General features: G+C 35.9%; 7 protein-coding genes across 14 annotated transcripts in view; 2 read left to right on the top strand and 5 right to left on the bottom strand.

Annotated features, from left to right (window-relative positions):
* Nucleotides 1–24,031: 24,031 nt before the first annotated feature.
* Nucleotides 24,032–25,722, bottom strand: LOC149905498 (uncharacterized). The gene has a single exon (XM_090106532.1). It carries the CDS (start codon nt 25,271–25,273, stop codon nt 24,452–24,454), a length of 822 nt encoding a protein of 273 aa, XP_089962658.1. The 5' UTR covers nt 25,274–25,722; the 3' UTR covers nt 24,032–24,451.
* Nucleotides 25,723–27,017: 1,295 nt separating this feature from the next.
* On the bottom strand, nt 27,018–33,499 carry LOC149905497 (transmembrane protein 138). Its single transcript, XM_090106327.1, has 4 exons — nt 33,158–33,499; nt 32,256–32,328; nt 30,756–30,927; nt 27,018–28,345 (listed from the first exon to the last, which is right to left on the bottom strand). The coding sequence occupies exons 1-4, from the start codon at nt 33,283–33,285 to the stop codon at nt 28,242–28,244; spliced, it is 477 nt and encodes a 158-aa protein (XP_089962453.1). The 5' UTR covers nt 33,286–33,499; the 3' UTR covers nt 27,018–28,241.
* A 497-nt stretch (nt 33,500–33,996) lies between these two features.
* Nucleotides 33,997–59,948, top strand: Atac3 (Ada2a-containing complex component 3). 4 transcript variants are annotated; one of them, XM_090106675.1, is made up of 10 exons: nt 33,997–34,134; nt 34,496–34,573; nt 35,383–35,738; nt 51,539–51,720; nt 52,540–52,596; nt 52,675–52,748; nt 54,052–54,199; nt 54,878–55,035; nt 56,965–57,102; nt 58,212–59,948. In XM_090106675.1, the coding sequence occupies exons 2-10, from the start codon at nt 34,514–34,516 to the stop codon at nt 58,410–58,412; spliced, it is 1,374 nt and encodes a 457-aa protein (XP_089962801.1). In that variant the 5' UTR covers nt 33,997–34,134; nt 34,496–34,513; the 3' UTR covers nt 58,413–59,948. The 4 variants fall into 4 exon arrangements, with proteins under 4 accessions (XP_089962801.1, XP_089962802.1, XP_089962803.1 ...); XM_090106676.1 differs by having other exon boundaries at nt 34,003–34,134; nt 34,499–34,573; XM_090106677.1 differs by lacking the exon at nt 33,997–34,134 and adding an exon at nt 34,258–34,407 and having other exon boundaries at nt 34,499–34,573.
* A 238-nt stretch (nt 59,949–60,186) lies between these two features.
* LOC149905495 (uncharacterized) lies at nt 60,187–63,499 on the bottom strand. 2 transcript variants are annotated; one of them, XM_090106680.1, is made up of 6 exons: nt 63,118–63,499; nt 62,662–62,809; nt 62,183–62,394; nt 61,572–61,830; nt 61,087–61,268; nt 60,187–61,026 (listed from the first exon to the last, which is right to left on the bottom strand). In XM_090106680.1, exons 1-5 carry the CDS (start codon nt 63,380–63,382, stop codon nt 61,106–61,108), a joined length of 1,047 nt encoding a protein of 348 aa, XP_089962806.1. In that variant the 5' UTR covers nt 63,383–63,499; the 3' UTR covers nt 60,187–61,026; nt 61,087–61,105. The 2 variants fall into 2 exon arrangements, with proteins under 2 accessions (XP_089962806.1, XP_089962805.1); XM_090106679.1 differs by having other exon boundaries at nt 60,188–61,268.
* A 5,573-nt stretch (nt 63,500–69,072) lies between these two features.
* LOC149905494 (uncharacterized) lies at nt 69,073–71,323 on the top strand. 2 transcript variants are annotated; one of them, XM_090106688.1, is made up of 5 exons: nt 69,073–69,491; nt 69,697–69,873; nt 69,985–70,303; nt 70,489–70,750; nt 70,951–71,323. In XM_090106688.1, exons 1-5 carry the CDS (start codon nt 69,384–69,386, stop codon nt 71,213–71,215), a joined length of 1,131 nt encoding a protein of 376 aa, XP_089962814.1. In that variant the 5' UTR covers nt 69,073–69,383; the 3' UTR covers nt 71,216–71,323. The 2 variants fall into 2 exon arrangements, with proteins under 2 accessions (XP_089962814.1, XP_089962815.1); XM_090106689.1 differs by having other exon boundaries at nt 69,371–69,491; nt 69,707–69,873.
* Nucleotides 71,324–74,268: 2,945 nt separating this feature from the next.
* On the bottom strand, nt 74,269–112,307 carry Ltn1 (E3 ubiquitin-protein ligase listerin). Its single transcript, XM_090106114.1, has 26 exons — nt 112,102–112,307; nt 111,447–111,647; nt 110,994–111,125; nt 110,100–110,234; nt 101,947–102,059; nt 101,452–101,634; nt 100,669–100,834; nt 100,054–100,120; nt 99,653–99,770; nt 98,670–99,489; nt 98,339–98,522; nt 97,828–98,015; nt 96,838–97,025; nt 96,000–96,456; nt 95,070–95,426; nt 94,088–94,284; nt 93,487–93,667; nt 92,740–92,926; nt 92,115–92,354; nt 91,726–91,864; nt 91,243–91,350; nt 90,275–90,408; nt 88,188–88,405; nt 87,679–87,864; nt 87,013–87,180; nt 74,269–74,814 (listed from the first exon to the last, which is right to left on the bottom strand). The coding sequence occupies exons 1-26, from the start codon at nt 112,147–112,149 to the stop codon at nt 74,755–74,757; spliced, it is 5,175 nt and encodes a 1,724-aa protein (XP_089962240.1). The 5' UTR covers nt 112,150–112,307; the 3' UTR covers nt 74,269–74,754.
* Nucleotides 112,308–118,003: 5,696 nt separating this feature from the next.
* The window catches only part of zfh1 (Zn finger homeodomain 1), an 11,104-nt gene continuing 3,528 nt past the window's right edge, over nt 118,004–125,579 (bottom strand). For 2 of the 3 annotated variants that reach the window (XM_090106177.1, XM_090106176.1), the window contains exons 2-4: nt 121,118–121,305; nt 118,778–120,809; nt 118,004–118,559 (exon numbers count right to left, since the gene is read on the bottom strand). In XM_090106177.1, coding sequence (XP_089962303.1) covers nt 118,366–118,559; nt 118,778–120,809; nt 121,118–121,305 — 2,414 coding nt within the window. In that variant the 3' untranslated portion in view covers nt 118,004–118,365. The remainder of the gene's footprint in view (nt 118,560–118,777; nt 120,810–121,117; nt 121,306–125,579) is intronic. The other variant, XM_090106175.1, reaches the window with a different exon arrangement.

The following is a 125,579-nucleotide window of genomic DNA, read 5'->3' as shown; positions in this document are numbered from 1 at the left end:
TCCCATAGCAATGAATAAGAGCGGTGAGAGCAGTAAGCAGCAAAAATGATTGCAATATAAATGAATTCCCGCCTAAATCCCTCGTGCCACACTATAAATCCTAGAACAAAGTAGATTTAACGTGAGTTTGCAGGAAACACAGAGTTACCGTGATATAAGACTTTCAGCTACACTTATAAAGGCTTAAGACTAGTTTTAAATTTTAAAGTAGTCTGCAGTTATGTATTATTAAGTTATAAAGTACTGAAGTAAAAATTAAAATAAGAGCGTGTGTGCCGAGCACACGTGTCAGAAGTGAAACTTGTGTGGCAAGATTCAAAGATACCCAAATAGTCGTCTTACTCATGATGTGACAGTATTGCCATTACACGACCTGAAAAATTTTACTCTTTAGTTTTAATTTTAATTTTACGCGCCTAAAGAAGTTTCTCTTCAAAAATTGAAATATTAATATTTGCAAGATAAAATATAAATCAAAGTTACATCAATAAATCAAGTTACAATATGAATATTTTATCGATATCTGCGACACCAACCCTAAAGTTTTTCCTTTAGAAGGGTTTTTCATTTTCCTGTGTTGGAAATTTGTCTCTAAAAATGTGAAAGTGAGTAAAATATAATAAAATTCCCCATGTTTTACAGATATCTTGAATTGAAGTGAATTTTATGCTAATACAACTGATATTTAAATTACATTTATGCATGCACGGATTCATATTTCATGCATCCAATTGGATTTTATAATTAAGTATTGTACGTAAATAAAGCATGCTTATTTAAAAAAAGGTTAAACTTTATTCAGCTCGCTAAACAAAACAAAACAAAGATATAACTAAGCTCTACAGATATATTTCCAACGATTAAGCTAACTGGTAACGAGCGAGGTCCATCTAGGTATGAATGAGTGATTTTATGTAAGTTGGATATGAATAACAAAGAAATACATTCAGTCCTCTGAATAAAACATATCGAAGCAATCGATGAGCCAACAATGGCCGAGATAATATCAGAAAAGTTTCCAGTATGTTTCCTGCGACAAGCGCTTTGCTTCTAATACTTCGAAATAAACTGAGAAATTCTCTTATTAGAAAATATCTTTGAAACTTTACCATTGTTGGTACCATTTGGACTAAACGTATTTGTTACAAAATCCGGAGAAATAACAATATTTCTAACGAAACTTATGATAGAGATAAAGTTACAAATTTAGTGAACTGGATGATTTTCAATCTACTGATTTCTTGAATGGCTTATTTACAAAGGTATGAAGAAAGTTAAACGAGATCGGATCCGGTCCCTATTTAAATTCCGTTGAGTTGATAATAATTGTATGCTTAGAATTTGCTGTCTCGATAATCCTTAAGTATAGAATTTTAAATATCTTTATAGGCTTTACTTTAAGCTGAGAATGCTATAATAAATTCAAAAACAGCTTCAAACCTACGGCTATACTTGCGTCTATTTCAAATGAATGCACTAGATTAATAAGCGAGTAATAAGTTTATTTCTCAAAAGATTTTATCTATCACAAATTTTGCCAATAAATATTGAATTTACACACTCTACATTTAATGAAGCAGTTCATGCAAATTCCGGTTGAATAACATTCCTCAATTATCTATTTCTGTTCATCTATATATTCATGCAGATAGCAGTGGCTCATCTGGTGGAGGGAAGAGGTTCATAGTGTGTGAGTTAAAAGGAATAATGCCTGAAGCTCAAACTGAAAAGGGAAATAAATGCTGTTGTTCTACTTAGCTTACGAAGCTGCAGCGGGCTTGCCAGTTTTAGTCATGAAACTTTGCTAAAATTTAAGAATAAAATATGTTGTTGATCTCAATCCAGCCGCAAAAAGAAACAGGTAATAAACAAAATTGTGCCTTCAATACACTTTAAGCTTACAAATAATAAAAACCTTCACAAAAGCTATAATTGAACTTGATTATTCGAAGCCACACAGGATTTCAATCCAATCAATGTTTGATTCGACTTTAAATACAAATTACTTCCTATCTATATTCAAATTCGTGATCAAACAGAATTTTTCGTCCTTGGGCCTACGAGAGGGAGGGGGAGGGGGGGCACGTCGCAATTTATTGTATCAGCCTTTCAGCGGCGATGTGATTCATGTCTTACCGTCTGCTATTGTGCCACGCTTCAGTTCCGCGCTTATTGCTTATTGTTATTGCTTTTTCGATACTTCAAAGCAATCTTTCCTACCTGTATTGTGTGTTTAGCATAATGCCAAGTGACACAAAAGAAAAAAAGGAAAAACTCCAAGTTAAATTGCAAAAATACACGTGAATTCTGATTTATGAATCATTCAACAGTTGGGAAGATGTTTGTCGAAAAAACCGCGGCTCAGACGTTGTTTAACATTCTTAAATAGATTATACATGCAATCAACTTCTTCTATGTATTTCCATTGTTTGCGTCTTCAATATTTACGTGAATCTTAATATTTTAAAGAATTTTGACCTCTGTTATAGGTACCTACTGTTGGTTATACTCTCGCAAGTAGCATACTTCTTGGAGTTTGGAACGTCAAATAAACTGAATTAATTTTTCACAAATGAAAACAGAAAACCGACAAAAAAGAGTGAATATCGTATCCTAAGTAAACATGTGACAAAATTAATCGAATTATAATAAAATAAAGTTACGAAAAAGTCACATTAAAAGCTCTTCAATCTTTCGAGTTTCTAGATAATTGCTCTAGTTTGATTCTGCGAAGACGGGACATTACTCAGACGCTTGTGTAAGAGTCGACCGCATTTCTTATTAAATCGAATAAATATTAAATGCTATGGATTCCCTTGAATGGAATGTATGTATAATGAAATCAATATCATGCCATTTCTACACAGCAATGCATGATGAGATAAAATGAAATTAAAAATTAAAGGTTTGCATAAATAATAGTGAACGTGAATGTAGTAATCTGTTTTATCATTATAGTAGTAGTTCTTTTAAAGGCACTGCATTCATGCGAAACTATAAGAACATGTTATCAATACTTTCCTGTTATCTCTTCGTAGTAAAATATAAATAATAGGTTTTAATGCCTGAAATGAAAATATCAAACTGAACAATGATGCTCTCATATCCAGAGATAGATGGGGTGAAGTTTCCCCTTGGACTCTATATTAAGTGTTAGTAAATCGTTTTAAGTGTCTAAACTTTAAAAACTTGTAAAAAAGTATGACACAAATTCGATCACTGAGGTGGGATCGTGACCTAGTTGACACAAATCTTGTAAAGATCTACAATTTTATCCTATTTTCGTATACTGTATTACTACTAGCGCTTCGAAAGACGGATCAAGCTACGTAATTAGCCTGGCCAGCCGCCTGAACAAAGAAAGTATCTTATTTATCAGCATACCTCGTGCTGGAGCCGCAAACAGCTCCTGTAATGATGTTTGCATTGTCTGTATCGCAGCTCGGCGTGTTTGCTCGACTCTTGCCAAAATGCATTTCACTTTACGTACAATAACACGAATTTTTACTGCATTGCAGAGACTTTCTCATAAATAACCACGGCGTCTTTGTTGTGGTGGTCGAGCTGGCTGCAGCTGAGTGGAAAAGAACGTTAAGAAAAGTTAATAAAAAGGATATGGATTGATTTCAAATATATGTTACTCTCAAAGACTAAAATCAACCAACGTACAAATCGACCTTTATGTGTTGTGGCAATTGAAAATTTCATGAGGCGTACTGAACAATAATTGGTGTACCATGATACGACGGACAGGAATTTATTATGTGAACCAATTTTACAAAACACATCTTTTAAAATAGTAATAAGAAGAATAGGTATATTCATGGTATATAATGAAATAAAAATAATATGTTTTTATAGCTATCAAATACATTTAATTGAAACAAAATATATTAAGTTAATTGAGCTGATTACCTTCTGCCCTGGTTGCCTGGAAGAGATCACTTCTAAGTGATAAGGCCGCCAAATACACTAAACTGCTCCTTGCTTTTATTTTTGTGTGTTCTAGTATGTAAGTCTGTTTAGTTGTATTAAAGAGTAAATAAATAAATAAATAAATAAGTTAAGCACTGTAGTTCTGAGTAATGTATTGTATTTTCTAACCATTTAAACAAGTTACCAATCTAAACAATGCGTCGGGTGAAAATACGAAATAATGCATAGAGAATAAACTAGATGCAAATGTGTGGTTGTGGTCACAATAATGATATAAACAAAGAACACGGAAGCGGCCGCGCATTAATTCGCGACGCGCGATGGAGCCCCAGCCACCACAAATAACAGTTTTGTTGTTTATTTTAAATGCACTTTCAAATATATTCTGAGATAAAATGTTATGTTTATATAGAAGAGTGCGTTTTGTATGGTAGAGCCGATGTAAAATATTGTAGAGGAAGTCATTCATGTGCTTCAATTATTATTATTTAGGATTCGTTAAGTTATTTGAATTTATTTTAAATTAATCAATTTTTATATAAGTTTAATAAGATGTTTACAATAATACAATTCTTATTAAATGCACCATTAAAAAATGGTTGATCGTCATAAAGTTTAAAATATCTTTAAAGGATAGATTAGGTACTATCAAGAAGCTTATGTCTAATACACTGGAGATTTCAGTATGAACATTAACTTGTAACAAGAAAATATGACCTTGAATGACGCCTGTTTGTTTTTTTATCCCTTTAACACCTAACTTGCCAAGTTAGGTGTGAAAGGGATAAAAACACACCTAACTTGCCAAATTAGGTGTGAAAGCGATAAAAAAACACGTCACGTGGTCATACGTCATGCTACGTTCCATCAGAATGTTGGCATAATACACTCATATATTCCTTAAAGGGGTATTGAATATTTGCATTCTCATTCGTTTCTTCGATCGAATCGATTTTAATTTAAAACAAGTAAGACATATGTATATTCTTATTTCATGCAATTTTTATTTATTAAATCTCTAAGAAGTTTACACATTCCCTAGCCAAACAAGAGGTGGTTTTAGTTACATGATCGGTAAATTTATCAAACGAGTTTCTTCGCAAGTCGCAACACATTAGGTGTGTAATGTTAAAACAAAGTACAACATAATATTATTAACTATGATACGACATATTTTCTCGCCACTAATACTTTCTCAAAAAAGATTACATTATCCTAAGAATAAACCAGAAACGCGTAATCCATTTCTTTTATCACAAATTCAATAAAGACAACATGTACGTACTACACAGTACACACGTAAAGGAATACAAGCTCAAAGCGAATCCCTGCGGCATTAAACTCGAGTATTTTATTACACAAATTACTTTTACAAAAAACGAGCAAGTTTTTATTACAAATGCCGTTTAAATAAGATCCCCCATAATCGCATTTCTTGTGCTTTTGAACGCGAGGCGACGGACCGACAGACCGCTTTCATTAATACCTCCGCTCATTACTACGGGATTCGGGAATGTCCTTAGTTTGTTCGCACACGGTCCACTGCAAGCAACATTAAGTAACGCAAAGAAATAATATTGTTATTTAAACATAATTGTGCAGGCATGATTAAACCGATTTAAGTGTACTACAACAGTGATAGAATATACTTACCTCTATTATATGCTTCAATTGGATTTATCTCGAATGAGGATTTGAGGTATTCATTTTTTCCAATTTAAATTCTGTCACTGTTAATTCAATTTTCTTCAAAATTCACTCAATGTGGTGACTGGTGTAGTGTTTAAACTAACCTTTCTTAGCAACAGTGCGTCAATGGCTCGTGTGTGAAGGGACTGAAGCTCACAACTCAGTGAATATTTCAACATTATTTTATATGCAACGCGAATTTCTGATTCCCTTTGCTGTCTTTCTCGAAGCTGTATTTCATAATCAGCTTTTGCGTCTGCATGACTTGCCGTTCTGACCCCTGCGTGACGTCACTGATAGATTACGTGGCTGCTTTATTGTTATGGAAATATACAATGATATATTATGTAACGTGAAAAATACAATATAGAATTGTTGTTAGAATGATTTTTCTTGGTAGAGACACTCTAGATCTTGTCGGATATTGTCATCATATTTGTAAGATCGAGTTCTTTATCAATTTCTACAATTTCACAAATATAAATCTACCTTTTAAACTATAGATCGCAATGACTTCAATGATAATTATTTCTCTACATTAAAATATAACTGCTATTTTACATTGTGTAATATTTTTTATTTTCATTACATTATTTTATCTATATCCACTGGCCTTAAAAATTCAACAAAACAAATGCGTGAACATTGAAATTGAAACTGAAACTAATTTATCGTGACGCCGACGCGTTCTTTCGCAATTTTCCTTATAAAATAATTTAGTCGAAGCAACAAAACGCCGAGCTCCGAGCGCGTGGGAAAATGTCATTTCATTTTGTTAGACTCACCTCCGACTGCCCGCTGCGGACTAGCATAAGCCTATGATACACCGCGCGGTTTCTTTGCTGTTCATAATGTTACAAATTGATATTATGTACAAGCTGAAAATACATATTATAAGCTTACCAAATATTTCTACTTCATTTGAATATACTTTTATAAGATAACAAATAATCTTTGGTAGAAGTGAAGAGTGAAATTTTTGTATCTGTTTTACAAAAAAGAAACTACACATGCACATGGGCTCTACTTTTAATCAAATTTGATATCTCATCTTACTTTAAGGTTGCAACGTTTAATGTAATAAGTTAAATAATTAATGATGAATTCATTTTATTAATGAATTCGATATCAAGTGCACCGACCAGACTTGAATGATAATTTATAACTAAAAAAGCGTTCAAACATCTCCGTGTGTAGACAACCTTATTTAAATCCAAACGAATTATTAAAACATTCCTCTGCCTCCCTCGCAGATAACTAAATTTCCTTTCGTAATCGAGTAAAAGATTGCAATCGGCCTGTTTAATAAACGTCAGCGAAAAAAATTAATAGTCTCAAGGGCGGTACTCTAGCAGTCATTACAGAGTACGCACAGCGCGGGGGGTGAGGTAAGGTGGCTCGAGGGGGCGGGGGAAGGGGAGCTCGTCAATCACAGCGGACGACTACAGGATAATGTGCATTGTACATACGAAGAATCTTCAATTGATGAGTCAGCTTAATCGGTGGCCAGTTGAAATCCTTGAGATGGAAATAATGATTATTAATGAAAACTGTCTGCTTTAGATTCGTTTCCGAGTAAGACGTTTTGTCTAGGTAATTAGCACGAGTATGACCTATTTTTTCCAGTCTATAGGAAGGGGTGGAATAGACTTTTATATCAAACTATAAGTCGGAATATTTTTTTTCTGTTCATTCAAACAATTTGTATTCAGTAATCTATTTTTCAATCAATTTTAATTTTTAAATGTGTAAACTTATCATATTATCGCATTATTTGTTATCACCGCATATAACAAAATATATCGCATGATTTCAAAGTGCACTAACCTATGTATATTATAATCAATGTGTTATGTGAGATTGTATCCTATTAGCAATTCGTATGCTTCGCAGAAGGCCTAAGTCGCTGCAGTGACCTTAATTGGCTGATGATGATGGATTATACTACAACTGGTTGCGCCCAGTTTCACTGGCATGCTCATTTGTATCATATTTATTTTTTAAGATAGATTAAAAATTACTATCACTATTGATATTCTATTCTGATACTATCTTTCAACGTAAATTCCGTAGTCGATGTTTGCTATACGGCATACGCATACGCATGTAAAGTTTTATTTTTTTATTTTATATCGTTATAATATTACATAATATATGAATAGATAAATATATGAATACAATATTCGTATATCATTGGATAGTTAAACAATTCGCTCTAGTCTCTGTTGTATATTTGCTATAAACCGTCTCTCAGAAAACAATTAAAGGTGATACAGAGCGTATAACCGTGAGATAATACGGTGTGATATTGTGGCGGGATTGTATGTCGATAATCCCGGGACATTCCCCGCAGTGCCTGCATTTCTGCGACGGAAAAAATATCAAGAATTAAATATTATTTATCAAAATATCAAGTTTAAACTGACTAAACTATAATAAATAATGGATATAAAATGTATATTTGCTGGTATTTACAAGTGATTCGTTTTCCAAATGTAGCAGAAATTTAAGCAAAATGACACAAGGAATACTGTTAAGTGAAGTATTTTAGAAATTTCATACTAATGCTCCTATTACTTTGCCCTTAAGACCTCTTTACTTAGTTTTTCCCTCATTATATGTACAACTGCTCGCCCTTATGCCGGTACCAACCAGGTTCACTGCGAGAGAATATAAATATTTTTCCAATGAACGCGAAGGTCAAGCCCATTGCTCGCGCGGTGGGCACGGAGCTCACACGTACACCCGCGTAAGTAGCAATGTATTAAACGCCCTAGTTTTTTTTCGGGCCACTGCATTGCGGTGTTAATCATGAGAATACGCTCTCAATGCGATCATTTGTTTCGCCTTTTTTACAGTAACGGTAAGGTTATAAGCGCAGTGTATGAACGAGAAGATTTTGTACAGGGTACAGAGAAAAATATTTCACATACTAGGCTTTATGAATTTTCTGACTGTCACAATTTTAATATCAACGTAGCAATTACCAGCCTTAGCAGACGCCGAGGCCATCAGCATATCGTAGCACAATATTAATCCGTAGCAGAGCGTAGCACTTCGTAGCACTACTACTTAGTAGCACGTGGTAGCCAGGCGTTGTATCTTCAATTGAAATTGATATTTTGCGTCTGAAGTCAGATTTACTTTAGTCGAATTATTACACGAAATCCTTAAAGTAACAAGAATTAATATCGAAAACGCCGAAAATTCATTATAAACAGGCCATACAATTGTACGACACGCTGTTCATTATTTAATGCTGCATGCAGATTTTTATTTATCACCACAATAAAATAAACGTGCGAGCACTTTACAAACAGCGATAAATGTAATTTGAAACAAAGGCTCGTCCCCACTCTCGCCTAATTTATGTCCCTCGGTGCCTCCCGCCACATTAACGAGAATGCGTGCTGCTGAGCTGAGCGAAGGCGTGCTGTTGAGCGTGTCAACAGACACGCTCAACAGCACGCCTATTGTGTAATAATACTCATACACCTTTATAACATACTTGGTAATATAATAAGACATCCAAGGACACTTCGCACAGCGCCATCTAGTTGCTACCTAAGTAAAGCTATAAGTACAGTAAACACAATTTTATAAAAATCTTAATTAACATACATATCGACGCTTAAACTCTGAAAATAATTTATATTATTCAACTAACTTTAAAAAAAATCATATTTTAACAGATTTAATAGAAGAGTATAATACAATACTTACGGGCTTTGGTGATACTTGTACAATGTACATACCTTAAATATTGGAAAAGTCATTTACAAAGGAATTATTTTAGGAACCTACCTCAAATAGTCTATAACAAAAGGTTTAAGAGCTTCTTTAGTAATCCAACTCTGCTTTTCAGACACGCAAAAAGATTCGCCATATCAAAGGATAAACTATTTTCTGCAATAAGTGGGAACAGTCGCGGGAAAAATGTATTTTATGGAGCACACGATTGTTTTAAGAGTGCTTTTTCATGTTTCACTTTATGACCATTTGAAGGAAGGATGAAGTAGTGTTATAAAATAGTTTTATGAGGAAAGTGCGTCAAGTGTTTCAGATGTGCCATTGTTTGGGCAACTTGCAAACAATTTTCAGGTTTAATGTTTAAATTATAAAATTATGTTATATTGCTTTGGGCTACAAAGTACCACCATACACTTTTATCTATAAAATAGGGGACTTATATGTTATAGTCTTTGGTTACAAACGTGTACCTATATTTGGGAAAACAGAAAAATCTGTGAAAAGAAGAGCAATTTGGACAGATTAAGATCTAACCTAGGCATAAGTGGTTACATGTATGCGTTTTCTATGTACTCATAGTTTGTATTTTTTCACAATAATAAAATATTGTAATTAAATCAACTTAACTTTAGTTAAGGGTTAGGTAGGTATGTAACGACACATTTCTATCACTACATTTATAATATTCACTTTAAAATTTATAACAAAATTCATATTTCTGGCGCACGTTGTGCGAAAGATTTTAATACATTTACAAATTAACGATTAACCATAACTCATGAGTAAATTAATAATAATAGCAACCTTACTCGCATAATAAAACCAATAACAATTTGAACCTTACTCGCATTATAAAACCAATAACAATTTGAACCTTACTCGCATTATAAAACCAATAACAATTTGAACCTTACTCGCATTATAAAACCAATAACAATTTGAACCTTACTCGCATTATAAAACCAATAACAATTTGAACCTTACTCGCATTATAAAACCAATAACAATTTGAACCTTACTCGCATAATAAAACCAATAACAATTTGAACCTTACTCGCATTATAAAACCAATAACAATTTGAACCTTACTCGCATTATAAAACCAATAACAATTTGAACCTTACTCGCATTATAAAACCAATAACAATTTGAACCTTACTCGCATAATAAAACCAATAACAATTTGAACCTTACTCGCATTATAAAACCAATAACAATTTGAACCTTACTCGCATTATAAAACCAATAACAATTTGAACCTTACTCGCATTATAAAACCAATAACAATTTGAACCTTACTCGCATTATAAAACCAATAACAATTTGAACCTTACTCGCATTATAAAACCAATAACAATTTGAACCTTACTCGCATTATAAAACCAATAACAATTTGATTAACATTCGCGTTAAAATTTCATCTGAGCGTTGAACTTGATAGGTGCGCCATTTTGGAATTTAATTCCAATGGTTATGGCCGTTATAATATTATCTCCACACGTTGGCTTTTAGCCGACTGGATCTAGGTAATTAAAGTTCTTATTGTTCTCTGAATTAGAACCACTCTGCTTAATGAATATTGTGGCTAATTATCTCGAATTCTGTGGAACTATGTAACTATGTAGTTGGCTAAAGCAAAGTAAGGGTAATTAAATATTCTTTTGTTGTTTTGGACCATATACCTTGGCTACGTGATATAATAAATATGCATATTGTAAGCAATCTTACGTAAATTATGGTTTTTATGAGATAAAGGATCAGAATCATGATAGTGAAGGTCGTGGGTATTCATTGAATATTATGTTCTCTACAACTCTAGGAACTCTAGGAAATAATGTAAATGGTTCAAAGCAAAGAAAAAACAATATTTTTTATTTGCCGGAAGTATTTATGTCAATCGTATTAAAAAGTGTTGTCGAATTTGCGAATGACCTGAAAACATGACCTGCCTACATAACACAGATAACACCTCAAACACAAACTGGCTATTCACAAATCCCATCAAACGAAGTATTGAAAATTACGGAAAACGTGCAAAAGATTCACAGAACCATTGACGTGAACGATGTGCGATTTATCATAATCTGTCAAAACTTCGACTGGTACAGATTTATACAAGCAATAACGAGCCGAATGCGAAAAACCTCACACATTCGTCCAAGCTCGCAAATTGGAGGCCGTTTGTAACTGAGATTGTACCGCGAATTCCATGCACCTTCCTAATTTACTTTATACGCTTGTGATTTTAATTAAATTGCGATATTAACGCTCCTATTGATCCCCGCTGCATGTTTCCAATTGAATTTGTTCATTAATTTCTGATTGGATTAACGTTTGTTGAGTAATTTAATATTTTAATGGCGGTCGTAATTTGAATAGATATTCATTTTATCGATATTGAGAGTGTGTTCGAAATTACTGTTTGAATGATGTGGCAGTTATTGACGGGGCTTATGGTTATATTAACACATCAACCTTATTATTAAACTACATCTTAATATCTTAATCTTAATCTTAATCTTAATACTATTATAAAGGCGAAAGTTTGTAAGGATGTATGGATGTATGGATGTATGGATGTATGGATGTATGGATGTTTATTACTCTTTCACGTAAAAACTACTGAACCGATTACAATGAAATTTAGCACACATATAGAGGGTAACTTGGATTAACACATAGGACAGGTTTTATCCCGGAAATCACACGGGAACGGGAACTATGCGGGTTTTCCTTTGAAAATGCGGGCGAAGCCGCGGGCGGAAATCTAGTAATATTATACAATATATTTTATTGTATTCCTATTAACGAAGTGACGCAACATCATTTTAACGCATATAGGCATATTATGTTTCTCAGACATAAAACACGATTAACCAAGTGATTTCATACAGTAATTTGCTTTAGGTATTAAACTTCGTTTGTTTACGGAATTACAGGGTATCGAATATTATATGGATATTGGATATGTTGTTGGATATATTGAGTTACTACGTAGTACATAGTAACTCAATTTTCGTCTAACGAAACTGTTTTGCAGTTTCAAACACAATCGCAGTTTTAATACTTCGATACAAAACCGATAACACTTTATGTTAAGGAAGTTCTAAACGAAATTCCTCTCTACAGAATTCAAAAGGTCTTTTGATAAATATGAAATTATAATTGTAAAGCAATTTCAAACATTTCGCTTGCGAACGATGTGGGTTGGAATCCCGTGTTTCTCTTACCTTGTTAAATGAAGAAATACTAATTGCAGTTATAACTATAAGATGCAAACAGACTTAATATTTAAATATTTTTTATTCTGTTATTTAAGCAATATAAGTTAAACAATAGCTGTAGCTTTAATTATCATCGTAAACTGTTCATCTACAACAAATATGTGTGCAAATGTATAAATGATTCCGCGTTAATTACTAGTCAGTTTATGTACGGAATTAACAGTTATAACGATGTTATATAAAGGGATACTTGTTTATTATTCTGAACATATAAATATTATTGAAGTGTCTATTGTTAAAATGAGAACTGTTTATTAAATGTATATGAAAGCATTTTACTATACGTTACATAAAACAATAGAACAGTATTTAAAATCTGTCTGGTGATAATTTGCTTTTTGCTTGGTTGTATACGAATGAAATGCTTTGCACATCTTTTTTAACTTGGTGCTAGTTTAAAAAGTTACTATCACTCTATATAAAAAGTACGAGCTACAGAAAATATTCTGTTCTTAAACGTGAGATAACCAAGCGATGCGATTCTGACCCAATTCGGAACCATCGACGCCCACTATCAATGAACATAATGAGATATATAAGGGCTCTTGAGCACGTTTTGGAAAAATTCCATAAATATATTGGCGGCTTATAATTAGACCACGACAGTCTTGCGAGCCGCGGGTTGGGGCTCGAGGACGCTAAGCCCCTTAAGAAGCGACCCTTAAAAACCAATAAAGCCCTAATTAAATCTTCTATAATGATATACAAGAGTACAATGGTTCGTATCTTGTTTATTATTTCGTGATATTTTTACATTAAAAAGATGACTCCAGAAGAATGTCACAATATCTAAAATAGCTAACCGCATGTTGACTCTCTTTTATGTAACATGACTAAAAATCAATAGAATACGTATGACTTACTTCACTTCATGCCAATTTAACATACGCTATAGAATTCGTCGTAAATTTCTCTACAATTGAAATACAACACGCTCTACAATTGCCAAATTTTCACAATGTCATGTCACATCTCTACATATTCTTAAGAACGAACGCAATAAACTGAGCCGGCTTGTTCTCGCGGAATTCTCATAAGCAAATATCAGCCTTCGAAACCTCCGCCTAACGAATCTGAGCACGCGAATTATAACTCTATTGTAAAGCGATAAAGACGTTAATTGTGTAGCGCAGCCTCCCCGATTGTACTTAAAGCGATCTCATCTGGTGTCACGGAATCAAGCTACTCGTGAATATGATTTCAGTTATAAGTTAAGCAGCTAAAGCATTTTATTTGTTACAGTCGAATTGTCTCTTTGGAATATTTATATTTTGTTCAACTATAGCAGGCTTACTTTTTGGTGGCTAGAATGTAATAGAATTAATTCACAGAAGTACCTAATAGGCCTATATATATATACCTAAATATATTTTTTACCTTTCTATAAAATAACTATAATACCTCCTCTGACCTAGACCTAATTTTTTTAATCGATTTATTTCAAAAACTATTCATTGGTTAGTTACTATCATAGATAGTAAAAAAAGAAGAAAAAAAGTAGACATTTTGTATGTTAGTGAACTTAGCAGACCATTTTTAGCAGATCAAAAAAAAATGCGAGTTCTTATCGCGTGCAGTTGAGTTCTACAGTTCCTGATACTTTTTAGAAATAGTTCTGGCGTTTTTACCTTAACAAACGACATTTGAAAAAACCCGACCTGGACCCGGCTTGACGTGATGCTAAGACGTAATGCTACGACGTGATGCTACGACGTGATGCTACGACGTGATGCTACGGCGTGATGCTACGCTGTGATGCTACGGCGTGATGCTACGGCGTAATGCTACGGCATGTGTTACGGCGTGATGCTACGGCGTGATGCTACGGTGTGATGCTACGGTGTGATGCTACGGCATGATGCTACGGCATGATGCTACGGCGTGATGCTACGGCATGATGCTACGGCATGATGCTACGGCGTGATGCTACGGCGCGATGCTACGGCATGATGCTACGGCATGATGCTACGGCGTGATGCTACGGCATGATGCTACGGCATGATACTACGGCGTGATGCTACGGCGTGATGAAATATGACATAAATAAATTTTCTAGTGTTTCGTTTTACGCGAGTATTTCTAAAAAGTATCAGGAACTGTAGAACTCAACTGCACGCGATAAGAACTCACATTTTTTTTTGATCTGCTAAAAATGATCTGCTACGGGAAGTTGGCAGATTATTTTTTCAAATGTCGTTTTTTAAGGTAAAAACGCCAGAACTATTTCTAAAAAGTAGCAGGAACTGTAGAACTCAACTGCACGCGATAAGAACTCACATTTTTTTTTTTGATCTGCTAAAAATGATCTGCTAAGTTCACTAACATACATTTTGTCCACAATTCTGCTAAACTATAGCCTACTTATTCAATACCTTTTTTACTCCAAACAGTTTTCAGTATTACCATAAAACCTTTACCTAAATGAATATAATAATGAACTAGAAGGCATAGACTAGCACAACGAGCTTATGAGCGCTAAATCTATGGTCGTCGCCTGCCAATATGCGAACATCCGCATTGCGTAACCATGTGATTCGCAAGTCATGTGCTGCGTGATTGCATTGCCTTATTCTTGGGATTATTAATGAATTATACTGGTAATAGGAGTTATGTATTCGTATTGAATTGATCTACGTAGAGATTTGGAACTCATATGCTCGCATATAAGTTGTACCGGTTATTCAATATTGGCTTATCTATAATAATTTTTGAAGCAGGCTTATAGTGGTCGACAGATTAATAGCAAAAGGTATGTAGACTACAAGGAATAGTTATCAATATACCTAACACCGCTTGAACTCTTGAGAAAATAAATTGTAAATGCGAATATCTTTATTTTAAAATCGTAAGTATCAATATCTTAAGCTATGGAAAAAGAGGATAATACCTTTATATATTAAAACTTAAAAGGATATAAAAACTAGTTTCAGTTACAAGGTTAGTGAGATTAGGCCCTGAGTATTGTCTTGAATACAAATGTAAAGAGGTAGAATAAAAGCATTACCTTTATTGTGAACTAAGCAGTTTCAATAATAATATTTTAGTCCTTTATACACGTTTAATATTATATTATAAGAATTAGTTCGTTCTTTTTAAGATTTACTAGTATATTAAAGAGAAAACGACAAAATAATTGCAATCATTAAATTTAATTTGTAAACAATGTAGTTATTTGATTTAAAGAACTTCATAGGTTATCACAACTTATAGGATTTATGTGTAACAATAGTTTACTTTTAAAAGCAATCCCGAAAATGTAATAAGAAACACAATAGATATTGTGTTGATCCGAGCGATGTAACCGCAGAGAGTATCTGGTTTCGCTAGACATGGCTTGTTCAAAGAGTTTCAATTGTTAATTTTCGGCTCCATTTTAAATTTCTCATTCCATTCTCTGTAGTTAAATTACATGAGAAGAAATAAAAATTAATGAACAAAACTGACTGCCTCGTTAGTACAGTGGTTATTATGTTTCGTAGCGTTAGGATGGGAATTCAAAACGCATGTAGTTAAAAAGAATATTAGGAATATTACAAGAATGTTTGTACAAGAAATAGTTCCAATTTATACGTATTATAATAATTATTATGAGAATGGGTATCTTATTTCGAAAATTGACTACCAAGTATAACGCAATTAGGTAAACGAAATGATTTCACAAACTGTAGGTACCTACTTCTGCTTAGTTTATGTACCTACTGAAACTAATCCATCATTGAAGCTGAACATTGGTCCAGAAATATTCGAAACCAAATCGAGGCGCGGCCAGTAAATCCAACGATACATCATGTTTACGAGACACGCATAAAACAGAATGCGAATCAAGCATTAACCATTAATGGATGACGCTCACTTTATGGCTCACTAGTTTTACAAGCCATTTTTATCGTTCACACAGTACGAGGGTTTTGTTTAACAACCTTATAATAAAGTATCATTAGTATCAATGTTGGTTAAGGAAGAATTGGTAACGTAATAAACATGTAATGAAAGTTAATTTCTGTTTTCCATGTGGTTAATAGGCCGATCAATATGATTAAATTGGAATTACAGTTATCAGTCTTCTTTGATCGATGATTTAAAGGCAAACTGGCAATCTGCGTTTACGTGTCAACATTAATAAACATAATATTATGAAACATTGCTGTTAATTTTCTAGTCACACGAGCATCAAGAGATCTTAATTGTTAGAATTAGTATTCCATTAGGTATCAGTAATTAAGTTGTGAGGTTAGAGCTGGTCGGGATTGAGGAGTTAAATTGAGAGGCTCCAAAGTTTTAATGCGCAGAAAGAACTCTTTGATTGCTTTTAGCTGTCGATTCTGGGAAGCATCTGTGGTTACTAGTTACTAGCTATTGTTTTATACCTATCTGTAGTTTATGTTCTATAGATTGGTTTCTAATAATAAACATTCTTAGGTGCTCCTTGGGTGTCTATAAGAAATGTCTATGAAATGTGTATTGAATTAGGAAAGATTATAAATAGATGTTGGGTATAAATTGTTACAAATGAAAATAACATTTTCCATCAAGATGCTTTCAATCTTTTGAAGATACTTTCGATATTTTGACTATAATACTACCTACTATTACAATATTTCCAATTTCCATAGACAACATTATATTAAAAGACAAAATTAGTTTAGGTAATTCAATTAAACAATAAACATAACAAACAATAAATATATTTTATTCATATAATATGAATGAAAGATTACCTAAGCGTGTCCAAATTATTAATTAACGAATTAATTTGAGCGCGTGTACTAATTATTAGGTATTATTGTACATTTTGTTGGCGCGGAATATTGAATATAGCAAGATTGCATTTTGTTACGAAATATCGCTTAATTAAATGCGGGCTATGAACTTTATAAAGCTTCTGCTATAGCTACAAGGTACTGATATTAAAACTCTGTTTCTTAATTTAGTTTATTTTGTTTACAGCTGTGCTAATCACAGTTTTTCTGAGAAATGAAGCTTAATATAAAAGATGATGAAATTAAAAAACCCTGTCTGATTATTAAATAATTGAAAATTACGACACGGCAATGCCTTCTTAAATACAATAGATATATGTACTACGATTATATTATATGTTACCTATACGTATGTTGCAAACAGATTTTACAAACAGATTCGAGCACGGATAACCAACAGACTGAACTGAACGGAGAACTATGCAAGTTGTATGAACAACTCTGATATAAGCTCTATGTTATTCCTATAAATGCTAGTGCTTATTGTTGCTTTCCACAAAGCGCCGGGTCAAGCGGTAGCGATCGTTTTGCTTTAACATGGAAATACATATAAATAACAATGGAGAAACATTTTATGTTAAATTTGTTAAGTGCTTACTAACATTCATAAATACCGCATTTGCTCCTGAATATTGAACAATTCATTTAATATTATACCATTTGCTGACGAATAGAACGTAAAACTGAAATTTTTATCACTTCAAAACTCTTTGAACACCAAATTGATTAGCTTAAAGAGCTCAATAAGAATGAGGTCAAAACGAAATCTATAATTAAAGAAGATCTGTGGCCTGATTCGCGGCAAACATTAAAGGGGTCGGACTCAAACCGCTCGTATTTCTTAAATACACTTTGGTATACGAATTTGTGAAAGTGTTAATCCTACAGAGCTTAGTAGTTTATCCCTTTCGAAGCAATCTTTCTTTATTTATGTATTAAATGGACTTAAAAAGCGGTTGAATATAGTAAGATTATCGATATACCTAACAGCTGATGTAACGTGGTGTGTGTGTGTGTTTTTTTTTTTTTTCACTCAATGAATTTATATGCAGGTTCATAATAGGGAAAAAATAATAAAAACATGAATTTCCAACACTCACAAGTCACAGCGGACCATAACCACAAACAACAAACAAAAACGAAATAGTGACAGCAAATGGGCTCGCATTATTCACGCCGGTTTGTGAGCAAAAGGTAAAAGGTTTCGTTCGTACACAAAGAAAATTACAAACAGTAAGTAATCGAAATACAAAGGCTGATAGAAAAGCGAAATGCCGATAGCAGATATTCTATGAATATCGATGTCCCACCGCGACCCGAAACTTTTTGATTGTATTATAAAAACCCATTTGGAACCCTTCACTGCGACAGGCCCGATTAAACTTTTACATACCGATTCAATTTCATCTCGCCGAGATTCATTAAGTTCCCGGCACTTTGACCCTCGTCGTTAATCATATTCCACTTTTTCACAGCCCTAGTAGAGCCCGGCTTTTTGGAGTGAAAACTTTAGACGTGTTGAGCGATATTTCGTGATAATAATATGATCCACGTCATACTGTATAAGAATAGCAGGAAAAAGTAAAAAACGAAAATGTTAAATGAACATTCAAAATTGTTAAAAATATCTACATCAATGCATGCCGTAGTTTCCCTCGCGCGTGCATGACCCAATTTACATCGAAAACTTCCATTTAAAAACACAAATTAGATTACTGGGTCATTAAAATCCGTAATAAGGCCTTTTCGATACTTGAAAAGAGCACTTTCAGTGTTGATACACCAACATTTAATTATTGAATATCGCTCAAGCAATATTCCTATTCGTCGCCCTTGTCAAGTTCAGTTTAACTTGTCATAACTTGTACAAAGTGGTGTTAGTTAAAGCAAGTTGCAGGCAACTTTAGCCTAACTAGGTACTAAGCTGGTCCTTGCGTACACTGCCGCAATGTTATCACGATTACAGCTGCGACCTCCGCTTTACGACTTTGTGAGGAACACGTTCAAACAATCTTAATATCTTCATTGAGCATATGTCTGGAATGTTACTTTTGATTTACCAGATGGTAATTTAACTTGGTTGGTTATGGTTATGTTCAGTTTATTGTATTCCCGATTGATATTTTAATATGGTGGCTCTAGAAAATAGAGCTTTAGCAAAGCACAGAATAATAATCTTACTTACTTGCCCTTGCTCTACTTAAAAGTATGTACCATAAACTTATTCACCATTTTGTATGTTATTAATTAATTTAAATAGTAAATATGTACTAAAAAAAGATAAATAGTACCAGCTATGTAACTAGTACTGAGCTACAAAAATTTAAAAAAATAAACTACAAATTACTGCTGTATAAACCGAATAAACTACAGCTACGAAAAATGAAACGTTTATTAAAAATCTCCCATGAACCAGCCACAAATAGGTTTAAAGTTCATCGATCCCACGATCAATTTTGCTCATCCAACCAAATGTATCGTGAAATTGCAATCAATATCCGATGCGAATCAAATATCGTGACAGGGCGGAGCGCTGACCTGTAACAAATGCAGCTCTGCCCCGATGGTCCCCGTTTCTCTTTTATTTCACGTGTTAGAAATATTAAAATAACATTATATCACTGGATCTGGGTTAACTTCACCCCGTATCGGCGTAATCTGCGCGTTAATCTTAGAAGAAATAGCTACACGTCGTAATTTAATCGAATCGAAGATTATAGAACATTTATTAGAAGCTAGAATTATTTTTAATGTACAAATAATATGTAATAAAAAACTATTTCTCAATTCCAATAAACACATTCCAATAAACTAAAGTGTATTGATAAATCCAATAAAAATCTGTGAGAGGAAAGTTCTCTATAAAGGTGGTAAATATTATGAAATACGAGATGTTAGCGCAAGCTTAGTTTCAAAGTACAAACACACTTTAGCCTCACAGAATCGATAATCCCGAATGCTGTTAAATAAATGGAGCGAACTCCATTGCCAGGTTTATTGCTACAAAAATTTGTAAACGGGTCAAAACTGCGTAGCAGGTAGTGAACAATCGAAGAAGCTTGGGTCCGCGCCAGCGGCCGTGACACCCCACGAATTAGGGGTAAGACTACACGTATATAGGTCAGGACGTATCAAGCCGTGGTGAGCGACTTCATAAGCGAGCTCTTTGCAGCTTTGCCCCCTTGTAACAACCTACATATACTTCCGGTCAAATGAACAGGGGCTTAAGGAAAAGAACCTTTATTAGAGCGCCCAAAAAAGGAAACAAATTTGATGATTTTTTTTTCAGATACTAGTAACTGTGATCCGGTATTTAAACGTTATAACCAAATACGGTTAGAAATAGATCCATCTGGTCCGGGATCCATCGCCCATTTTTGCAAGTGATTACTATCAAGCTAATTTTTCGTGAGTAGCTTTATTTTGATGAGATGCCCAATAATTTCATGTACGAAACTCTCGATTGTGGTAGCTAACAGAGGAAACAAGGATAAAATATTTTGATTTGATGGTTCTCAAATATTAATTACTAACTGAATGTTTTTTTTGTTCAATCTCAAGATAATTATCTAAATTATTCGAAAAAACATTTGTCCTACAAAATCTATGTTTTGATCAAAGACTCCCCCTTTCTAATGTGTATCGATAGCGAGGTCATCATAAATGATTACTAACCAGCTGATTTTTTTATTTTCACTTATTTAATACTTATATATGTAATTCAACAGACATATTGTCCTACAAATTGCGTAATAAAAATTTGAGAACCGTCAAATCAAAAATTTTTATCCTTGTTACCTCTGCAAGCTACCACAATCGAGAGTTTCGTACATGAAATTATTGGGCATCTCATCAAAATAAAGCTACTCACGAAAAATTAGCTTGATAGTAATCACTTGCAAAAATGGGCGATGGATCCCGGACTAATCCTGCGGCAAAATAATAGCGCTGCATTCAGAAAATTGACGTTAAATTGTGGTTTAACTACGGCATTTTAACGCATTTCGAGCACGGAATAGGAAAACTGATACCATTTTTTTACCTTTTTGTTATACACTTATCTGCATAGATGCAAATTTATGGTAGTGCAGTTTTTAGGCTCAATTTCTTCCATATAATTATGTAATATCGATTAAAATATTAATTAATTATCATTTCAAATATTATTAAAACTGTTTATTAAAAAAATCATATTATTATATAACTTGTGTGTCGACAGGCAGACTGCAGCACAAATAAATTAAACATGGATGGAATAATTGAATAAATTCCCAGCAAGGCGTACTTAGCTACGTTTCAAAAATTAAAAGTTTCTTAATAAGCAAGTTACACACGCCCTTCGAAACTTTCCGTACGAAAGGTAACACGTTAAAGTTAATAAGAGTGGGTTCGTGATGAAAACGAATTAGGCGCTTTCTCGACTACTTTGACGTTTATTTACGTTACGACGTTACGAGGTGACGCTACTAGTCCGGGATACATCGCCCATTTTTGCAAGTGATTACTATCAAGCTAATTTTTCGTGAGTAGCTTTATTTTGATGAGATGCCCAATAATTTCATGAACGAAACTCTCGATTGTGGTAGCTTACAGAGGTAACAAGGATAAAATTTTTTGATTTGACGGTTCTCAAATATTTATTACGCAATTTGTAGGACAATATGTCTGTTGAATTATATAAGTATTAAATAAGTGAAAATAAAAAAATCAGCTGGTTACTAATCATTTATGATGACTTCGTTATCGATACACATTGGAAAGGGGGACTCTTTGATCAAACCATAGATTTTGTAGGACAAATATTTTTTCGAATAATTTAGATAATTATCTTGAGATTGAACAAAAAAAAACATTCAGTTAGTAATTAATATTTGAGAACCATCAAATCAAAATATTTTATCCTTGTTTCCTCTGGTAGCTACCACAATCGAGAGTTTCATACATGAAATTATTGGGCATCTCATCAAAATAAAGCTACTCACGAAAAATTAGCTTGATAGTAATCACTTGCAAAAATGGGCGATGTATCCCGGACTATACGGCATTTTCCTCAATTATTACGTTATGTAATATTGACCTAAAGCCTACATACATACTCATTCGTTAATGGATGGAGCATGTATTGTATCGAGCACTTTTTATTATGAATTCTTTTATCAATTTTGTACAGCGTAAATATAAAATTGGACTCACAAGCTGGAGAGCTTTCATAGCATAGAGGTGTTCTAGCGAAATGTTTTTTTTTTACAATAAAAAGAGACAAATTTAAGGTCCAATAAAATTGTAAGCCCAACTCATAGTAGACATATCTATTATATTCTATATTCCTAGCTTTTAATAAATCCATAGTTTATTTAATTGTATATAACAAGGTATTAATTTAAATTTATATCCACGAGTTATTGATAAACATTTCCCACGTCCCTATCATTACTTAATCCCTTTCCTATCACCTACAAGCAACACAAGCACACAAACCGAAGAATCAGTAGCCCATTATTGTCCATAAAAGTGTCATGTAAAATATTCAGCACAAACGAGCGTAAAACTCCGACCCTTTCCGAACCCTTGGACGTGAAACGGCCACAATAGCGGTGGCCTTGGAGACGCTTCCCTATCGATTGGGTGCGTCCTGCGTAGAATATACTACCTACGTTAAGAAATCGTCACGTAGCGGCGAACGAATATTTTTATATAGATAGGTTAGGTTGAGCTAATGCAAAAATAAAATAGCAGTTAGTTATTCGCATTTCTGTTACTTATTATGTGACAATAAGACAGTAACATTTAAAATAAATACTATTTCTAAGACAGTCCCTTGCTTGGACGTACAAAATACAAATGCACTGTTCAGAACTCCGATTGTGACTAGGTTGTATAGATTAGTAAATAGTATCTTAATAGGTCAGCAGTAGTAGGTACCTACTATTCACATTTTCACACACGTGAATAACACATAAAAATATGATTTACAATTATTTTGAAAGTATAAGCGTCGCGTCTTTCCAAACTATAGGTACAAGGCCAGTACGCAACGGTGTGAAACTAATCACGTATAGTTTGGAAATATCTTTTTTACAAAGTTCTTCCAATCTATACAACAGCAGTACGCAAATACTCGCATATGCTTTGTAGTGAAGTAAGTAAGAATAGCGTCCCAAAATATACAGCGCCAGTACGCATGCGGACTAATCGTGTATGTTTCGGAGTAAGCGCGGCGTCTTTCCATTGCTCGCGTTTATATTATTGTATTGCTGTTTTGAAATCTATTATTAAAATGCATGTGTATTGTATATTATGTAATGTTGCGTACTGATCGTATATTTTTTGTATCGAGGATGCTTGTTTCTTCGTTCCCGACTATACTACACGACTTACAATTGACAATAGTGCTAAAATGTAAAGTCCAGAAGAGGACGGTTGCGAGGCGACGGAGACCCGCTTCGCGGGGCTCCTATATTTGTGTAGTTAAAAAAACACGAACCTAACCTAACCCATAGGTAACCCTTATATCTGTTACCTATTTATTTTTCTAAGGTTACCTAATGATATTTTTATTCCATATTTTACTGAATCAATCAAGAAGAATAAAAGTAGATAGATAATAAAAGCCCATTTATTTTCTACAAACAAGTTACAATCATTTAAGACTATTTTTATATCTACGTTATAGTTACACTTAGTTGATCAATTTACATTAAAAGGAAGTTGGTTGTAGTACATATTTGTTTGTTAGTTAACAGTATTTTAGCTTTATTAAATTTTTACTTTATTTTAAGTTTATGAATTATCATTTATTTTCTTATTTCATTAAATGTTTTTTTTTAGGATTGTCTGTAGCAACCCCGTATTGGGTAAAGGCCTCCCCCAAAAAAAAAATTCTCAAAAGAGATTGCGTTATGATAGCTGTTGTGTGTATTCATTTGGAGGGTTGTGGTCATTATCTTCCACGGTGACCAGCCGGGTTGGAAGATGTTCTTGGTATCTGGTTCTTGTTGTGCTGTGATCTATGTTGGAGGAGGGGCTTAGTTGTTATATGTTCTTGTTATTTACGTTCTGAGTGTTATTTGTTTTAACTGTATTTGTATTTACTAAAAAGTTTAACATGCCGGGTTTTATCACTCCTTCTGATATGCTATTTGATCTTTTGGCCGTCGATTTGAGCTGTTGTTGTTTATTCTTTTTATTGGCTTGAGTAGTTTTCTCAATTTTTGGGATTGTGCTATTTTCAGGTGATAAAGAAAGTTTTCTTTTGTGCATGCTTTCGGTAATAATTAATTTGTCGTATTTGATTGTAGCTGTGTTACCCTTTTCTTTCTCTATTTTCAATTGTTCTTTTAATCCTTTTCTCTTTTCTAGTATATATTTCGGATAGTCCGCTTGAACGTAGTAGGGAGTATCTTTTAACATCAGTTTTTTCTTAAGAATTTTTATTTTTATTCCTAAAGTAGAAAAAGTAATTACTATTGGGCGTGGTCTGTCGCCTTTCTTTCCTACTCTCCTCGCTTCTTGAATATCAAAATAATTTAGTTTTATAGAGAAGAACTGATCTATCCACTTGATAATGTTCTTTTCCAGGCTTTCGTACGAGTTTTCTGTTTCCCCAATACCGAAAAAAATTAAATTTCTCTGTCTTGATTGTTTTTCTAAGAAATAGATTCTTTTTTCCTGATTTTCCACGACCTCTTTAAGTTTATTATGCTTTTCTTCCCAAAGACAAAATTTTTCTTCTAACATAGTATTAATATTCTGTGTAACTTGTTCGGTAATATTTTTTCCACTTTCCTGGATAATAATTTTCTGGTTATCCAATTCCTTTTGTATAAATTTAAGTGCATTTAAAACCTCTTCCATGTTGATAAAATAAAAATACGTATACGTATCGATTGCAAACAGATAAGTTCCTCAGCTTCTTTCTACTAGATGGCGCTGTGTGTCGCTAGGATATTGAATCATAGATACGAATCACAATAAATGTTAAAACTTTAAGGTTATGTTGATATATTTTACTCTTATATGTAATTGATCTTCGTTTAAATTATTTAGAATCACTTCCGTGCACAATAAAACGGCATTCGGTTTTAGTTCAAACCATTAAGATTGTTGAATAAGTCCACAAAAACAGTAACACTAATGGTAGGTCTTCGCTATTTTATTTTACAGTGAAATGTATTTTTCCGTGTCCATTTCTTTAAGTCTTCAATATATCACAGTAGTCACTCAATAAATTCACAAACACTATCGGTTATTTACCATACCTAATACTCTGTTTTAGTATATTTAAATTAGTTTTTAGGCAGAGATAATGTTTACGACGGCACAGTAGCACCCTCACTCAGATAGATATAGCTGTACAAGTATTTGATTGCCTATATATATTTATTATTTCGCTCACGCGTAAGTTTTGTAGTAGGTAGGTATATTTAGTTATATTTTGCGTACTGGTCGTGTATAGTTTGGAACGAAGAAGCAAGCAACCGCGTTACAAATTATACACGATCAGTACGCAAAATTCGTGTATATATTGTAATAACAAACTTAAAAACAGCATTACAAAGTATACACGAGCAGTTTCCTATGGTTGCGTTCTGGCTATGTATAGTTTGGAAATACCTACGCATAAGCGTCGAAATAACATCGTGACATCATAAAAAATAACTTCAGGCGATATCGCAAAGAACGCAACTTTCCGAGAAATTTGCAGCAATATACAGAGTTCAGAAGCGAGTTGCAATCATTATGAGAGCAACAACTTCATAATTATTTCTGGACTAGCTGCAGACGCGCTTATAAAAGTTGAGCACTCGCCGGCGGCGGCGCGGCGTGATGTAACTAGTTTTGAAACGCTGCTTTAATAACTTACAATATGCAATTAAAATACGGTTCGGATACGATCAAAGCGTCTCTCGAGAGTTCGAGAACAATTTTGTTTTGTAACATATTGGAATGCCTCGTTTAGTGTCAAGTTATTTGAAATTTATGGCTTCAGTAGGTAAATCCCTAAATTAAAATCTATTTCATGCTCTAGGTATTTTGTGCTGCAACATAACCGAGTATACTAAATTCGTTATGGCATACAATAAAATTTTGTCTACACATAGGTACTTATCATGCAGACTGCAGAGCTTGCAAAATTTTAGGTAAATTTAAAGCACATTCAAAAGATAAAGTTTGTGGTAGAGAAACTTTAATCTCTTCTCTTATATATATAAAATTCTCGTGTCACAATGTTAGTCTGCATACTCCTCCGAAACGGGTGGACCGATTCTCATGAAATTTTCTGTGCATATCGGGTAAGTCTGAGAATCGGCCAACATCTATTTTTCATATGTACCACGGGCGAAGCCGGGGCGGACCGCTAGTAATTGTATAAAATTTAGAACATGCAAATTTTTGCTTCTCGACGTATTATTCATAGGAAATTAATACTTATATAATTTTGGGATCGATTTAAGTTCATAAGATAATAGTCTTTCAACATTACGCTACTTTTCTACATATCTGAGCAATAATTAGTTTGTCCATTGCTTTTCACTTTCATAACCAGTTCAAATAGGAATTAAAATAATAAAACAAAAAATAAACAAATAAAACACCATTTGCATTGATTTATTTATTGAATACAGATAATACAATAACTATTACAACTACACAGGTCACAGATCGACACAGAAACGCAGTTGAGATCCAAATTATCCTTATAAAAACTTACCCTATGACTAGTTATGTTCAGAAATACTGAAATCTACAAAATAGTAGTATAAATAGGTATACTGTAGCTCAGCTACGATCGGCTAGGTCTTCTGGACTTAGCCGAAGTATCGCCACGTAAATATAAATAGGAAATTTTTCAACGATCGAGATCGAGATCAATGTATAGACGGAGCCGGGGCTCCTCAAGAAATATTTTTTGACAAGAAATTACAAAATACTGCGATATTATCCTAACATTAACATTACATCTATCCGCTACTTGTGCAAGCCTAATCCGGTTTAACAGTCTTCACGTCATTCTTACGATTCTCGTTGGTTTTGGCGTCATTCGAGGCGAGCAGTTACGGCCATATCATAACGCCCACGGTTCTGGTAACAAAATTAAAATGGCGGGTTTTTCTTTATTTTTACATACTTTTTTTTCGCACCGATATTTAAAATTGGTTCCTTTCCCGTGGGTCTTTGTTATCGCTAAATATCCTTATAAAATAAATACTGAAATGCTGTCAACTGACAAAGACAAAACATAATATGTGCAAGAAATTAGTGTCGTGCAGAAACTTAAGTGAACTTAAATATGAAAGTAATTCTTTAAGCTATTGAGAGGTGAAAATAGGCTCGTAAAAGCTTAGCATACGCTTAAATAGAAAATACTCTTGTCCTGAGTAGGGTTGCCATTGAAAAAACGCCAATTTACTTACTTAACATTTTTTATCTTATTGGAATGTATAAAACCTCTCGAGACGCACGTTTAAACGAAAATATTATAATTATTCATATTATTTAAAAAATAACTTCCTTTTCTTAAAAATATGGCAAATCTCTGCGCTACAGGAATGTCGAAACTGCACAAGTTGTGCATAAAATATTTTTCACCACCTCTCCTTTTATTAGAATCCACTCGTTTTAATTAATTAGTCCGCATAGAAGCAGCACCGAAATACAACTAATCCGCATAGCTTAAAGCTCCATTCACAAATTCGCCGAACGTTAAACGAAAACAAAGAATTGGCAGCACAAGCGCTCATGTCGCAGAAACTCATCGGGTGGCAACCCTATCGTTGACAGCTAGCAAGCGAGTCGCGAGTGAAGTTGTCGCGGGTGTGATCTAATGCGCGATGTTCTGGTTGATCCAGTCGATGTCCTCGTAGAAGCGCGGGTCCGACACCAGCAGGGACGCGCGCTTGTAGAAGAAGTAGTAGCCGGGGGCCACTGGAATTAGCGAAAGTGTACAATTATTCACACGAAAGGGGGTTCACTGTCACTATAAAATAAATACATATATCAATATAAAATTTATTTATTTTTATACTTTTAATTAACTATGTAGACACAATAATGCCTTTGATTATTTTATACAATTTTTTTTTTAATATATACTGAAGATAGGAGGTAGAGGACCTAGAGGGCTATCCGAATCACCCCAATGTATGTTATGCGATTTTTCGTATTTTCGGAGTTTTTTTTTTTAATTTTCACCTCCGCGAGTACGATGAGATTTTATTTACGGTAACGTGACTTATAACGGTAGATACTTGACTCTTTGTGTGCTAAGCTGAATAATAGGCCATTTCAGTATGGTAACATTCAATATTTATTTAGCCTCTGGCTCCAGACACAGTATTAAACTAGTTCGGGAGCCGAAGGATCCATTACTTTGACCTGTGTAATTATGTCAATAAAGATTTTTATTATTTTATTTATTTATTTAATATCGTTAGATCTTTGAATGGAATAAAAAAAATCCAATGCCAAGAAAGACAAAATTACCCAGTTCACAACTTCAAGGGCCCGTAAAAAAAATAAAATCACATAAAAAAGATTTCCGTTTGGCTTTTAAAAACTTGCTCTATCTATCAGGTAGCTACCCTGAAAATTTCATTTTATTATTCAAAAGGCTTCAATCGAAAAAATTAAATCTAAATGTGGTAAGTGCAAAATTTTACTTTACATGATGATTAATTTAAACAAAGTAAAACCAATTATAGATTGTCTAATCTAAAAATGAACGCCCCTCCACTAAACTTAATTGTTTCAATGTGTGAGGACAAATAATTATTGAACCACTTTATATGTGTGCGCGCGTCAATTCTACTGCAAACTTTGACACTCGCGCACTGATTTGTCAACTAATCGGGCGATCAGTTCAGGTGCCTAGCATTGTATGGCGGGGAGAGCGCGCTATGTACGGAATGACACGTCCGTTCTGTCGTGCATCGCGTCATTTATGCACTAGTTGGCCAACTGGTCCTGTCGTTCGGGCATGGACGGGACTGGAGGACTGAACGACCAATGAGGCAGACCAATTTGTGTGTATTGCGTCTATACACGTACTTTGAATGTGAGCGTAAACACAGTGGAGGGGCGTTCATTTTTAGATTAGACAATCTATACAAGGTGTTAAATAACAAGAAATATTTAAAATGGCCCCCTGTTGCCTAATGCAAGTGCGACATCACCGGAAAAAGTTATTTTTTTAAACGTCTGAATGCCTTCTATTATTAATGGTTTCTTCTGCTACTCTCAATTTCCGGGTTAATTCGTCCAAATTGCGGCATTATCTCTTACAATGTGCTTAAATTGATGTCTGAACTTTAATGGCGGACGGCAGTATTTTAATGTTTTATTTTTTGATATCTCAATAATCTTAATTCTGTAAATAAAACAAAGCAGGTATTTTTTATTCAATTTACATTTGTTTCCCCTAAAAACTCTTAATTCATCCACCGATTTATTGATATAGTCGTAATGTCTATTGCAAGCATTGCAAGACGAATATTTACATCTTCCATAAAAACAATTAAAACTGTGTCTATGGAGCGGCAACGTCACGTCAGCCGGTTGACATTTGTGCGTCGTGTGGAGCGGCAACGTCTCATCAGCCGCTCGATATGCGGTGGTCGTGCGGCGCGGCAACGTCGCGTTAGCGTCTCGTCCAGGTGGTCGTCCTGCGGCGCGACAATGCCACATCACCCTTCGCCCATGTAATTGTCGTGCGGCGCGGCACCGTCGCATCAGCGTCTCGTCCATGTAGTTGTGCGGCGCGACAACGTCGCAACACCCTCTCGCCCATGCGACTATCGAGCGGTGTGGCAACGTCACCTCAGCCTCTCACCCATGCTGTGCCCATGCGATTACAGCACGAGCGACCCCACTACTCGACCGACTATAAAGATGCTACCTCGTTGAAAGAAACTAACACCCAGTTTCTGCCGCAGCTTCTTTGACCAATTTTCATGAAACAAGAAAACTCTCCACCAATTCAACACCTTTTGATCAAAAATTATGCATGCATGCACGCACGCTCACACACCTTATATTCCAATTAACAAGATTTGAATTCAATAATATTTACAATATTATTAAATTGTGTATGAAGAAGGAAATCAGATGAGAAACTGTAATATTATTCCAAAAAAACAATAATTGAACGCAGTTCATTCATCAACAAACACCAATTACGCTATGTTTCCAAAGCTGAATTATGATTAAACATACAATTTTAACTGTGATCAATGTTTTTAACATCCACGGAAAACAGGCCTAACTTCAATTCAGCTTCTACCAGCAATAATATTTATTTTTATTTATTAAAAAAATACAAAATACAAATGCTACTCACTGCAGCGCTGCAATGTGAACAGCACCATCACGAGCGGCTTAGAGATGGACTCGGACTCCTCCCACTTCTCGATGATCCATGCTGACTGCAGCGCTATGGAGACCAGGAAGTATGCGAGCGTCACCGCGCCGGCCACGCGGAACTTGCGAATCAGCACTTCGATTAGACCAGCCTGCAATTGGAGAATAAGATTTGTATGTATTACCTGTGGCTTTGATATCATTTGAATTGCCAATACACACGAAAACAAACAAAAATATAAAAAGATGTCATAATCAACTAGCATATTATTAAGCCATTAAAAATCTATATTCTCAATTAAATGGTGCTGTTTAATTAATTTTCTCAATTATATCCTGAATGTTCAATCAGTAAATGAACATTTCATAAACAACAAGGTAAATAATGAAAATCCCCTTGCCTAGACAAATCATTAAAATTTGCATGCATTATGAGTCACAAGGTACCATATTGATATTTCAATTCATATAGTTTTCATTCAAATACAAATACCTTGTAGTTCCATAACTACCAACTATACAATATGCCATATCAAGCATATAATATTCATAGCAGATTGTATTGAGTTCCTTCCTAATATCTTTTCATACATCTAATAGGCCATCTACATGTCTGCCGAACAACATGACAAACAACGAACACATAGGGACGGCGCTATATAGAGAAGCGAGAAGGAAATAAGTACATTTCTTTTCTTTGTATATTCCCTATGTGTTCGCTGTTTGTCACGTTCGGCAGACGTGTGGATGGCCTATAAAGTCTAAACATTCAAACTGTCACAATTAATATTAATTATATAGGAGTGTAGAGACAAATTCACAATCTATTTCATGTGTATAGAATACACAAAGAAGCAACATTTTAATAAAATGTTAGAGTGAACCTGCCCTGGCTACACGTCCTGACCATGGGTGTAATGCTGTTCTTTACGAATAAAGCTTAACAATTTTTTTGTTTGAATAAATAACTTAATGTTATTATTAACTATGGGTCCAAATGCAAAACTTAGATAGCCCATTTATCGAGGAAGACAATATTGGGTTGAGAGTTGAGTTGGTCAAGTGGCCGGCCCGGATTGGTGTGAAAGGGTTTGAGTCCTGTCTCATGATCAATTTTTTACTATTCTCTATAAATTTATAAGAAAATCGTATATCATCACTAGGAGAGATGTGATGCAGGTAAAACCGCAGTGCACAGCTAGTACTAAAAACATTATACTGAAGAGGAAGCCACTTTCTTTTAAACTATGTACTGAAGTATACTTTATGTACAGACTTTTTTCTCCCTTTCCCTCCATATTAGGAATGCTTTTAATGTTAATACACCATAGTTACATTCATAACTATTTGATACAATCATTGAAATTTCAATCAATACAAAATGGTGCCTCACAAATATCTTAGTAATTAGATTAATTAATTGAACTATATAGTTATGGACAGCTAACCTATTTATAATTGCAATGAAATGGGTACTTACTTGAAATAAATATGTTGAGAAGAAAGAGATGAGTATGGATGTTATAGCCAACACGAGACAAAGGTCCTGAAAGCTACAAATAATTTATTAATACAATTTGTTTCCAGTATTAAATTAATAACATTTTAGAGCATAATCCGTCCAATGAGTTACATTAAAAGGGGTTTCTTTAGAGAACTGCCGCACGTATTATAGGTTTTTTGTGGGTGGGGGATGGGGGGGAGGAGGGGGGGACCCTCCCACCAAAAGGGGAAAGTTAGGAAACCAATAGTTTTGGAGAAAAATCAATTTTCCTATTCTAACCTCAAAATGTATGGAATTGGTGTAACAAAAATTTTACGGTACATAAATAAAATACAAACAAGTTGTGAAAACCTACGTAGTTTTTTTTATTTGAGTGGGAATCGCCCTAAAGTCGCTTCTGGCACTCGCCGGCCGCTGCCGCGGCACGCTCGCTTCGCTCGCTCGGCTCGTGCGGCAGTTCAAGAGTAAACCTAACACGCTCGTCGCTTCGCTCCTCGCTACCTATTTGGATATTAAAAATAAAAGTTTAATAGTTTTTTAACCTACCTACGTAGATTTTTTTTTGTTTGAGTAGGAATCGCCCTAAAATCGCTTTTGGCACTCGCCGGCCGCAGCGTAAAGTCACAGTACAGTGAAATGGAACGTCTTAGTCCGCTTTTTTGCACAACAAACGGATAAATGCACTTTTTTCGCACAAAAAATTATTAACTTTAAAAATTAATAACTAAAAAACTACAAGTTTCCTAACGATAATATTTTGGAATTACAATCTTACATTACCTAGCTAACTAAAAATATAAATATTTCCAACAAATTCGTGCGGCAGTTAACTAAAGCCAACCCCATTAAAATTTTAAAGAATATTGTAAAATACTTACAAGAACAAAAGAAGCAATCCCCCTCGGCTCTTCGGGAACAGACTCCAACAGTTGAATAATAAATCGCAACACATAAATAGCATTTGAAACACAAGACACGTTGAATATCTCGGCACTGATACTTTCATTTTCACGCGTTTGCTGAAAACGTGTTTTATAGACGAAGTTTTCCTTATTTTAATTAAATTTATTTAAAAACAAAAATCTCGCAAAACAGTTTTGTTTCAAATGTGACAGTGACGTTTCAAGTACCAAGTATGAAGTATCGTCAGAAATCAATACCATGTATTATTAATTCGCTGTGTGGCTGTAATCAATACAAAACACCGTAGATTACAGAGAAGCCTTGATGCCCTTGGCCCTTGGCCTTCGTGGAATATTTCTTGAAATTATTTATAAAGTCTTTATAAAGTCCATAATGGCCTTTAAAGACGAAGGGTGCAATTTTGTAAATTGTATGTTTATTTTTCTGTATATATATCGAATCAAGATTCTTTAATCTTTTCAATTAAATAATTTTGCCATACTTTAGGAACAAAAGAATTGTATATATTAAGTATAAACGAAGTTACATTATTATTACTCACGTAATAAGTTAATATAAAATATTATATAAAGAAAATAATTTATATGCGTGTAAAAGGAAAGTAAAGGGAAAGTAGCTTTAATTTATGATTAAAAATGAATAAAATACAAATATATGTTTTCATTGAACCCATTTAACTGTAAATAAAATAATTTTCACACTTCCCTGTTCTGAAAAGCAAAACAGCATAAAATTTAATGAAAATTAATGTTTAACTTATTCTAAAAAATGACGTTTATTTTCGCGGCATAATGTTGAAGTCGATACTCGATAAACGACCTATCACTAAAATGTATAAAATATGTTGACATTTTCCTCTGGTGTGTAATATCATTTTAATACAAAGCTATAATGTGTTTATAAGCTCGGAATATTTTTGTAATTATTAAAAGTAAGTTTAATGCTCGCATCATTAAAAAAGAAAACCATTTCTTACTAAATAAAATAACTTCCGTCGACATTACGACAGGAAAAGGAAGTATCTCATATTGAAAGTGCTTGGCGCTCGCTCTGATTTATCCATATCCTGTTTTAAGTATGAAATAGAAAAGCAAGATATTTTTATTATTTCGTACAAAATGTTTATTCTACAGAAAGGGCAAATTATGATTAGAACAATATTGTCTAAATACTTCACGGTGACAATGGATATAACATGATTGGGGTTATAAATATAATTTGTATTTAGTTTTTGTTTACACGATTTTAAAACTTGGAATTTTAATGAAGTTTAATTCAATAATTAATTTCAGAAGAAGTGAAAGGTCAAGATGACCTCAGAGTTTTGTGCGGACGATGTTTTGGTTCAATTAACATCACCACCAGTTTTTGTAAGTACTTACATTTTATTTTATTTTTCAATATATTCTTGTGGGTAGGTTAGCAAGTCCTTATTAATGTTTTATAGCACATGCAATTATCTGGTATAAAGGCTGCTACATACTAGTAGATTTTATTTTAAACATTAAGAAGATACAGTTGGATAGCCTTCAATTAATACAATATATTGTATAGAATCTATAGTAACAGATTTTTATCTTTTACATCTCAATGTCTTTTACTCATTTTGTTAATGTGTTTTAAAATTGTGTTTAAAATATTTTATTCAATGGTTGTCATTTATTTACAATCAAAACTGGATGTTATATTAAGCCTTGCTGTTATGGACATAATATCTATGTAATTACTTCTATTATGTAGGTACTTGAATAAGAACATGTAAAACTACATTAATTATGAAAATAAGATTTTAATTTAATGTTTCTAGCGCTGGACAATGGACATGTTATATAGGTACCATATTTGTGCCACATAACATCAACGCTATGCAACATGAGCTAACAAAATTGTTATCGTATTTGACTTATAATGTATTTAATACACTTTAGTCAATCAAAATCATGGATAGCAATCATATTGTTGTTGCATATAAATGTTTTTATTAACTGATAGTTACATGTGACATATAGATTACCGTCTAAGAGAAATTGAACAAACTTTAATTCAATTTCACAGTATACATATTATACAATATACAATTACTTAACCAATGCAAACTATTTCTATTTTTATGAAAACAACATATTTATTTTATGTTTTTTAGCAGCATAAAATCCAAAATATCAAATTACAATTTCAGTCGGAAGCAACATGCAGCACAAGTGCAACACCAACAACAATAAGGGTACAGACTTCTTCAGTAGCGGTGGAGCTTGGTCGGAGGCTGTTACTGGCCGCTCGAGCTGGCGACACCGCTGAAGTACTAGAATTGATGGCTAAGGGCGCTCCCTTCACAACCGACTGGCTTGGCACCTCGCCTTTACACTTGGCTGCCGCTAACAAACATGTGGAAACTTGTGCAGTGTTATTACGTGCTGGTGTGAGTAGGGACGCTCGAACTAAAGTGGAAAGGACCCCATTGCACATGGCCGCTCATGCTGGCAATGCATCGGTGATCACTCTGCTGATTAATCATGGAGCTAGTATTGATTGCCGGTGAGTGTTGTTTTGTTATAGATATTTAAAGTTTAAATTGAAAATATCTTAGAAAATATTAAAATATAACTTTATACATTTTATTTGTATTCCGTGTGTATTCCTATGTATAAAATGTATGTACAAGATAGTTAATTCTGCTCGTCAATTCAAATAATAATTTGACAAATAAAAAAAAATCAAATAATCACATTTCATCAAATAATAATTTTAATATTTTATTAAGAAATTATTTCAGTAATACCATGTCTGGTTCACTACATACAAAAGACGATTAATGCCATCCGTCTACCAATAGATGCCGCTAAGTGTATCATTTTAACCAGCAAGAAACAAAATTAGATTTAATTGCAATTTCATTGCTTTTTATAATTTTTTACATACTTTTGTAAATGGAACCTACCTATTTAATTTAATTTTCACTCGATTTTAACTAATTTTACAGAAAAGTTTATATTCAAAACAACGCCATCTCATGAAACTACTATAAACAAGTTATTCTCCTCCGATTTGGCGATGCTAAACGAATACTAGATGGCACTAAGACGTTTTTACGTTACTTTTCACGTTTTTAACACAGACTAATAATAATATCACAGACCACAGACTAATAATAATATATTATGTACTACGTTTTTAATACATAACCTCATTGCCTTTGCAGTACCATGGCAGTACCTATAAAAAATATTGTAAATGGGTTAAAGCCGTTATTAATTATTACTAACCGCGTTCCTGTAGCGGCTTATATTAGGTAGGTACCTAGTGTATTGATCGTTTTCATACGAAAAATGAATTGTCGGAAAACTTGCGAGATTGTGTGAATATTTGATTGCAAGATCTCATTACAAAATAATATACATAATACAACCTATACTTAAACCGTAGTAAGTATATTATTTCTAGTCACATTTAATTATAAGTATATAAATTATAAATAAATATTAAAGGACAATATTACACAAATCGACCTAGTCCCAGAGTAATCTCAATTAAGGCTTATGTTGTGGGTACTTGACGATGATAAATATAATTTAATATTTTATAAAAAATAATCAAGTTCATCACACAAATATTTGCCCTGACCGGGGATCGAACCCGGGACCGTCAGCTCAGTAGGCAGTTACTTTACCTCTGCGCCAACCGCGTCGTTAAGAATATCAAGAAATCATCATAATGATAATAAATCGAAACTAAAGTTAAATACCTACCTAACTACGTCATCTTGTTTTATTTTCTAAATAATCCTATCAGATTACCTTTATATGAAGTATGAACCAAAAAATTTTGAGATTTAAACCGTAGAAAAGGTTTTGAATGATGCTTTGCGTTTTTTTTCTTTATGCGCCTAAAATTAAATATTTCGACATCGATTCCCATAAGAATGAAGTATTTTCCCGTTATAAAAAGTACTTTATGCGCCTAAAATTAAATATTTCGACATCGATTCCCATAAGAATGAAGTATTTTCCCGTTATAAAAAGTAGCCTATGTTCATCAGGTAGGTATAATTTTTGCTTCGAATGGTGAAATAATTTTTCAAATCAATCCAGTAGTTTCGGATCCTATCCAATACAAACAAACAAACAATCAAATCATTTCTGTTTTATAGATAAATACGAAAGTTACTCCGTCATAGTAGGACAAAATAGAAAATAGTGGGACCACAAGAAAATAGGTATTCCCGCACGCGTCTGAACCGATTTTGACGGAAATTTCGATATACATACTAGAGATGTAACGGAGCTTCGATTCCGGTTCCGTTAAGTCGGAACTTCCGATTATTATTACACTTTCGGTTCCGACTTCGGTTCCGATACTTTTGTATCGGATGTTAATCGGAGGTCGAACGAAACAAAGCGGGCGGCGCGCGACGGCCTGTACCGAACAGGTTCATACATGTCGCGCGGGGAATCCCCCGACCCCCACTACGTGCACTCTATAATCAATTATTTTTTCACTTGTTAGTTGTTACAAAGCATCAAAGCTTTTGTTCATAAAGTACAATACATTACTTTTGGAGTCCATTTTGATTTAATTTGCTTTAGCTATTGTTCATTTATTGTAATGTCACCAAATGTAACACGCTACTTTGGGTTTTAATTTTAATTAAACTTTAAATTCATTAATTTTATCTTTTGTTCATTTGGAATTATGCCAATTTTTTTCACAGTTGTTTTTTATTTTATAATAAAAAATAAAAATGAAAAGAATTGACTATAAATCATGTTTTATTTGTCTTTAAACAAACTGACCCTGCCTCCGATTTCGATTCCGATTTCGATTCCGATTCCGATAAACCAAATTTGAAAACTCCGATTCCGATTTCGGTTCCGATAAAACTACCTCCGTTACATCCCTGATACATACACGGTACATACCTACGTTGAAAAAGGACATCTCAATTTTGTTGCATAAATAGGATTCAAGGTGTAGGAACAGGGATTGAATAAGGCACACGGTTGAAGCCGTAGAATGAAAGTTGGTAATTTATAAGATTAATTTATTGTAAAATAAACTAACTACCTACTTCATTTTACTTAAACATATTCTATTTATCATTCATTGACTTATCATAAACTTTTGAGTCTAGTTAGGTACTAGTACCTATTATGTGAAAATTTTGAAAAAAATGTTTTCTTCAGGAAATTATTAGCATTAATTACCTTGTCTTGTCATTAATTTATTTACCTACTTGGTAATAATCGGTCGAACACTTGTTTAAAGTTTATTTTCCTTGTCTTTTCCAGGTAATCTAAATTATTTAATTTTTGCAGTAGGTAATAAATTCATTTCGGCTTGAACAGACAAGGCCATTAGGTGAAGCGAGATTGCCAAATATGGGTGATCTGTAGATTGCCGTCCTGCTGTCGAGCGTTCGCGGTACGGACGCCGCGCTGTTGCCGCACTGTGCATTTTGTATGAAAACAAACGACCGGCCGTGCGCCGTACGACAAACGCACAGCTTCGGCACTGTAGCGACTAGCGGTCCGATACGAAACGCATAAATTGAAAGAGCCATAAGTGTTGGAACAACATTCCACCACCATTTAACCAGTTTGACAAATATTATAATAATTTTCGTTTCCAATACCGGAGACATATTTTAAAATCCTGTTCTAACCCTGCATTTGTATCGAATTACAGTTTACACATAAACTTTAATTAAATATTTATTTTATTTACTGGTTATAATATAACATAACATTATATAGACCGTTATTTTCTGCCTATTTATCATTATAATTATAAACATTGTAAGTATATGTTAACGGAAATGTATGTAATCCGTCATTGTATAAAATTCCCAGGAAATGTATGTAATTCCTAAAATCGCATGGAAATGTGTGAAATAAATTATTTTATAGTACACATTTCCTAGGAAATCCATACATTACCTAACTAACAGTCGGAAATGTAAAACATCTAAGATATTGGAAGGTACGCGGGACGAGGGGTATGTATGTCGCAATCGGATTGTATAATCCGCCGAATTATAAACGGCCGGCATTTTGTAATATGCCGAAAATTCGTAATCAGAAATTTTTGGTTTGGATAAGGGGGTGGGTTAGGTTAGGTTCGTGTTTTTTAGAACTATACAGAAATAGGAGCCCCACGAAGTGGGGCTCCGTCGGCTCGCGACCGTCTTTTTGTAGAATGTTTGAAAAAGACGAATTTCGGCATATTACAAAATGCCGGCCGTTTGTAATACGGCGGATTATACAATCCAACTGCGACATGTACACGGGGACGGCAGGACGAGGGGACTGATGTCACAAATCTGCGTTACGGCGGGGGCACACGATGCGTTGCGGCGGCGGTCCGGCGCCGGAGCGGTGTCGCTGCGTCGTCTTTACATAGAAATATCTGTGGCATGTCACACGATGCGCTCCGGCGCCGCACCGGACTTGCAACCACCAAGACGAGGCGGGGAGGGGTGAATGCGGTGCGACGTCGGAGCGGCACCGCTCAGTTGTTTTGCGTCACAAGGAAGGACACGCTGTGCAACGCTGCTACGACGCCGCTGCGACAGAACAACGTTACGGCGCCGCACCACTCGTGTGCCCACTGACACGGTGAAATCTTTGCGGTGCGGCGCCGCAACGCATCGTGTGCCCCCGCTCTTACTCAAATTTAGGTATTTAACGTCGCAACGTGGTTCGCGGGACATCACGCTCACGTAAACATAGCGCAATCCATTTTATAGACCATCTTCATACTTGATATTTTTTTTTATATTTTTATTGAAATTGATTCCAGAAGATTACTGGGAACTTTAAAAATTCATTTTGTTACTTTTATTAGTAGGTACGATCCTTATGTGTATTTTAGTGAATTCAACCAACTTAAAAAAGTGTGACTATTTTACAACAATTTGAATATGAATTGTATTATTGTATATTGTATACATATTATTCATATATCGAAGCTTTTTAAGAAAATATGTATCTATAAAATACTTTAAGAATTATTATCATACATAATATTATGTTACCGGCAATATATTAAACCCGGCATTGTATTTGTATGCAATTCTTAGTAAATGTATGTTATTCTGAGAAACAGTCGGAATGCAATAAATTAAATTCGTCACATTACCTATATCTTTAAATCTGAACTTTTCCTAATTAGCAAACACATTTGCAAATGTGGGTGGTTTTTGGGGTAGCTATTAACCAATATGAGGTCAAAACTAAAATCCAACATGGCGCCGACGAAAATTTGAAATCTTTTCGTCATGGGTGTCATTTTCAAGGAGTTGGAGTAGCTATTAATCAATATGAGGTCAAATTTAAAATCCAAAATGGCGCCGACGAAAATTTGACATCATTTCGTCATGGGTGTCATTTTCATGGTAATTGGGGTATCTATTAAGTATTAACCAATATGAGGTCAAAACTAAAATCCAAGATGGCGCCGACGAAAATTTTACATCTTTTCGACACGGGTGTCATTTTCATGGTTTTTGGGGTAGCTATTAACCAATATGAGGTCAAAACTAAAATCCAAGATGGCGCGGACGAAAATTTTACATATTTTCGTCATGGGTGTCATTTTCATGGTTTTTAGGGTAGCTATTAACGAATATGAGGTCAAAACTAAAATCCAAGATGGCGCCGACGAAAAATTTGACATATTTTCGTCATGGGTGTCATTTTCATGGTTTTTGGGGTAGCTATTAACAAATATGAGGTCAAAACTATAATCCAAGATGGCGCTGACGAAAATTTGACTTTTTTTCGTGATGGGTGTCATTTTCAAAGTTTTTGGGGTAGCTATTAACGAATATGAGGTCAAAACTGAAATCCAAGATGGCGCTGACGAAAATTGTACATCTTTTCGTCATGGGTGTCATTTTCACGGTTATTAGGGTATCTATTAACCAATATGAGGTCAAAACTAAAATCTAAGATGACGCCGACGAAAATTTTACATCTTTTCGTCATGGGTGTCATTTTCATGGTAATTGGGGTATCTATTAACCAATATGAGGTCAAAACTAAAATCCAAGATGGCGCCGACGAAAATTTTACATCTTTTCGACATGGGTGTCATTTTCATGGTAATTGGGGTATCTATTAACCAATATGAGGTCAAAACTAAAATCCAAGATGGCGCCGACGAAAATTTTACATCTTTTCGACACGGGTGTCATTTTCATGGTTTTTAGGGTAGCTATTAACGAATATGAGGTCAAAACTAAAATCCAAGATGGCGCCGACGAAAAATTTGACATATTTTCGTCATGGGTGTCATTTTCATGGTTTTTGGGGTAGCTATTAACAAATATGAGGTCAAAACTATAATCCAAGATGGCGCTGACGAAAATTTGACTTTTTTTCGTGATGGGTGTCATTTTCATGGTTTTTGGGGTAGCTATTAACCAATGTGAGGTCAAAACTAAAATCCAAGATGGCGCCGACGAAAATTAAAAGATGTAACTTTTAGACACGGGTGTCATTTTCATGGTTTTTGGGATAGCTATGTAGGTATTATCAAATCCCCAATGTAACCGTCGATAAATAGGTATATTTTTCTTACTCCTTTAAAGTAAACTTAAATTAAATAACAAAAACGTAAACAACTACAGTTTTGTAGAAAGACTTAAAAAAACAATTTTAAAGAACATTGAAATGCATATTTAGAATTTAGAAATGTAATATAAAACGCAAGTCTGTGGCAATCATCATCTGTGTTTATATTCTGACAGATATTATTAACTTTAAATATATTCGCTAAACTATATTTAAAATATAGTTTATCTAAAACATTTAAACGAAGAGAATAAAATAAAAAAGAACGTGTGTGCCGAAAAAAGTGGCAGGAGTGAATTTTCTTTGGCGAGATTCATAGATACCAAAATCGCCGCCTTGCTCCATAACGCGACAGTATTACCATGACGCGATCTTGAAATTCGATGACCATCTTGGATTTTAGATTTGGCCTCATATTCGTTAATAGCTACCCCAAAAACCATGAAAATGACACCCATCACGAAAAAAGTCTAATTTTCGTCAGCGCCATCTTGGATTATAGTTTTGACCTTATATTCGTTAATAGCTTCTCCAAAAACCATGAAAATATGACACCCATGATGAAAAGATGTCAAACTTTTCGTCGGTGCCTTCTTGGATTTTAGTTTTGACCTCAAACGGGTTAATAGCTACCCCAAAAACCATGAAAATGACACCCATAACGAAAAGATATACAATTTTTTCAGTTTTGACCTCATATTGGTTAATAGCTAGTAGCTACCCCAAAAACCATGAAAATGACACCCATGACGAAAAGATGTAAAAGTTTTGTCGGCGCCATCTTGGATTATAGTTTTGACCTCATATTGGTTAATAGCTTCTCCAAAAACCATGAAAATATGACACCCATGATGAAAAGATGTCAAACTTTTCGTCGGTGCCTTCTTGGATTTTAGTTTTGACCTCAAACGGGTTAATAGCTACCCCAAAAACCATGAAAATGACACCCATAACGAAAAGATATACAATTTTTTCAGTTTTGACCTCATATTGGTTAATAGCTAGTAGCTACCCCAAAAACCATGAAAATGACACCCATGACGAAAAGATGTAAAAGTTTTGTCGGCGCCATCTTGGATTATAGTTTTGACCTCATATTGGTTAATAGCTACCCCAAAAACCATGAAAATGACAGCCATAACGAAAAGATGTAAAATTTTCGTCGGCGCCATAATGGATTTTTGTTTTGACCTCACATTGGTTAATACCTACCCCAAAAACCATGAAAATGACACCCATGACGAAAAGATGTAAAAGTTTCGTCGGCGCCGTCTTGGATTATAATTTTGACCTCACATTGGTTAATACCTACCCCAAAAACCATGAAAATGACACCCATCACGAAAAAAAGTCAAATTTTCGTCGGCGCCGTCTTGGATTATAATTTGGACCTCATATTCGTTAATAGCTACCCCAAAAACCATGAAAATGACGCCCATCACGAAAAAAAGTCAAATTTTCGTCAGCGCCATCTTGGATTATAGTTTTGACCTCATATTTGTTAATAGCTACCCCAAAAACCATGAAAATGACACCCATGACGAAAATATGTCAAATTTTTCGTCGGCGCCATCTTGGATTTTAGTTTTGACCTCATATTCGTTAATAGCTACCCCAAAAACCATGAAAATGACACCCATGACGAAAATATGTAAAAGTTTTCGTCGGCGCCATCTTGGATTTTAGTTTTGACCTCATGTTGGTTAATAGCTACCCCAAAAACCATGAAAATGACACCCATGACGAAAAGATGTACAATTTTCGTCGGCGCCATCTTGGATTTTAGTTTTGACCTCATATTGGTTAATAGCTACCCCAAAAACCATTAAAATGAAACCCATGACGAAAAGATGTACAATTTTCGTCAGCGCCATCTTGGATTTCAGTTTTGACCTCATATTCGTTAATAGCTACCCCAAAAACTTTGAAAATGACACCCATCACGAAAAAAAGTCAAATTTTCGTCGACGCCATCTTGAATTGTTTCACCCCACCAATCTATTCAACAACCCATAAAAAAGAGCATCTCAGGCAAGGTCATTTTTAAAACATAATTTTAAATTACAAATAATTGGAATATGAAACATAAACAGTTTACTCTTATAAAGTATCAAATATTTCAAATCGCGAAAACGACAGTGCACGCACAGTAATCTTTTTCTAATTCGTTTTATTTTTGGGACGAGGAGCGATACACCCGTCCTTCCAAGATCGCTTCTGAGCGCGGTCTGACGACCCGCGAGAGCAAAATGTATGAAGAAATCGACAAGTATTTTTAAATTAGCTAATAATTGAAATAAAATTTTGATTTAGATACAAAAAAATTATCAGAATCTATAAAGGACTATATGTATATCCCTCAATAATTTATAGGTAAGAAGATAGATTAGGCTTTTAATTTTCTTAAAATTGTACCGTTTTAGACCCCATTTTTTTGCATTTTATGCGATCATTGTGCTGGGAAAATCGTATTTCAGCGACAATTTTGTATGACGTCGTACAATTTTTATAAGATGATCGTAGATCTGAATATATTATCTTTAAATTAAGATATTACTTTGTTCTCACGTGTAATTGCTTTGAGTTAAAATGGTACCGTAAAATAGCGTTTTTTGGTAAAAATCGGTAATAGCACCCTTAAATAAATGAAAATTTGATTTGATTGAATATAAGTTGATTTAAGAAATGTTAATTAGTAAGATAATATGAACATATTATTATTATTTTACGGTAAGACTGTTACCCGATTGTCTCAATAAGTGCTATAATAAAAAAAAATAACGTGTTTTATTACAGAAATCATTTACTTTATTTACATTTCCTAATACGATATTGGAATTATATATAATTCCAAGGAAGATTATACATTTACTAGGATATGTATGCATTAAATAGTTTATTAAACAATATTTTATACATTTCCTAAGTGGCATCGGCATTGTACACATTTCCTATTAGTTTGAGACCCATTCGTTAAAAAGTCTTCAAATAACGTTTGTTTTATTATCTCGAAACTGCAATTAATAAAAAATGAAAATAATTTTTTTTAATAATTAATAAAAAATATCCTGTCCAGGATTTTTCCAGTCAAACCATTTTTAATAAGGTCAGGTGGGGTAAGTGAAACTCAGGGGGAACTGAAACGCTCATTCATAACTATAAAACTAATAAGTGTATCGATACTTCGCTCTTAGTCGGTAAAACAGAATGGCGATGTGGTTTTATTGATAAAACATAGATGTCGCTATCATCATTTTCTACACCAATACACAAAAAAGAATTTTTTCAACTGTCAGTTGTCAAAACACGAGTTGGAGGAGTGATGTTTTCGGTTTTCGTAAAAGTTTTAAAAGAAGTGTTTTAAATGTACCTAATGGTAAGTACTGAGTAAAAAGTATGTACTTTCGAGTCCAATGATTATATTTCGATAAATCCTACGGATAATTGAGTTTTGGCTTTGGTAAAAACTAAACCTAAAAAAGTGTCAAGTGGGGTAAGTGAAACCTAATACACGGGGAAAGAGAAACGTATGTTTCACTTCCCCCGTATCAGAAATCACAAACATTTTTACGTGATTAAAAATGTTGGTGATCATAAATTTACTGTTTGTGTCTAAATGATATTTTTATTTGTTATTAATTGCTTTTATTGCTTAATAACGTAAACCTTAAAATTGGCTTGCATTTTAGTATAAAATTGGGTAACAAATTTGGTGATCATTTAATATTTTTGAAAATTTTTTTTTCTTACTTTGGTGATCAGTTAAAATTTTGCCTTTTTGATAAATTTTGATAGATCAAAAATAGGAAGGTATTTTTTGGCAAATTGTAAAAATTACGCTTATCAATCGGAGATCGGTTTTATTGTACTCACATTATATTATCTTTTTTCAGGTTACTAAAAGATGCCTCGAAATTATATACGTAAAACGAACAAAGCTGCCTACTCTACAGAGCAACTTCAAGAGGCATTTTAACTTCTATGTGTAAAACATGCAACAACTGAATTATTTCATAGCTTTATTAATGTGCCTGTAAGCAAACTTTTAAGTCAGTAAAGAAATTTATTTTTATTTTGTTTTTCATTTCACTACCTATAATTTCTGTTTTAAATTTTATACAAATGTTTGAGACATCTGACCATGGTAACTATGTTTCACTTACCCCAAAATACCTTTTTTGTTTTCTTTTCTAAAACTAAGCCTTATATTGATTGTAGAATATAGACATTAGAGAAACAAACTCTGAATTGTTGCCTTAGTCAGGTAATCGTTGCATAAATACAACATTTAACTATATTTCTGACGTTTGTTTCACTTACCCCTTTCCAGGGGCAAGTGAAACAAAACCATAGTCTGAAGATATTGATTGTTTTCTCGCTTATGGTAAGACTAAAGAGCTGTTTGTCATAACTCCATGAATCATTGGCTAAAGGAGAGTACTGTGCAAGAAATGCTACTGCATCAGATGCCGTTACGTTAAAATACAAGTAAAGTATGTTTCACTTCCCCCACTTGACCTTACACTTAATTTATTATAAAATTGGTCTCATTCTATTATTACGCCGTTGCACTTCGACTTATATTCGGATCTTAGACCACTATTAGGATTTGTATACAATTCCTTGATTTCATACATTTCCGGTAACATATACATAATTTAATTTTATTTATTTACATTAAGTATATACATAATTACATACTGATATTATATCTACCTATACATATATATATATGTATACCTATCATGTTTTAACTGATGAATTTATTTATTAGTATTTATCATATTAATAGAAATATATCTTTCACATAATATACTCATGTTAAATTATCATTATATACAATTCTAGACTGAAACTCCAATAGTCACTTGGGGTCACTGAAAATCAGTGGTGGTGAGGTATTAATCACCTTGCCATCATATACTGAGTTGGCTCCATTTGTCAGGTCACTCACTGCCACATTACAGTTCTTAGGAATAAGATTATTTTTATTTAATTATTTTTCTTTTTATTTCTTTTTGTTTTTCCTTCGTTTATAAATGTATCTCGTGTTGTGATCTTGACAATAAATGTGTTTTATTTATTTATTTATTTAATGTCCCTTACTGCATGCTTTTCATGCAGTTGTCCGCACCATATGTATTGTGGTCTTTGTCCATACACACTTTCTCCAAAGCCCTGCTTTGGTCTTGTTTGATGTATAAGCTCCTGTATATTAGTAAAAGTTAATCAAATATTTAATTCTTATTTCTTGAAATTTGGTATAGTATTCTTTGTGTGATACAAATCAAAACCAACAGTCAGGTTAGGTAGACTACAATTTACAAAACTGGCAGGGTTGCCATGCAATGGTTGGTGGTTAATGAAACACTTGACTCGACTGTAAGCTTGTATTGAACTGCTTAAACTGTAGAACAACAGGACTATATATTCTAGACGCACACATACAATAGATTACACACTACACTGTAAACTGTAGAATTAATATTAAAGACATAGTTCACTATATATTTTGTAGTCTTTGATTATTTATACAACAGACTAGAAATAAATACTATGTATGCGATTATACCTATTCTAGCCATCCATTTTAGTGTTCCTTAAAATTAAGTACATCTTAGTCAAAGGACAACTTATTGTGTGTTTGCCCGTAATGCACTCATAATAATTTTAAGTTGAATGTTTGTCATTCTTTATGTACCAAACACAGTCACGGCCACGGCGCTCATTCCATTTTACTGGTATTAAAACAGATGAAATCCTTCATGATCCCATATCCTTCTTAGTAGCAAATGTAGAAATCCCTTTCTTGTGTCTACAATGTTTTTGTGGAGAATCGTATTAACATTTGGGATGGATTAATTCTTCTCCTCTCCTGAACAAATTTGTTATTGCGAACGTAAGCAATAAGTCTGTAATAAAACAATCTTATATTGGGTTACAAATCCATAAACCAATCATTAAAAATCATGTTTGTAAAAATTTATGTTCAGAGAAAATATCAGTTTACCATATAAAGCTTATTTTCTGCCGTTTTTCTGCCTGTAGATTCTACATAAAACAAACAAAGCTTCTCGTTTTGGTTTTGACAGAATCTCGTAAATAAACTGAACTAAATACCAGTCATAATAATGTAGGTACTCTGTGAGTCAGCTTTGTCTATATAATTAAAAATCCGAGTAGGTACAAAATATTATGTTGACAGTTGACAGTTGACACTTGACGCCAAAGACTTGAAAATAAAAGGTACGTGTACATATATTTACATTAGTGCCATCTAGTGGCTCTGGAAGGAATAGAACATCAAGTCAGTGTTTAACGTGCCATCTAGTGTGTTAAAAGCAAAAGACTAAGAGATATAATCGAACATGTAGTACGTTATTTCCCCACGGGCGCTTTAATTGCGTAAATTCATAGTGCAACTTTTTTTGTATGGAGTGCACCGTCTGTTGTATACGTAGTATATTATTATTAGTCTGTGGTAATACATACTTACTATAAATTAGTATGATCAACAAAATTTGTATTAAAATTAAAATATAATAGGAATAGTGAATTGAAACAATATACTACCCGTTCGCTTCGAGTTGTCGATGACCGTTACAAAATGATGTCACAGGCTCATCGACTGGTACCGTTGACAAAAAAATAATAACACTCCGAAAAATAAAATAACAAAAACAGTTTGTATAATTACTTACTTCAGCGATTTCCTCGCTAATAGCAGTAAAAAAATATACCTATAAAACTTAACAATAATAAACTTAACAAAACGATCAAATAACATAACCAAAAACAACGGGAGCGATATTACTATATTAGTGACGAACGGGCGCACGTGATTGCGTTACTGACGGTACTAGCAGGGTCTGTCTAGGAGTGCGGTGCGGTGAAGCGGGAAGGGTGGGAGCGGCCAACTCGAAGCGAACGGGTAGTACATAATATTTTCATTAACAGTGTATATTATGTTTTACATCATGATGTCTAGTTGTAGAGAATAAATTGGGTACTTTGGTTTTGTGCGATATCTCAGTGCATCTGTACTGGTATCTGCTGCCATTAGATCACGCCATGAATCTGATGGCTGGAGATACAATATTATATAGACTAGATACCTATAATACTGAATACAGCATAAATAATATTTAACGACCAGCGATAAAAACAAAGTTGTGAATGGGCCTTTATCTCATTGTTATGAGGTTGATTTTAGTTTGTGTATATTGATCATCTCACTTTGGCTGTTAAAATCCATTTCTATCCATTGAGATACTATTACTACGTATGAAGAAGACACCGCTTAAATCACATAGGTTCCGCTCAACAGAGGTCAACCGGCCACACTGCACTTAGTCGCTTTAGCACGAAATTAGATTAGTTTGTTTTAAAGCAAAAAACCATGAAACTCATCAAATATGCCCTTGAGTGTGTTACGATATTGCACTTATAATTCAAGTAATGCGGCAAAGTGCAAAGAAATAACTTTTCATCGGTAATTACTTAACTAGATAATCATTTTTAAACTTTGTTCGAGAAAAATTTTTGGCGGGCGCTATTTTGCGTCATTTGTTATAGACTAAAAATTTTATAAATGGTATTGGGTATGAACTCTAATAGACTGGGGTAGAAGCCTTTAAAAATAATGAAAAGATAAAAAAAATCGCAGTCGGATAAAACCCATTAGAAAAGGAGGGGAATATGATGAAAATAAAAGGAAAAATAAATTACGGTCAATCCGAGTTCGGGAAGTGGGAGGGGGGAGCTTTTAAGAGAAAAAAATGGTTTCTCTCGATTTCCGACAAAACAACAAGTCCTACAGAAAAAAGTTCAATTTCAAAGTTGTAGGTAATTAAAAGTTCTACAACTTTTGTATTCACAATTTTTTCACATAACCTCAAAATTCAAAAAACCAAGTTATTGGTCTTTTATTTTTATCTACTTCAAAATTTATTGTTTTTCTACGAAATTTGGTGGAAACTTACTTTATTATGTCCCAAATACACTGTAATTTATTTGATTGAAAATATTTATTTTTTCGCCTTATTTTGAATTAATACCAAAAAAACAACCTAATTTTCAATCGAAAAGTCACCCGTCAAAATATCAGCTTTTTTCAAAAACTGGGGGTGCCTTTTATTCATTGAAATCTCTACTTTCATATGGTGTAAAAAAAAACAAACACCACTATAGTAAATGTTCTCAGGAAATGCATACAAACAGTGTGATAATGAGCTTTTACTAAATCAGGCACACTTCTCGAACTCTATATCTTCTCTTGTATCGGCTTTTCGGTAATATTTCAAAAGAAAAATAATTATCTGTTCTAAGTTTAATATTTTACAGCATATTCAAAAGCAAAATGATGTCGATAAAAACATTTCAGGTAGTTCGAGAAGTGTGCCTGATTTAGTAAAAGCTAATTTTCAGACTGTTTGTATGCATTTCCTGAGAACATTTACTATGGTGGTGTTTATTTTTTTTACACCATATGAAAGTAGAGATTTCAATGAATAAAAGGCACCCCAAGTTTTTGAAAAAAAACTGATATTTTGACGGGTGACTTTTCGATTGAAAATTAGGTTGTTTTTTTGGTATTAATTCAAAATAAGGCGAAAAAATAAATATTTTCAATCAAATAAATTACAGTGTATTTGGGACATAATAAAGTAAGTTTTCACCAAATTTCGTAGAAAAACAATAAATTTTGAAGTAGATAAAAATAAAAAACCAAAAACTTGGTTTTTTGAATTTTTCACCTAAATTTTGAGGTTATGTGAAAAAATTGTTAATACAAAAGTTGTAGATCCTTTTATTACCTCCAACTTTGCCATTGAACTTTTTTCCGTAGGACTTGTAGTTTTGTCGGCAATAGAGAGAGACCACTTTTTTCCACTCGCTCTTTTTTTCTCGAGATAAACGTTTGGTTTTGTCACGATAAAAGTGGTTTATCGCAGATAAAACCAAAACTAAAAATAATTACACAAAATGCTCTGACAAATATCTTGCAAATGTTTTAATATAATTGTTAATGAAAAAAAAATCATAATAAGTATTACCATGTCAAGTAGAAAACGTAAAAGTGTGAAAATTAGAGCTAACTTGGTGATTTTTTTTTATCGAGTCAATTTTAATATTTTATGTTTTTGATTGAACAGAATCGTTGAACATATCATCTAGTTTGATATATATTTTATCTTTTTAGATTTGGTCTTGAATATTACACGTATCATCTAATAGAAGATTGGTAATTTTGCTTTATACGCACCCTTAATCTATGACTCACTAGCCGCCCCGCGCCGCGGCCGCCGCGCTTGTAGTACAGATTTGTTCGTGGTGTCTTCTCTATATGTAGTAATAATAGCTCAATGTTTCTATCATTATTTTTTGAGAAAGAACCTTAAGTTGACGCTTATAAGCTTACTAGCAATGCCCTGCGGTTTCACCCGCATAGATGATATCGTTACAGTGAAAAGTCTACTATAGGTCGGACTATAGGTTTAATTTTTAAACACATGAAAATCACCTTTACCCCGGTCCGCACTACGGCCTTTTTTTTTGTTTTAGTGGGGAAATCTTTCATAGATACCCACGGCCTCCGGGGGAGGGGCCGTGGGTTATGTCGGATTCCTACCGACCAAAACGCTCTAAAGAAATTCGATCAATGCATTGAAACAGATGTACAATGCATCTGCCCCTACGGACACGGGACACGGGACTTCACTTCACTTATTGATCAAAGTTTGTGTATGATTTGTTACGGTGTAGTGACATGCTGCAAATGACGCCGCTGCACTGGGCGGCAGCGCGCGGGCACCTCGCGGCCGCGCGCGAGCTGCTGCGGGCGGGCGCCGACCCGAGCGCGCGCTGCAAGTTCCGCAAGACGCCGCGCGACCTCGCCGCGCGCAACCGGCACGCGGACGTCGTGCGCCTGCTCGACCGACACAAGGGTGAGTTCCACCCACCCCCCACCCAGCGCACACAACCGACCTTTTGTGAACGACCAATATGTCACAAATCAATCGATCGAATCGAAACCGAGATCACAGAATACTTAATAGTAGCTAACGCTACAAAACGAACACCGCCTCCCGCCAAATGTAAACACTTACGCAAAAAATACTTACACTAAAAAAGATCACTTACGTCACCCCGCACGATCACGAGTAATATGACTACCGCAAGGATGAAACGCAGCGAATATTACACTTGACAAAAATAATTTTTACAAAAGCAAATAATTTATGAAATGTACTAACTAAGAAGATGTGTGATGTGAATAATGTGTTAGTAATATGGGTATCTAAACCTAATGTTTGAAACCTAGTTTCTAAATATGTACTGTACCGCGTGCAAAACTCGCGAGTCGCGGACGTGTTTTGTTTTTGTTTGAATTGAATGTACCTACTTATTCGTTAAAAATTTGGCGCAGGGCAATGAATATTTTGATCGACTAATGGGTCACACGCAAGTCACAAATGTGCCAACCCTAAAGCGTCAACACACACATTTGCACTCTATACAAAATATGTCTCATGCTAGTGTGCTGTGTGACTGTCAAAATGATAATTTTATATGGAGTGTCCGGGTTGTGCCGAGATAACAAAACTGAAAATGTTAAAACAAATACGATTACTTTTTTCGAGCAATTCGATTAATCGATTTTTTTCTAGTCTTTAAAAATTTAGGCTAGTAAAATTTCATTTACCCTACATGGGTATATACATCACAATACATCCATAAATATGTATATTGTCACTTACTTTCAGAACAGACATCTGAAGAACCGGTTAAGGAGCAGCAAAATGAATTCGCCGTATTACAAAGTAATTTCGTTTAATTATAAGTATTTTATACATTTAAATCTGTGATAATTTTAATGAATGAGATGGTCTTATTTTTAGAAATTGCTGAAACGAAAACAACACCAAAAAAACAGCAACAGGAAAAAATGATAGAAGTAGAAATCAAGCCTGAGGTGAGAATATTTTTTATATGAATCTAAAATTTATGTGATTTAAATAATGGGCCCAAAATACATCTGTGGAACACCAAGGTGTATTATTGACCTAGATAATTTTTGATGATGCTTCAGACTTTAAAAATTTATCAAATACTTTACATCTGTGGAACACCAAGGTGTATTATTGACCTAGATAATTTTTGATGATGCTTCAGACTTTAAAAATTTATCAAATACTTTCCTAAATAACTAACGGTATTGCATATTATACAGACGAAAATTTTCACATTACACATGACCAAGTTTTGTATATGTCACTCAGTCAGAAGCTTTAGTTAAATTGACACGAGAAAGTGTTGTAGAGTTTAATATAATTTGGAAAATCCAAAAGTGCACGCCTCATAATTTTTTTTTAATAATAATTATTTATTAATTATTATTTTTGTTTATTTAATAACAATTAAACCACATCGAATCAGACCCTGAAAAATGAAAGGGTTCTATTCCTGAGCATACTCAAGCGTAAGAGAAAAAAAAAGACTCGATTAGTAAAGTATTTCGGTCGCTATCGTGTTAACAAGAAAAAGGATCCGCACATACAGACACACGGACGTCCAAGACAGAACTTTTTTAAACTGTTTTTTAACTAGTTTAAACAACAAAAATGACATCAAAAATATCATGAATGTTAAAAATAGTGTTTTTTCTTAATATGTGTGTGTATGTATTATCTTACAAGTGCAATGTATGATACATAAAGACATTTTAAGTTTGAAAAATCAGATGTTTTGCGCGAAGCGACAGTAGTACCCACCTCAACGCTTCGCTTATGAGGCGTGCAATAATATACTCATGTGTAAAATCAATATTGTTACAATATTTAGGGTTTTCACGTGTTTATCTTTCTATTGCAGAAAGTTTGAGGTTTTTACATTTAGAAATTATTTAGAAATATTATAAACATATTCCTAATTTGAAATATTGCCAAAAAATTAACAAGCTTCACAAAAAAATCACAGTTTTGTATCTTATGAAATAAAAACGAGCGATATCGTTCAGTCACTGAAAATTTCATGAGATTTGCTCCAGCCGTTTCGGAGGAGTACGGTAACTAACATACGAGAATTTAGTATAATTATGTTTATATCATTTAAACAATTTATTTATTCATCAGCATCACGGTGTGGTTACAAGATTTGGAAGGTTAAAAATCTGTAGTACGATAGTAATATATAGAGATAACAAATCATATTTCTTTCTAATACTAATAAAAATATGGATGAAAATGTGATTTAAATTAAATAATAATGAATTGCAGCCGCCCCAACAAGCAAGACAAAGCAGTGAAACAGAAGCGAGTGACGCAGCACAACTACTAAAGCGGCACGGCATCACCTTACTGCCGGCCGACCCGGGCGGGACTGTGCTCACTGCGCTGCAGAGCGGACGGACTGTTGTGCTCTCTGGTGAGATGCTTTTAGCTGCGAAATGTACTATTGAGATGTTATTAGCTGGGAAATTAACTATTGAGATGTTATTAGCTGGGAAATTAACTATTGAGATGTTATTAGCTGGGAAATTAACTATTGAGATGTTATTAGCTGGGAAATTAACTATTGAGATGTTATTAGCTGGGAAATTAACTATTGAGATGTTATTAGCTGGGAAATTAACTATTGAGATGTTATTAGCTGGGAAATTAACTATTGAGATGTTATTAGCTGGGAAATTAACTATAGAGATGTTATTAGCTGGGAAATTAACTATTGAGATGTTATTAGCTGGGAAATTAACTATTGAGATGTTATTAGCTGGGAAATTAACTATGGAGATGTTATTAGCTGGGAAATTAACTATTGAGATGTTGTTAGCTGGGAGATTAACTATAGAGATGTTATTAGCTGGGAAATTAACTATTGAGATGTTATTAGCTGGGAAATTAACTATTGAGATGTTATTAGCTGGGAAATTAACTATTGAGATGTTATTAGCTGGGAAATTAACTATTGAGATGTTATTAGCTGGGAAATTAACTATTTTAATCGAATGTTCTATTAGAAAGTTCTAAACGCGATTTAGTCGTTACTAAATCGCGTTTAAAATCCGTTAAAAATCTTTAATTCCTAAATTTACTTGTCCTCCAGACGCAGGCAAGCTAATGCTAAAGGAGAGCACTACTTCCCCCTCCCCCTCCCCCTCCCCCCGTCCCCGCGCTCCCCCCCCACCGCCACGCACACTCAAGGTGCTAACACTCAACAATAAGGTGCTAGCTGTTAACGACAGAAACCCGCAGCAATATCAGGTATTTGTTTGTTTACTAGCTTTACATGTTTATTGCATAATGCGAAACATTACAATGGCCGTACACGGACTGCTCGAGCAGTTAACGGCTGTACGACGTACACGGACTGCTCGAGCAGTTAACGGCTGTACGACGTACACGGACTGCTCGAGCAGTTAACGGCTGTACGACGTACACGGACTGCTCGAGCAGTTAACGGCTGTACGACGTACACGGACTGCTCGAGCAGTTAACGGTGTATGACGTACACGGACTGCTCGAGCAGTTAACGGCTGTACGACGTACACGGACTGCTCGAGCAGTTAACGGCTGTACGACGTACACGGACTGCTCGAGCAGTTAACGGTGTATGACGTACACGGACTGCTCGAGCAGTTAACGGTGTATGACGTACACGGACTGCTCGAGCAGTTAACGGCTGTACGACGTACACGGACTGCTCGAACAGTTAACGGCTGTACGACGTACACGGACTGCTCGAGCAGTTAACGGTGTATGACGTACACGGACTGCTCGAGCAGTTAACGGTGTATGACGTATACGGACTGCTCGAGCAGTTAACGGCTGTACGACGTACACGGACTGCTCGAGCAGTTAACGGCTGTACGACGTACACGGACTGCTCGAGCAGTTAACGGCTGTACGACGTACACGGACTGCTCGAGCAGTTAACGGCTGTACGACGTACACGGACTGCTCGAGCAGTTAACGGTGTATGACGTACACGGACTGCTCGAGCAGTTAACGGCTGTACGACGTACACGGACTGCTCGAGCAGTTAACGGCTGTACGACGTACACGGACTGCTCGAGCAGTTAACGGTGTATGACGTACACGGACTGCTCGAGCAGTTAACGGCTGTACGACGTACACGGACTGCTCGAGCAGTTAACGGCTGTACGACGTACACGGACTGCTCGAGCAGTTAACGGCTGTACGACGTACACGGACTGCTCGAGCAGTTAACGGCTGTACGACGTACACGGACTGCTCGAGCAGTTAACGGCTGTACGACGTACACGGACTGCTCGAGCAGTTAACGGTGTATGACGTACACGGACTGCTCGAGCAGTTAACGGCTGTACGACGTACACGGACTGCTCGAGCAGTTAACGGCTGTACGACGTACACGGACTGCTCGAGCGGTCGGTGTCGCTACAAACCGCGCAGTTGACGGCTTGAAGCGGTTTCGACTGCTCGAGCAGTCCGCGTAAGACAGTGAATGAATGTCCATAGTTGACCGCGCGGTCGCGGCTTCAAGCCGTCGGTCTCGACTGCTTGAAGCAGTCCGTGTACGGCCGCCCGTAGAGAGTGCTCTGCGATCGAAAAATTTGTTGTGTCGTGGTTTTTCAACTATTTAATGTAACTTAATACCGTGACTGGTAATTTATTTATTTAATCAACACTAATTTTCGGTTGAAACCCGGTGTTTAGCTTGATAGCTCGGTAAAACTTAATTAATTTAATCGCATTATTTTTTTAGTAAATGGCTATATTTAAATTTTATCATATGTTTATATTAATACTAACATTGCGCCTGTGGCTTCGCCTGCTTAGTCAAAGATAAACCCGCATAGTCGCGTTTCCATAGGTCATGTCCTCTCTCAAATCTCAAGCTAAGTATCTCTGTACCAATTTTTATCCAAATCGGTCCAGTGTTTAAGGCACGAAGAGGAGACAGGACACATTTACTTTTGCATTAATAATATTAATTTGGATTATTTATCTTAATATATATATAAATCTTGTGTCACAATGTTTGTCCTCAATGGACTCCTAAACCACTTAACCGATTATAATAAAATTCGCACACCATGTGCAGTTCGATCCAACTTGAGAGATAGGATAGTTTAAACATGTAGGTACCACGGGCGAAGCCGGAACGGACCGCTAGTATTACTTTATGCTAGTATTAAATTGTTATTGCAGCAGGTAAAACTAGTCCAGCTGAGCGACAGCAAGGTGCCCACGAAGTTAGTGACGGGAAAGAAACCGGTCAAGATTGTGTTGAATAAAGAGCACTTTCAGAAGCTCGTCACTGTGTCCAAGCCGAGCAATGGAGCTGCGGTAACATAATATAATCGTATAGGAGCTAGCAACGTTGACAAGAAAGACTTTTAGTATTGTAGTTGGTTCTTTGATATACTGTTTCTCTTCCTATTTCGGTTAGTCCGGGCTATCTGGCTGGTCGCAGTGTGTTGACGACGAAAGAAGAAGACAATAAATTTGCGCGTATTAATTTATTAATCAAAATTACAGAGTGCGTTTAGACAATTAATTTTAGCGAGGGAGTGTCCTGCTCAGCGGTTGCGTGGCGAGTTGAAGTAGTAGAGGACAGTGGGGTCAATCCGCGGCCAATCGCACGGCGCCGCGACGTGACGCCGCGATGACGCAGTAGCAACGCTCCGTTCCGCACGATTTTGTTGCGGCAACACAGTGGTTGCGTTTATTAATGCGCATCTTATCTGCACAGGAAAATTAAATTAAATTAAATTCACTTATTTCGATGACATTTTAATTATTTTGAAATAAAAAATTGCGTATGGCACCTATTTAACAACGAAAGAAACGTCTTGCAATTAAAAATTTATGACTGACTAGATTTCCGCCCGCGGCTTCGCCCGCGTTTGCAAAGGAAAACCCGCATAGTTCCCGTTCCCGTGGGATTTTCGGGATAAAAACTATCCTATGTGTTAATCCAAGTTACCCTCTATATGTGTGCTAAATTTCATTGTAATCGGTTCAGTAGTTTTTACGTGAAAGAGTAACAAACATCCATACATCCTTACAAACTTTCGCCTTTATAATATATATTAGATATAAGATATTAGATGGATCTATCTAAAGGCAAAAATTTAAAAATTACGCGTTAATAAATGACTTTAAAGTTAAGTACTTATATTTTCCTGTGCGCACTAATAAACGCAACCACTGCGGCCAGCCAAACAACCCGGACTCTAACCGAAATAGCAAGGGAAACAGTATATCAAAAACCCAACTATACTAAAATAACTTTTTTTAAAACGTTACTAGCTCCCGTACCATAAGACGATATTAAATCTGAGATTTTTTACTAGAGGTACATAATGAGGTATTAAATGGACCAACTTCAATTAAACTACACAATACAACGATTTCTTGAGTTTTTTATTTTTTATTAATTATCTAATTTGCAGGCCAGTACGAGTCTCCCGAAGGTAACAGTGAAAACGGAACACACGGAGGCAGTGGAGAGAGAGACAGAGACAGACGCACCGGCGGCGGGCGCGAGTGAGCGAGACGGGTGTATGTCGTGTGTTCAGCTGCGGAGCGAGCTGCGAGCTGCACGGGCACAGCTCGCCGTGCTACGGGAACAACTGGACAGAGTTAGTCGGTAGAGACGGGATATATCGTGTATAGTGTGGTGCATTAGGGGAATTACAATTATCTAAATATATCTATAAAATTATACTGATAAAAATAATGTTTTCTGATTAGAATATACTACGATTAGAAGCTATAATTTCATACAACTCAAAAATGCATATTGTATTTGTCTGTAATTGGATCTACATCTTGCTATGCATGCTAATTATGTCACATTGTCAAAATATATTATAAATATAAGATGTACATCTGTTGGCAAATCAAATAAATAAATCTATACTAATATTATAAAGCTGAAGAATTAGTCTGTTTGAACGCGCTAATCTAGAACTACTGGTCCGATTTGGAAAAATTATTTCGGCGTTAGATAGCCCATTCATCGAGGAAGGCTATAGGCTCTATATCATCACGCTAAGACCAACGGGAGCGGAGCCACGCGGGTGAAACCGCGGAGCGCAGCTAGTTGTGAATACCATTTCAGAACATCGTTTTATTGGGAGTATCGTGAAGGTATCGCATGAAAATGAAAAGGTTTTGATAACAATAGCATTCATATTTGTTTAATCAGTCACTATAGTTACATCGTAATATAACATTATTGCATATTTTATCCCGTAATCCGGAATTACCCTAATGCACCATCTAAAATAAACAGTCAAATGTAGATAATATACCGTTAAATTAGGGTGATAGACAAAAAAAAAATATATGAGAGAGATGTAAATAAAAAGTATAGTGTGTGTTCAAGCTGTTTTAAACGCACACTCTGGTTTTAGGGTTCCTCAAGGAAAAAACGGAACTCTTATAAGATCACATGGTTGTCGGTCTGTCTGTCTAAACCATTTTTATCATGAACGCGTTGAGGTTTCAAGCTGTAAACGGTTTTCTATGAAACCCTCGGTGCACGAGTCCGACTCGCGCTTAGACGGTTTTATTTTATTTATATCTTCAAATATTTGGTATTTATTTCACGAAGTAAAAACTTCAATAGCCACAGTGACGTCACTCCGCCGAGGAAATAGCGCATATGCTGACATTTTTCATCGTAAAATATTGTAAAAAAACAAAACGGAAGAACTTTATATAGCTAATTTTATTAAGTCTGGTCACACGCTCGTGTACCTATGTAAATAAAGTTATATATAACTAAGTTTATAATAATTAATAGTTTGTTATAGTAATAATATCATTAAGATGTAAATAAATATTAAGTTAGGTGCTCTGTGATTTAACAACGAATAGTTGCTCTTGTTGGATATTTTATACTTTTATATTACTAATAGGTATCTATCCGCAGCTTAGCTCGTGTGTTTCAATTTAACATCGCTATGTAACTAATTTTCTTCAACGATTTAACTCCTTTAGGGTTTATTTAAAAAAAAGTTACCCATTATTTAATTTGGTTCCTTAAAATTTCATAACAAAAGCTAGCTAGCAAATTAACGAAACAAATACGTGAAAAATAGATTTATGTGAGTGCGAATAACATTTACAAATATTTAAGACCAATTTTTTTATAACAAAGTTATAAAAAAATTGGTTCTGTCAGCCAATATTATCAACGTAAATAAAAGGAAGTTATAAATAATGATTGGGAAATCAGCTCAATAGTTAATCAACCTTATAAAATAAGTACAAAGTCTATTTTTTTCATAGAACAGAAAAATATGATATTTTCTTCTAACAATTACTGTTACGATTGTATAATTTGAGTTTTTAATATTTCGTGTGTAAAACAAAACGATTACCATTGTTGTTTAAGTGTGAAGTTGTTATAAATAAAACTATTTTTCCAAATTATCTTTTATTTATTTCGTATTTACATATTTCTTACAATACTTTATACAAAAAAAAATCAACTCATACTGCGTATTACACTATGTCTATTGTCTATAATCAAAACAATTAAAAATAAACTGTTTTATACTTGTACAGAACAATACACTATTCTGAGACGATTCAATGTGTATTTATGTAAAGGGATGTGTAATATATGCATTTAAATTTATATCATACAATATTCATGTATATCAAAATATCATTTGATAGGATTTATCCCTGTCCCAATATTGTATATTCAAGTAATTATTGTACTTCACTTTAAATAATTGTTTTAAAAACGATTGATATTTTGTATTGCTTATTGTTTATTAAAATAAAACTACCCATTCTCTACACTTAAAACACTTTTATTATTATTTATTTAAAGTCATTTGCACTTTACAAGTCACAATTCATTCATACTATTTAATTGTTAACCAGATGCAATGTGTTGGTGAGTCCTGTTGCAGTCTAGTCCTGTTAGCGTATTATCTCATATATTTCACCAGACTATTCTGCCAGGCATATACATGATTAATGAGTATGTCTTAGGGCGGCCGTACACGGACCGCTTCAAGCAGTTGAGACCGACGGCTTGAAGCGGCGACCGCGCGGTGAACCGCCCTTATGTTGTTGGAGAAATAGTTTTGCAGGTAGGTCCTTAGCAGGTAAGTTCCATCTACCATTGACAGGTTACTCTCATTAACAGGTAAGTCCTGTTAGCTGGCTGCTTATATTAGCAGCTAAGTCCCACAAACACCAAAGTCCCACTGTCAGCCAAGTCCCAAGTCCCAGTCCCACTGTCAGCCAAGTCCCAAGTCCCAGTCCCACTGTCAGCCAAGTCCCAAGTCCCAGTCCCACTATGAGCCAAGTCCCAGCCCCACTAGTGCTGCTGCCTGGCCTGGAGCACGTCGCGGAACTGCGCGAGGATGGCGTTCTCCCGCTTGGAGCGCTCCTCCTTGCTGAAGGCAGCGAGCGCTCGCTTCTCGTCGGCCGAGTAGATCTGGTTCTCCTTGCGTATGCGCACAGCTTCCATGCGACGGTGTCTGCAATACAGTTATTTTTATATTTAACAGATCAATTGAGTAAAGTTTGGCTATACAGGAAACTGCAAAAATTTAAGCAAAAAAAAAATTGGTTGCCTGTAAAGTCGGTATACGGGCGAAAGTTTTACGTGACAACGACTTTTTATGTCTGTCTCTCTCGCTCTTAGGCGGGCTAACCATGCCCGCGTGCCTCTCACTCGCTCTCATTGTGAGTGCATAACGTGAGCGGAGCTTCTTGAAGTGTCACCCGGCAAACCAATTTAAAAGACGTTGTCACGTCAATAATACATAAACAAAACCCACCTGCTTCCACTCATGACATATCCGACAGACTCATAGGACGCGATCTCGTCCGAGGTGAGTCCAATCTCTCCCCTCCGTGGGATCCTCTTGCCCTCCGCGACGTAGGCCGCCATCGCAGCCCCCTCGCCCGGCAGCAGAGCCCTACCGAAGTCCTTGTGCCCGAGAGCGGGACCCACTCGAGGGGCTGGGCCTATTACTTCATCGGCTAATTCCTCTGTCTTACTTTTGCACGGCTTGGCCACTTCTATCTCGTGTTCTTCTGCAATTTAGGTGTTATATAATTATTTTCTTGTTTGATTTTACGAGTATTATATATTTAGAAATTAAAAGACTTTACAGATATTAAACGCAATTAATTAATTATACTGATAACCCAATGTTTCACACACTTTACAGTAAGCATGGTCAGCAGGGGATGACTTTCTAGCTATTCTCTTGAATAAATTGCATTAAAATCTTTAAAAAGTCTAAAGTAGTTAATTGTTGTAAAATAAATTGTATTATGTGTACATTCTTAAGAATGTTTGTTATAATTAAATTCTGAATTCTGATTAAATGATGACCAATATTTTTTTATGATTTTTTCAGATATCAATAAACTGTACACTCACTTCCTTTTTCCACCCACACCTCCTCGCTGCTGCTGCTGGAATCATCGCTCGAACTTTTTGACTTTTTCTTGGCTTTCTTGCGAGCTTTCTTTATCTTTTTCAGTTTTTTCTTTAATTTTTTCAACTTCTCTTTTGTGCCTGCTTTTGATTTTTTGCTCTTTTTCTTATCTTTGCCCTTTTCTGATGTATTTGATTCTAACTCTTCTTCAGAACTGTATAAATAATTGTATTGTAATAATTTGCTTTAGAAATATGTTAAATTAAACAAATAAGCAAATTAATTATGTATAATAATATAAGCTAATTTTTAGTTTTAAAATATGTATAAGACTGCCATTAATTTACTTATTAAAAACATATTATTTGCTTGCTTAACCAAAATAGTTTCTAGTGAAAAATATATATTTAGGTAGATTTTATGTGTAGGTATAGTTAAATTTTAGTAAAATATTTTAAAAAAAAGCAGCTCATATCCTTACTCTGGTCTCAATGGTGACTTGCCCCAAACTGAAGAAACACCAATTTCACCAATTCTCTCCCGTTGTTCTCGGCGAGCATCTAGAAACTCTTCCTCTTGTGGCTTATAGCGCCCTCTTGGGGCTGAACTTGTGCTGCCACTGCCAAGGCCTTCAATATTTATAAATAGGTGAATATTTTAGCTATATTACAGTCTACATTAACAACAGAAAATATATATGGAAACTATTGTGTTTGAAACATTAATAATAATTATGTTATGTATGAAGTAGGTATACTTTATTTAATAAAATTCTAGAATAAAAGCTATGTAATAATATCCTTAAAATTTAATTTAGTTTGCTACTGTTTATAATACTATTAAGTCACAAAAACTGTTGTTAATATTTGTACAATGTGTTAATAAATGATTGATAGTTAAATAGTTGTTTTATTTCATAACGTATGACATATCTTACCACCACCAAGTCCCCCGCCATTAAATTGTCGAAAAGAACTCCGTCCTCTGTCCCCGCCTCTCTCTGAGCGCTCTCTGCTGCGGCTTCGGTCGCGATTCCTTTTCTCTTCCTTGTGGCGGCTCCTATCTGTATATCTGTCCCTGCTACTGGCACGATGCCTTTCTGTGCTACGATCTCTCTTCTCTCTTTCACGACTTCTATGTCGATCCCGACTACGACTACGACTTCTATCTTTACTTCGATATCGATTACGATCTCCACCCATTTAGAAGATAAGATGAATAATGTTTTAAAAAATTATTTATAAAATTATCTTTTTTTTGGATCATTTGTATCACAACTTTATGTTTACAAATTACAACATTTTTGACATTTGTCAGCTTGACAGTTGACACCATTTACATACAAAACGTGCGCATGACGCATTTAACTTTTGACATTTCTGACCACAGAGCTTCGACTCGAAGGTGCACAGATAAAGAAAAAATAAATCTCTGATTTTAGTGTCCCAAAAAAGTAGTGATATACTGAAGCTGGGAGGTAGAGGACCTTAGAGTATATATGCTATCTATAGAGTGCGAACAACCAAGTGGGAACAGTAGGCACAGGTGGTAACAACTCGACGTTCCCGCCGCGAGCGCTCGTAGTCGTGGTTGAATGCTGTCGAAGTGCGTTGCTCTGGAATTTTTAAAGTTAAACTTTTATTACATCGTCTCAAACTTTTTGGTCTGTGTAGCGCATGTCGCGTGTATCGCGGCTGCCGAGTAGGTATACCTACTCGGCAGCCGACCGTCACGCGACATGCGCTACACAAAGCAGTGTTCGGAACCGTTCGAACAGTTTCACTTTTACCGTGGTTTCATAAAACCACACAACATTTTTTTCTTATTTACGAATAAACATGGTAAAATGTGCAGTTTTATCTTGCAAAAGCGATGCTAGAAAATACACAATATTGAAATCCAGTATCACATTTCATCAATAAGTCGATTGTAATACTTATTTTTATGAAAATAAATCTAGCATCGCGGGGGTGAAGGTGAGGTGGGAGGCGGACACGCGCAGGCTCGCTCGCGCGCCTCACTGCCACCACGTGATCGTAGTAATGTGACCTGACCGCTGTACTCCTTACTGTACTCGATATAAAGTTTACTAGAAGAACTATATTTTAACAAATTATTTATTTAACTTTAAAATTAAAACTCTTTTAAAAATGTATTATAAATTAATTTGTGGTGTGTTTTGTATGATACACTTTCTAATATTATGAATGCGAATGTATTACTTATAGTGTAAATGTAAAAGTATGTAATGTTACGATATATTTTCTGAACCGCTAATTTGATTTTGAAGATAATAGAATGGATAAAATTAAATAAAACATTATTAATATTATTCATTATTTTATCATTTTAAATTATTAATTATTTCTTATTTTTATATAACATTTTTATAACATTATTATTATTGTTTGATTTATTATTAAACAAATAGCACTAAACCCGATCTTTTATTTTATTAACTTTATTATTTATAAAGTACTCACGTTTCTCTGATATTCTAATTAAACATATTTTTTTAAATTAGTTATAATTAATACAAGAAATATTCAAATGGAATAAACAAACTTTATTCAGTTCGTAAACAAATTTAAAATTACATATTTATACTTTATTCATATATTTTTCCCCTTAATAACTTATTGAACGTAAAATTTACTTATGATACATATTTATTAACATAACTTATCGATATCGATCAACACCTCGGAGCAATTAACAAGCCTGGAGCAGTAACAATTAATTGAACGTTTCTTATATAGTGGCTCTCTTTTATTCAATACCCTAATTAATGCGATAGAAAGAGACAACACACTGTTTTCTGCTTGGCATTCAAATCCACATGTAGCCACTTTTTGTTCTAAAAAGGTAGTGCTTACCTTTACTTTATCGAATACTAAAATATCGATAAATAAAAAAATTAAGTTATAAAATTGCTTGAAGATAATTTAAGATTCGTTTAAATTTGAATTATGGATAGGTAATTCCAAATTTTAAGATTCGTTTAATTTGGAATTATTCATTTACGATGCGTATTGACTGCCTTGCATTGTATGGTAGTGGTATTTATAAAAAAATATGATTAGGTATTTCGGTTTAGGTTGTTTTTATGGTTTCGTAAAAAGGTACGTATTTTTTCCTGTTTTCATAGATTCATTCATAGAATTATACGGAACCCTTCGTGCGCGAATCTGACTTCTACCTGGTTGATCTTTTAACAAATCAATAGTCGTATCCTACCAATATTATAAAAGCAAAAATATATAAGAATGGACATATTTTGATACTCTTTCACGTAAAAACTACTGAATGAGTTTTTATGGAACTTTACAATTATATAGTTTAAACATCAGAATAACATATAGGCTACGATTTACCGCAGGAAAATAACTCATTCCCACAGGAAAAAATTGGTACAAGTTTAAAATAAATTGCTTCAAATAAAACAAATAAACATTTATTTTTTGCCAACCTTTTAATTTCGTTACTTAATTAACAAATTACAATATTTATTATTTAAAATAGATGCCACCTTAAACTTGTGGCACAGCATCTCTGCAAAGCACTTTACTTTTCTTCCAGTCTGATTCGAAATGATTTGAACAAGGCCGAGAATGTTTTGAAGGCTTCCAATTTTTCCTGTGCTATAGCTTTAACCCAAACATCTTTTAATTGTTCTCAAGCCAGAAACCTGCAAATAACAATAAAATCCATACTTAAATACCTTTTTTTTCTCCTAACCTAAAGCAGTCATTATCAATAAAGTACTTCATTCCTACTCAAGTATCGATAATTGCACAACACTATGGAAGTTATATTTTGCATTTTTTCTAAAAACTAAGCTTATTATGATTTCATTTCAATGATTACGGTTAGATAAAACATAGATGATTAAGAAAATAAGGTAAATTAACTTATTTATAATACAATTAACAAAAAAATTGATCAAAACACTAACCTGTGAAATGACAAATTTCTATCTTCGTTCGATTTCACATTACTACGGCTTTTACAGCCGTAAGCAACACAAGCCATGTTATCTTTAGTCAATTGTCTTTTCATAAAATAACAAATTAAACTAAAACACTCGTTTTTCACTTCAAAAAAAATAATTAACCCTTATTAAAACGCTGGGAGCTATACTTCCCACGTCTCAGATTGAAGTAAATCGTGTTTTATTTTTATATGCTTAAACCTAATGCAGTGTAATATTTATCTACGCAATCTTAACATTTTAGAGAACTTTTTTTCATGGAAACACTTTTCAGAGACTTATTACATGTCATGGTAAACACACGTCAAAGTTAGGTGACGTGATTTTGCAGCCGAAAACGACCGTTATTTTTTAGTTTTTGGTGTAGTGCTCAAAAAAAATTAGATAAGTAGATTTGAGTTCTAGCTATGTAAACTAGACTATATTACGGTTGCGTGAAACGTAAAAATATGCCCAGAATCTTTTGTATATACCTTGGTAGAGTCGATTGAAATTAAGTCTTTAAGTGGGAAGATATCATCCCAGTGTTCGTCACTGCACACGACATTCGGAAATTCTATATATAAAATCTGTGTGTCTAAAAAATCTTTTTTAGTTGGTATAAGCAACTTATTTATTGTTATTCGTTATTTCCTGATCAGATAATTAGAAATCTTAACTCAATACATTAGTATTTATAGTACGACATAAAAGAGATGAAATTAATTATTTTGGAACTAATTCGTTTTTCATTACCTGGCAACCCTGAATTGGCAATGTAGCTGTCAAGTTGAATAAAAATTTGTTGTTTTTTTCGTGAAGTGGAGAATTATTGAGATAAAATTGTTATTTAGAACAAGAAATTTAAATAAAAAAGGAGACATCGTGAAAAAGGTTAAACGTAGCGGTGTCCGTGATGTGGTGTATAAAGTTTTTATTCGGTGTTTGTCCGAATTTCAAGCTGGAAATTTATTGACTGATTTGGAAAACGTTTACAAACGTACAGCAGAATATACCGGTGAGATTCCATTTATTTTTGCTCAGTACTACGTAAAATAGAATATTCCATTAGTGACGAGTGTTTAATGTATGTATGTATGGCGATTATTACGTTTTCGCAATTTAATTTGAGGTTATTTGTATGTAAACAAAAACTAGTTTTTTATAGTGCGACCAGCACAATTTGAGTCAAGCAGTTATATCCAATCCAACCAGCCTCAAATAAAGTACCTAGTTTAGATTTTACTACATAGTATAGTGATAACTGTTTTCATACAGCTATCTATCTATTAATCAATCAAACCATAAGAAAAATAATCATATTTACTGTATCATATTTACAGATACTGAAGATGCCCCGTACCCTCTTGCCAGTACTTCGAAACAGAGTGATGATCAGTCCTTTGAAGGAGTAGAATATTTAGATTTTGATGAATTACTTATATTAATGTACAAAATTTATCTACAAAAAAAATAAAAATATGTGGTTTTCAAATCGCCTTGTTTTTTCCTACCCGACGGACCCAGAAAGAGGGTAATGTGTTTGAGCTGCATGTATGCTTGTTTGTTTGTATGTTTGATTCTATGTGCGCCTCTGCAGTCTAAGCACTTGACCGATTTTTATAAAATAACTAATTCCAAATACATTTAAGTAAAATTTGACCTAGGTAGGTCAATTAAAATACTAATGTATTTTTGTCTTAAATTTACACTATTGCTACAATGAAACAATTATAACGGTTTAAATCGCGGTATTTATTTTAGATTATATATATAGATTTTTGGATTTTTATTCTATAGTATCAAGATCGCTTGCGTCGCAGTATCAGTGTTGCTATATGAGCGACGGTGGCGCCCTCATTTATTTTCATCTCTTTTGTGTCGCACTGTACCTATTGTTTTTATTTTGTTTTAGAAAAATGCCATTTTTATGTTGAAGTCATTCATTTTTCAATTTCCGAATTCTTCCCTCAGTAAAAGAAACTTGCATTGATGAGTACTTTCACCTCCTTTATTAAAAAACTTGATCTTTATAATTTTTTACGATAACATTAAATTCACAAGTGGAGTCAGGGCAACTAACTAGTGTTTTAAAATATTGATGTCTGGAGAGGACACTGGGAGCTATAGTTCCCACCTTTCCAAACTTTTTACAACAGAGAACAGATGACGGGATATATACTTCCCACCGAAAAAAGGATACTTCCCCCCCACTAACCCCTTTTTTGTGTGTATTTTTTAAATCTACGACCCAAAATTACCCAGGAACGTATATTACTTTTTTGTTAGCTCCTCCACAGGCTCGCGTTTGAATAAGGGTTAAAATAACCAAGCGATGATCACCAGACTGGTGATCAAAACAAATTGAAATGGCTACATGTCATTTCAAACTGTCGAACTGACATTTATCTGTCCTCTTTTTTCGCATGATATTTTGCCATAAGCTAAAAAGGCCAAACTAGTGCGTTATTGTTCAATTAATTGTTACTTCTCCAGGCTAGTTAATTGCTCCGAGTTCAACACGCAATTGATACCTACCCATCCCTATTTGTCACACACACATCTGTGTATATAGTATCTATAGCTCATCAGTCATCTGCCTACGATGCAGCGCACTATGCACAGGCACTATGCAATTTGTGCAATACACGCGCTCTATACTATTGTAATATATACTCTAAGGGAGATACAGTGTATATATCATATGAGGAAATCTATTTTGCTATTTTTTATAAGAATACTAAGAAAATTCGTATTATAATTTATAATAATTCAGGTTTATAATCAGTTTATTATATTTTACTCTGTGGTCACTGGTCAATTCATTATTTCTGTCAACCGTAGACAGTTCTCTGTCTACGCTGTCAACTGTCAGCATCCATGTGAATGCTGTGTGAAATAAAATATTAAATAAGTATTTGTGAACAATAATTTGTGAATTTGTGAATGTCGAATGACGGAAAAGCACATGCTGTGGCACATCACAGTGCAAAGAGAATACAATTTGCACAGTGGCACATTGGCAAAGTTGTGGTAACGCAGCACTACTGTACCATTCCTAAAATAAAATTGAATTGAATTGAAAAAGTTTAAATTTGAAAACAAACAGAAACAGGGAAGCTGGAAAGCGTATCTTTGCATTTTATAAGCTTAAGGAATCAAATAATTCACAGTTTAAAGTAAACACATATTACGAATGAATTGTATTGAATCCAATTGTAGACATAATAAAAATGGATTTGTCCATATTTAATAATATTGAAATCTCAGATCCCACAAGCAAGGATCAGATTTCAATACTTTTGGAAGACTTACGAACAGAAGAGGAAGATTTTATTGAGGTATGGAATGACACTAGACTACTAATTACTTATTTATTTGATTTTTATATATAGTAATGATAATGAAATTGTTATCTTATTAAAAGACAAAAAGGTTATATTGTTTCTTTTTTACCTTTTTGTCTTATAATAAGATAACAATTTCATTATCATTACTAATATTATAAAAAAACGAAACTGTTAGTTAAATTAAAAGACAATGTAGAAACTTGTAGATAAACTAGACTCCATGATTATAACGTGGGAGCAGCCATGGTATCAGAAAACTGGATGGTTAACAAGAAGGCTAAAACAATCAAGTGATGATGAGAAATTTTGTGAAGATAAAATGAGTAAAGCTGAGTGTGATCGAATACACAAAAATTGGAAAAAGTTTGTAAAGGTAATAACAAAACTTTCAATGAAATTTAAATATATTTAGTAGTGTAGTAGGAGTAGTTAAATTAACCTAATTAGGTAGTTGAGTTTTGTTTTTTGCATCTTTTTTTTTCAGCACTTCAACCTGCCAAATAAACCAATGTGTCTTGCAAGATGGCGCAATAAAGATAGAAACAAAAGAGGACAGGAAGAGAAAGTAAGGCGTTTTGTCATTTCATTCTTAGCACAAAAACTTGAAAGAAATCTCTATCAGGTCTTCCACTACTTTGTGGCAAAATATGCTAGTCCCAACAGAGGCAAATATACTGAGCTTGAATTAAAAATCATTAAAATGTGTATGTATCATTTTCCAAAAAATGGCATTCAATATGCCTCCCGAATACTTTGTAGAGAACCTAGAGGTATATATAAAAGGCTAGCCCAAGACTGTGAAGGTAAAATAAATGCTCATTTAATAGTTTAATTTATTTTTTATTAGTTTACTTTAGAATCATTATATTATTGTAGTCATCACAAATAACAGTTTAATAATATATTGTAGAAAGAATATTGTACATACATATATTTAAACTTTTTGATGCAATCATATTATGATTATGATTCTTGTGCCTTTTTTCAGAGCATTTATTGCACAGAAACAAAGAGAAATGGTCTTTGCCATTGGCAACAAAATTTTTGAAACACCTTATGGATTACTCTGGTTATTCACTGGAAGAGTTAAAATATAAAAGATTTGATACATCAATTTGGAAGAAGCTTGAAATAGACATGGACAAGTATTATCTGACTTTACAAAAATTTTGGTACTACTACCTGCATGTACAACTGTTTGTTAAACGAGATGTAAAGATAAGAAAGCTGAGGAAGAAGATACTACTATTGTAAGTTAGAGAAGAGGTTCTATAAAAGTAGCTTGTGTTTTGTTACGGGCCTTTTTATTCCAAATTTCATCTAAATTGGTGGTGCATGCTTTTGTTTGCCTGATGCAAAACAGTAATCATTGAAAAAAAAAATTAATTAGTTTACATATTTTATCTATCAAAGGTCAAATAGCTCAATATTATTTTTATTATATTTTTAGGTTGAGGAAATATCCATATCAAGTTTGGACAGACATTCGATGGAAAGAAATACAGAAACATTTCCCTGATGGAATGACAAATAACTTTTTATATGATACTACAACTAGGGCCATTAGCAAATATGAAAATTATTTAACAAGCCCCATTGAAAATATTATAGAATATGGCCTAGTGAGGATAAAGCAAGATAGTAACAAGAGATTGAAGACTCTAATTTTAAACAGTGAAGGCATGTTAGAAGTCATTAATTATAAAAAAAAGTAATAACAATTTTACTTCTCAAAATGAGAATTAACTTGGTGCTGTTTGCCTATAAATTGATTTGTAATAATTTTTATTGAATAAAAAAGCTTTTGGCTGCAACTTTTTAAACTTGTAGTTTGCCTTAACATGCCTAAATTTTTCCCATAAAATCATTTTGTCTGAATTCAAACTGCATATTATAATTTTATATTACTCGTTCGGGCGTTCATGAACAATATCATCATAATTAATCATTTTTATTGAAAATAATCTTATATATAAAAATAAATCGCAAAATGTGTTGGTAAGCGCATAACTCGAGAACGGCTGAACCGATTTCGATAATTCTTTTTATTATATTCCTTGAAGTACGAGGATGGTTCTTATGTAGAGAAAACGTAAATATTACGTACCACGGGCGAAGCCGGGGCGGACCGCTAGTATTCATATATTTTTCTTTCATGATTTCAAAATATCTCCATACCAAATTTCATGCAAATTGGTTCAGTAGTTTAGGCGTGATTGAGTAACAGACAGACAGACAGAGTTACTTTGGCATTTATAATATTAGTATGGATAAAATCTATGCGACTATTAAAATATTATTTTAACTACATATCAGAAAAAGATTCAAATAGGTACATGCTTGAGATTTAGGCTGGATTGCACCAAGTTAAGGCCGCTGCATACGTGACGGGAAAATACCTCGGACGGGACGTGAGCGGGACGGGCACGTGATTGCCTCGTTCACAACGGGAACGTGGTGCAAACGCATACGCACCGTGACGTGATTCGGATCTAACGTGCTAGTGTTGTGAACAACGAAAGATGGATTTATAATAGTTTAATTTATAATATAAGTATGTATATATAAGATTATTTATAATATTTAAATTTATAATAGCTGTTATAATTTTGTAATGGTTTTTGTAATTATTTATTGTAATTTACAATATATTTGCATGCTCAATTACGAGCCAGAATGTTTAAGAGTCTATGTAATATGTACCTGCCTAACATCTTTGTAATCTACATTCTGCAAATAAAATTATTTTGGCATTTTAAACATAAAATACGTAATTCAGAACACGATGAAGTGTCACAGGAATCATCATAGGTGAAAAGGACTATAGTTAGGAATACCACAATATATTCATTAAAATAACACTAACCGTTTTCACTGAATGATAATTCCACAGCAACTTTACGCCATAAATAATTTTTATATTTTGTGTCTAAATATTGTGGGTTCGCTAAATTATACAAAGCTGGATATGAGCGTACACATTCGATCAGTTTTTCATCATCCATTTTCGATAGGAGTTGGAAGGCGTCACTATTATCTCTCCGGCACGAACGGAGCGACTCTATATTACTTGCTCTGTGGGAGCGACTGTGCATACGTAGCGAAATCACGGGCGGGACGGGGCACGCACGGGGCGGGACGGGACGGGGACGTGCTAAACATCGTCGGTGACGATATTTTTCCCGTCCACGTTCCCGGCCCGTCGATGTTCCCGTGACATATACGTGTTTGGATACATTTTGTATGCAACGATGTTTCCAAAACTTCCCGTCACGTCCCGTCCGGAAAAAATCCCGTCACGTATGCAGCGGCCTTTACTTAGCAACAATAATAAATCTTTAATAAATAAACATGTTAAGTAGAAAAACGGTTAAGTTACGATGATAACACCATGTTACATCAACAATAAGAAGAAACACATTAGACTTTTCATTGATAAGTAAATTCTATGCTAAAAAAATATGCTGGTGCAACCCATTTCGCTATCTCTGTAAAAATTACCGTTACTGTTTGACAATTGACATAAGTCATAAACCTTATCTATAATAGATAACAAAGTCTCAAGTCAAATGACATCTCATTTGTATTTGACAAGTTTTTGACAGTTATTTAACGTTAACAATAGCTATAGCCAAATGACCAAAAGTGTTAATAATTGTAAAAATTGCATGAAGAGCTTTACTAGTAAATCTACAGAGGATAATATTTATTCTTACATGCGCCAAAGAGAATATAAACTTTAAAAAAATAGTACTTTAATTTATCCAAGTTCCAAACTTCTAGTGTTGTACAGGGAAGCAAGTTGTTTAATACATAATTATTTAAACGATAACTGTATCCAAAACAAAATTGGGGCAAATTTAAGAGAAAAAATTCAAGATTTGGAGTTTTCCTGGTTAGGGTGTCAGAAAACACACAATATGTGTTTAAAAAAAATGTTTTTAACATATATTGTTAGGCTTCATGTCCATAACTGGAGCAATATTATAAATAAAATTTTAAAGGGAGCTATATAGAGGAGATATATGTGCAAAAAATGGCAGGAATCCATAAAATTGCTTTAATGAAATAAAAAACAAATAAATTAAGAAAAAGAGCATTAAATAAATAAACATTGAAAACGAAATCTGTTTTATTTTTAATACCTATTCGCAATAATAACGCTTGGAACTTACTTAATATCTAGTACTTAGTCTGTGCTAGTACGTAGTATTTTTATCGATACAATGGGCACCTCACTAAAGTATCGATAGTCAGATATAGATATCGAACTGGTAGGCAACACTACTTTTTACTGTCAAAATTGATAAGGCTACAGCAGCGCCACAACTGGCCAACTGAAACTATGGAAAACATCACTGTCGCATCTGTTACGTAGTAACTAATACTTAATCTGTGGTAACTAATACTTAATCTGTGGTAACTAATACTTAATCTGTGGTAACTAATACTTAATCTGTGGCTATAGCCGGTGAAACACGAGCTGTTATTGTAAGTGTTAAAATAATGACGTCCTTTAAAAAATTTCGTCTATATTTTCCCTAACCGCTCCTTTAACATGTTTATTATTGCTAAAGTAACATGATGCAATCTAGCCTTGCTGGTCCATTGATTGATTCTGATCATTAAATTCCTTAAGATCTTTCATTTATTACATCATAATATAAGCCTTTTTTATGATAAACCAATTACCAACGTTTTAAAAAAACGACGGTTAATTAAGTTTATATTAGCAGATAGATATGACATAGGATAAATAAAACGAAGCTTTTTAAAAACATGATTTATTATAATAATATCAGAGTTTAACAGTTAGAAATTTGCAATCTGTACAAGATATTTCAATAATTATTGCTAAATAAATCCGAGAATACACGTAGTCAACAATGTGAATATAAAACTTGTATTTCTAGACAATGCTAGCGAGTATATTACCTAATAAACTCATAACATGAACATGTAAAATCTGAGAAAATAACACAAAAATTACATTTAATTTACTACATAATTACACTATTTTCGAAGTGAAACTTCTTAAGGCGCGTTGAGAGTAAAATTTCAAGTTCGCGTTATGGCATTAACGTCCCGTCATGGAGTAAGGCGATAGTTTTAGTATTTTTGAATATTGCCAAAGAAGTTTCACTTCTGACATGTGTGCTCGGCACACACGCTCTTTTTTTGTACAGTATATTTGTGAACTAATATGATGACGTCATCCCTCTTCGTCGGAGCCGGGCAGCTCGTGCAGCGAGTACTAGAACACGGTGCGGCACAGCGGACAATTCGACTTCTTGCTCGTCTGGAACCATTTGCGCTGCAAATTGAGAAATAACACGTTATTATCTTTAAACACTTAGAAGTTCATAATACATACATCGAATTGACAAAACATGTACTGTCACTGCCGATGTACCACCACGCAACCAGCTGCAGATGTAGTTGTAACGTTACGTTGGTGCTTTTACAAGTCAGGCAGCTTTTACAGGAGCTTTAACAGGTCAGGAAGCTTTGACAGGTCAGGGAGCTTTTACAAGGGCTTTAACAGGTCAAGAAAGCTGTGACAGGTGCATTAACAGGTCAAGAAAGCTGTGACAGGTGCATTAACAGGTCAGGAAGCTGTAACAGGTGCTTTTACAGGTCAGGCAGCTGTGACAGGTGTTTTTACAGGTCAGGAAGCTGAGACAGGTGCTTTAACAGGTCATGGAGCTTTAACACGTGCTTTAACAGGTCAGAAAGCTTTAACACGTGCTTTAACAGGTCAGGAAGCTTCAACAGGTGCTTTAACAGGTCAGGGAGCTTTAACACGTGCTTTAACAGGTCAGAAAGCTTTAACACGTGCTAAAGCACAGGTCAGGAAGCTTTAACAGATGATTTAACAGGTCAGGGAGCTTAAACACCTGCTTTAACAGGTCAGGGGGCTTAAACACGTGCTTTAACAGGTCAGGGGGCTTTAACACGTGCTTTAACAGGTCAGGGAGCTTTAACACCTGCTTTAACAGGTCAGGGAGCTGTAACAGATGATTTAACAGGTCAGGGAGCTTAAACACGTGCTTTTACAGGTCAGGGAGCTGTAACAGATAATTTTACAGGTGCTTAAACAGGTCAGGGAGCTTTTACAGGAGCTTTAACAGGTCAGGGAGCTTTTACAGGAGCTTTAACAGGTCAGGGAGCTGTAACAGATAATTTTACAGGTCAGTGAGCTTTTACAGGTGCTTAAACAGGTCAGGGAGCTGTAACAGATAATTTTACAGGTCAGGGAGCTGTAACAGATAATTTTACAGGTCAGGGAGCTTTAACACGTGCTTTAATAGGTCAGGGAGCTTTAACACCTGCTTTAACAGGTCAGGGAGCTTTAACACGTGCTTTAACAGGTCAGGGAGCTTTAACAGGTCAGGGAGCTGTAACAGGTGCTTAAACAGGTCAGGGAGCTTTAACACGTGCTTTAACGGTCAGGGAGCTGTAACAGATAATTTTACAGGTCAGTGAGCTTTTACAGGTGCTTAAACAGGTCAGGGAGCTTTTACAGGTGCTTCAACAGGTCAGGGAGCTTTTACAGGAGCTTTAACAGGTCAGGGAGCTTTGACAGGAGCTTTAACAGGTCAGGGAGCTGTAACAGATAATTTTACAGGTCAGAGAGCTGTAACACGTGCTTTAACAGGTCAGGGAGCTGTAACAGATAATTTTACAGATCAGTGAGCTTTTACGGGTTCTTAAACAGGTGAAGGAGCTTAAACAGGTGCTTCAACAGGTCAGGGAGCTAATACAGGATCATTAACAGGTCAGGGAGCTGTAACAGGTGCTTAAACATGTCAGGGAGCTTTTACAGGAGCTTAAACAGGTCAGGGAGCTTCTACGGGAGCTTTTACAGGTCAGGGAGCTGTAACAGGAGCTTTAACAGGTCAGGGAGCTTTTACAGGTGCTCAAACAGGTCAGGGAGCTTTTACAGAAGCTTTAACAGGTCAGGGAGCTGTAACAGGTGATTTAACAGGTCAGGGAGCTGTAACAGGTGGTTTAACAGGTCAGGGAGCTGTAACAGATGATTTAACAGGTCAGTGAGCTTTTACAGGTGCTTTAACAGGTCAGGAAGCTGTAACAGTTGATTTAACAGGTCAGGGAGCTTAAACACGTGCTTTAACAGGTCAGGGAGCTTTAACACGTGCTTTAACAGGTCAGGGAGCTGTTACAGATAATTTTACAGGTCAGTGAGCTTTTACAGGTGCTTAAACAGGTCAGGGAGCTTTTACAGGAGCTTTAACAGGTCAGGGAGCTGTAACAGGTGCTTAAACATGTCAGGGAGCTTTTACAGGAGCTTAAACAGGTCAGGGAGCTTCTACGGGAGCTTTTACAGGTCAGGGAGCTGTAACAGGAGCTTTAACAGGTCAGGGAGCTTTTACAGGTGCTTCAACAGGTCAGGGAGCTTTTACAGGAGCTTTAACAGGTCAGGGAGCTGTAACAGGTGCTTAAACAGGTCAGGGAGCTGTAACAGGTGCTTAAACATGTCAGGGAGCTTTTACAGGAACTTTAACAGGAGCTTTAACAGGTCAGGAAGCTGTAACAGGTGCTTAAACAGGTCAGGGAGCTGTAACAGATAATTTTACAGGTCAGAGATTTTTAACACGTGCTTTAATAGGTCAGGGAGCTTTAACACCTGCTTTAACAGGTCAGGGAGCTTAAACACGTGCTTTAACAGGTCAGGGAGCTTTAAAACCTGCTTTAACAGGTCAGGAAGCTGTAACAGGTTCTTAAACAGGTCAGGGAGCTGTAACAGATGATTTAACAGGTCAAAGAGCTTTAACACGTGCTTTAACAGGTCAGGGAGCTTTAACACTTGCTTTAACAGGTCAGGGAGCTGTAACAGGTGCTTAAACAGGTCAGGGAGCTTTAACACGTGCTTTAACGGTCAGGGAGCTGTAACAGATAATTTTACAGGTCAGTGAGCTTTTACAGGTGCTTAAACAGGTCAGGGAGCTTTAACAGGTGCTTCAACAGGTCAGTGAGCTTTTACAGGTGCTTTAAGAGGTCAGGGAGCTTTAACAGGTGCTTCAACAGGTCAGGGAGCTTAAACAGGTGCTTCAACAGGTCAGTGAGCCTTTACAGGTGCTTAAACAGGTCAGGGAGCATTAAAAGGTGCTTCAACAGGTCAGGGAGCTTTTACAGGAGCTTTAACAGGTCAGGGAGCTGTAACAGATAATTTTACAGGTCAGAGAGCTGTAACAGGTGCTTAAAAATGTCAGGGAGCTTTAACATGTGCTTTAACAGGTCAGGGAGCTTTAACACCTGCTTTAACAGGTCAGGGAGCTTAAACACGTGCTTTGACAGGTCAGGGAGCTGTAACAGATAATTTTACAGGTGCTTAAACAGGTCAGGGAGCTTTTACAGGAGCTTTAACAGGTCAGGGAGCTTTTACAGGAGCTTTAACAGGTCAGGGAGCTTTTACAGGAGCTTTAACAGGTCAGGGAGCTGTAACAGATAATTTTACAGGTCAGTGAGCTTTTACAGGTGCTTAAACAGGTCAGGGAGCTTTAACAGGAGCTTTAACAGGTCAGGGAGCTGTATCAGGTGCTTAAACATGTCAGGGAGTTTTACAGGAGTTTTAACAGGTCAGGGAGCTTTAACGGGAGCTTTTACAGGTCAGGGAGCTGTTACAGGAGCTTTAACAGGTCAGAGAGCTTTTATAGGTGCTCAAACATGTCAGGGAGCTTTTACAGGTGCTCAAACAGGTCAGGGAGCTTTTACAGAAGCTTTAACAGGTCAGGGAGCTGTAACAGATAATTTTACAGGTCAGAGAGCTTTAACACGTGCTTTAACAGGTCAGGGAGCTGTAACAGATAATTTTACAGGTCAGTGAGCTTTTACAGGTGCTTAAACAGGTCAGGGAGCTTTAACAGGTGCTTCAACAGGTCAGGGAGCTTTTACAGGAGCTTTAACAGGTCTGGGAGCTTTAACACGTGCTTTAACAGGTCAGGAAGCTGTAACAGGTGCTTAAACAGGTCAGGGAGCTGTAACAGATGATTTAACAGGTCAGAAGGCTTTAACACGTGCTTTAACAGGTCAGGGAGCTTTTACAGGAACTTTAACAGGTCAGGGAGCTTTTACAGGAGCTTTAACAGGTCAGGGAGCTTTAACAGGTGCTTCAACAGGTCAGGGAGCTTTTACAGGAGCTTTAACAGGTCAGGGAGCTTTTACAGGAGCTTTAACAGGTCAGGGAGCTTTAACAGATAATTTTACAGGTCAGAGAGCTGTAACAGGTGCTTAAACATGTCAGGGAGCTTTTATAGGAACTTTAACAGGTCAGGGAGCTTTTACAGGAGCTTTAACAGGTCTGGGAGCTTTAACACGTGCTTTAACAGGTCAGGAAGCTGTAACAGGTGCTTAAACAGGTCAGGGAGCTGTAACAGATGATTTAACAGGTCAGAGAGCTTTAACACGTGCTTTAACAGGTCAGGGAGCTTTAACACCTGCTTTAACAGGTCAGGAAGCTGTAACAGATAATTTAACAGGTCAGTGAGCTTTAACAGGTGCTTAAAAGGTCAGGGAGCTTTAACAGGTGCTTCAACAGGTCAGGGAGCTTTTACAGGAGCTTTAACAGGTCAGGGAGCTGTAACAGGTGCTTAAACATGTCAGGAAGCTTTAATATGTGCTTTAACAGGTCAGGGAGCTTTAACACCTGCTTTAACAGGTCAGGGAGCTTTAACACGTGCTTTAACAGGCCACGGAGCTGTAACAGATAATTTTACAGGTCAGTGAGCTTTTACAGGTGCTTAAACAGGTCAGGGAGCTTAAACAGGTGCTTAAACAGGTCAGGGAGCTTTAACAGGTGCTTCAACAGGTCAGGGAGCTTTTACAGGAGCTTTACCAGGTCAGGGAGCTTTTACAGGAGCTTTAACAGGTCAGGGAGCTTTAACAGATAATTTTACAGGTCAGAGAGCTGTAACAGGTGCTAAAAGATGTCAGGGAGCTTTTACAGGAACTTTAACAGGTCAGGGAGCTTTTACAGGAGCTTTAACAGGTCAGGGAGCTTTAACACGTGCTTTAACAGGTCAGGGAGCTGAAACAGATAATTTTACAGGTAAGTGAGCTTTAACACGTGCTTTAACAGGTCAGGGAGCTGTAACAGATAATTTTACAGGTCAGTGAGCTTTTACAGGTGCTTAAACAGGTCAGGGAGCTTTAACAGGTGCTTCAACAGGTCAGGGAGCTTTTACAGGAGCTTTCATAGGTCAGGGAGCTTAAACACCTGCTTTAACAGGTCAGGAAGCTGTAACAGGTGCTTAAACAGGGCAGGGAGCTGTAACAGATGATTTAACAGGTCAGAGAGCTTTAACACGTGCTTTAACAGGTCAGGGAGCTTTAACACCTGCTTTAACAGGTCAGGAAGCTGTAACAGATAATTTTACAGGTCAGTGAGCTTTTACAGGTGCTTAAACAGGTCAGGGAGCTTTAACAGGTGCTTCAACAGGTCAGGGAGCTTTTACAGGTCAGGGAGCTGTAACAGGTGCTTAAACATGTCAGGAAGCTTTAATATGTGCTTTAACAGGTCAGGGAGCTTTAACACCTGCTTTAACAGGTCAGGGAGCTTTAACACGTGCTTAAACAGGTCAGGGAGCTTTAACAGGTGCTTCAACAGGTCAGGGAGCTGCAACAGTTGATTTAACAGGTCAGAGAGCTTTAACACGTGCTTTAGCAGGTCACGGAGCTGTAACAGATAATTTTACAGGTCAGTGAGCTTTTACAGGTGCTTAAACAGGTCAGGGAGCTTTAACAGGTGCTTCAACAGGTCAGGGAGCTTTTACAGGAGCTTTAACAGGTCAGGGAGCTTTTACAGGAGCTTTACCAGGTCAGGGAGCTTTAACAGATAATTTTACAGGTCAGAGAGCTGTAACAGGTGCTTAAACATGTCAGGGAGCTTTTACAGGAACTTTAACAGGTCAGGGAGCTTTTACAGGAGCTTTAACAGGTCTGGGAGCTTTAACACGTGCTTTAACAGGTCAGGAAGCTGTAACAGGTGCTTAAACAGGTCAGGGAGCTGTAACAGATGATTTAACAGGTCAGAAGGCTTTAACACGTGCTTTAACAGGTCAGGGAGCTTTTACAGGAACTTTAACAGGTCAGGGAGCTTTTACAGGAGCTTTAACAGGTCAGGGAGCTTTAACAGGTGCTTCAACAGGTCAGGGAGCTTTTACAGGAGCTTTAACAGGTCAGGGAGCTTTTACAGGAGCTTTAACAGGTCAGGGAGCTTTAACAGATAATTTTACAGGTCAGAGAGCTGTAACAGGTGCTTAAACATGTCAGGGAGCTTTTATAGGAACTTTAACAGGTCAGGGAGCTTTTACAGGAGCTTTAACAGGTCTGGGAGCTTTAACACGTGCTTTAACAGGTCAGGAAGCTGTAACAGGTGCTTAAACAGGTCAGGGAGCTGTAACAGATGATTTAACAGGTCAGAGAGCTTTAACACGTGCTTTAACAGGTCAGGGAGCTTTAACACCTGCTTTAACAGGTCAGGAAGCTGTAACAGATAATTTAACAGGTCAGTGAGCTTTAACAGGTGCTTAAAAGGTCAGGGAGCTTTAACAGGTGCTTCAACAGGTCAGGGAGCTTTTACAGGAGCTTTAACAGGTCAGGGAGCTGTAACAGGTGCTTAAACATGTCAGGAAGCTTTAATATGTGCTTTAACAGGTCAGGGAGCTTTAACACCTGCTTTAACAGGTCAGGGAGCTTTAACACGTGCTTTAACAGGCCACGGAGCTGTAACAGATAATTTTACAGGTCAGTGAGCTTTTACAGGTGCTTAAACAGGTCAGGGAGCTTAAACAGGTGCTTAAACAGGTCAGGGAGCTTTAACAGGTGCTTCAACAGGTCAGGGAGCTTTTACAGGAGCTTTACCAGGTCAGGGAGCTTTTACAGGAGCTTTAACAGGTCAGGGAGCTTTAACAGATAATTTTACAGGTCAGAGAGCTGTAACAGGTGCTTAAACATGTCAGGGAGCTTTTACAGGAACTTTAACAGGTCAGGGAGCTTTTACAGGAGCTTTAACAGGTCTGGGAGCTTTAACACGTGCTTTAACAGGTCTGGGAGCTTTAACACGTGCTTTAACAGGTCAGGAAGCTGTAACAGGTGCTTAAACAGGTCAGGGAGCTGTAACAGATGATTTAACAGGTCAGAGAGCTTTAACACGTGCTTTAACAGGTCAGGGAGCTTTAACACCTGCTTTAACAGGTCAGGAAGCTGTAACAGATAATTTTACAGGTCAGTGAGGTTTTACAGGTGCTTAAACAGGTCAGGGAGCTTTTACAGGAGCTTTAACAGGTCAGGGAGCTGTAACAGGTGCTTAAACATGTCAGGAAGCTTTAATATGTGCTTTAACAGGTCAGGGAGCTTTAACACCTGCTTTAACAGGTCAGGGAGCTGTAACAGATAATTTTACAGGTCAGTGAGCTTTAACACGTGCTTTAACAGGTCACGGAGCTGTAACAGATAATTTTACAGGTCAGTGAGCTTTTACAGGTGCTTAAACAGGTCAGGGAGCTTAAACAGGTGCTTAAACAGGTCAGGGAGCTTTAACAGGTGCTTCAACAGGTCAGGGAGCTTTTACAAGAGCTTTAACAGGTCAGGGAGCTTTTACAGGAGCTTTAACAGGTCAGGGAGTTTTAACAGATAATTTTACAGGTCAGAGAGCTGTAACAGGTGCTTAAACATGTCAGGGAGCTTTTACAGGAACTTTAACAGGTCAGGGAGCTTTTACAGGAGCTTTAACAGGTCTGGGAGCTTTAACACGTGCTTTAACAGGTCAGGGAGCTGTAACAGATAATTTTACAGGTCAGTGAGCTTTAACACGTGCTTTAACAGGTCACGGAGCTGTAACAGATAATTTTACAGGTCAGTGAGCTTTTACAGGTGCTTAAACAGGTCAGGGAGCTTTAACAGGTGCTTCAACAGGTCAGGGAGCTTTTACAGGAGCTTTCACAGGTCAGGGAGCTTTAACACCTGCTTTAACAGGTCAGGAAGCTGTAACAGGTGCTTAAACAGGTCAGGGAGCTGTAACAGATGATTTAACAGGTCAGAGAGCTTTAACACGTGCTTTAACAGGTCAGGGAGCTTTAACACCTGCTTTAACAGGTCAGGAAGCTGTAACAGGTGCTTAAACAGGTCAGGGAGCTGTAACAGATGATTTAACAGGTCAGAGAGCTTTAACGCGTGCTTTCACAGGTCAGGGAGCTGTAACAGATAATTTTACAGGTCAGTGAGCTTTTACAGGTGCTTAAACAGGTCAGGGAGCTTTAACAGGTGCTTCAACAGGTCAGGGAGCTTTTACAGGAGCTTTAACAGGTCAGGGAGCTGTAACAGGTGCTTAAACATGTCAGGAAGCTTTAATATGTGCTTTAACAGGTGAGGGAGCTTTAACATGTCAGGGAGCTTTAACACGTGCTTTAACAGGTCAGGGAGCTGTAACAGATAATTTTACAGGTCAGTGAGCTTTTACAGGTGCTTAAACAGATCAGGGAGCTTTAACAGGTGCTTCAACAGGTCAGGGAGCTGTAACAGGTGCTTAAAAATGTCAGGGAGCTTTTACAGGAACTTAAACAGGAGCTTTAACAGGTCAGGAAGCTTAAACAGGAGCTTTAACAGGTCAGGAAGCTGTAACAGGTGCTTAAACAGGTCAGGGAGCTGTAACAGATAATTTTACAGATCAGGGAGCTTTAACACGTGCTTTAATAGGTCAGGGAGCTTTAACACCTGCTTTAACAGGTCAGGGAGCTTTAACACGTGCTTTAACAGGTCAGGGAGCTTTAAAACCTGCTTTAACAGGTCAGGAAGCTGTAACAGGTTCTTAAACAGGTCAGGGAGCTGTAACAGATGATTTAACAGGTCAAAGAGCTTTAACACGTGCTTTAACAGGTCAGGGAGCTTTAACACCTGCTTTAACAGGTCAGGAAGCTGTAACAGGTGCTTAAACAGGTCAGGGAGCTGTAACAGGTGCTTAAACATGTCAGGGAGCTTTTACAGGAACTTAAACAGGAGCTTTAACAGGTCAGGAAGCTGTAACAGGTGCTTAAACAGGTCAGGGAGCTGTAACAGATAATTTTACAGATCAGGGAGCTTTAACACGTGCTTTAATAGGTCAGGGAGCTTTAACACCTGCTTTAACAGGTCAGGGAGCTTTAACACGTGCTTTAACAGGTCAGGGAGCTTTAAAACCTGCTTTAACAGGTCAGGAAGCTGTAACAGGTTCTTAAACAGGTCAGGGAGCTGTAACAGATGATTTAACAGGTCAAAGAGCTTTAACACGTGCTTTAACAGGTCAGAGAGCTTTAACACGTGCTTTAACAGGTCAGGGAGCTGTAACAGATAATTTTACAGGTCAGTGAGCTTTTACAGGTGCTTAAACAGGTCAGGGAGCTTTAACAGGTGCTTCAACAGGTCAGGGAGCTGTAACAGATAATTTTACAGGTCAGAGAGCTGTAACAGGTGCTTAAACATGTCAGGGAGCTTTAACATGTGCTTTAACAGGTCAGGGAGCTTTAACACGTGCTTTAACAGGTCAGAGAGCTTTAACACGTGCTTTAACAGGTCAGGGAGCTGTAACAGATAATTTTACAGGTCAGTGAGCTTTTACAGGTGCTTAAACAGGTCAGGGAGCTTTTACAGGTGCTTCAACAGGTCAGGGAGCTTTTACAGGAGCTTTAACAGGTCAGGGAGCTTTGACAGGAGCTTTAACAGGTCAGGGAGCTGAAACAGATAATTTTACAGGTCAGAGAGCTGTAACAGGTTCTTAAACAGGTGAGGGAGCTGTAACAGGTGCTTAAACATGTCAGGGAGCTTTTACAGGAGCTTTAACAGGTCAGGAAGCTTTTACAGGTGCTCAAACAGGTCAGGGAGCTTTTACAGAAGCTTTAACAGGTCAGGGAGCTGTAACAGGTGATTTAACAGGTCAGGGAGCTGTAACAGGTGGTTTAACAGGTCAGGGAGCTTTAACAGGTCAGGGAGCTTTAACACGTGCTTTAACAGGTCAGAGAGCTTTAACACGTGCTTTAACAGGTCAGGGAGCTGTAACAGATAATTTTACAGGTCAGTGAGCTTTTACAGGTGCTTAAACAGGTCAGGGAGCTTTTACAGGTGCTTCAACAGGTCAGGGAGCTTTTACAGGAGCTTTAACAGGTCAGGGAGCTTTGACAGGAGCTTTAACAGGTCAGGGAGCTGTAACAGATAATTTTACAGGTCAGAGAGCTGTAACACGTGCTTTAACAGGTCAGGGAGCTGTAACAGATAATTTTACAGATCAGTGAGCTTTTACGGGTTCTTAAACAGGTGAAGGAGCTTAAACAGGTGCTTCAACAGGTCAGGGAGCTAATACAGGATCATTAACAGGTCAGGGAGCTGTAACAGGTGCTTAAACATGTCAGGGAGCTTTTACAGGAGCTTAAACAGGTCAGGGAGCTTCTACGGGAGCTTTTACAGGTCAGGGAGCTGTAACAGGAGCTTTAACAGGTCAGGGAGCTTTTACAGGTGCTCAAACAGGTCAGGGAGCTTTTACAGAAGCTTTAACAGGTCAGGGAGCTGTAACAGGTGATTTAACAGGTCAGGGAGCTGTAACAGGTGGTTTAACAGGTCAGGGAGCTGTAACAGATGATTTAACAGGTCAGTGAGCTTTTACAGGTGCTTTAACAGGTCAGGAAGCTGTAACAGTTGATTTAACAGGTCAGGGAGCTTAAACACGTGCTTTAACAGGTCAGGGAGCTTTAACACGTGCTTTAACAGGTCAGGGAGCTGTTACAGATAATTTTACAGGTCAGTGAGCTTTTACAGGTGCTTAAACAGGTCAGGGAGCTTTTACAGGAGCTTTAACAGGTCAGGGAGCTGTAACAGGTGCTTAAACATGTCAGGGAGCTTTTACAGGAGCTTAAACAGGTCAGGGAGCTTCTACGGGAGCTTTTACAGGTCAGGGAGCTGTAACAGGAGCTTTAACAGGTCAGGGAGCTTTTACAGGTGCTCAAACAGGTCAGGGAGCTTTTACAGACGCTTTAACAGGTCAGGGAGCTGTAACACGTGCTTTAACAGGTCAGGGAGCTTTTACACGTGCTTTAACAGGTCAGGGAGCTGTTACAGATAATTTTACAGGTCAGTGAGCTTTTACAGGTGCTTAAACAGGTCAGGGAGCTTTTACAGGAGCTTTAACAGGTCAGGGAGCTGTAACAGATAATTTTACAGGTCAGAGAGCTGTAACAGGTTCTTAAACAGGTGAGGGAGCTTAAACAGGTGCTTCAACAGGTCAGGGAGCTAAAACAGGATCATTAACAGGTCAGGGAGCTGTAACAGGTGCTTAAACATGTCAGGGAGCTTTTACAGGAGCTTAAACAGGTCAGGGAGCTTTTACGGGAGCTTTTACAGGTCAGGGAGCTTTTACAGGTCAGGGAGCTTTTACAGGTCAGGGAGCTGTTACAGGAGCTTTAACAGGTCAGGGAGCTTTTACAGGTGCTCAAACAGGTCAGGAAGCTTTTACAGAAGCTTTAACAGGTCAGGGAGCTGTAACAGGTGATTTAACAGGTCAGGGAGCTGTAACAGGTGGTTTAACAGGTCAGGGAGCTTTTACAGGTGCTTTAACAGGTCAGGAAGCTGTAACAGTTGATTTAACAGGTCAGGGAGCTTAAACACGTGCTTTAACAGGTCAGGGAGCTTTAACACGTGCTTTAACAGGTCAGGGAGCTGTTACAGATAATTTTACAGGTCAGTGAGCTTTTACAGGTGCTTAAACAGGTCAGGGAGCTTTTACAGGATCTTTAACAGGTCAGGGAGCTGTAACAGGTGCTTAAACATGTCAGGGAGCTTTTACAGGTGCTTAAACAGGTCAGGGAGCTTTAACAGGTGCTGTAACAGGTCAGGGAGCTGTTACAGGAGCTCAAACAGGTAAGGGAGCTTTTACAGGTGCTCAAACAGGTCAGGGAGCTTTTACAGAAGCTTTAACAGGTCAGGGAGCTGTAACAGGTGATTTAACAGGTCAGGGAGCTGTAACAGGTGGTTTAACAGGTCAGGGAGCTGTAACAGATAATTTTACAGGTCAGTGAGCTTTTACAGGAGCTTTAACAGGTCAAGGAGCTGTAATAGTTAATTTAACAGGTCAGGGAGCTGTTACAGGTGCTATTACAGGTCAGGGAGCTTTTACAGAAGCTTTAACAGGTCAGGGAGCTGTAACAGATGATTGAACAGGTCAGGGATCTGAAACAGATGATTTAACAGGTCAGGGAGCTTTTACAGGTCAGGGAGCTTTTACAGGTGCTCAAACAGGTCAGGATGCTGTAACAGGTGTTTTAAGAGGTCAGGGCGCTTATACAAAGCAGCAGATGCAGATGTAACGTTACCAGCAGCAGGTGTACTATCGGCTACTCACGAGGCACTGCGAGTGGAAGCGGTTGTTGCAGGTGTAGCACAGCACGTTGGGCAGCTTGCCGCTGGCGGGGTGCAGCCGGCAGTAGCAGATGTAACGTTACCAGCAGCAGGTGTACTATCGGCTACTCACGAGGCACTGCGAGTGGAAGCGGTTGTTGCAGGTGTAGCACAGCACGTTGGGCAGCTTGCCGCTGGCGGGGTGCAGCCGGCAGTAGCAGATGTAGCACTGCGGCGACGCCTGCACGCGACTGCGCAGCATCTCCATCCACATCTTCAGCGCCGTCACCACCCAGCCGTTCTGTTGTTATAAATACATAATAAGAAAATAACAATTTGAAGTTATTCAGAAATCTACTGAAAAGCTTTCGACTACGTGTTACATTGAGTTTTTTAGTTATTAAAAAAAAAAAATTAGTAAATGACATTAAAGGAGTGTTTTATTTCAAAAATCAATCGTTTAAAGTTATGTAATGTATATTATATAGCGTTTATGTTGTGTAGCGCCAATAGCGCGCGCCGATAGAGTCGGGTGTCCCCCAGGGTTCAGTTATAGGTCCACTATATCTATCAGGTTTTTTATTGAACGTAGAGCGTACTGTACACATTTACGCACCCGTACGAAGTAATCAGTATCAGTATGTCTGTGTCTATGCGCACGTGCGTGTGTTTGTGTTAGTGTGCGCGCGCGTATGTGTGTGTGCATTATTAAATATTCAGCATCTGGCATCAGTGAGGCAACAGGGCACTGCTGAGGTCTGTGTATGTCTGTGTGTGTGTGTGTGTGTGTGTACAGCACCTGATAGGCGAGGTAGAGCCGCAGGTAGTGCGAGTGGTGCGCGAGCGGCAGCGCGGGCGGGTGCGCCAGCGGCGGGGCCAGCGGGTGCGCCGCGCTCAGGTCTATGCGCAGCTCTATGGTGCGCTCCTCTACGTGCGCGTTGCAGATTATGTTCGCCCCGCCGCCTGCTGGACGCACTACTGATATCTGGAAAGCGGATCAAAATGAATTAGATTGAGAAAAATTGAAAAGAACATAACAAAATTCTATCAAAGGCAAAAATACTGCACTTCAAAAACAAAAAATCGGTAAAGTGTTAATCAATTTTGTGACACTACGTAAAAATTATTAGTGAAAAAACCCTTTTTCACATATATTTTTTTTTAATCCAAATTGTCGAGCCAATCGTATAAATCGTTACTTAACTTCGATTTTAACCTGATAGCGAGTACAGAACTACCATATCATCCCTGAAAAATAACAACAGTTTCTCGTTTTACCCTTTGCACAACCCTACAAATTGAACTCACATCAGCGTCCTCCAGCTGATCCATATGCTCCTTCAGATGCGCGAGCTGCTCCTCAAGCATGCCGGGCGCTACGGCCCGCTCCACGAGCCGCTGTAACGCGTTGGCAGCCCGCGCCCCGCGCGCGCTCCAGTGCGCCCGGACCGCGCCCGCGCAGCTGCGGGTGCACTGGTACAGTGTGCGGGACGAGATACAGCGCAGTGTGTGCTCTATTGATGGCTCTACACAAGATAAATAAATAAATAAAATAAAAAATTGGTTGTTTGTAAAATAGGTTTACGATCGAGATGTTTACGTGATAACGTCTTATTGGTGGCAGCGCTCGAGATGAGACGGGAGATCGGTCCGTCTCTCTCTCGTTATACCTGCGATCGCGCTCGTGAGGTTTTGGTGTGACACAAGTTTCTGAACAAGTCACCCGACTAAAACGATTTTAAAAACGTTATCACGTTAAAAAAAATCTTTATTGACAACAGTTTTACATTTTCAAATACTGAAGTCTCCGACTCCCAAACTAGATAAAAACTTGTATGTCAGGAGTCAGTCACATGCGATATAGTGGTCAGTGTGCTGTAATTCTAAAGCCTGTAACACAGTTCTGAACTAGCACAGGCTTTAATTTCCCCAAATTTTAACTGTATTATTTTAAAACTTTTTCAATAAAGATTTTTTCTATTTCTATTTTTCTATTTCAAAAGCTAAATTGTGTGCTACGTTGCTAACGCTTGCTTGCTTGCGTATAGAACGCAGATGTATGCAAAATTAGATGCAGTATTCGAGTGCACCCTATTTTACATGATTCCGCCCGCGGCTTCGCCCGCGTTTTCAAAGAAAAACCCACATAGTTCCCGTTCCCATGAGTTTTTCGGGATAAAACCTATCCTGTGTGTTAATCCAACTTAGCCTCTATATTTGTGCTAAATTTTATTGTAATCGGTTCAGTAGTATTTGCGTGGAAGAGTAACACACATACACATCCTCACAAACTTTCGCATTTGCATTTACAATATTAGTAGAATAAGATGCTATATGCGCCCTCACACTATCATCAATTTGTGAATTTGATTTATAGTATGTTTAATTTTGCCTTATGAATATATAATGTGTACCTTTTATGATGTGACAATGAAATAATGTACTTTCAATATTAAATAATGTTGCGGAGCCATTTATGGCTAACTAGATTTCCGCCCGCGGCTTCGCCCGCGTTTTCAAAGGAAAACCCGCATAGTTCCCGTTCCCGTGGGATTTTCGGGATAAAACCTATCCTATGTGTTAATCCAAGTTACCCTCTATATGTGTTCTAAATTTCATTGTAATCGGTTCAGTAGTTTTTACGTGAAAGAGTAACAAACATCCATACATCCATACAAACTTTCGCCTTTATAATAGTATTAAGACTAGCTTTTCGCCCGCGTTTTCAAAGAAAAACCCGCACAGTTCTCGTTCCCGTGGCATTTCCGGGATAAAACCTATCCTATGTGTTAATCCAAGTTACCCTCTACTTCATTGTAATCGGTTCAGTAGTATTTGCGTGAAACAAACACACACATACACACCTCACAAACTTTCGCATTTATAATATTAGTAGGATAGGATGTGTTGATTTGAATTGTAATGTAATTTTATTATCTTTGTACAGACATTATGCAAATAAAAACATTTATTTATTACTAATTCTGTACATAGTAATACACCAAGTAATATCGCACTCTTATAGTGAAAGTGGACGTTGACGTTCTGTTTGCACTCTACCACCAGCTCTATAATGAGCATAGCACAATATATAAGTACTAGCTTTCCGCCCGAGGCTTCGCCCGCGTTTTCAGAGAAAACCTCGCATAGTTCCCTGTCCCGTGGGATTTCCGTGGTAAAACCTATCCTATCTCTCAAGTTGGATCGAACTGCACATGGTGTGCGAATTTTATTATAATCGGTTAAGTGGTAAAGGAGTCCATTGAGGACAAACATTGTGACACGAGATTTATATATACAAAGATGTGTATGTATTAAGATTATACAATATGTATTAAGATTAAAAAACAAAATATAACTCTACACTACATAGAGCTATACCGCTCTACACTCACCCGTGAGCGCTAACACCGGCTCAGCAGTGAACAGCGCCAGTTCGTGTGCGGGCGGCTCTACGCCTTCCGCTAACAGCGAGCTCGACACGTAGCGAAGCGTTGTGTCTATCACTGGCGATACTATACCACTTTCACTGATAAACACATATATAAAAACGAATATTAAAAAGCTAAACCGTATCGAGATGGTCAAAACTGTACAAAATATAAATAGGACGAACGGCAGACACTATTTTACAATAAAAGAATCATCAATATCGCTTCGCCCAGTCGAAAGTTATGAAGAAGCAAACCCAAAAATAAAACAGCCACGTAGAAAACCTCCTCCTTTTTCGTAATCGGTCGAAAAAAGTCAATAATTTATTTATTTTATCAAATAAACTACTATTTTCCACAGCTTCGGTAATAATCAGTTTCTACGAAAAAAATAAATTTAAAAAATCTTCTTTTCGGATTTTGTTAAAGCTTTCGATAAAGTTGATCATAAAAAGTTATTTATTTTTCTTTGTCAATTTAGTATAAATCACGATATACCTACGTTGAAATAAATCATGAGTAGAAATGTTTTATTAGAGCTACGGATCTATCAGGTTTTCGTGTGTCAAAATAAAGTTATAACTACGGGAGTTCCACAGGGTTCTCACTTGGGCCCAGTCTGAATACTGTAGGTGATTTATATCTAACATTTATAGTTTACAGTGTGAGTAGTATTTTATATGATTGTTATGCATTGTTGTCTGTTTAAGAAATAGGAGCGAAAGCAATACAATAGAATTCTACATGCTATAATTTACTTTTCAATAGAGATTCGTGTGAAACACGGTCAAATGCTTTAGTCGGTATATGTCCAATTATGGATTCGAAGTCTTTTATTTTAGGCTAAAATTTATCGAGTATTAAACTGCATTATGGTGGATATTTTAAAATACATATTGATAAAATTTAATAATGGTGATTGAAACAATTACCTGAGCGAGTTGATGTAATGATGTACAAGATCGCCTCTGGCCAGCAAGCTCTGACTGAACACCGCTAGACTTTGCAGCAGGTAACCGAACGCGCGGGATATGTGCAGCCTGTAAGGGAAATATTATATTATTACTATTATAGGATTAGAATTTACGATTTCAAATGCAACGAAAGTAAAACTAGATTTCCAGTACGCAAGTTGCAACTCAATACAAGATATTATATGTATCGCAACAAAAAATACACTACATAGTACAAAATAAAGTATTTCCATTGTCTGTCTGTCTGTCCCTATGTAGGGTACGCTATATCAATAATTGATAATAATTGATGCGATATTTTAAAATAGATAGTCTGGTTTTTGATGGTACAAATTGTTCGAGTATAGAAATTGTTAAAATTTACACAACGCGCGAGAAGCTAGTTTTAAATAAATGTGTTATAGAGTTGCTATGCACAATAATTTCCAACAAATACGTCACCTATCGTCCCCGAGCGGCTCGTCGAGCATGCTCGTGTCGCGCAGCGCGTCGTAGTACTGTGCGAGCGAGAGGGAAATAGTCTCTTCGTCGTCGTCTCCCTCCCTCTCACGCCGCTCGCAAAGTTGGCTCAGTTTTTCAACTAGATATAAGATTGTTTTATTAAGTGATGGCAAAAGAACGTAAAGTAGACAACAATGTAGAAATTTTTTTTACATACACTCGTGATTTTAATGGGCACGCACGTCTATTAGTTTAAACTTAAAAACTCTTTTATTCATTTATTTTACTTTGTAGCATGAAATTCTTTTGATCGTTATTGTAAATACTTACCTATGAATAAAATATCATCCATATTGTGTATTACTCAACCTTAAATTCAAAAAACTCACCATCATCCAAAACCATAGGTTTAGCGATAACTTTCAACACGCTATACGCAACAAACTGGTACGCATAGTGCGTGTCCCGCGCGAGCACGCGGAACGCGAGCGACGCCAGGTTGTTTAGCGAGTATGTGCTGAGTTTCAGCGGGTTGGGGAGTTGCTCCCAGTTCAGTATGGGAGTAGCAGCTAGCAGTGCTTCTAGTATTGCCACGTGGTTTATGGTTAGGTGGTAGTTTCGAGATGATTCTGAAAAAATATTATATGGTAAAGTTTTTTCTTTTTACTTTTTGTCGTAGTATTAGTGGCAAATTTAACTTTTCGGAAAATTCCATCTCAAGTGTTTTTGAAATAAAATGATATTTAATCCAGAACATTAAAAGTGTATTATTTTATTAATAAAAAAACTCTTTACCAGATTTTACTAAACTAATACTTTTTTAATATTTATTTACGATCTGTTGTATAACAAATTCAAATCAAAAAGTTGGTGAACAAAATCTATTTTTTTCAATCACTTTACAGCATAATATGTAAAGTGAGCTGGGTAATATCATTTGAATAATTATAACCAATAAACGACAAGCCACATCTACCTTTCCTAGTTCCATGTTCCCCGTACCCACAAACTCACCCAGAACATGGAGCAACAAAGCGGTGACATTGGAGAAGGCATCTGGCGCGAAGATGTCGCGCCACTCGTTCGGCAACTCCGCCACGTGTGCGGTCGGCTGCCGCTTCTCACATTCCTGCCGAATGTTGGACACGAAGCGCGCTACTGATGTAAGTAGCAAGAGGGTTGGTCGGGCTATGGTCGCGAACTGGAAAAGAGGTAAATTACAGAAGGTAAACTCAAACATTTATTTATTCAATTAGACTTCTCTTAGAAGCACTTTCGAACCGTCATTACATATTTTTAACAATTACCGACGATTCGGAAAGCAGTATCTATGGAGATGAATCTTTCTTCGTTCTTGTTGTTGCTCTTTTAAAATCATGCATTAAGCAAGCTGGAACGGAAAGCCGTTCTGTAATGTTGCCGGTTAAAAAAGCAGTCTGGGCGGCCAAATGCGGTTTAAATCTGAGACGATTTTGCCTTCACGTGGCCTTAGGCTTTATTTCGTTCGTTCGTAGTATTCCTAAACTCAATATCAGTTTAAAGTTAAAAAAAGGAAAATCAAGATTAAGAAAATTTCAAATAAGCTTCAAGAAATTCAATTCAATTTGAATCGAGAAATATTTAAAACACTTTAAAAGAATCTTTTAGGCGAAATAATTTTACAAAAACTTACCCTAACTTCTGTATGCTTATGGAGAAATGCTAATCGTTTACCATCAATATTTTTCTGCTCATATTACGAAAATTCTTCATTTACAATACCTTAGTGCAATCGATTCGTGGTGTTTTCGCAAGCGAGTTGAGTATTGAACACAAGACAATATTGATAAAGTCCCACTCATGAGCAGACAGATCCCACGCGGAGTTCTGTACCAATGTATTGAGCAAGTGCAGTAGGGACGCCTGGCTCGAGATCACACTCCATGGCTCTTTGGAGTAGTTCCTGTGATAAATATGTTGAGTAAAGGTGTGTAGGAATTTATATTTTGAATGGAAGTAATTCGCGAATTGATCGGAAAAATTACGCGTAACGAAGGATTTCTTTTTTGTGTGTAATAGTTAACATGATAACATAATAAATATTATTAGGATGATCAATAGGGAAATGGCTTTTTTGCCCGGGCTTTTTTATCCCAGATTTTAACAGAAAGACTAAGAGACTATGAGAGTTATAGATAATAAAAAAGCAATGAATTGTGATTTACTCTTTGCCACAACTTAGACTAAATTAAAATAACGTCCAAAACATTCAAACTGTATTTAGGTACGTCTATTCACACAAAACATTTCACAGGCATTGAAAACAGTGATATTCCTGTTGTATCCAATCTACTCATCGAAAAAATCTTATTAAATACGTTACCTCTCATTAAACATCTTCTCATCGTATTTATAATAATCATCCATGACAGGGTCAAGACAGTGTCGGGCGAGTGAATTGGCCACTTGTCTGGCAAAGTGTTGCGAGCGAGTGGGGTCACTTGTACCCTGGTATAGATACCAGCAGCGGACTGTATTTAGGTATTGAGCGCGTAGAATGTCGTGAGGGGTTGTTTTTGCCTAAAAATAAAGTTGAAACGTAGCTAATAGTAGAAAATAATTTGGAAAATCCAAAAGTGCACGCCTCATAATTTTTTTTTAATAAATATTTATTAATTATTATTTTTGTTTATTTAATAACAATTAAACCACATCGAATCAGACCCTGAAAAATGAAAGGGTTCTATTCCTGAGCATACTCAAGCGTAAGAGAAAAAAAAAAAGACTCGATTAGTAAAGTATTTCGGTCGCTATCGTGTTAACAAGAAAAAGGATCCGCACATACAGACACACGGACGTCCAAGACAGAACTTTTTTAAACTGTTTTTTAACTAGTTTAAATAACAAAAATGACATCAAAAATATCATGAACGTTAAAAATAGTGTTTTTTCTTAATATGTGTGTGTATGTATTATCTTACAAGTGCAATGTATGATACATAAAGACATTTTAAGTTTGAAAAATCAGATGTTTTGCGCGAAGTGACAGTAGTACCCACCTCAACGCTTCGCTTATGAGGCGTGCAAAAGAATAGGGATAAAATGAATATGTAGGGAAAGCAGTATTGTAAAAGAGTCACTTGAGAAAAATATGTACAGTTCAAGTTAAAATTAAACTAAGTTGATTATAATATCCGCTTAGTCCACAATTCATTCCCGGTTAAGTCAAAATTTGATATAAGTTTCGTGCATTTTTCTACTTCTTTTTAATTTTATACAATTCAATACAAATAGATTGTTATTTAACATGACATTGTAATGATTTACACGTAATATTAAGTGTTATTCAAATTAGTGAAACTAACCTGTAAGCTATGGAAGAATCCATTTCTGCCCACAATTTTGTCCAACATTAACGTATCCACTTCTGACACTGGTCCACTCACGTTAGATTCTCTTTGTTTGTCTGTCTCATTACCTGAACTGCTCGACTCATTTTCTTTTATAACTTCATCAGATTTTTCACTTGACTCGGTAATTTGAGCAATTTTACTTTCATACATTGCATTCGTGAATGCCCAGTAGTAACCAGTTTTGAAGGATCTTTGTGTTAAAACATTTTTGATGTGATTGTTATTTTCTTCTGATATGCTCGTTATTATTTCTTGCGTAACGCAGTCGAGATAGTCGTTAGCCTGCTTGAGAACTGTGTAGAACGGCATCTGAAAAATAAAGCGAATATAGTAACATGCCAGCATGAGCTAAACATTAATATTTTTATCTGTATTAAAATATTCAAATAATCACGTCAAAGAAGGGAAATTTAGATGTTGAACATTACTGCCAGTAATTATGTAACTGAAGCAGAACAAATTTGACGTCATTCGATACTATATCTATGACGTCATTAAACACAATTTTGTGAATTTCTGCTGACCCTGTATTTGCCATTACAAATGGAGTGTATCCATATTAAAATTGTCAGATCTTCGCACTGTATGAGAATATTCAAGATTGACCTGTTGAGTTAATTGTAAAAATAATACCTAACAACTAATTTATAATGAACTAAATTTCCGCTTGCGGCTTCGCCCGCGTTTTCAAAGGAAAACCCGCATAGTTCCCATTCCCGTGGGATTTCCGGGATAAAACCTATCCCATGTGTTAATCCAAGTTACCCTCTATATGTGTGCTAAATTTCATTGTAATCGGTTCAGTAGTTTATGCGTGAAAACCATACATATTATAAACCTTTCCTCTTTATAATATTAGTATAGAAGTATAGATATACTTACAAAAGCGTAGACTTCACACAGTGAGCTGACAACCACAAAATCGTACAGAACATCAACAAACAGCAACCTAAAGAACTCATCGTCAAACAGACTCCCATCAAGCTCCTTACTCCTCGTCACGATTTCCTTCAAGAACGCCGCTCGAAAAACGACCTTATTCACATAAGCCACAACGTCGCTTGTCGCTAAATCCTTAGTGGAGTTAGTATTAGCGATTTCTAGAACTTTCTTCATAATGTCCCCGTCGTCTATTGGACATGTCAATTTGCCATAGACAATGTCTTTCCTCAGAGCATAGACTAATATTGCGGTCTCTGAGTCTGTAATGTCTATGTTTAGTAATTGTTTTGTTATCTGTATAAGTTCAGAATTGTCTATGGTCACGTTATCGAAGTCTACGAGGTAAGGGCATATAGACACTATGTGTTCTATAATTGGTATGTCGAGCGCGTCGTGACTGAAACAAACATATTATTTTTGGGTTATCTTAAAGATATACATGATTTTGATAATTCGGTCCTATTCCAGATAAAAGTACCTACGTATACTTAAATGAATTTAAAAGCTACTACAAAATGAAAAATAAGATTAAAATATAATTTTCACACAAAATAACTTGAATTTTGACAGACCCGTCATCATAGAAAAAAATGCATGCAAAAAAATTGAAAAAAGGGGTCCGCATCTATCGAGTGACTTTTCAACACGAGTAACTAAAGCTATTTATACCTATTGAGGCAAAAAAAAACTTATTCTGCTTAAAATTTCAATACATCACAATATATCTACATGATGAGATATCTAAAGAGACAGTACACAAAATGAACATAATACTAACTTATCCCTCAGCTTGCCCTGTATCTCCTTCACAGCTGTGTCCACTAGCGGCAGTCTTTCTACTGGCGCCAGTGCACACACCGCTTGGTGCCAGGCGTGCAGTAACTCGCGCCAGCTACTCGCGCTAATGGAAGCTACTGGAATAGCCTCGTCGGGTTCTTCCTCGCCTTCGGTATCTGGCTCTTTTGGCTGGATTGTGGGAGAGTAAGTATAGTACAAAATAACGTAAGTAAATATTACAAAATTATTTAAAAACTTGAACTATAGTGGTCTGGTATGGAAAATTCTGTAATTAAAAATTGTTTTTTTTGATAATCTATTTTGGGAAATCTGATCAAATTTGGGAATGGAAAACTGGAACTGGTATATTTTTTAAAGTTATTTTTATTGTTTTAACACGTTGAACACGACAGACATTCGCAACTGCGCATTTTATGCAATTGAAAAAGTTTTTGATAATATTGCATTACATAATATTGCACGTAAAATAATGATTATAGCTTACCGTTATTATTTCCTTTTTTGTCTACGCAATGAAATAAATATAAAATTTACATTATCCTTTTTCGTGGTAGCTTATCAAATTTATTAAATTGACAATGAGAATAAGTGATTTCATAGATTTTGGTGAGTTTTTTTCTGGAAGGATAGAAATATTTGAAAAGACCACATGAAAGTCTATAAAATCACCAATTATCAAATACTCGAAAAATTTTCTACGATAACTCATTTTTTCAGAACAATAATAACATAACAAACACTTCGATTGACAACTGAATTTTTGAAGTGAAAACTTCTTTAGCGGCGTTGAGCACTTTTTCTGTAATGGGTATAAAATCTTAAACTCGCGTCAGGACACGTGACCTAATCGAAAAAGCGTAAGACGGATGGATATCAAACATGCTCAACGTTAATAATCAAGTTTTCACTTCTGCCGGCACTCCCGGAGTGCAACCCGTCTTTTTTTTATTTCTGCACCACATATACTCACCAAGAGAGTCAAGTTGAGCAGGAACAGTGTAACCAATAGATCATGTGCGTGTGCACTGGCCCCTAGCGCTCGGCACAGCGCAGCTCCGAACTGTGCTCTAGTCGCTAGCTCACTGCCACTTGTATGGGATAGTGAGCGCGACACGTGCGATACTATGGCTCGTATCGTGTGGGGGGGGATCGTCGAGCCTGTGGTTACAAGGAAACAATATTTTTTTGAACATCAAAAATTAAAGTGGATTTCAGATAGATGAGATATAAACACTTGCGAAGTAAAATCAAAAGATATAGAAAATAATGTAGAATTAGAACGGGTGCGATCATAAGCAAAAAATATGAAACTGACACTTAATGGTACCGAGAGGATATTTTAAGTTTAAAATAAATTTGTAACATGCTTTAGTAATAAAATTTAAGATAAACCCGTTAAACTATTGTTTTGTTCGAGTAAAATCTTTTGATTTTAAGGCAACAAAAATTTACTCTAAGTCAGTTAAAAGAAAAAGGTGTACCTCCAGTATCTTGCGCTAAACAAGTTAGCAACAATCTATTAGCTTCATCATCGCCTCGCTTGCACAGGGCCACCAGCGCTTGTTGAACGACGTCACCACGCAGCCATCTCGCTCCCGCAGCACGTGTGCGGTGTGGGAGCGAGAGAGATAGCGATATACACCACTCCACCGCTACCGGGGAGAGCTGGAGATCAATGGAGTTTGTGAGAAATTTATGTGTGTAGTAAAGCGTAATTTCTTTGAAAAAAAAAACATAAGGGTGATAAATGATTATTTTAAAGGAAAATTATTTCATTTAATTGGTTGTTTTTTGTAATAATAATAAACTTACATGTTGAAACGAATTGTACATGGCCTCTAATTCTTCGTCATTTAAGTACTTCGATATCATGAAAACGATCTCCGCAAGCGCTTTACATCTCATAGTGTCGCTCGCCAGCCAACCCCTTAACACCTTATCGTAGAACAAACACAACGTATTTGTATTGTAACTTCTTGCTATTCCCAGGAATAAACTTTCACTTTCAAAGCTGATAATAATGCTCAATAAAGGCGGGAATACTGATCTCGACATTTGCTTTTTATCAGCGTATTCAAAGTACGCACTACACGCCTTGCTGACACATTCATTCAAGCTGTGATCGAATGCTTCTAGAACGTTCTTATCATATTCTACAGCTTCTTGAATTGGTTCAGTCTCATTTGTGACGTCACCTTCAAAGCGTATGGACTTTTTGGCTTCGCTTTTAGCTTTTAGCGCTTTAAATAATAACGTATGCATGTGTATAAGTTTTGAAATGTCTTCGTCCTCTACTGGGACGTTTTCTATTTGCGTTACAACAATAACGCCAAAGTTTTGCCAGAAGTTTCTGACCAATTTGTCGTATACATCGTCCGTCGATTCTGTCGTCTGTTTGATCCAATATTTGACCATGGCCGCCATTTTGTGCGCGGATATTTTGATCAAGTGATCTTTGGTTGTATCGTCTGGAATGGCGAATATTTTCTCGAGCCACGTCCTGTGTACATGAGCCACAACTTCTATGACAAAGTCGTGTTTTTGTATCGAGAGGTAACGCAAGCATTCCGCTAAGTTCGTTATCCATGATTGACGTTCGCTTTTTGAGTTCAGTATTGTTTTTATTTGTAAGCTGAAATAAAACGACAAAAATGTCAAGAACACATGCAATAAATTTGAGCAGTTAAAATTCAGGAAAATGTTTTAACTAAACGTTATTTTGTTTAAGTTCTGTCAAACTAAACATTCTAGTAATTAATTATTTTTAAAAATTGTCATTTAAAAGTGGTACTCACCCAGTAAAGAAGGCATTAAAGAAAGTGAGATAGAACTGTTTAGTGAGCAGTTCGTCCGGCAACTTGGACAGCAGTGGCAGCAGCACATTGCTGAGCAGACTCGCGTCACCACACCCGCCTGTTTTATATTCATATGGTTCAAATTTTCGTAAAGCCATAAGTCGAGTTTTCAATCATACAAAAGCTACTCATTTTTATAATATTATATTTAGATTATTAGGGATAAAGAATCATTTTATTAACAAAGCAAATAGAAAAAAAAAATAGTCTATTATTATATAAGAAGTGTGCAGTATAAAACCTTGGATGTTATATTTTGTCATATTATGTGTCAACTTTTTCAAAAATTTATCTTGAATGAACTAAAATGTATTATGCAGATACGTGTGTCGTGTACATACCATTTTCTAAAGTATCAATAAGTCTCTTCACAAGAAGATCCTTATTCTTGAGCCAGACGTGCCAATCCTGTGAAATAATTCAGTTATCTGGTTATCCTTCGACATGAACAGTTTTGCAATAGATGTTATATTTTGGAATCAATGCACATAGTCAATAAAAAACTGAGGTGGGCATTTTAGTAGTTAATTCTTATCACAAAATAAAAGGTCTGTTTTGACATGGTAAGAATCAGTATGGTTACATCACAAGTAACGTCGCGAAGACAAATGTCAAAGGGGTCTTTTACTCAGTGATAAGTATAGTGTGTGTATGTATGTATTTGTGCTATAGATCTTATAAATATTATAAATGCGAAAGTTTGAATGGATGTTTGTTACTCTTTCACGCAAAAACTACTGAACCGATTACAATGAATTTTAGCACACAATCATATAGAGGGTAACTTGGATTAACACATAGGATAGGTTTTATCCCGGAAATCCCACGGGAACGGGAACTATGCGGGTTTATCTTTGAAAATGCGGGCGAAGCCGCGGGCGGAAAGCTAGTGTATATATATGTGTGTTTTTGTGTGCGTCAGTATGTCTGAGTTCTGTATGTATGTCTATACTCACGGGCACTTTATACAGCAGCAGCAACAACGCGGCCCAGCGCGGGGCCGCGGCTCTCGCCCTGGCGTCCGGTGCGGCGAGCAGCGAGCGAGCGAGTGGGCCCAGCGCTGGGCCCAGCGCACCGCCCAGCCGGTCCACTAGACGACCCATCGCCGTGAACCATGCCGCTCTATACACGTGTATTTATATTACTAGTATATTACTAGTGTCGTGTAGTAATTTTCTAGGTGCGTGAGGTTTTTCGTTACGCAATTTCTGGACTTGAGTAATTTATTCAAGTAACCTTATGTTGAAACTATTCGTATCGTATTGGTATCAATCCTTAACCTAATCACATTTAAGTTAGATAATTGAAACAAAATGAAAAAACCATGGCCCCAAATGAGGTCCCTGGGGAACACCAATTAGAAACAAATTAAATTTTTCCTAATAATGTAATAAATCTTAACAAAACGAGTAATATATTCAATGTAAGATACGTATTTTCTATATAATGGAACGTGGATAACTATTTCAGTGATCTTTTTAAACCATATTTGATGGTGCAATAAATCAAACGCCTCACTTCAATCATTTCATTAATTTCAACACAATATATTCGTTTACATTATTTTAATACAATCTTGTAATGAGTCGTAAAAATACACCATTTTTTCTACCAAACTTTTAAACAATGACTTGTATTAAACGTAATTATTTATTAAACTCACACCAACTAATTCTAATAAATATCCAGTTCAAAAAAACAAGTACTAATAAATATCTACATAGTTTAAAAAACCCTACCTCACATGATGCGATTCATGGTTAGCGATCTTCCAAAAGCTGTTACTAAACAGCGCTTGCAATTGTTCCAGCAGCCACTCGTCATGTTCTGGAGCCAGGCGGGATACGAACATGTCTAAAGCGCGTAGACTACTCGATATCACACGTGATACTTGTAACTTTCGCTCTTCAGGGTCGTCTATTCTGAAAATTATTGTGTATAATTTATATTTTAATGTGAAAATTAATAAAATGAATTGAAAATTTTAATTTTATGTTAAGACTTTTAAATCATCTTGTATTGTTATGTGAAAGTGTATCTTACTGAATATTCTCTGTCAGAATTTACTGTCTTTTTATAATATTCTCATATTATAAAAAGACAGATTCAGATTCTTTAGTGTTAAGTTTCATAACGTCAAAATATAGCGATATATAAATTTTTGTAATGTTTTTACCCAGAAAAAAAAAATAACATCAGGTTAAAGAAAAGAACATAATTATCCTTGTACTTACTTTTTATTCAATATAGCTTCCGCATTCCCCGTGAGGTTGTCAGTGATAAGAGCCATTATTTCTGATTTACAAAATGTTATCGCATCGCCTAATTTATGATCGGGAAATGTAGCCTGAAATAGAAAACAAATGCAATATGTGAATTTTCTGAAATTACCTCATTATGTCAAATTACCAACAATTAATTTATGTAGAAATTAATAAATTATACACATGAAAAAAATGTTGTTCTTTCACTCATAATAATTATAATAGCTGTGTTTTACCTGAAAATAAAACACATATTAAATACTTACCTATATTTGAAGCTTACTTCATTAAGCTTACTTCATTGAGAAGACACCTAGCTTTTTCCGCCTATTCTTCCCTCTCTTTCCGTTGTATGTATGCTATCTCTCTCGCACACTTCTCCACCAGGTGGCGGGGCGCACGATAATGTCGGGCGCTGGATGTTTTTCATTGAGTCGAAATCCACAACAGGTGGACGTTAAGTGTAAGCTTCAAATATAGGTAAGTATTTAATATGTGTTTTATTTTCAGGTAAAACACAGCTATTAAACACTTGACCGTAATTTGAAGCTTACTTCATTGAGACCTGCTTGTTACCCACCTGGTGTACAATATATGGACGCCAATGTGAATTTGAATACATAAGTAATTACTTATTTCTTTATTTGAAAGAGTAAGGTGTGCAGATAGTATACCTACCAATAAATCACACAAATTTTTATATTATATAATATATTAACAATCCCAGATGAAAAGTTAATCAAATAAGAAACAAAAAGTTAATCATAATGATTAAAAGTATTAGAACTTATGAGATTGGTTCAAGCGTACCTTAGTTAACCTTTTGGGCTTGAAAAGTTAAAGTTACTACAATTTTCACTATCTTTAGCGTAAATCTGCGAAAGCGCCAGTAACGACTTTCAATTACGCATTTAGATGTTACTTACAAAATGAAGCAACAGCTGATCCCGACGAGGCAAAAATACCTCAAACTCAAACCTTTATTTATTCAATTAGAACTCTGTAGAAGCACAATTGAATCATCTTAACATAGAATTACCACCTGTCTGAACTCACACAGTTTTAACCCAACCTGCTACAAGCGGACAAGAAGAGAACTTGGTCCTTACTTTTGGGGTCAGAAATAAATTTAAAAGGTCACCCCTTGAATAAGGCAATAAAATATCAAAACAGGTAAACGGTTTTAATTATAATACAGATTTTTAACATCCAACCAAACCGTGCGGTATCTATTAATGTTTAGAGCCAACGCCACCAATCATAATCTAAACATGGCTAGTACTTTCAGTACAATGCATGAATTATTTATTTAAAACTGATAGGTCATAAACTCTGTACTGGAAACAAATATACTGAACTTAAGAGACTAAAATGATAAGGAGCTTATCTGTGTCCCAAAACTGCAATTACTACAGCCAAGTACGTTACTTTTAATCAATTCGGTTTTAAGATATAATTATGATTTACATCAGAACTTATATACCGAAAGCCTCGGGACTACATAACGTGACTTATCTTCTTATTCTTATACTTATATAAAAATGAATCGCAAAATGTGTTGGTAAGCGCATAACTCGAGAACGGCTGAACCGATTTCGATAATTCTTTTTATATTCCTTGAAGTACGAGGATGGTTTTTATGTAGAGAAAACGTAAGTACCACGAGCGAAGCCGGGGCGGACCGCTAGTTTATAATAATAGTGTTTGTGCACAACACTAGGCAGTCAACAGCTATATGAACGTCAGATAGGAAAAGAGCCAAATTTATCCAGTCAGTAACAAAGGATTTTAACTATAGTTACTTTATTCTAATTCAACCAACTACTACTAGCTACTCCGTATGTCTTTTGGATAGACGGAGGCAAATAGGATTTTTATTCCAACTATATCATTTGATATTTTGAAAATGTACTCCACATTTTCATACCGTCAGAGTCATTTTGCAGATTATAGTGGTGCAGCACTGAACACTGTCTATTAGGTGGCTGATGCTGCTGACCGGGCCTTCAGTTCCGCTTTCCAGAATACCTTCACCCTTCTAGGTGTTACTACTACTGAAATAGCGGTACTCTATCGCGTCGTTCAGGTCTCTAACTGACTAGGATTTCTCATATTATCGTAACAACCCTCGCTCGTTCTAACGAGGATAAATTATCGCCAAGGAATTCTGCTGCAGGATAATGGCAAGAGAGATTATAAGCTTAACTATGCATTATTATGTTAAGGAATATGGTGGGTTTTGAATACTATCGTCGTCTGAAAGTATCTCCTTTCGATTAACTGCATTAAGGATGCAGATCTGATCCCATCTTTGTTCCGTAGGGATGCTACGACAGTCTAAACGTTACACTGAACAAAGAAAATTGCCCTGAATATAGTCGGTTGTTCCAACATCCGTAATATGGCTAGCCTAAGGTTAGTTATCCCTTGATTGTAACTGCTACCAATGGAGGCATTGCTCTTGTGTTGTCCACAGGCGAGTGCAAAAATGAAGAACTGAGCTCGTGGGGAGCTATGTCGAATGAATCTGTGTTAAGATTATGACAGTATAGGACAGTTAGCTGTGGATGCGAAGACAGGACATTACTTTATTCATCCGTAAACACGCGAGGCAGCCACGGACAGCGATATAGCAAGAACTAAACTAGCAAAGTTTAGTTCGCTTACCAGACTTTGTCATGTTTTAAATGCAGTATATCCTCTGAATAGCATTGCATTTATGACTATTGATAAACTTAATTCACCCGTAAACACGAGAAGCAGGCACGGATAGCGATATAGCAAGAACTAAACCAGCAAAGTTTAGTTCGCTTACCAGACTTATATTTTAAAAGCCGTATAGCCTGTACATTTCATTTATTGCCCCCCCCCCCTCAAAGCAAAGAAATGAGAAGTCATTTGGCAGAGCTTTCTCGTTAAGGGTAGGGGTTCCAAGTAATATCTAATAATAAGAGGCTTTTGTTTGGAAAGATTGACTTTCCGTTATTTATCCTCTATCCTATGTAACTCAACAGTCAGTATTCTCAGCATTCGTTGAGTACTTAAACGTTTTACGTTAATAGTTGTATATAACTTTATTATACAATATAATAATCCTGGTGGGATGACAAAAAACTTGTCTAACAAACGATTATCCTAATCCCTCAGCGATTTATTGTTTGAGCCCCGAAGAAAAATCTCATGGGTGCAATAATGAGGTCAAATGGGTTGAAAAACGAGTCAAATAAATTGCCTACAAGACCGGGCAACTAAAATAGGCCTATGAGAGGTCAACTATACGTAATCAATCGTCATTTGTTACATTCAATCGCTTTGCGATTAAAAAATCTCTTCCGATGTTTGTATATGAAAATTGGTCGGCTAGTGCCATTTAATTACGATACCAAACATACCGTTGACACAAGGCTTGGTGACAATCCTCGAAACCACCGCCACAAATCATCTGCGAGATGATATTTGATCCGACTCGCCTTCCTTTGTTGTGATTAGGCTTTGCATTGGTAAATACAATTTGTTCAATTCCAATTTCCATAATTGGTAAACCAATGGTGGTTTCCCGATTCCTGAAGCGTAAACTTTTAGGATACGAAGTATCAATTTCATGCGCCCATTATTTGACGTATCTAACCTTTATTGTATTTATTAGGTCATTTACTATACTGCCCACTGTGAAGTAGATTTCAAAACCTTTTTCTACCTACCTTAGAAGAGTGAAGATCCGATACGGTCATATCCAAAAACTTCTTTCGTGGGTCCTCGTTGACAAAAGCAAATATCTATGATCATTTTAATGATCAATCCTTTGTATATTTGCACCAATCGCCATTAAAGCCCCGCGAGGGCTGATATATATTTGCACCATTTCCCCGTGGGGACGGTTGTTATAGGTATATTAAGAAGAGCTGGAACGTCAACACATTTACACATTGCACATGTTAGGCCGGGAGATACTGACACAAAATTTCGGGTCATTTGTAACAGGATGGCGGTCTAGAGGGGTCTTAGTACGCAATGACAAAAAGAAAAATGATGGTCAGAACGCTGGTACCGGTGAACTAGTCGCGTGGGCGTTAGTCACACTCGTCGGATAAATAGCGAAAGTCCAACGATTTGTAACACAAAAATTTTAGAATTTACCGATAGCCCTTCAAAAAGATGTAGGCGGTAGTGTCATGCCATACAGTTACGATGTGACTTACAGTCCGCCATACCGACGTGAATGCGTTGATTTAAAAAAAACAATTCAACCATTTGTACCGGGCTCACTTTTGCACAGGTAACCATCGTCGTGCAGCCATTTACTAAAATCGCCATGCCATACTTTTCGGACGATTCCAAATGGTCGCCATACCGCGGAAAAAGACCTCTGTAGAACCGCCATTCTGTTACAAATGACCCGAAATTTTGTGTCAGTATCTCCCGGCCTATGTATGTGTCATATTTTGCAATTGTTTATAAATACAGGGTGATGTAATTGGTGTAGTACGAATATCTAAAAATCTATGAAGAATTTTGTGATACAGTAAATGGAAGAATTATAGACTATTTTACAGTATTTAATAAAATCATTTAATTTTTTTGTTCATTTTCATTAGAAATGTCAATTTTTCTCACCAAGGTGGAAATTTGGATGATAAGGATCTTGTTAGAAAAATATAAATTTTGACTAAAATCGGCATTTTTTTTTTCAAAAATGAAATTACTAAGTAATAATCAGAGTTATCACATTATTAAAAAAAAATAAGCCAAACTATACACAATTTTTACCTACTTGATGCAATCCTCAAAGATCATGGACATAGTGTATTGCGCCTTCCACCATACCATCCAGAACTCAACCCAATAGAGTTACTATGGGGCATAATTAAAGGGAAAGTGAGCATAACAAAATGTGAACTTTAACTTGAAAACTGTGGAAGGATTATTTAGAAAGGAAGCAAATGCTATTAGTCTGGATATGTTTAGTGACGTTTGGAGAAAGACGCGAGAACATGAGGAAAAATATATTCAATTAGAACCAAAAGTAGATAATTACACTGACTCATTTATAATAACATTAAGAAATTCCGACAACGAAACATCGAGTTCTTCGAGCGATGAAAGATACAGTGAAGTAGAAGATTACGATTATGATTAAATAGATTCTTCTTCTTCTCTATAGATACTGCTTTCTGAATTGGTGGTAAATGTTAAAACTGTTAAACTGTTATGACGATTCAAAAGTGCTTCTAGAAGAAGTCTAATTGTATAAATGTTTGAGTTTGAGTTTAAAACCAATAGTGTGAAAATTATACAATAAACATGTAACACATATTTGTTAGCGCGTATTGGTAGGTATTACGTACTTACTACAAATATAATATTTCTTAGATATCTTTACTCGACCAAAGTCAGGAATTTAATTATCTATTATTTGATAATTGAATGATTATTAATACTTTTATCCAATTGATTATTATTAGAATAAATAATTAACTTCATCAATTGATTTACTTTTAAATTATAATTTTACAGGTAAATTATGAGAGCTTTCATAAGTAATTATATTTGCATATATATATCTACAACGCACCATTTTACAATTCAAGTCTAAAATGAAACTAGAGTCGCATTTATTTTTGAACATACTGTAAGTGAAATTGCATAAGTGTGAGTACTGTGAACATGCCAGCTTTCCCTAATTGACCGATATCAAAGCCCCGCGAAGGCTGATATATATTTGCATCATGTCTCCGTGAGGTACTGTTGTAATCAAAGCCCCGCGAGGGCTGATATATATTTGCACCATTTCTCCATGAGGGACGGTTGTAATCAAAGCCCCGCGAGGGCTGATATATATTCGCACCATCTTTTCCGTGAGGGACGATTGTAATCAAAGCCCCGCGAGGGCCGATATATATTTGCACCATTTCCCTGCGAGCGACAGCTGCGCGAGGGATGTTTGTAACTAGAAATAAGTAGGGCCTGCCAAAAAATGCTTAAGAGACACCCTGCGAGGGTGAATTTGACCTGGCTAACCCCTGCGAGGAGTAGTGGCCACATTTATGTATTCTGCTTCGAGCAAGAATACACCTTAGTGCTAATATAAAAATAGCAGTAAATAATCATTTAAATAATATAGCAATTAACAAGGTCCTTTAACTTATTTTCCAATGTTAGCGACATTTAATAAATTCATAATTCAAATCAATTCACTAAATTTTAAAATGAACTTCGATTCATATTTATTTTTGTTCATGCAATCGATGTAACATTTAGTTGCTTTATATCCGTTAACATTCCTTACGAACGCAACCATACCGTCGTAGGACGTTATATTTAATTGCACAAAATAATCTCCACTCACCCGCAATTTTTTAATTTTTGTCAAGGTGTACAAGTTTATAATATTATTCTAAAACGTTAGAAGTGAATTGTAAATCCTTTGAAATAAGTGTATCTAAATCTAATTTATATTAAGATATCTCGATAATTATTATACGATAACCCTTTCAGCACAAGTTCAGTAAACCAAAGAATTTAATTGTAAAATTTTTGGTACTTACTCGTTTTAACAAAAAAGTTGCATCATTTGAACATAGGAAACGTAATTTTCAATCAAATTAGCCGTGTGTAATATGTCTATTTTCACATAAAAACGGATCAGAATAATACTCATAAAAGGACACGTATAGACTACGGATAGTTTTGAATGTGTGGAACATTCATGGTACGTATCTACTATACATGAGCGAATTCCATCATTATTCAGTTGAGCGGTAACTCCCGTACGATTTATAAAATAATATCACAACGTGTTCTGACATGTCGTGACTTCTTGGAGCTGACTCATCTCGTTCGATAATTTTTAGTAATAAACTATGATAGGAATTCCGAACCGTTCCTAGCGATAACGACAATGTAATAAAGTCGTAGCAATGGATTGTATGCCTGTAAAGCTTTGAGTTGGCTCATATCCATACTAAGTATTAATTGTAATTCTTCCACGAAAAATTCACTTGTACCCTTGTAATAAAAACACATTATTAAAAATGAAATAAAATATTAAAAATATCTATATACAAGAGAGGGTATTTGATATATCTAGTAATATCAAATAATCACAAAAGTAATATTAACGATTCGAGTAAAGCCGAACGGTAACACCGTTAAAATATAGCTTTACTCACAGTATTAAAAATTCAAATATTAATTAGTACATATTGCATAATGAAATATTTCAAAAGAAAAGTTACTATTTCAAGTAAAATGTAACGGTTGTATCGTTAATTTTAAATATCTTTATTCATGCTATTAAGTATTTAAGCATATTGAAAAATAAACTATTGCTGAAGGATTAATTAAAAACCTCAGCATTTTAAATAAAGTCCAACGATTATACCGTTGACTTTAAAGATTTTTACTCAGTTTTAAGTAAAATATTATTAGAATAGATGTAAAAATAACTCACTGTACCGATCCGACGGGATACACTTTTTAACACTTTTAGCACTTGCTTTAAGCAATACTTAATACTTAATAGCACCAAGGTTGTAGTCTTGTAGACAACCTTCTCGCGGCGGAAGCTAGACGCCAATGAAAAACATCCAGCGCCCGACATTATCGTGCGCCCCGCCACCTGGTGGAGAGGTGTGCGAGAGAGATAGCATACATACAACGGAAAGAGAGGGAAGAATAGGCGGAAAAAGCTAGGTGTCTTCTCAATGAAGTAAGCTTAATGAAGTAAGCTTCAAATTACGGTCAAGTGTTTAATACTCAATTTGCTGACATTTACATTCACTTTGAGCGGCGTTGTATGAAACATTTATTAAAACATTTTATTTCGTGGCAATATCAATCTTTGAAGTTTATTTTCGAGAAAACTCTGCCTCTTCTAACCACGTGCAGGCAGAGTTTTATTACGAACAGTTTTTGAGGTGATTCTTAGTTTAAGTTCTGTTTTTTTATGTCAATTGTCGACGACAATCTTAACATTGTATAAAGCAAAGCCGCTGTTTCTGTACTGATGTATATTTAGATATTTAAATCTACGCACATATTTCGAAGCAAATTTTTTTTTTAGATTGTGGTTAAAAATACTATAACTAATAAAACATAGTATTAACAAGTACACCGATACTCACATGAAGGTGCTGGTTGGCGAGCGCCTGCGCGGGCGCGTACTCGTCGTGCTGAGCGAGCAGCCACGCGGGCAGCAGGCGCCGCACGTGCGGGCCCGCGCGCCGACCGCACCGCGACACTATCAGCCCGTGACACGCCTGTACACGATACGTTCAATAAAATATTTATTTTTGCTTTAAACATGGTATCTACACTAATATTATAAAGAGGAAAACTTTGTTTGTTTGATTGTAATGAATAGGCTCATAAACTACTGGACCGATTTTCAAAATTCTTTCACCATTCGAAAGCTACATTATCCACGAGTAATATAGGCTAGGTTTTATCCAGGAAATCCCACAGGAACGGGAACTATGCGGGTTTTTCTTTGAAAACGCGGGCGAAGCCGCAGGCGGAAAGCTAGTTAAAAAATATGGTGATACAATAATATTAAAAAAGTACAAACATGTTCAGCCAATACAATAAAGAATGCAAAATAATTGCAATAAAGATGGTCCGTGAACTTTCCATGAACTCCTTTATGGTATAGAATTTTTTTTCGTTAAGCCAATTATGAAGATGTTTTTTTTAATTTATAATTTACATGACGTCTTTAAATTATTTTTGGTGTATACATTTATTTTTGGCTGACCGATTGGCATAGTTGGTTAGTGGATGTGGGTTCGATTCCCACCCAGGGCAAATATTTGTGTGATGAACATTGATATTTGCTCTGTATCTGTATTAATTATTATCTATATAAGTATTTATTTAAAATTATATATATGTATGTTTATCAGCCATTTTGGTTACCATAACACAAGTGAAAGCATGCGACTGTGTTGTGTGTGAAAACTGAAAAATGTCCTGAAATATATATTTATTAATAAATTAGTTTAGAAAAATTGCATACTTACTTGTGTAGCCTCCCGAACCTTCCTCTCGCTATCGATGGTGAGCATTAAGTAGAAGTGCGCCCAGTTGGGCAGCGCGGCCACTACATCCTCTATGTCACTGTTTTTTACCAACTCTAGTAGTTCGTGTAATGCCTATAATTTATATGAAAAAAAAATTTACATTAATATATAGCATGGGTGTAATAAAAAAATTGTCTAGTAAGTGCAATATTTTTTTAAATAAACAATAAATTGTTGTGTAAAAAAATATTGTATGAATTTTTTTCTTTTGTTTTGATGCAAATAAGAACTTTGAATATGAAAGAATGTACAAATAATTAACTTTTGATAATAAAATATGTATTGGTAAAAACCATAATACATTTTCCATTTTCTGAAAGAAGGACTTCTGAATTAAACTCATACTATTTTACCTTACAATATATTGAATCTTTATTGCTCCTACATAAATACCTTGGTCCGTGTTATAGGGTCCTTTTTGTTCAATTTCTTGAAAGCCAATGTATATTCATTGGACGCTAGCTGATCGAGAGGTCCAGCAGCCATAGTTGGGAACAGGCCAGTGAGGCCTTTCCTAGGGCTGAGACTCCCAAACACATTGTCAGTTTTTATCACATTGTTCAGCAATTCTGCACTGCGGCCACTACTGGAAGGCTGAAGGAATTTTTTTTAAATAATTTGTTGATCCATACTAAGTAATATTATAAAGCTGAAGAGTTTGTTTGTTTGAACTACTTATCCGATGTGAAAAATTGTTAGATAGCCCATTTATCGAGGAAGGCTAGGCTATAAATATCATCACGCAAAGACCAACAGGAGCGGAGCAATGCGGGTGAAACCGCGGAGCACAGCTAGTTATGTATATTTGTATTAATGTTTATTACACATATATTCTCTCTTTTATTTGGTAGTAGATCATAAAACGATTAAAGAATTTAGATAGTATGTAATGAGAATAATGTTGATGTAAATAAGGAATGGTAAAAAACTGTAGTGAGAAACAAAATTGTCTAAATAAACTATTGAGGACAATGAAGTTAATATTATCTAGAAAATTTAAATTTGATTAGCCATTTAGAAATAAAAATAATTGCAGTAAAATACTCACTCTAACATTATTTTTGGTTCTTTGGCTTTGCTTTGCTTTCCCTCCCATTTTATAAAAATGAGATTATGACAATTAATTTATACACTCTAAATTTAACATGGAAGTATTCGGCTTTTATAAGTATTTTGTAGTAATTATAAGTAAATTACGAGGTAAATTATTAAGCAAAACAACACATTGCAGATGCAGATTACACCACCATGAATCGTGTCAATGTCAACTGTCAAAATTATGTCATAGTCATATTATGACCTAAAAAGTTACCTTTGTAAGTGACGTTAAAGATACAAGGTATTTAGGCAGTATCATTTTGCCTAGTTTGGATCTGCTGTTATCAGTAATAATGTAATGTTTTAATTTTTTTTCGTAAATAAAGAGATATATAAATAGTAAGAATACTTGTTGCATCCATTTGTTTCCCAAAGCTTTGTAGAGTTAGTTTGTCGAAATGTGGGTACTATTTGTAGAAAGTAGATGACGTAAGAAGTAATTGTAAAAACTACTACCTAGTTACTTGCATGGAGAGTAATTCTATTAATTAGTGTTTCGAGCATTAGCACAGGTTTCGAGTAATTAGAGGTGTTATCACAGACTAGGTAAATATATAATAGTTACTAATGTAAAAAAATGTTGTGTGGTTTTATGAAACCACGGTAAAAGTGAAACTGTTCGAACGGTTCCGAACACTGCTTTGTGTAGCGCATGTCGCGTGTCGGTCGGCTGCCGAGTAGGTATACCTACTCGGCAGCCGCGATACACGCGACATGCGCTACACAGACCAAAAAGTTTGAGACGATGTAATAAATGGTTCACTTTAATAAAATTATGTTACGTCCTGTTTCCGTAATTATTATTACACGTCATCTAATAAGATATCATTTCTGGTAAGAAGTAAAATTTTTTATAGAAACTGAACTGCCATAAACTTGTCACGCATCTTGTTTGAAATTATTATTATTAATAATTTATAAAAAGCTGGGCCATTAATTTAGGTTACTACATTGTGTAAAGTGCAATTTGTATTCTCTTTGGTAAAGTGTTCTTTTTTGTAGCCACGTAGGCCACGTAGGGCAAAAAAAAAAATATGTAGAAAAAAAAATAACTGAACTTTAAAATTAGAAAAGAAAATTTGAATAAATTCGATTGCTCATGGGTGGCCGAGAGGTCAGGCGTTTCATCGGACCCCCCAACGGTCCAGGCCTTGTCGCGGCGGAGGGGCTCAGTAGCTCAGAGTTATGGCCCTCTGAGTGAAGCGAAATTGGACCAGCGAGGGGCTGAACGGCTGGTTTAGAGTCGGGGAGATTCAACCGGCCCGACGGCCAGGGCTAGGTGTGGCCCAGCGGCCGCTGTGTGCGGCGTGGGATGGCGGCCAGAGGTCGTGGCTTGGCGGACCCCGTGTCCACTGGGCAAAGGTGGCGCTGAACGGCGGTTGGGGTTGGGAAGCCTCGACTGACCTGACGGCAGAGGTCCTGTTTGTGGGCCAGAGAAGAGCCGGCTTTTATGCGGCGGTGGATGGCGGCCAGAGGTCGCGGCGCGGCGGGCTCGCTGGTTTAGCAAGCCACGCCGTGCAGCGGAGGGCGGGATCCCGACGCGTCATTGTGGTGACGCGCGGAGACTCCTGCAGAGAGGTGTGGGGCGGCGGCCGCTGTAAAACGGCCGTCTGCCAACTCGTAATCCGGTCCGTGGGGCCGGACCGAGGGCCGCCATCTCTGGTGAGGTGGGGGCTGCGAGGTAATCTCTATAAAAGTGCGCCGGAGGGTCCCCCGACGTGTATTTCACACATCGGAGGACCTTCCGGCGTGCACCCTCCGGCCGGACGGTGATGGGGTCGGGGGTTCGGGGGAACGCGGATGATGGAGCGGGGAAAGATTCATTGTCTGCGCGTTGGTGGCGTAAGCCTTCGTTCCAGCAGCCACCAGCGAGGGGGGTTCTAGTGGTGGGCCTGGAAACGGGCATCTGCTGGGCGGGACACGCGGTAGAGTCGTAACCGTTCCCGCAGTTCCGTCCAAAGCAGCGCGATGGAACAGAGTGGGGTTTTAGTCGGTAGAAATCCGACATAACCACGGCTCCATCCCCGGGAGCCGGGGGTATCTAAGAAGATTTCCCCACTATAAAAAAAAAAAAAAAAAAAAAAAGGCGTTTCATCGGAATGGCGGAAGACGCGGGTTCGAATCCCACCTCGTGATCGAGTTTTTTGTTTTTATAAATTTGTATTATGTAATTATTAAACAATTAATATAAAGCATTTGAATGCCATAAAACACTAATTAATTAATTATTCAATTCATGTACCCATTCTTGTTCCCACAAGACTGATATCTTTGTGTTTTGCTGTGGTAATATTTTGGGAAAAACGATGAAATTTTCAGGATTTTGCAAATAATAAAAATACGTTTCGCATTGAATTGTCAATATATATATATTTTTAATATTCATAAATTCAATATACATTATAATATCAAGTAAAATGAATTACTATAATTTATAATAGGCAATATTTTAACACATGTTAATCTATGGGTAAGTTTAACAATCTAGTTCTTAGCTTACAACAAATGTCGGCACACGCACACACGCACGTCCGCACGCACACAAACACATTATGGCAATAGGAATTCACATTTTAACTGTTTAGCGCTTAAACTATACAAAAGAAATACTTCTCTGCAATATTATATTGCACAAGAATATAACTAATCTTTGCCATAGTACATAATGCCTCATAAAAATAAAATATTTATTATATAAAATTTATTCAATCGTAGAAACTAAACTAAAACTAACGATGACGGTATTATATACAAGTGTCCGTATCGTTTATTTAATTATTCTTTGGTTTATCTAGCCCACCGGTCAATTTTGAAATCACTTACATTAATTAATAATAAAATATGAATCATTTAAAACATGTTCGCTTAATTATTAAATTATACAGCTTTGATTTCACCTGAAGCGAATAAATACTGATTGTACCAAAACGTCACAATTACGTGCTAAAGATCACAGTTCCGAAGCTAAAAACTCAAAATATTAAATAACAATAATAATTAATCCGTGTTTGTAAAAAAATAAAAATATAAAACTCATTTTTAAACGTATTTTGTTTTTTTTTTTACAAAATGTAACCGCGACGTTTTGATGTATTTACGTTCCGCTGTGGATGTGCTTTCAATACTGTATTTTTGTATGTACACTATTATCACTACTTTAGATAATCCAAAATTAACAGAATTGAACCATTATTATTTATGACGTCATGTCTACAACTGATTATTTAAAATGATAAAGCTTCGATTAAATTTAATGTGGGTATCTAGATCTCATCAATTTATAGCATGAAAAATTTTTAATAAGAAAAAAAAAACGTATAACTAATTTGACATATTAATGGTGGATTATCGAAAGCAGTTTATTACTTTACTTCTAAAATATAATTGTACACAATATTATCATATTGCTGGAATTTTTACATAATTCGTTGCATAGAAACCTTTCAAGAAAACAACTTACCTACCGTTTTAGGAACTTTCTGTTCTAATATACTGCTGAAATTATAAACGGATTGAGCCTTGAAATACTTCAAACCTACGTAAGTGCTTTACATAATATCTAATATTTTATAAGTAAAGTATGTACAATGTAAGTACATCGGTTCGTGAACGATAATTTGGCAATTTTTTTATATGAAATGGATCTGTGTCACGAGAAGCGTTGAGTTTTAAAATTTATCTATAAAGTGCGTTTTCATTTTATACTTTACAGTAATTTTTAACGAATATCTAATGATTGCGAAGGAAAAAAACATGCGATAAATTTGAAATTTTAATTGAAAATTTAAGCTTTATGTCAAATTCTCTCATCGCTTCCCGTTGAACGATACAATTTTCCTTCACACTACAACTCATGTTAAGCTTCCGTTAAATATTAACAAAGTCTATATTAATATTAAATTTAAATATATTTTTATCCTATTGCATTCAATAAACAGATGTTGATTATTGTCCTCATATTCATTGTATCGTAGCGGTAGTCGCATCACGCGTAGCGCCTACTAGATGTAAACCATCATTATGTACATATAACCCTATATTATTTACAATAATTTTATATCTATTTACATTAAACATACGCTAAATTTTGGACTAAGAAGGAGTTTTTTAAACACAGTAGAGATCCCATAGGAGTATTATGGAATGCTTTTAACTTAATTAAGATAGAAACTAGCTAAATATTTTATATTATTAGAAGTTAACAGAATATAGAAATTTAGACGCTGATGGTGACAATACTGATGAACGTGAAATTTATGTACGTAACGTTATTACATGAATTTATTGAAAAGTGCATGTTATTATGAATTCGGTTATTTGTAGCTTTTGAAAGAATAAGGGTTGATTAATTATTATAAATAATTATAATTAGCGTTCGTAAATCTTTGAAAAATAATGGAAAAAAGATAGATTATGATTTATGAGTATATCTAACTACGACTATTGCTAACTAAATACGTATTATGGCTTGGTTTTAAAAAATGAGTTTTATGCTACAGGTACTGTTTTTGAATCAGTACAACTACTTAAAATATAATTTTTGGTAAACATGGCACATCTTTGGTACATTTGGCACATTACAAATAAAATACACATTAACAGAGGCGGCTCGCCCTAAGGAGCGCTGGTGCAGTGAACTCCCATAAATAATTATAATAAAATCATACTCCTTAATTTAATTATTAACATTAATTATTACTATTTAAAATCAATCGTAATCTTTAAAACTACTGTTAATACCAATGAATATATCCATCATTCCATCATCCCATACACCTGTATAATACCTACTGTATTATGTAACGCGCGAAGCGGAGCGCTCACGATTGCGCTCCAATGAAAAAAGATTTAGTACATTTCCTAATACGAAATCCAATAGGAGTGAAAGAGAGGGTTTTGCCAGAGCCCTGCGCGTGAAACAAAAGATTTTCTATGGATAAGTAGCAAAATTCGGAGCGCCGCACCCGCAAACGTTGCCGGTTCGTTTTTACCGCCAGGCAGGACAGCGATTGCGCGCGAGGTTGCCAGTTTCCACTTTCCACTTCTATAATATAAACAAACACTCGAGTCAACTTCAATGCACGCGCGCGATTCATGCAATTTTCTAATTAAAATTATAAAATACGTGTTGAAATAGCCTGTAGTTATCAGTATTACTTGTGAGTGTTAAAATGAACAATAATTATAATGTGGCGTTCATTAAAAAGTGTGTTAAAACGTTACAAATTCGGCTTGAATGTAAAGCTAATAAGGGACCGCCACGGCCTGAACTTGATCTTACGCAAAAATGTACGACAAAAACGAAAACATATAGGTACGCGTGTGTTTAAATCTGAACAATATGTGAAAACACCGTGGTTGTGTGGTTGTGATGAAAGCAACAAACTATTTTGTTTTCCGTGTGTTTTATTTAAAGCGGGCGCGGCCGGCGGAGGTGAGAGTGCTTGGACTGAAACGGGCGTTGACGACTTAGCTCATCTTTCAATCAAGATGAAAAAACATTCACAATCTCGGTACCATTTGTTGAATGAACTGCAATTGGCGTCTATCGGACGACAAGACATTCGTAAAGTACTAGATTCCGCGTAGGTACCGAAAGTCAATACGCGAGTTCAATGACCGTGTCGATGAAAACAGATTTAACATATTTTACGAAGGTTAATAGATTGTGTCGTATTTTGTGGTGCATTTCAAATTGCTTTATGGGGGGCATGATGAGTCTTCGGAATCCCTGAATCCCGGAATCTATATATATTTTTTTTTAATAAATTGTACTGATTTACACCATGTATTTTCAGTGTTTTATTTCAAGTGAACACCCATAAAATTTTGTCACGAGCCGCCTCTGCACATTAAAAAAATATTATGACGTTGAGCAATGTGTAAAATTACATCCGAATATATAAATACCGAGCGACAAATACTTCATTATCTTTTTATTATCTACACCAGTAACTTAAATCTTAAAAAACTACATCGATTGTCTATGGCACTTCTTTATTCTTTGGTTTGCGATCGACGTCTTTGGTATCGACTACGTAGTCAACTTTTAGCTAACAATCATCGGAATGTGTCACTAAAATGGGATTTAATTAATAAACATTTATATTGTCAAGAGTGAATAACTAGCTAAGATAATGACTATTTAACATTTTTGTTCGTAGCAATTGTTTTATAACATCCCAAGGCTATACTAGCAGTGAAAGTCGGGTTTTTAGTCCCTATAAGGCTTGCAAATAGCAAATCTGTGGTTCATGTGTTGGCTGTAGGACCCGGAGTGTGAGAACTTCTTGAGACACTTGCAGCATTGGAAGGGCTTCTCTCCGGTGTGGAGTCGCTTGTGTTCCGTCAGATGGTGCTTGTGCTTGAACGCCTTGGGGCACTCCAAGCATTTGTAGGGTCGTTGACCTGGTGGACAAAATCATTTCCTTATGTATTGTTTACATTTAGAGAAGGGCGTGTGGTGATTATTAACATTATATTTACAACAAAATGAACGAAATTATTGTCTCTAAAGAAAGTAATTCGGATGCTATAATCACAGTAGCGATTTTGTTAAAATTTATTTACTTATTATTTATCAATGAATCTTGATATTAAACATAAGACATAGTTATAATATTTACCTGAATGTTCATATTTATGCCTCGCCAGGGAGCTTTGTTTCACAAAAGTCTTGTCACATTGGTCGCATACAAATTGTCCCTCGCCTTCCTTAATATCGTTTCCTTTCAACTTGCTCTTCTTAAGTACAATTGCGTCGTCATCGAATTCGGGTTGGTGTTTAACTTCATCGCTCCAAACCGAGCGATCGTATAGAGGGCTAGATGCTTGCCTACTATCTGGCGTGTGCATATTCAGTAACCCATTGGCTAAGTCATTGTATTGCAGTAGCTTATCCATAGGTATTAAAGGATTAACTGCCATCTTCGTGAGAGTCCGTTTCTGAGTCTCACCGGGAGATGGCGATAGTCGAAAGTCGGTGAGGGAAGAAGAAGAGCAATTGGAATGTGGATAAGTGTTCACGTAGTTCTTGCGGTACGGTGTCGTACTTCGCGAAGATTTTTGACTTAAATTCACCGCTTCTTCGGAATCGGAATGTGTCACTGAAATGCTGCAAGGCGAAGGCGACGGACTAGATGTCACTGAGACGTTTGACTTTTTTGTAGACAAGTCGAGCGGTTGGTCCGACACGGTTATCACATTTGACATACGCCGTACTCGCGCACGGTTGTTTTGAAACCATACTTGAACAACCCTGTTATCGAGACCAATTTGCTGAGCGATTTTCTTAAACTCTTCCCTGTTTGGCCGGGGATTGTCAGCATAGTGTTTCTTCAACACAGCCTGTTGTTCTTCAGTCAAAGCAGTTCGCACTCTGATTTTTCTATCGTTATCATGTAGAGATTTATCGTCACGATCTTCTTTTCCAAAGTCTTCATCTTCGCTAGCACTAACACCGCTCTGTATGGACGTTCGCATTTCAGCTTCTAGCCTATTCAATGCTACTGTCTCTGCAACTTGTGCGGCTAAACTCTCATGTTTGCGGAACACTCTTTCACATAGAAATTGTTTGTGTTTCCATAAATCATTTTTGGTATTAAATGTCAAATTGCACTTCACACACCTGTGAGTATCTTCAGGTTCATTCTTTATGATCACATGAGGCGTTGGTGGTGATTCTATACTTGGACAGGTATTCCCGGAAACGGGTGATAATTTTTTCATATTAGTTCTGAAAAAATGTGTGTTAACAGGAGCACTCACTGATTCTAATATATAATTAAAACCTGCATGATTATTGTCGACATCAGGGCCGTTGTTATTTAATGGGACGGATTCGTAATCATGGGAAGGTGGTCTTAAATCATTATCTAAAGTTTGTTCTTTTTTAACGGATACAGATTCTTCATCCTCTATATCCATAACGAGTTCTGCACTACCTTCTGATCTTTTATCATCTTCTTCGGTTACTTCTTCGATTAAATCCTCAGGATCACCGTGGGATTGATTCATTTGTTTAAGATTAGGGCTCTCTATCTTCCTTTGTTGATATTGCTGAGAAGCTAGTTGTTGGAATAACTGACTTAAGGAAGCGGGGAAACTATATGGAGCCATGCCACTCTCTGGGCTCATGGGCATTCCAGGAGGCATATAGAAAGGATTAAGTCCCGGTTGTCCTAAAGGTGGGCGGTGATAATTCGCCTCTTGTGAGGACATGGACGCAAAGAATGCAGCGGCCTCATTGTATTTCGGTAATATCGGTAAAAATGAATTACCGTTCGGTGTAAGGTTATTATTTAGTTGAGAAGCGACCATCGCATTCGCTCGCTTTCTCGAAGGACTTCGGTCGGGGTTGAGGGCAGGATTGGTCGGTTTAATTCTGCCCATCTTAAGATTCATTACGAGACACTTCTTAGAAGTCATATGCGATGAATAAGACCCTGAGTGGGAGAACTTCTTTCCGCAGTTCGCACATTCGAAGGGTTTTTCTCCGCTGTGTATCCTTAAATGTTCTTTAAGGTGATGTTTAAATTTAAATGCTTTATCGCAGTCGTTGCACTTGTATTTCCGCAGGCTGGCGCTCTCGTCGTGACTTATCATATGCCTCTGCAGTCGGTACACATTCGCGAAGCTCTTGTGGCATATCTTGCAAGTCTGCAAACAAGAAAAAAATTGTTATATAACCTGATTATATTTAAAATATGTTTACAAAAAGAATTCATAAATGCAATACCTAACTCTTAAATAAATAGTTCAACTATTGACAATTAATTGTTACAGCTTTGTACAGTACCTAAAGTATTATATATATAAGCCAACACAACACAATAACCACGGCTTATGGGTTTCCAATTTAAATTTAGGCTCATATTAAAAAACTAGACAATACAGTTATTTAACTTAATGCAAAATTGTCTAACAACCTATCGCTTTACATTCTTAGTGAAACAATGTACACTGACATATTGGACGGTATCCACCTGAGTGCTCGGGGAGTGCAGCGTCTCATGCTTCTCGAGCTGCTCCCGCGTGGGGTAGGCGCCGCGGCACTGGCTGCAGCTGAACGGGCCGCCGGGGCCCAGCGGGGAGGAGCCCCGGTCGTCTTCCTCCTCCGGCTTGCCGTCCGAACCCCCACTCGCCAGTGGACGGACTGGAATAAATGTAGCTGCTGTAGAATTGAATTGTGTGTACCTAACTAGCTATTGGGAGGTAGATCAGTGTCAAATATTGTTGCACTGCCCATTTCGGTGATAAGGATTATTTGTAGAGATCTGTTCTCTCAAAAATTGGCTATAATTGCTTCATGGACGTCTGTGCTTACCATCACTTGTCTATTTTTTGTGAAACTTATCATGCATGTACATATTTCAATTAGTTCACTATTTAATTAGGTGAAAATGATATGTTGTCTTTGCTTATAACTTATAAGTTATAAGGTTTATAGAACTGCTTGAAATTATACCCATGTTTTCTGTCAACTCTGGTTTAAAATAGGTTATTCTTCAAAAAATTCAAGGTAGGTATACCATAGAGTTGTAAAATTTACACACGAGTTCTAATCCCTAAAGGTTAAAACTTAAAAACAACAGGTTACACAGAAAAAAACATGTTTATTTATACAGCAGTATTTTTCCTTATACATAAATGGTACAAAGTTGCATAGGTACGTTGGCGGTTATTCGGTATCGAGAGCATATAACATATTTTATATTAATTATTATTCAATATTCATACAGTATATAATATAATAACGATGTGCTAATTAGCGTGGCAAATGTATAGGTGTTTATGGCGTTAATTAACCGCACTAGGTAAATTGTTTATAATATACCTAATATAGAAATACATACTTAAGTCCTAATCTAAATATATATATAACTCGAAGGTGACTGACTGACATAGTGAATTAGTGATCTATCAACTCACAGCCCAAACCACTGAACGGATCGGGTTGAAATTTGGCATGCAGGCAGATGTTAGAACGTAGGCATCCGCTAAGAAAGGATTTAGATAAATTCCACGGGTAAAATAGGGGATTAAAGTTTGTATTGACTGATAACTGCTAGTTATATTTATAAAAAAGTTCATGTTGTTAAAGGTTCAATATTTTTCGTGTTTCTATCTCATACCTAAACTAAATATATACCAGTAGGTATAAGGAATACATTTATTACCATGACGAATACCTAATATACGAGGAAATTAGGTAACCAAGCTAGATTAATTTGAGACATAAATTAATTTATCTTGTCTTTTAATTGTTATAATATCTAATCCATACTAATATTATAAATGCGAAAGTAACTCTGTCTGTCTGTTACTCAATCACGCCTAAACTACTGATCCAATTTGCATGAAATTTGGTATAGAGATATTTTGATACCCGAGAAAGGACATAGGCCACTTTTTATTGCGAAATATATGTACAATAATATCAAGTAGTAGTTAATAATAATATCAAATCTTTTTTATTTCTTACTTTTCCGTTTTTGAAGTCGGTTGTTTTTAACGCAGTTATTTTTATTTATTACTTTTTAGTGTATTTTTTAACACGAATCAAACGAGCCCAAACTTGATAAAGTTGAGTCAATATATTACTGAGTTCCTATGGCCACCTTCCGATTCCATCATCAAATCAGCTTCATGTCATGATAATGTTTCATCGCTATCAAATTTACATACGTATACAAAATTTCAGCTCAATCGGTTACCGGGAAGTGAATCAAAGACTTGCTACATATCAACTTAGTCATCGAGTACAGACAAAAATGCTCATAAAATAAAAACTACTGGGCCTATCCGAAAAAAAAATCCAATTCGACGCCATCCCGCATCGAACAAAAAAAGAATCACGTAAATCGGTTCAGAAACCTCGGAGTAATCGGTGTACATACATAAAAAAAAAATATACCGGCCGAATTGATAACCGCATAAAATCGCATGGAGAGCTTAATTTTCATTAAAGGCTCTAATCGAACGGAAAGCTAAATTTTCACAAAAAAGCTCTAATCGCACGGAGAGCTTAATTTTCACAAAAAACTCTCATCGCACCGAGAGCTTTATTTTCACAAAAAGCTCTAATCGCACGGAGAGCTTAATTTTCACAAAAAGCTCTAATCGCATGGAGAGCTTAATTTTCACAAAAAGCTCATATCGCACGGAAAGCTTAATTTGCACAAAAAGCTCTAATCGCACGGAGAGCTAAATTTTCACAAAAAGCTCTAATCCCATGGAGAGCTTAATTTTCACAAAAAGCTCTATTCGCACGGAAAGCTTAATTTTCACAAAAAAGCTCTAATCGCACGGAGAGCTAAATTTTCACAAAAAGCTCTTATCGCACGGAAAGCTTAATTTTCACAAAAAGCTCTAATCGCAAGGAGAGCTTAATTTTCACAAAAAGCTCTAATCGCATGGAGAGCTTTATTTTCACAAAAAACTCATCGCACGGAGAGCTTAATTTTCACAAAAAGCTCTCATCCCACGTAGAGCTTAATTTTCACAAAAACTAATCGCACGGAAAGCTTAATTCTCACAAAAAACTAATCGCACGGAAAGCTTAATTTTCAAAAAAAGCTCTAATCGCAAGGAGAGCTTAATTTTCACAAAAAGCTCTAATCGCATGGAGAGCTTAATTTTCACAAAAAGCTCTATTCACACGGAAAGCTAAATTTTCACAAAAAAGCTCTAATCGCACGGAGAACTTAATTTTCACAAAAAGCTCTAATCGCACGGAGAGTTTAATTTTCACAAAAAGCTCTAATCGCACGGAGAGCTTAATTTTCACAAAAAGCTCTAATCGCATGGAGAGATTAATTTTCACAAAAAGCTCTAATCGCACGGAGGCTTAATTTAAAAAAAAGCTATAATCGCACGGAGAGCTTAATTTTCATTAAAAGCTCTAATTGAACGGAAAGCTTAATTTTCACAAAAAGCTCTAATCGCACGGAGAGCTTAATTTTCACAAAAATCTCTAATCGCACGGAGAGCTTAATTTTCACAAGAAGCTCTAATCACACGGAGAGCTTAATTTTCATAAAAAGCTCTAATCGCACGGAAAGCTTAATATTCACTAATAAAAATAACTACGTTAAAAACAACCGACTTCAAAAACGGAAAAGTAAGAAATAAAAAAGATTTGACATTATTATTTACTACATATTATTTATATGTGCTATATTTTATTAAAAAGGTTTGATGTCGGTGCACGGGCTTAATACTAAGTGCTTAATGTTCGGCACCAACTTCAAACCTATTTAATAAATAGCACATCCATACTAATATTATAAATGCGAAAGTTACTCTGTCTGTCTGTTACTCAATCACGCCTTAACTACTGAACCAATTTGCATGAAATTTGGTATAGAGATATTTTGATACCCGAGCAAGGACATAGGCCACTTTTTATTGCGAAATATGTACCACGGGCGAAGCCGGGGCGGACCGCTAGTACATATTATAATGTTAAATTTTCTCTACCTACATGGCTATTGGCTAATGGCTATATATCTATTTAATTCCTAAAATATTGGTTTTAAGATAGGTAGATATTATCGTGGTTACTACGCGTAATGCTGAATTTAGTATGAACTCCTGTAGTAGTAATGTAGAGAAAAATTAATGTAAAACCTGTGTTTCTTCAAGGTGATAAATGTAAAAATAAAAAGAGTAAAAAATGCGTAAAATATTTTCAATTTACAGTTTTTAGTTTTTACTAAAAAAGTAAAATACCTACTACCTACGTAGATAACACACGCAATGTGCAGCGTCCCTTACAGCAGGTTTTGTAGCAACACCAAACGGTATTGAATTTTAGAAATTACGGCCTCGTAAACCGTGCACCGGCCATTCTGCCGGTAACTAAGCCCTTGTTATCCAATACCGTCCAATTTACTGCTATAATAATTATCCCGGCGTGTTTGTCTGCTCGTTATTACCTCAAAACGATTGTATTATCGACGCTCGGTTCAAGCGTTGTATGTTGCTGTGAGTGTGAGTGTGTTGTTTTGGAGTTTTATTGGACTGTATATTTTTATAAATAATAACTGAAATTTTTACGGAAAATCAAGATTTCATAGCAAAATAGACGATTAGAATACTGAATTATATTAAAATTTATTTAACAACATCCATTCGGCAATAAAATGAACAGAATATTTTTTTTCAATATTATACCAAAATATTTTTTGTTTTAAACTAAACATTTTTCAATTAGTTAATCCAAAAAAATATTTCAATACACATTATTAAAAGGTACCGTTAATGAGGTACATTAATAAAATTATTTAGTTCCACTACTCGCCAACAGATGGCGCTAGCTGTGCGGCGCGAGTTAAACACCGAGACGCGGAGATATTGCGCTGTTTGTTAAAACGAACACTGGAGTCATTCATTCTTGTGTAATTAAATCGTTACACGATACATTGT

The sequence above is a fragment of the Colias eurytheme genome, chromosome 10, assembly GCF_061535395.1.
Source record: "Colias eurytheme isolate Ceu_HAF_F1 chromosome 10, ilColEury1 Martin Lab GWU primary, whole genome shotgun sequence".
Taxonomy (NCBI): Eukaryota; Metazoa; Arthropoda; class Insecta; order Lepidoptera; family Pieridae; genus Colias; species Colias eurytheme.
This window is presented reverse-complemented; position numbering and strand designations above follow the sequence as displayed.

Excerpts from the sequence above, each read along its gene's own strand:
- LOC149905498 (XM_090106532.1), bottom strand. The coding sequence starts at position 25,273 with ATGGAAGAGGTTTTAAATGCACTTAAATTTATACAAAAGGAATTGGAT.
- LOC149905497 (XM_090106327.1), bottom strand. The coding sequence starts at position 33,285 with ATGAAAGTATCAGTGCCGAGATATTCAACGTGTCTTGTGTTTCAAATG. Across the intron at positions 32,329-33,157 it reads GGATTGCTTCTTTTGTTCTT|CTTTCAGGACCTTTGTCTCG; the intron begins GTAAGTATTTTA and ends AATTATTTGTAG. Across the intron at positions 30,928-32,255 it reads TCTCAACATATTTATTTCAA|GCTGGTCTAATCGAAGTGCT; the intron begins GTAAGTACCCAT and ends CTCCAATTGCAG.
- Atac3 (XM_090106675.1), top strand. The coding sequence starts at position 34,514 with ATGACCTCAGAGTTTTGTGCGGACGATGTTTTGGTTCAATTAACATCA. Across the intron at positions 34,574-35,382 it reads TAACATCACCACCAGTTTTT|TCGGAAGCAACATGCAGCAC; the intron begins GTAAGTACTTAC and ends TTACAATTTCAG. Across the intron at positions 35,739-51,538 it reads GGAGCTAGTATTGATTGCCG|TGACATGCTGCAAATGACGC; the intron begins GTGAGTGTTGTT and ends GTTACGGTGTAG.
- LOC149905495 (XM_090106680.1), bottom strand. The coding sequence starts at position 63,382 with ATGGGTGGAGATCGTAATCGATATCGAAGTAAAGATAGAAGTCGTAGT. Across the intron at positions 62,810-63,117 it reads TGGCGGGGGACTTGGTGGTG|GCCTTGGCAGTGGCAGCACA; the intron begins GTAAGATATGTC and ends TAAATATTGAAG. Across the intron at positions 61,831-62,182 it reads GGTGTGGGTGGAAAAAGGAA|AAGAACACGAGATAGAAGTG; the intron begins GTGAGTGTACAG and ends CCTAAATTGCAG.
- LOC149905494 (XM_090106688.1), top strand. The coding sequence starts at position 69,384 with ATGGATTTGTCCATATTTAATAATATTGAAATCTCAGATCCCACAAGC. Across the intron at positions 69,492-69,696 it reads AAGAGGAAGATTTTATTGAG|AAACTTGTAGATAAACTAGA; the intron begins GTATGGAATGAC and ends AAGACAATGTAG. Across the intron at positions 70,751-70,950 it reads AGGAAGAAGATACTACTATT|GTTGAGGAAATATCCATATC; the intron begins GTAAGTTAGAGA and ends TTATATTTTTAG.
- Ltn1 (XM_090106114.1), bottom strand. The coding sequence starts at position 112,149 with ATGGGAGGGAAAGCAAAGCAAAGCCAAAGAACCAAAAATAATGTTAGA. Across the intron at positions 99,771-100,053 it reads TATTGATACTTTAGAAAATG|GCGGGTGTGGTGACGCGAGT; the intron begins GTATGTACACGA and ends AATATAAAACAG. Across the intron at positions 87,181-87,678 it reads GGCTCTACCTCGCCTATCAG|AACGGCTGGGTGGTGACGGC; the intron begins GTGCTGTACACA and ends TTATAACAACAG.